Source organism: Papaver somniferum, chromosome 3 (assembly GCF_003573695.1).
Source record: "Papaver somniferum cultivar HN1 chromosome 3, ASM357369v1, whole genome shotgun sequence".
In the NCBI taxonomy this organism is placed as follows: Eukaryota; Viridiplantae; Streptophyta; class Magnoliopsida; order Ranunculales; family Papaveraceae; genus Papaver; species Papaver somniferum.
Window position 1 is genome coordinate 33403104 of NC_039360.1, and position 144179 is coordinate 33547282.

At 36.6% G+C, this 144179-nt stretch overlaps 6 protein-coding genes, 2 long non-coding RNA genes and 1 pseudogene across 10 annotated transcripts; 2 read left to right on the forward strand and 7 right to left on the reverse strand.

Moving 5' to 3' along the window:
• Window positions 1-5589: 5589 nt before the first annotated feature.
• LOC113359263 lies at window positions 5590-13780 on the reverse strand. Its single transcript, XM_026602929.1, has 4 exons — window positions 13635-13780; window positions 12664-13117; window positions 5941-6384; window positions 5590-5841 (listed from the first exon to the last, which is right to left on the reverse strand). The coding sequence occupies exons 1-4, from the start codon at window positions 13778-13780 to the stop codon at window positions 5590-5592; spliced, it is 1296 nt and encodes a 431-aa protein (XP_026458714.1).
• Window positions 13781-14065: 285 nt separating this feature from the next.
• Window positions 14066-20918, forward strand: LOC113359266 (F-box protein CPR1-like). The gene is made up of 3 exons (XM_026602930.1): window positions 14066-14135; window positions 15410-15513; window positions 20535-20918. Exons 1-3 carry the CDS (start codon window positions 14066-14068, stop codon window positions 20916-20918), a joined length of 558 nt encoding a protein of 185 aa, XP_026458715.1.
• Window positions 20919-21895: 977 nt separating this feature from the next.
• Window positions 21896-94441, reverse strand: LOC113359267 (annotated as a pseudogene).
• LOC113355791 (60S ribosomal protein L32-1-like) lies at window positions 57253-58128 on the forward strand. Its single transcript, XM_026598739.1, has 3 exons — window positions 57253-57341; window positions 57628-57837; window positions 57970-58128. The coding sequence occupies exons 1-3, from the start codon at window positions 57253-57255 to the stop codon at window positions 58097-58099; spliced, it is 429 nt and encodes a 142-aa protein (XP_026454524.1). The 3' UTR covers window positions 58100-58128.
• LOC113355789 (signal peptide peptidase-like 2) lies at window positions 58600-67918 on the reverse strand. Of its 3 annotated transcripts, none has more exons than XM_026598737.1 (14): window positions 67738-67918; window positions 67328-67486; window positions 66415-66526; window positions 66163-66276; window positions 63524-63666; window positions 61934-62041; window positions 61528-61562; window positions 61267-61423; window positions 60696-60749; window positions 60535-60627; window positions 59603-59745; window positions 59281-59351; window positions 59028-59111; window positions 58600-58827 (listed from the first exon to the last, which is right to left on the reverse strand). In XM_026598737.1, the coding sequence occupies exons 1-14, from the start codon at window positions 67864-67866 to the stop codon at window positions 58730-58732; spliced, it is 1500 nt and encodes a 499-aa protein (XP_026454522.1). In that variant the 5' UTR covers window positions 67867-67918; the 3' UTR covers window positions 58600-58729. The 3 variants fall into 3 exon arrangements, with proteins under 3 accessions (XP_026454522.1, XP_026454521.1, XP_026454523.1); XM_026598736.1 differs by having other exon boundaries at window positions 61862-62041; XM_026598738.1 differs by lacking the exon at window positions 61934-62041 and having other exon boundaries at window positions 67738-67917.
• Window positions 94442-98020: 3579 nt separating the features above from the next.
• LOC113361121 lies at window positions 98021-99497 on the reverse strand. The gene is made up of 4 exons (XR_003364955.1): window positions 99464-99497; window positions 99270-99335; window positions 99059-99137; window positions 98021-98055 (listed from the first exon to the last, which is right to left on the reverse strand). It is a non-coding gene; the product is annotated as an uncharacterized LOC113361121 (long non-coding RNA).
• A 2112-nt stretch (window positions 99498-101609) lies between these two features.
• Window positions 101610-102444, reverse strand: LOC113361122. The gene is made up of 3 exons (XR_003364956.1): window positions 102321-102444; window positions 102020-102097; window positions 101610-101717 (listed from the first exon to the last, which is right to left on the reverse strand). It is a non-coding gene; the product is annotated as an uncharacterized LOC113361122 (long non-coding RNA).
• Window positions 102445-103802: 1358 nt separating this feature from the next.
• LOC113355792 (peroxidase 25-like) lies at window positions 103803-105494 on the reverse strand. The gene is made up of 4 exons (XM_026598740.1): window positions 105195-105494; window positions 104896-105075; window positions 104634-104796; window positions 103803-104534 (listed from the first exon to the last, which is right to left on the reverse strand). Exons 1-4 carry the CDS (start codon window positions 105402-105404, stop codon window positions 104113-104115), a joined length of 975 nt encoding a protein of 324 aa, XP_026454525.1. The 5' UTR covers window positions 105405-105494; the 3' UTR covers window positions 103803-104112.
• Window positions 105495-106754: 1260 nt separating this feature from the next.
• On the reverse strand, window positions 106755-117605 carry LOC113355793 (DNA-directed RNA polymerase III subunit RPC6-like). Its single transcript, XM_026598741.1, has 2 exons — window positions 117554-117605; window positions 106755-107624 (listed from the first exon to the last, which is right to left on the reverse strand). The coding sequence occupies exon 2, from the start codon at window positions 107620-107622 to the stop codon at window positions 106909-106911; it is 714 nt and encodes a 237-aa protein (XP_026454526.1). The 5' UTR covers window positions 107623-107624; window positions 117554-117605; the 3' UTR covers window positions 106755-106908.
• Window positions 117606-144179: the final 26574 nt, after the last annotated feature.

The following is a 144179-nucleotide window of genomic DNA, read 5'->3' on the forward strand; positions in this document are numbered from 1 at the left end:
ACATATTTCCTTCCTTCTTGATGAAGAGAAGAAAACTTCGATCAGAATCATTTATGTTTTTGTTTTCGAACGGTTAAAAATCAAAATTGGCCCCCCTTCTTGATGAAGAAAACGAAAGAAAGATTAACCAGTACCTCTTTCAACGTACGTACACTCAATACCACCTCTGTCATTCTTGTTTGTTGTCATTAAGAAAAGATGCTTGGAGATATCGGTTTCGGATATACTAGGAAATACCACCTCTGCTGCTCCTTTCTTTAAGAAAAGATGCTTGCGAAAAGTGTTTTCGATATACTAAGAAATAGTTGGACAAGATCAATCGAAATTTGAGTTGATTTTCATGTGTTAATTATATATTTTTTAAAGGGTTATTTTTATTGTTGGTTTATAATATCATTTATGTTCGTTAAAGGTATCATATATAGTTGGTCATTTGAGAATATTACATTCCAATCTATGCTCGAGTTTATTGGTTCGGTATTACTCATATATATACACATATACTAGAATAGATACCCATAGGTATAAAAAGGATAAAAAATATGTAAGTTAGTCTTATCTGTTTATAGCTGATTTTGTAGAACAATAAACTACAAATTTATACGTCATATAAGGTATTTTTATGAAGAATTCCTTAACCTTAAAAACCGTATATATAAAACTGGTGGGCTAAATATATTCAATAGTTGTTTAAACTTGACTAGAACAATATGATAATTGAATGCAGACGATCCTAGTAGTAAACAATGATCCTGTTATGAGTAACTTGAGTATGAACACTGCTGCTGATTCCGACAATAGTTACTCATTCGATAATTCTGGAACCAATGATGAGTTATACTCAGTAGGTGAATTTATTTTGAGCATAAAACCATGATGATCTTAGTGCGGATCTCAATTCTTTAAAAAGAACATCTACTGACATAGGTTGATTTGTTATTTATATCTTATGTTGGCTTATGTTGATCACTCTTATTCAGTGGTGTGTGTGTTCCTTTTGATATTAATTTTGATTGTTGTTGTAGTAATGAGGTTCAAACTCTCGGACTTGTGAAGATTAAATTTAAAGATTTAATAAAATTATATACAAAAATATTAACAAAGTGGGCGAGAGGTAACCAAGACACTAGAATCCACTATTACACATGAATGATGTCAAATATTTCATAACTCTAATTATCCTTTTAATCCTTTATTTATTAATCCACAAATAATCAAACATATTCTCAAAAATTAATTGTATCCCTTAAGCATAGATTATCTAACCAAAGCATAACCTATCTAATTGAATCACAACTAATGAAGAAAATTATGTAAACTTTTAAGAACTCTGCAAATGCAGTGATTGAGTGAATTATAATTAAATATTAGAGAAAATGAAATAGTTACCCATTGTTCATGTGTGAATAGCTTCATCCATTGCCTTGGTTACGAGAGAATTAGCTTCTCATCATGTTGGAAAACCTCTCAAAGAATTTCATTGATGCTCAAAAATGGTTTACAAATGATGAGAATATGAGAAATACAATAAAACCGGGTTTGTAACAATTATATTTGTTACAAACCAGAGAACTACGACCGTCAGTGACAAAATAAGACTGTTGTAGCTGTGTCGCAAATGCTATAGAAAATAAGTCTGCCTGATGTACGACCCACATGTGTGAGTCGTTATTACTGTAGGAAAACGACTGCTGGTGCAGGTCCGTTCTTCATGTTCTTCAGTGTTCTTCAATGGCAGCAGCAGCAGCAGGTGGTCTCTCTGCAAATTCGATTTTTTTCACTCTGTGGTGCTCTAAACTTCTCCCAATCTCTCCCCCTCACTTCTCTATGATCCCCTCACCCTATATATACTCAAAAACAACAGAATATCACGCCATAACTCTCACAAATTTTCATTAAACTCGGCAATGAAGAAAAATATTCTAGGAATATTTTCTTCCCTGTTTTAGCTTCTAACGTGTTTCTACAGCTGCAAAATCTCCTCATTTATATTCTTCACGGTCCAGAGTGTTGCTAGAGCCATCATACACGAGCAGAACACGCATAAATCTTCCAAAACCCGTGAACTATTCTTCTCATGCATGGGATGCCCTGATTCCTTGTCACGGATTTTCCAGCCAAATTTGATCGAAACAAACACGCATACCAGCTCTTTTATGACATATCACAACTACCCATGAAGTTTCAGCCCTTTAGTCCACCTAGAACATCTTCAAATTTCGATCGAAACATCCTCAGAGAGCTGCCACATTTTTCCCGCCAATTTTTAAGTTTCAAATGAAGAAGATGGTGTCCCCCTAACCAGTTGTGGGGTGCGAATAACAGCTGCCTTTTGGGGGTGCCCCTTAGCCAAATATGGGCTCCGTATAGCAAGTGTCCTCCGGGGGTGTTCCGAGTGATTTTTCGAGCCGATTTTTCCAACAATATTTATTTTCCAAAAATACCTAAAAATACACAAAACACCATAATAAAGACGAAAACGAGTACCAACAATACGAAACATTGAGGACAAATTAGACACATAAATGCGTCTACCACCTTTTATTTCTAATTTTCTTAAATTTCATCTTACTGTAACAACCTAATACCTCCATGCTTATATATGAAAGAAGTTTAGTCTTAATAGATTCATTTCATGCTTGTTATCTTTTTGCATAATTGTGAGGTATGTAAAGTCTGATCATTTCAATTGTATACCCAACAATATGTTGTGCTTTGGAACATAGGTGTTTCTATGTCATTCTATGATGATGCACTGCCAGTCTTATCATCTAATGTAATCAGTTATCCTTTCAAATATCAATATTCATTTGAAGTCTTGGTAAGCTTCTTATCAGCAGTTACTACAAATTCTTTCAACTTTTGTTTATGCTCCTCAAGGATTTATCAGCTCTTTCGAATGGGCCTCTTGTTGCAACATCGGAATATGACGAGATAAAATAAACGGGGGCAAAAAACCACTTCCCCATATTTTCTGGGGTGTTGGTTGTTTATTGTTGATTGTGGTGAGGGTTCTAAGGAGTTTTCTGGTGGTCGATGGTGGTAGGTTTTTGTTTTCTAATGGTGATAAGGTTTCCATGGTATTTATATATCCGCAAAACATCATCATTTTAATCTCAAATCAAACCCCTAGAGAATAATAAAAAAAGTTCTTACAATGTAACACCCATAGCTTTTCGAAACACTATGTTGAATCTTACCCTTAGAAATCTCAATCTCGAATCCAGAAAAGAAAAAGAAAGTTCAATAGGGGCATAATTTATATTTGGAGATCATAACTAAAAACGTAACTGGAAAACCGATAATAAACCACCGACATGATAAACCTGATTTCATCAATGTGTACAAACCAACATAGATCTTAACTAATTGAAAAAGAAAAAAATAAAAAGTTTAAGTAACATAGGATAAGAACCTCTAGCTGGAAATGGAATCGATTAGTTGGAAACTTATTATCCTTTAGCTAGGAACTTACCTACAAGTAACACTTTTTTTAGGTGCTTTGCAGAAGTTATTTTCCTTTGTCAGACTACAAGCAAATCCCCTTTCGCCACCTAGATGGCCAACAGGGTCTTCCATGAATCTGGCTGTTCTGACTTTTATCAAATGCATATTTATCCACTTTAAACTCAGTCGTCGATTTTGTCGTTACATGTACGTGTATTTTCCTTAGCGGGTGGTAAACAACTCGTTTTAGGATAAAGTAATTTTTGGATTTAAATTTAATATTAACATAACCGTATTTCATCCCCAAGATGCTTCAAAACGGGTGGACGGGGTGGACGGGAAAGATTTTTGTTAGTTGGTTTTGTAACCATTACCATGTACGGTATTATTCATGAAATCACTAAATTTTTTTGGCCATCTATATCTTGTTAATCCTGATTCTTATTTACTATAGAAAGAGCGAAGTATCGATGTAGAAACCTAAAAAACGGGGAAATCAAGCTTTGGGTAATTTTAAGTTGACCTCACATCGCTTATTCCACTAAATCATACGACTTGAATAATATCACAAAATAAGAAACAAAAATTGATTTTTTTAACAAAATTAAAAAATAATAGAAAACGAAATAATCGTAGAAATAAAATTTTGCTAAAGAAAATTGTAGATTAGGCGCATCACATGAGATGGCAAAGGAAATTGTAGATTCAAGATATAAAAGGGAAAATTGGGAATATGCCCCAGAATACGGTGTCATGTTGGGGATATTCCTCATGATTCCAATTCTTGGTAATATGCCCTAAGATAACGGATTATATCCAAAAAGTTATGTAAGTCAATATATCGAACATTGACCCAGCCAAAAATCGTAGTATGAATGAGATGAAAAATCTATTTTTAGAGAAATATTTTCCTGCTTCAAAAGCAGCCTCTGTTCGTAAGGAGATTAGTGGTGTTCTTCAGATTACCGGGGAGTCTCTTTATGAATATTGGGATAGGTACAAAAAGTTGGTGGCGAGTTGCCCTCACCACAACATATCACCAACACTCATCATTCAATATTTATACGAAGGATTACTTCCAGAGCAACGAAATTTGATTGATGCGACTGCTGGTGGTTCACTTACTGAAAAGACAATCTCGCAGGCAACCAGTTTGATTGAGAGCATTGCTTCGAATGCTCAATAATTTTATGCCAGAAATGACTCAAATGTCAGAAGAGTTAGCAATATGGAGCGGCAACAAATTGGGCGATTCAAGATCAAAAATACTGAACCTTGAAGGAGAAATATAACTCCGCGACTGATTGGTGATTGATTTAGAGAGTTATTTGATCAAAATAATGATGAGGCTCTCAACACCCTTTAACTGTAAATGTATCACTAGATTCACTACCATGATTGATTGAATTAATATTGATTTTTTCTTAAAACGATGAACGGGTACATTTTGATAATGTCGAGTTGTAATTTTATTAGTTTGATTTCATCAATTGAATCTCCAGGGTTTTCAGATGCAATTAGGGTTCTTATATGAAATCGGGGATTCTTCATAATTACTAGTAATATCAAATCATTGGAAACATGTGATGTTTTTCATTCTTTTATTCTTGTTAAGTATTCATAGTCAATCATTTTAGTTAACATGGAAACCGATCCTTGTATAATTGTCATTGTCAAATTTTCTTTGGGTGATTTTGAATTGGTTTATGGAGATATTTAAACTTCTTTCATCAACTAACCTGATCTAGGTGATGCTGACTTTTTTTAATCGACTTTAATTTTGATAAATTTTTGATCATCAGCTAATGCGAAAACAAAACGGTGAAGAAGATGGTTCGATTTCATCCATGTGGTCTACACATGCGATAGAAGAGTCGTGTATTTCTCTGTCTCGCACGTTTATCTCACATGTATGCACATATTGACTAGTTAACGATTATGGATGGAAACTTCGATGGCTGGGACATATTACCGAGAACTGGAATCTTGGGCATATCCCCAAGATGACAATAGATTTTGGGACATATTCCCAATTTCCCCTATATAAAACACGGGTACACTAATCCATTTAACTTAAACCAAATGCTACATGTTCATAATTATATGGATTCATTTCATGGTTGTTCTTTTTTGTTTTTTTGATCATGCAACAATCGACATTGGTAGTGACTTTGGTAATTGATCAGAAACCAATATGTAGAAGTAACCCATCACTCCAGTATGTTTACTGCTGCTACTATAATTCGACTCAAAAACTAAAGTTTCTCCATCAAGTATCTTCACAGATCCAGGTTGAGGATAACAAGTTGACATCCCTACTAGGTACCCATCTTTATTGCCGGCTTCTACTCCATCTCCATATACTGGCATTGAAGTGCATATGAGTCGACCGTCCTAATCAATTCATGCAAAATAAATCGACTTATTCTCGATACATATGATAGGCCGACAATTGGCTATAAAGGAAGAATTTAACCTTTTCATTTTTGTTACCTCTCCATAAAGAGCTGAACCAATTCCACCAAAGTGCTGATGCGCAACACCATAGATAAGATAACCACCAGTGGGAAGAACCACGCTTGTCTTCTTATTTTCTACGCAGATAACATCTCTATCTACACCAGTACTATCACACGCCTCAATATCATATTCTACTTGACATACTGCTTCTGAATGGTTCCCTTTGATCGCCGTGTAGGTGATATCAAAAATGTAAATCCTAACAGGACAAATGCTCTCTTCCCAGTTCACCCACTTTACAGTATATCTCAGGTAGAACCTTCTCTTGTTGCCTGTGAAACCTTCTCTTGACTTGCACGTGGTATCGTCATAGTAGCACTGCAGGCCCCCAGCGTAACCTGGTGGCAGTGGTTGGCCGTACTCATCCTTTGTAACATTAAACAGATCACACTTGCATTCTGTGCATCCTAGCCGATCCTCCTGTTGAGTGTTAATGTAATGTTCAAATGTAATAGGAGTGTAAGAATATAAGTAGTAGTAGAATTGTATGGACAATAGATATCCACATGTCATCTTATCTCTATGGTCTTATATTGACCATGTGTAGAGAGAGAAATTATTATGAAGAAAGAAATCAAAGAAAATAGAGTGAGTAGAAACTATTAGTTTCTGAATCCTTCATGATCAAAATCCTTCTTAATCATCATCATAAATTCAATCAAATATCTAATAATTGATATCAGAGCTTAGATCTACTAGATTTGATCTTAGTGAGTGAAAAAAAATCAATTTCTACCCATCAAATCTCAAAAATCAGCAACATTCAAAGTTTTTAAAATCTAGATCTAGAAAAGAAAAAAACCCAATTTTTCAATCAATCTTCAATTAAATCAATGGCAAGTAGTAGCTACTCAAATCAATACATTCAACAACCTTCAATACCAATTTTTCATGGAGAAAATTATGATTTTTGGGAAATTAAAATGAAAACCTTGTTTATGTCTCAAGAAGTGTGGGAGATTGTTCAAGATGAGTATGATGAAATTGAAGATACTTCAACTACAGATCAAACCCAAAAGGATTTGCTTAAGGAGAGTAGGAGGAAGAATGCAAAAGCATCCATGTAAATCCAACAAGGAGTTGGAGACAGAATTCTACCAAGAGTAATCTATTCTTATAAAGCTAAAGAAGCTTGAGATCTTCTACAACAAGAGTATGGAGGCAATAAGAAGGTAAGAGAGTTAAAATTACATTCATATAGAAGAGATTTTGAGAATCTTAAAATGAATGATAATGAATGTTTAAATGAGTTTTCATCTAGAGTAGTTGAAGTTGTTAATAATATGATGATGTGTGGTGAAAAGATGGAGGAAATAAGAATTTGTGAGAAGATATTGATGTGCTTGCCGGAAAAATTTGAACCCATTGTGGTGGTTTTGGAAGAGACTAAAGATTTTTCCACATTGAAGTCACAAGAACTATGGGCATCTTTGAAGGTGTATGAGCAAAGGTTGTTAAGACACTCCTAAAAGTCAATTGAGAGTGCATTTCAATCAAAATTCAACTTGGATTCAAAAAATTCAGCAATAAAGAAAAATGAGTACAAGGGTGAATCAACATCAAACTTCAAAGGAAACGGAAAATGGAAGAAAGGAGGAGCTAATTCCAACAACTATATAAAGAGTGATTCGTCTCAAGTACCAAGATGCAATTTTCTCAAGAAGAATGGTCACTTGGAGAAAAATTGTTGGAACAAAAGAAAACCACAATGTCGCAATTGCAAAAGGTATTGACATTTGGAGAAAGATTGTAGATACAAAGAAGATGAAGAACAAGGTGGTAGAGCCGAAGAAAAAAAGGATAAACAAAATTTGTTTTATGCTTGTCAAAGCGTCATGGTAACTTCTAAAAGTGAAGTTTGGTTTGTGGATAGTGGTTGCACAACTCATATGTCCGGTGATAAAAGCTTGTTTGTGGATATGGATACATCCATAAATTCTTTAGTGAAGATGGATGATGGAAATATGGTTCAAGCTAATGGAAGAGGTACAATATGTGTGCAAACTATTAATGGAGGAAAATACATTAGAGATGTGTTATATGTTCCGGAGTTGGCACAAAATTTGCTTAGTGTTGGGCAACTTTTGGAGCTTGAGTACGCCGTCAATTTTGAAGATGGATATTGCACCATTTATGACAAGAAGCACAACAACAAGAGACAAGTCATGAAGAGTATAAAAATGGAGAATAATAGAAGCTTTCTAACTGTGTTTGAAAAGCAAAAAAATATTGCAATGAGGATGGAAACCATTGATGAAACATGGTTATGGCATAAAAGACTTGAGCATTTGAATTTCAATAGCCTCAAGGTGCTTTCCAACAAGAACATGGTGCAAGGACTTCCACAACATATCAACCACAAGGATGGAGTGTGTGAAGGTTGTGCACTTGGGAAGCAACATCGCCAACCATTCCCAAAAAACATGGCATGGAGAGCGAAAGAACTTCTTGGTTTGGTACATACCGACGTGTGTGGACCAATGAAGACACCAACTCATGGAGGTAATAGATACTTCATTTTATTCATTGATGACTTTACTCGTATGACTTGGGTCTACTTCATGAAATAAAAGTCCGAAGTTTTTAGCATCTTCAAGAATTTTAAAAGCCTTGTTGAAAAGAAAAGTGGTCACTACATCAAAGTTTTGAGAAGTGATAGAGGCAAAGAGTACAACAACAAAGAGTTTGATAAATTTTGTGAAGATGAAGGCTTGGAAAGGCAACTAACCGTGGGTTATAATCCTCAACAAAATGGTGTTTCCGAGAGAAAGAACCAAACCGTGATGGAGATGGCGAAGTCCATGCTTCATGAGAAGGGTATGCCTAAAGAGTTTTGTACCGAAGTCGTTAACACCGCCATCTACTTGATGAATAGGTATCCAACAAAATCCGTATGGAACCAAACTCCTTTTGAAGCATGGAGTGGGAGAAGTGATAGACACATTTTTGTGTCTAAATTGTCCATAATTTCATGTATTGTTGGTACTCGATTTTTGTACTTATTATGGTATTTTATGTGTTTGTAGGCATTTTCGGGAAATAAACATTATTGCAAAAATCGGCTCGAAAAGTTGTCTAAAGCACCCGGAGGACACATGTTATTCGGACTAGCACTGTTAGATAAGGGGCACTCGATTACTAAGGGGCACCTCAACGGATAAGGAGCACCTTCCTTACTATTCACACCCCATAAGGCAAGTGCTAAAGGGACACCGGCACAGGATTAGGGGGAGGTCATCTTCTCCATTTGAATTTGGAATTTGGCGCGAAAAGCTATTATCAAAACACCAAAATTAGGGTTCGTGATTTGAAGGCGTTTTAGGGAGATTCAATGGCTAAAATCAAATGGGTTTGTTGCTAGGGACTAAACAGGGCTGGTAAGGTCCTTATAATCGATTAGATTTGGCCAACGAATCGTGTGGAAGCAAAACATGAGTGAGGGAAGACTTTGGTATTCCTACTTTCACGAGGGTTTATATTCTCTTTCCGAGTTATTCTATGGTTGGCACGAGCCTGGAGTGTGTATGGATCATTTTGTTTTCAATATTCGGCGTGTTGAATGGAGTTAGGAAGCTGCAGACGCGTGAGAAGGAAAATCAGGGAAGAAAATATTCCAAGAATATTTTTCTTCACTGTCGAGTAATGGGAGATTTCGTGGGGTAATGAGGAGTTATCCTTGGCCCTGTTGATTATAAATACAACTCTGGGGTAGCGAAGAAGGGGGACGGAGAGTTTGGGGTCTAGAGGAGAGCTCAGGAGGCCAGAATCAAGAGTTTACAGAGGCTTTCGTTTATGAACAGTGACAACGACAGCCACCCGAGGGTCGCAGAGTTACAACAACAACAGTTCTTTTCTATCGTTTTTTGTAACAGTGTTTTGCAACAATTATAAACGTTGCAAACACCCAATTTTCATCATTTTCTCCATTTCATCATTTGTACACCTACTTTGAGCAATGAAATCAACTTTTGAGCGTGTTTCCAACATCATGATGAGGTAAACCCAATCCTTGGGGCTATGGAGGAAGCCATTGTTTCGGTAAAAGTGATATATTTCTATTAATTAATTACAACAACTCTATTATGATTTTTGCATTGAACTAAAATTTGTTTATATGATTTTGATTAGTTAGGTGTATTTTCTCTTGATAGAATATGCTTGCTTTAGGGTTTTGATATTCTATGCTTGGACTAACATCTATTCCTTTGGAAATCTACATGTCTAGGCAATACTATTAGAATCAATTTGAATGTTGAGTTGCATAATTATTGTTTCATTAAATCACTAATATCAACCAATGGTGGAATCCTAGCCCCATTCTCTCCATAATTTTCACAACATCTTTTTAATTTAGTTCGCTATTTTTATTTATTAAAAAAATCTAAAAATCCGCTTTCACAAGTCTTGAACGAATCATATTACTACAACAACTTTGAAAACACATGAAGAAGACCATCGGTAAGGCATCTCAAAGTTTTTGGTAGTGTGTGTTATTCTCAAATTCCAAAGGTGAATAGAAAAAAGCTTGATGAATCAAGTGATAAATGTATATTTCTTGGCTATAGCCTCCAATCAGAAGGTTATAGGTTGTTTAGCTTGAAAAACAACACAATGATCACAAGCCGTGATGTCTTGTTCGATGAAGGTGCTTCATGGAATTGGGAAGAAGGTAAAATTGAGAAGAGAACCGTTATTCTTGATGATGAACAATAAAATTAAGCAACAAAAGAAGTTGGAGAAGGTGAAGAAGAAGGTGAAGAACTACCTCAAACACCCCTAAATGCAAGGTTTAGAGCATCTCCAAGTATGTCTCCAAGTAATAGTGCATCAACATCACCATCATCGGCACTAAGGAAGATGAATAGGTTGAGTGAAGTGTATGAAAGATGTAACTATTGTACGGTTGAACCGGAAAATTTTGAAGAAGCATCAAAAGAACAGGTATGGGTAAAATCCATGGAAGAATAAGTTGTTGTCATTAATGATAACGACACATGGGAGAAAGTAGCAAGGCCAAGTGATAAAGAAGTTATTGGAGTGAAGTGGATCTAGAAGGTTAAGTACAATGCGGATGGAACGGTTCAAAGATACAAAGCAAGGATGGTGGCAAAGGGCTACTCACAACAACCCGGTATCAACTATAATGAAACGTTTGCATCGGTTGCTCGTCTTGACACCATTAGAGCCGTGATTGTTATGGCTTCCCAAAAAGGTTGGTTACTTTATCAATCTGATGTAAAATCGGAATTTTTGAATGGAAAACTCTATGAAGAGGTCTATGTAGAACAACCATAAGGTTTTGTGGTGGAAGGAGAAGAAGATAAGGTGTACAAGTTAAAGAAAACTTTGTACGGCCTAAAGCAAGCACCAAGAGCTTGGTATAGTGAGATAGATGGATACTTCAAAAGCAACACTTCAACAAAAGCAAGAGTGAGCCTACACTATATGTGAAGACAAAAGGTACGTCTATTCTCATCGTTGCCTTGTATGTTGATGATCTTATCTTTACGGGAAATGATGCTCATATGATTGAGCAGTTCAAGAGAGAAATGATGATGAAATATGAGATGAGTGACATGGGTTTGCTCAAGTACTTCCTTGGTATAGAAGTTCATCAAAGTGAAGATGGAGTGTTCATTTCTCAAAGCAAGTATGCCGAAAAGGTGGTGAAGAAATTTTGTATGCTTGGTTGTAACCCCACATCTACACCACTTGTAGTGAATGAGAAACTCAAGAAAGATGATGGAGGAAGAAAAGTTGATGAGACTTATTATAGAGGTCTTATTGGAAACTTGTTGTATCATACACATACAAGACCCGACATCATGTTTGCTTCAATTATGATTTCTAGGTTCATGAGTTCACCTAGTCATCTACATCTTGGCACGGCAAAGAGGTTGTTGAGGTACATACAAGGAACAATGAATTTTGGAATCATGTATTCTAGAAATTTGGATGTCAAATTAGTTGGCTATTGTGATAGCGACTTGGGAGGGTGTATTGATGACATGAAGAGTACATCGGGGTATGATTTTTCTCTTGGTTCGGGCATATTTACTTGGCATCGAAGAAGCAAGAAACCGTAGCTCTATCCACGGCGGAAGCGGAGTACATTTCGGCATCAATAGCTACATCTCATGTTGTATGGCTAAGAAGAATCATGGAAGATATTCAAGAGAAACAAGAAGAGTGCACCAAAATTTTTTGTGACAACAAATCCGCAATTGCTATGTCCGAAAATTCGGTTGAGCATTGTAGAGCAAGGCACATCAAACTCAAGTATCACTTCATTCGAGAAGCGGTTGAAGATGGTGAGACAAAACTCAAGTATTGCAAGACGGAAGACCAATTGACGGACATATTCACCAAGGCACTTCCCAAAGGCAAGTTCCAAAACTTTAAGAAATTACTTGGAGTTGTAAAACATCACATTAAGGAGGAGATTGTTGAGTGTTAATGTAATGTTCAAATGTAATAGGAGTGTAAGAATATAAGTAGTAGTAGAATTGTATGGACAATAGATGTCCACATGTTATCTTATCTCTATGGTCTTATATTGACCATGTATAGAGAGAGAAATTATTATGAAGAAAGAAATCAAAGAAAATAGAGTGAGTAGAAACTATTAGTTTCCCACTCCTTCATGATCAAAATCCTTCTTAATCATCATCATAAATTCAATCAAATATCTAACACCTCCACACCACACGTATCGATTGTGTGTACATTAAGTAGCCATCTCTCCTCGTACCCGTCTGGGATCTCCCCAGCATTACCAACCTCTATCCCATAGGGATCTGGCAAGTGTAACGTGTTTTTGCGAGATTCTGAAGGTCCGAAGTACTGGACGATATTATTACACACACCGCTGTTTTTCACGATAATGAGATGAAGCTGGTCAGGATCATTTTTCTCGGGCATTTCTGCATCCTTGAGAGCATAGTATCTTACAGCTACCCAGTGGTGAAGATAAGTTTCATACAGAGGAACAGAATTTCCAGACTCGTCAACTACTTCAACGCTGAAACCCTTAATAGCAATATGACCTCTTGGAAAATCGACATTAAAGTAGTATTTGAAATTCACAGATCCTGGTCCTAGTACAAACTTCGGGGACAGGAAGACAGCGGATTTCTCCTCGTTCACTTTTCTGAACTTGAGTTGTTAAGCTTGAAGCTTGAACATGCAGAATAAGTGTGAGTAACACACCAAGCCAAAGTAGATGCAGCATAAAATGCCGCGCCATTTTTTTCCTGTCAGCAGTGCATGAAAAATTATTCTCAATCCAACAAGTAAGCTTAAAACGCAAGATACTAGTATGCTTGAAACCCACTAATTATCTTATTCCGCTAATTCCGGGAGACAAATAAGAAAACGATGAATTTCGTCATGGTCTCCGTACCTGATTTCTTTTCCTCAGCTTCCTTAATTGCCTCCTTGCTGATATGCCACTTCTTAAATAAGACCAGCTAGCTTATCACAGGCACAACTAGTCCAAAAAGAGAATTGTGTACCCAGACAAGAACGTGTAACTATGTGCCTAACATGGAATTGATAGTACTCCACTTTTTTGCTGTAAAATCAAAGGTTTCTAAATATGTCTGACAGTTATCATGCACCTAACTCCTCAAAGGAGATTAAAGTACAAAGGTGGAGGGTATTTGTACCCTTCTACTAATTCCATTTTGAGTAATTCTGCATAGTACATACACTGAGAAAATAGACCCGGATACGCTATTCCAACGCACGAATCTACAAATACTGAGCATATAGGTACTGTAATGAATGCAACAAAAGTTGAAATTTCATCCATTTTCTAGAAACAGAAATATAAAGGGATACAATTGACGGAAAACTAAACGAACGATAGAGCATTGTTATATGCTTCATAAGGCGGGTGTTACAAGTCTCCAAGACTAGTGAACTAACAAAGAAGCACACATATTCCACTTTCAGTTACTCGGCTCCACCCAAGCCTTGCCGTATATACGTGTATGTATATATAGCTAGCTTTTATCTGAGTTCTCTGAGCTAAAAAGAGCAAAGCAAACCCTAGTTGTTTTGTCTCTCAAAGCAGAAGGGGAAGAAGCGATTAGCAATGTCTGCGCTTCCAAAAGAGCTCTACCATGACATCGTTTTAAGGCTACCAGTGAAATCATTACTCGAATGTAAGTATGTTTCCAAGAATTAGTTTCAAATAATATCCGATCCTAGTTTTGTTAAATCCCACCTTAATCTCACTGTTCAGAAAAACGACTTTGGTCTCATATTCGGATGTATTTTATATAAAAACAGAGTGTATTCGAGCGTTATCATTAACTGGAGCTTCTGGTTGATTCTGACCCAACCATATTTCTTTCTCGGTGATGTTATAATTTTTTTTTGGCCAATCACAAGGAATAAAGGATTACTTAAAACAACTAAATTTTATAATATGTCACAGTATTACCAAAAATATATTAAAAAATCGTTTTGAATATATCCAATCCTAATTTAAATCCCAAATAAATAGAGAAAATCGTCCAAAAATATTAAAAATCTTAATTAAATTTAATTTTTAAATTCGAAAAATAAATTGAAACATTAATCACATCAAGATACATATTGTTCATCATGATTTGATCATAAAAGTAAATCAATCATAAAAAAAATTAAAAAATAATGTTCAATGTCCCATTACACTTCTTATAATTAAATTAATCCTAGTTACAATTCCATTATTTACTAATAAGCTAATTCTATTTGCAATTTAGAATTACAATTCATGACGACAAATCCTTGGTCAGATTTAGATCAATGACTGTAATTTAAAATCAAAATACACGGAGCTGGGAACTTACCCGTAAATTGAAGTTTTCTTCCTCTCTCTCTCGCTATAAATGAATTTTAATCCCGTCCAAATGTTGAAACAAAGGATCGTTAAAACAACATCGTGAAGGTATTTTTAAGTAAAATTTTGAGAACGCAAACAAAAAACATTAAAATGCAATACAAAACGGTGAATGATATTTTTCTTTCCATAAAAAAAGATTCTCATTCTTAAATGTGTAGAAAATGCTAAATATATCTCAATTGTGTACAAAAGCAAAAAAAAAAACATTAACTCTAATCCTGGACGTGACAAAAGATATTTAACATTTTTTGTACAAAATATATTATTTTGGTCGATAAATAAGGGATTAATTAGACAAAATATTGCAGCAAATAATATAGTTATCGGAAAATATTTTGTTATCTAAAAACATATACTAAAAACTATAAGAAATTTATTATATTTCCAAAATTAAGTTAATGAATTTTGCTGGCTTGCCTCTATATAAAGCACTCAAGAATAGGTCAAGACATTACTTGCACGTCACTTTTCTTCCACGGTATCGTTCATGTTTTTTCTTTTTCTTACTGTTTGTTGATCACTGATTTGCGTTTGTTTTTTGTTTTCCAGGTAGGTATGCTGCACGTGGCTTTTTCTTCTACGGTAGTGTTCGTGAATTTTCTTTTTCTTATTGTTTGTTGATCACTGATTTGCGTTTGGTTTTGATTTTCCAGGTACGCTCGAAAGTGTTTCATGGGAAGCTCGAAAGTGTTTATTGGAATCCTGATAAATTTCTACAAGGTAAAGGATTTGGTATATCTCTTTAGAAGCTTTGAATCTTCTTATACAAGAACCAACTGTGTAGGGTTCATTATATAGCGTCATCTAGTTTTATTAATGAAATCATCTTTTCTTCTCGGATTTTTTTTCTATGAATATGGAAATGGCATGAAATATGGGGATTTGGAGATTGAGAATGCGAGTATCCAAGCAGAAGGTCAGTGTTTTCTGTTTCTTTGGTTGCGATTGTACATGTTTTCTTGAAATTACTACAACTACAGGCAGATTGCTTTATGTTCATTCTGAAATTTGGTTGAGTAAATACTGTGATACTCAATTATAAGTTCATTCTGAAATTTGGCATGGTGGGGCGATAACGCGAGCGCTTTTCTGTTTGCAAATTGGATGTTGCGCCTTAAAATTGGACAAAATATTGCACGTTGCTTTTTCTTCTATGGTATTGATCGTGTTTTTTCTTTTTCCTATGGTTTTCACTAATTTGCGTTTGTCTTTTGTTTTGCAAGTACGCTCAAAAGCTTTTCATCTACGGTATTGATCGTGTTTTTTTTTTCTTATTATTTGTTGATCACTAATTTGCGTTTGTTTTGCAGGTATGATAAAGATTTCATGGGAAGCTCGAACGTATTTATGGGAATCCTGATAAATTTCCGCAAAGATTTGGTATATCTTTTTTGAATTTTTGAGTTTGCTTATATGCAAGTTCGATGTTGCACCTTAAAATCGCAAGTACATTCTTGCAAGAAATGTTAACTGTACTTCATAAACAGAATAATCGCTTAGGATAGCTTAGATTAAGCTGTCATATATACCATTATACATTATTAGATGAAAGAAATTTTAACCAATAATATGTTGATACCCTAACCCAGAGTCACGTCATATTTCCCATTGTATTGAGATGCTCATGTACCCGAATTTAGTTACCTGAAATCCCATTAGATGGTGGGAAGATTTCCAAACAAGACTACTGTTGGGTGTATTGAGATGCTCATGTACCGGAATTAGTTACCTGAAATCCCATTAAATGGTGGGAAGGTTTCCAAACAAGAGTACTGTTGCCGTGTACACAAGCTTTAACAAGATATCAATTAAAATAAAAACAAGGGTTTTATTCTTTTGAAATTGCAACTTACACTACCTTGGAATACCCCTAAAAACTTTATAAATAATTGCGAAAATGGTGGTGGAAAACAAACTAAAATTTTCATTTAGTTAGCGACATCAACCAGTGGGCTTGTATACTAAAAACAAACCTAATGTACGTTTGGCATACACATATTTACGATTTCTATGCAAGCTTATTTTTGAGTTTCATGGGAACTAAATTTTATGTTTTGTTGGTGCAATAATGGATATCGTTTTTGGAGCCGGTAACTCCGTCACAAGCAAGACTAAATAGTTTGCGACGTAGAAGTGTGATATTAGAGAGTAAAAATTAGAGAACACGTGGAATACATCTCGATAAGATGTATGGATACATATTATTTTTCAACGTGCATGAGATTTTAGAGTAAATTTATTTTAAATTAAATGCATTTTTTATGAGTAGTTCCGAGATCGCCAAGGATGGATCCAGAAGAGGCACGGGTAAATTGTAGCATGAAAAATTTATAAAAAATGCATTTAATTTAAAATCAAAGCTTGGGTACAGGTTGAGTTTGTGTGCAATTCCTAAATTACATACACAAAATTTATATCTCTACAAAGATGGTACGACGATGAAGCGTCAAACACGCGTGAGTATCATGCTTTTAGATTGCAAGGATAATCAAGGGACAAACACTGATCAGGATGGTCATTTGTCCTAGCAATATGTAGTTGATGCAGAAGAGCATTTTCATTTGGAAACTGATTATAGAACTGCCATACGCACGCTTTCTAACAAAGTTCATTTGGGACAATAACCTGACGCCACGTAGTAGAAGAAAAACAACAAAATGGCTGATAAGAAAAGAAGAAGAAAAACGAAATGAATTTGGTAGACTCGATTGGTCAGGAACTTGAATCCTCGGTTTGCTAGTTGCGTATTGTACAATGCTCATCATACTGCATGCAGTAGAAAGGTATTTTCTTTGTATGACTTATAGAAAAGCATGTATTTCCCTTGGATTACTCCACTGTGACAATGACACCAAATATTAAAAATGTGTTGGTTTGGATTACAAATGAGTAACCGTATACTGCGTTTAACATATAAGATGCGTGAATAATGTTATTTTTCGATGTTGTATATAACTTGGGTGACTAAGATGATTGGATAATATTGTTTTTAAAGGAAATGTGAGCACCCAACTTTATGATGGAATCTGAACCAAAAATCCAAACTAAAAATTGAAAAAGATCACTTATTGTTTTATAAATTGCATGTATATGTTTCAACCTATGAGACCGTTGTACGCGAGACATGAAGTAGATACAGTCATAAAACAAGCTTATAAAAAAATTGGCCTTGGTTTGGTTGATCAAGTCCCCCCACTGAGGAGCAATAATTCCTGGCTCCACTATCGCTTGGAGTATACTACATTTTTATTCGAAAAGACAGTTATAATTTGGAGAGACTCTACAATACGTTTCATTGGAAACCACCACGGAAATAATTATAGTTTCTACAGAAGTCAAAGTACATGAACAAATGAAAGTATTTTGGGTTCAACATGATTTGCTCCATCAAAAATACAAGTGGGTAGTACACTCTATGCAATCATGTTTTCTTAATTAATAACTTATGTGGTTCCTTGGATATTTATATTCCGGTACAATATGTAGGTAATTTTTATTTTATAATCCTTACGTCTTTTATTAACTGTCTTATTTGACTACGTCAAGACCGGTGAAAATGTCATGACTATCACTATTTAATGTTATATTATTAATAGAATCAAAACTAACGTGTGCAATATATTAAAAAAAAAGACATATCAGGTAATTTTATTATTTTGGAAATGTCTAAAAGGATCTTATAGTCATAAATATTTTTATTCAAAAAGTATAGTCACAAATATTTTTAGTTAAAAAAGGCATGAAAATAGGCCGAAAGTTTTATTAGGAATTTGATAGTCATAGATATTTTTATTTATTTAAAAAGGCATGCAAGTTGATAAGAAACATATTAAATATATTTTTTTATATATGGAGATACAATTTAAAATTTTGGATTACGTTTATATTAAAAATGATTTTATAATTTTTAAAAATAAAGGATATATTTGATAGTTTAATGAGAAAATATGTCTATAAAAATAGCGGATGAATTAAAAAGACAGATCAAAATAGAATAGAGGACAGATAAATTAAAAAAGACAGAAGGGATATTTGACTCTAATTTTTCTTTGTTATTTTAATTTTAGTTATATATTCTTTATTTAGTGATTAATTTTCATTTAAAGTATTTTTAGTTTTATGCAAAGAAAGAAAACCAAAAAAGTTATCAAGTTATCGAAAAAATTACTACATCCATTTAACCTCAATGATATACCAAAAATATTGAAGGAAACCATCGAAATTGGGGAGTTTATAACAAATGGCCAAACACAAATTCTTTGAGTAGATTATTATGTATCACTCATGAAGTACATGCATAATGATTGGGTGGACCAAAAAAGAAAAAAATATATAAAAAAAAAAGTCAAAGCATAAACTCCAAAAATTTTAAAAATATCAAAATTTGAAAAAGTACAAAGGCATAAATTTTTAATTTATTTTTCTTTTATTAAAGTGCATTTTTATTAGCTTAACGAATATTTTATTAATTTTAAGGATCATAAGCTTATTGAATTTTCATTAGTTTTTTTAGGGATCTTATTTTTTTTAATGAATTAATTAATTCTAAAACATCATAAGCGAGACACTGGTCTATGCGTAGTACGGGTGACCAACTAGTTATGATAATAGGAAAGGTCAGGTAATCTGCTCCAAGAATTATCGTTCATTAATATCATCATCGCATACAGAAAGTATGTATGATAATTCTGTTGAATCGGAGCAACCGTTCAGGTTCGAACTGTTTAAGTTCAACTGTGTTCAAGAAATTTGGTTGAGGGGTTCTTGTAATAGTTTGGTTTGCTTATGGCATGATAGTGCTTGTGAGTTCGTTCTTTGGAACCCAGCTACTGCAGAGTATAAAACACTACCTAATCCACCAAATAAGCAGGCTGGTGGTGTCCCTACTTTTTGGTTATGATTATAAGATTGACGATTACATTTTTGTATTAATAAGCTATGAACGTCTTGTGATGGCTGTTTATACGTTAAGATCTAATTCATGGAAAAGCATTGAAGTCGACCCCTATAATTTTCTCGGTTCTGGGGATGGGGTATTTGTCAATGGAACTTGTCATTGGTTAGTTGGAACCCGAAACAATTCCAAAGTTATAGTCTCTTTAGAGCATCCACAGTGGGCGATCAAACCCATTTATTTGGTCGAGGAACGAGACACAGTGGTACGGACTAAAGACTAAAATCTGGACCAAAACCCAAATTTCAGACTATATTTGGTCTGGGACCAAAACCAAAACCAAATTTGGTCGAGCGGAGATTAAAAGTTCGTCGGGAGTGGGGCGTAAGTATAAAATGCGCCTGACGAAAATTTTTGAATTAAAAAAAGAAAAAAAAATGAGGCGGACATTATATGTCCGCTCTTTGAATTTTTTTTTTTTTTATTAAAATAGAGAAAATGGGGCGGACATACTAGAGTCCGCCCCTTGAAAAGTTGTTTTCAAAATTTTTTGGTCTTTGAATTGGGCGGACATACTTAGTTCGTCCCATGAAAAAAAAATTTATAAAAAAAAGAGGGACGAACATATAGTGTACGCCTGATGAAAGTTATGTGGGACGGATATTTGAGTTACGCTCGATCAAATTTTAGTCGGGTACCGTTGCTTGTTGCCACGGACTAAACCTAAAATTTGATCTTTTTTTTGGTATTTGGTCTTTGGTTTTGATCGCACCATTGCAGTTGCCCTTAGATACCAGGAACGAGAAATTTGTAGAATTGCAACTACCAAAAGAACCTTTGAAGAATAACCATTCGCTTAGGAATGTGTGGGTGTTGGAAGGGTGTCTTAGTGCTGTGAATGCAATTGGGGTTCATTCAGAAGTATGGGTAATGCAGACTTATGGAGTTGGAGAATCATGGACTAAACGTTTTGTCATTACCCATTCCAGAATTATAAAAGAAATGTATTACTTGAGGCTGATGTGGGACTTCAAGAATGGTGAGATTTTATTAATGTCGGGCAGTAATTTAGTTTTACTTGATGCAATTTCTGGGAAGCCAAAACGTCTACGGAAAATGCTTAAAGGAATAGAGAATTATGTCGAAAGCCTAGTTTCACTCTAACTCTGGTACTTGTGTGAAGAAAAGAGTAAACACCAAAAGAAAAATTAATGGTAGAACCATAGAAATACGAAGAAGAAGATATTGATGATGCCTAAGAGTTGAACAACAAGGTATAAAATACTCTCAAGATACATTGTTAGGAAGACAGCTTTCCTTTGATATTAGACTTCTAAACAACATCGTTTATGGGGTATTATGCTATCAGGTATCAGAATTTGCATTACAAAAAGGATTTAGTAGTTAATGGGCATTAGTAAGTTTTTGTTTGATAGGGGGCCTTTCTTTGTTTTAGGTCAGTTTCTATAGGTGTAGGATCTTGGAGTCTATTAACAAGATCAGCTACTGACAGAACTTGATTTGTTCTTTATTTCTTATGTTGGCTTTGGCAGAATTTATGTTGGTCACTCTATTTGGGGTGCATGCCTGTCTTCTTATTTTCTAGTTTCGTTAAATTTTAATCTCACAGTAACTCTTGGATTTGATGATAATTCCCTTGCAGAGAAATGTTGTCCAGGGCCTCAATATATAATAAAACCTCAATCATATCTTTTGTCATGAATGCCTACATGTCTATGTGAAAGCATACTCCCAATGGATTCATTTCATGGTTCTAAATATAAGTTCAATATTCTTATACTAGGAAATAAAGATTTGTTGTTGGGTTCTTGTTCATAGGAATGAATATGATGTGCACACTTGTGTCAACTGTGCACTCTTAATTGTGCACAGTAAAATAGCTTGGATGGTCAGCGAGTCGTAAATTGTGTAGTCCTTCGCCTGTCTAAGCCACCTACATTTGGTCTGTAGTAGTGGCCCTAGTAGGGTGACAACTGATTAGCTTAGGATCTATCAATCATCAAAACAACAGACGACTATCAGATCTTGTGGACGGTAAATTTAATCTTGGGCCAAAATGGCAACTCATGCAAGTGACATCTTAACAAGAAAATTCAAGTAATATGGTGTTGCTGGTGTCACATGAAAGTTGAAAAGCAAAAGATTGGCAAGGAAATTTAAACCACAACTGCCAACTTGCAAGAAGAAGTTTATTACTGAACGAACACAATAAAAAGTAACGAAATTTTTTGGCAGTTTTCATGCCTGCGGATGCTTATTAAAATCTAAGAGGAGGTTATATTTATCGCATCGTTGAAGATTTTTTCAAATGCATTTTCCAAGCACGTAATGAATAATTTATGATTGATCAACTCTTTCTCAGCTCCCACACCAATCCTCAGCTTTCCCATATAGCTCACCGCAGTTATAGTAAGGTTCTGCGAAAATATTTGGCATACAAACAAAAACTATAATCAGAAGCTCTAATATTCGCTTACAAAAAACCAAGCTGTGAGATGTCATATATATACCTGAGGAACATTTACCACCATGAAGTAAAGGCCTTTAACTGGATAATCTGCCAAAGAAACTTGTTCCACTGGACCTATCACATTCGTAATCACCATGCTCGTCTTTCGTGATACACCGTGGATATATCTAGCTACTGCCTGCAATGCTAAACAAAAGCGAATTATAATTCTTGTAAGCACTATTTTGCAGTGAATGGGGCATGAAGGTGTAAATCGAAATAATTTTCAGAGTTTAGAGTTTGCCTCTGAATCTCTAAATCTTCTCATCATCTGAAGTAAACTCCCAGTAAGAGAAACGGCAAGTGAGCTCTTCTTTTCTTTAAATATTTCTGTAGCTTCTAATACAAACTCTACTGGATCATCTGTCTCTGCGTTAATCATCTTCGGAATTGGCACATGTATAAAGCCAAAATTATTACCCCATGGAGCTTTAGAATCTGGTTTTGCCATCTCTTCAACTGTTTGATAAGTAGTTATTTCTCTAGTGTTGAATAACACTAACGCCGTTGAACGTGCATTCCCGGAACCCTTGCTTGATGCTTTCATGTATTGTCTAGTTCCGTAAAATATAATACTGACGATCACATCAGTAATTGTCTGCAGAAGATAAGGAAGGGAAATCATATTATATATCGAGAACATATGTAACGGAACCGATAAGATTGAGCTCACCCAAATTTATCAAAACCAGCAGAAACAGTTTTCACCCATAAACAACTATAAGGATACAAGATCGAGAGAATACAATAGCGAAGTATGTTACTTGATAATAGGTTCGGTAATAACCAAACTTTATAGGATCACTATCAGATAATGCGGAATTAACGTATATGTGTAATTTACTTTATTATAATAAACAACTATAATGCGAAAATCAAAGTAAAAGACACAACAAGATTTTGTTAACGAGGAAACAACAAATGCAGAAAACCCCCGAGACCTAGTCCAGTTTTGAATACTCTCAGAATTAAGCCGCTATACAAAATCTAATAACAACTATAGTAATATACAATATGTACAGTATATACAGCTTCACAGTTATGTTTTCAATATAGCACGACTTGAAAGATACGTTAGGAATGAAACAGGTTCAAGTCAGTATTACTAACCTCAAGAGGAAGGATGATGTCGTCGTTGTAGTCGTTACTTCTTCGCATTCTTGAGGTCTTCGGAGTAGTACTTGTATTTCTCAACATTCCTAGACTTTCTAGTCTAACCTAAATGAAGTTGACTCTAGTATTTAATCAAGCGACTCTAGATGAGTTTTGATACTAAAATATGACAACCAAACTTGACATACCAACGCTTGGTGAGTTCAACTGAGCTATGCTCTAACAAACTCATTCATCATCTCAAGAAACTGGTAACTTCTTCATAGGCTCAACTGTAATCAAATCCACACAATCAAACTTGCGACACCTTATTTATCTAAACTAAGAATAGTTTTATTACTATTTCCATGTCAGTTCACTTGCACCTGCAAATATAACAATTCCCACTTTTATCTAGCTCATACCACCACCACCATTACTAACTCATTCGTAGTCTCATTTTCATTAACACTCATCCACCACCAACTCCCATAATTGTAATTCAAACAAACTCAGACCATTTCTTGCATTGATGCAACACATACCATTTCCTTGATATTCATAACAAACCTAACCACTCCAACAGTTCTATTCCATATTCAATTCAAATCTTAATTTCAATTAAGACACTTTCAACAACCAAAAAGAACAACTTTATAAAGTTAACCAGAAAAGATCAATTACCTCAGAATGGTCTCACTCTTAGATTACTCCACAATCCTAGTCTCAATCTTTCGTTATTCTTCTCTTTGGACTCCAACCCTAATTTGATTTCTCTATTTCAATTTTTCATCAACACCTATAACAACTCCAACAATTGCAGATCATCCATCTTAACTTCATCAACAACTTCAAAACCTCAATCTCAAAACCCTATCCATCAATCTTCGAGTTGTTCTTCAACCATATACTCTAATTCACGTCAAATCCACCTCCAATAAATCTTCTAAATCCTCAATTTCATTTTTCATGACTTTTCTTACAATTTCTAGATTATTCAATTTATCATCAAAACGACTTCAGAACTTCGATTCAACAATAACCCTTCTGTCCTTCATCCAAGAACAACCCAATAACCTATCAATTTCCGCACGTGCTCAAAATCAAACTCAAAATCCTATTTTGATTCTCTCTGATTTATTTCCTCGATCCATAATTGTTTTCCTTCTTGATTTGAAATTACCTCATCCCCTTCATTGTTTATACCTCTTCCTCTACTAATTTATTCGATGATTTCTCATGCAAATCCTACAGAAACTCAGCAGAAGAACAAATAGAGAAAGGAAAGGAGAAGAACAAATAAGAAAGAAAAATAAAGAAAATGAAAAGGAAATCCTCGATTGGGTTTATTTGTGGATCAATTGAAAATAACCCATATAAGTGATTTTATTATTTGGGAACGTTTCAAACATTATAAGAAAAAAATTCATGAACTTCTGATATTTTCCTCAGGGTAGGTTGGAGAACCAGTTCGCAAACCATAGATATCTGAGTTTCAGAAATATAGGGAAGGATGGAGAACCAGTTCGCAAACCGTAAGTTTAGTTGGGGATAGTTCATGAACCATGGTGAACTAAATTTTTGTGTTGGTTTTAAAAGTCTAGTAGTTAGCGAACCCGGTTCACAAATCGTAGCCATCTGCATTCCGGAGTCTTATACGGTTGGTGAACCCCGTTCACGAACCATAGCATCCTGACTCGTGAAAAATCCTTACGGTTCATGAACCATTTAACCAACGGTCCCAGTAGAATTTAGCAGATGATCAAAGACTTATTTTTTTAAATATGTTTAGTATAGCTACGACTCTCTTGAACACTTCTAAAATTTCATTGATCATTTAAACACTTATGTGTGTCCATCATGATTAAATTCTTAACTGTTTTAATAAATAACAAATTTCTTATTGTTCACATGGCATATTTGCCAAACCGAACAATCATTATACACGGTTCTATAACCGGACCATAGTGTATATTCGTCTACTTTATTTTCAAGGTTCAAAGTGTTTGCTAGATTCCCAAGTTCTCTTAGATTGAATTCTAAGCAATCATCGGTCTTGAAAAACTATAAATAGAGATGTTTTTTCAACTGGTAAATTCAGTCCCTGACACTTTTTGTCCTAGTTGATTGCTAGAGTCATCCTCTATTGACATGGGTTTCCTCTGAGAAACATAATTAGGTCTAAGACTAAAAGACTTCGCTTTAAGGATTCGTGAAGCCATGTCCGACTATATTTACCTTTATAATTCGTGTATCATGATCTTGCTTTTATGTTATCGAGGTTCTCGTAATCTCTTTCAGGCAAGATAGATAAAAATGACCAAGTTCTCTTCGTCTCAGATTTTGTGATGGGATAATTAGGCTTTGGTACTTGGGTTTTTTCCAACACTAGGCTTTGGTCTAACATTTGCCCAATGTTAGGGCTTGGTACCTGGACTGGACGTTAACCTGCATAAACTACGTTAAGTTTTAACTTCTTTTTAGTTATTATAAAAGAGGAGGGATCCCCTCACACTTTTATTAACACACTATCTCACACGTTGGGCATCATTTTTGCGAATAAAACCAAACCGTAAAGGATTTGAAGCTAATATTTTTGGGATATGTTCCTCTTACCAAGTTCTACATGCTACCAAAAATGAGCGTATTTCGAGACATATAACACCATCATCTACTACTTTGAAAATGAGTCGTTGAAAATCAACGGATTTCCGTCCGTCGAAACTAAGACCGGTAGATTGTGAGGTTTTATATTTCAGAATGTTCTCATTTTTGGTAGGTATGTAGAAATTGGTAAGAGGAACATATCCCCAAAATATTAGCTTCAAATTCGTTACGGTTTGATTTTTATTCGTAAAAATGACGTCAAACGTGTGAGATAATGTGATAATAAAAGTGTGAGGGGATCCTTCCTCATTATAAAAAGATTATATAAAATGTAATTATTAAACAAATTTACTATTGTATCCTCCATTTTCTCCATATACCGAAAAGTAGGGCTGCACAACGGGTAGGGTGGGTAGGATATGACCTATACCCGTCACCCTACATGTTTACTGGCGGTTAAGGAAATTTTTACCCGCCACCCTACCCGCCAAATAATGGATAGGGTAGGATACGGTTAAAAAACTGGCGGGTAGGGTAGGGTTGGCGGGTATGAGTAGAGTATGTGCACCCCTACGTAGGGTGGGTAGGATATGGCCTATACCCATCACCCTACCCGTTTACTAGCGGTTAAGAAAATCTTTACCCGCCGCCCTACCTGCCGCCCTACCCGCCAAATAGTGGATAGGGTAGGATACAGTTAGAAAACTGGCGGGTAGAATAGGATTGGCGGGTGTGGGTAGGGTATGTGCACCCCTACCGAAAAGAGTTTATCTTTCTCTTCCTTATCCGAGCCTTCACCACCACCACCACCACGGCTCTGTATCCATTCCCCATCTCTCCGGCACTAGCACTGCAATCACCAAAACAATCATGGTCAAGCAATTTGTGTATTATCACAACACGACGGAAATGATACAATTAGGGATTTGATTTGATAGTTTTTTTTTCTTTGCTTAGATTGGATCTATTGATGGGTTTTATACAAGAACAGTCAATATATTTGTTTGATTATACCCACGAAAAACATGAATCTGTTATGGTTTCATGCAAGAGATCACTTGGAGAAGCAACGTGGGTGTTTTATGATTTGTAAAATTCCCTCTCTATTATTTTATATTCTTTTAATTGTAACAAAATTTTTTTTCTGGGGTATTCAATTTGTTCAAATTTTTGGCGCTAATTTGAGATGATTATTGAATTTGCTGGTTTGCTGTTGATGGGAAATTTGGGTTTTGATTGAAATGGATTTTAACACAGCAGTTGTGTTGTATGTTGCCATTGATCAATAGAAGGTGTTGTGATGTATCTCGGTCATAAATGGGGAAACTGCACAGTTTTTGGAGAACGAGTAAATGGATGTGATGATAACTGAGAAGGAAAGAAGATGGAGATCAACAATGGTGGCTGCTGGTGGCAATGGGAAGAACTCATGTGTGGTGCTGATGAATATGCAGAGCCCGTGGAGAACAAAGGAGTCTATAATGGTTCTGGCTCGAGTCTTGGTGAACTGATGATTTTGTTTCATGCTTGGAGTTTGCTGATGAAGGAAAAGATCCCGAGTCGAGTAAAACTGTTGAGAACGAGTCCATCATGATCCAGAGGAGCTGGATCGGTAGAAATGGCAAGTATGATAATTTCCTGTAACCGATGGATCGTGGTTATAATTGTAAACTCATAATTTCCAAAAAAATTTAATTTATAAAATTAATTAAAGTCAGGTCATAAACAGTCAATGCGGGTCCACATCCGGTCCAGGTACCAAGCACAAATATTGGACAAATATTAGACCAAAACCTAAATACCAAAGACCAATTATACTTTTTGTGATTCCTCAAGATAGATATTTGAAAATTGATCTTAATTGATTTTTTGAAGGTTGTTCTTGAGAGGTGGTAAAAGATCCAGACTTCTTATCTAAGTGATTGTAAGTGTTCTGGATCATAAGGTTTGCTAGCTATTTGATGTTGATCTAAAGGGAAATCAAATAGGATATCTGTTAGAGGAAGATTGGTATCAAAAGTCTTCACTGAGGTTGAAGCACCTCTTAGGCTATAAAGGACGCCAGGTAAAGGAATCAATTACGTAGAGCCTTGCAAGTTTCAAGAGACGTAAGGAGCGCAATTGTAACTGAATCACTTGGAGTGTGGATTCAGTATTAACTACACTCCAGTCCAAAGTCCGATAGTAGGCTAGTATCCGTAGAGACTTAATACAATTTGGTGTTCAAATCTGGACGAGGTATCGGGGTTTTTCTGCAGTTGCGGTTTCCTCGTTAACAAAACTTCTGGTTTCTTGTGTTTTTCCTTTTCCACCTTATATTATTTATCTTTATAGTGGATTTACGCAAGTTGTACGTATTCAATCTAAGTATATACAGTTCATCTAATTATGATCGATTATGAGACTCGTATCTTGAAAGATAGATAACAAGTTTTATTACTTGGCAGAATTCCGATTGGATTATTGGGATACAACTAGATTGATCTTGGATATTGATTTTTGAGATCGTCCAAGTACTCTTCTTTACAATCTGGTTCATGGACTCATTATCTATACACATACTGATTGAGAAGAGGTAGAGATATAACGATAACTATATATATATATATATTGTCAAGGATCATTGAGTTGGTCCACCTGTAATTTTATTAGGTTTTTTCCATATAGGTTGCCGAACGAAAAAGTTGGTGGTGTATTTGGAACCGCCGCGTTTTTATACCCCTTAGCGACAAGTACCCATGTTTGGAAATCACGAGCTTGTAAGAAGAAGCGCATAGCTATTTTCCACCATAAGTAAATTTTATCATCGAAGGCTGGTGGTACGTTCATAGAGATTGAACTCTTGTCCATATATTCAGATCGCCATAAACACAGACTTGTTAGGTTTAACGGTGTTTGTATGCTCTGATACCGATTGAAAATGTGAGGTACAAATACAATACCAACTTGATAAAAACATACGATGAATAGGGTACAAACACAAACGATGTAAAAAACTTATCTTTGCACCTTTCCTGATATATTCACTCATTTGTGAAAAGGGGAGGGTACCAAGTACACCACCAACTTTTCCGTTAACGAGGAAAATTATACCTGCAGAAAAACCTCGAGAGCTTGTCCAGCTTTGAACACCAAACTGTGTTAAGCTGCTACAGACAGTAGCCTATTATCAATCTTCGGACTAGAATGTAATTGAGACCGAATTAACTGTCGAAGCAATTCAGCTTCAGACATGCTCCTTACGTCTCCTGAACCTCACAAGTCTCTACGCAATTGATTCCATTAGATGACGTCCTTTTGCAGTCTAAGAGTTATTTCACCTAAGTGAACACTTTTGATAAAAATGCTTCTAACAGAAAAAACATATTTGATTTCCCTTTATATCGTTTAGGTCAAAGCTTAGAAATCGGTTTGCAATAGACAAAGCTAGCAAACCTCACGAATACGAAATACTTACATTAATTAGCCGAGAAGCCTGGATTACTAACCACCTCTCATGAAAAATTAAGAATAATCAATAAATAAAAGTTATAGATATTTATCTTTGCGATTCACAAAGTTTAAGACAAAGAGAACTCTGCGATTTCTATTTATCTCGTTTCTGATCGGAGATTGACGAAAAACTCGACGATTAATAAGAACTAGATCAGGATACACGAACTATCAGGTTCTAAATAATCGGATATGGATTCACGAATCCCTAAGTGAAGTATTTAAGTCTTAAACCTAATTATGTTTATCAAAGGAAACCTAGGTTAATAGAGGACGACTCTAGCAAGAAATTAGGACACATAAGTGTCAGGGATTGAAATTCTCAGTTGATTGAGTCTCTATATATTTCCAAGACTATAGGTAACTTAAAATTCAATCTACGACACCTGAGATTTAAGCAAACGCTTATCAGTTTTAGATAATATTCTTGTTAGGAATTCATATAAGCATATGAAAAGTGTGTCTTGAAACTACATGGAAGAATATACACTCCGGTTCAGGTTTATGGAACCGTGTACAATGATAGTTCATCGAAAATATCCCTTATGAACTTATACGCATAATCATGTTCAATGACACTTAGGACTTAAACCAAAATTCAAAAACATAGATTGATTTAGTGAATACAGTTGTTTTAGAAATGTTTATGAGAGTTGTAGCGATGCCAAACATATTTGTGAAAGTAATGTATGGGCATCTGCTTAGTTCGTATTGAGTGGGTATATGTAAGGGTACACATACCTATGGACCAATTCGTGAACTCAGGATGCCAGGGTACGCGTACTGGATATGTGTACCCTTAAAAATTCACGAACTTGGGCCCTTGGGGTATGCATACGTCCCTTATATTCACAAACTCAGAACCTCAGGGTACACATATCTCCCTTGTTCCGGAACTAAAATGTATGGGATACGCGTACCAGGTATGCATACCTACCTTGTGTCCATAACCTCAACAGTTATGAAAACTCTTTTTTGACAATTTGAAACATTCTCAATCTCCATAAATATGAAATGCCGTTGCTTGGGAAAATTCCAAATGATCAACTTGAAACAAAAGTAGCTCTTGAACAATAAATTGTTCTTGACTAAGATTGTTAAGGATCTATGAACATATATTCCTTGAACCATATTTCGAGAGATTTATCAAGACAAGCTTGTCTCAAAATTTCTTATTTGCAATATGAAATCTGCTAAAATCACAAGACATAGCCTCATAAATATAAAATGATGAACGTTGTGAGTAAATAGAATGATTCAGTCTTCGCATACCTCTTTGTCGATGAAGTTCTCCAAATTTTTTCGTTTGATCTTCAGTCTTCAATATTTGAGGTTTTTTTAGTGATGTCTGATACTCAACTACCATACTCTAATCGTAGTTTGAGACTTGACTTTAATAGGCTAGAAATCAAAATATAAATTTGATCAACTAACATTGATAACAAGCTTGGGATAACAAAACTTGTGAGTTCGATCCAATAGTGCTCTAACAATTAGATTTTGATTATAAAAATCATCTGAGATACTATTAAGGAGTTTGTCTAAATTGAAATTCTACCTGTCATGTTAGGCTCTAGATATGGTGTAATTAAATCCAGTGACGAAGAAGATAAATACCCCCGCTCTCTGTTTCTACAACTTCTTTGGAATGTGCGTTGGATTTTATATTTGTTTAAAACTTCTTTGGAAGTATTTTTCTTAACTAGATATACTGATTGGTTTCAGGATAATGGGTTCGCCTATTGCTTTGTTTCATTCCTAACCGTCTGATTTTTCTTCATAGTGTTGATTAGCCATGCAGTGTGAGGTTGTCGGAAGTTTGGAACTCCACTAATTAATATTTGGTTATTTAATAATCTCTCTGAAATAATATACTTATCTGATCCCAACTAGGCTTGCAAAAGCTAGTTTTAACTCGTTTAATAAATGATCTCGCTTAATTGATAAATTTTGCTGATCCCAATAACATTAGTTTATATAATTTTAAATGTATAAAGGAACCTCCATATAAGAATACTCTATAAAGGAATAAACTCCACGTATGAATAAAATTTTCTGATCCCAACTTGCGTTATTCTTTGTAAAAATTACCTATGTATAAGAATAACCTCCAACATATCTTTATCTGATCGCAATGTTATACAAAGGTTATACTGTAGAAGATTTAAGGCAGACTTTTTTTATATAAGAAGGTAATAAACGACCAAGACAATGAGTAATGCTAGAATACCTCCATCGTTGCGATGTGGTCGGGCCACATACTTTAAGTATGTGGCCCCTCTTTATTTATCAATACATATTAAAAATTAGCTTTAAATAGAGAAATTTCCTAATTTTTTTCACATACAACATGAAATTAATTTCTCCTAAAAAGTAGCTCCATATAAATCCCCGTAAATAGAAGAAGAAAAAAACAATTTATAAAACGCGTCAAAAAATTAAGATGGGCGACATTGTAGCTGCACTGCTAGAATAAGTGAGCTATAAAAAATAAGCATATATCTGGACGGGTAGGGTAGCATAATTTTGAGCTCCATCCTCCACCCTGGCATTTTGTGAAGGGTATCAATAGAGCTACCCATCACCATACCCTTTAGATGGCGGGTAGGATACAAATACAAGTAGAAATTGACGGGTAAAATAGGAATGACGATATGCGTAAGTATGTACACCCTTATCTAATAAGCATCCAATTCACCAAAATGATGAATTTAGAAAATGCATATGTCTAATCCGCCAAGAAGAGAATCTGTTTATTTAAATGCAGATTGGGTTGGATGAAATTCCCAAAATGTATACTTATTTTTTTAATTATAAAAATGTAATTTATTAATGAATTAAGAAGTTACAACAGGTATTTCCTTGCAGATGCAAGAGTTGATGTACGGAGGGAAATGGCAACAATATTCAAAATTGGACTTACTAACTCTAGACTTCTTAGCTAACAAATCTGCAACGCCATTTTGTTTTTATTTTTGACTTGTAGCAGATTTGATTTACATGATCAAAGAGGTTTATTCCGCAAAAGAACCATGTTTGTTTGCATCTGACCCGCGATTTGGATTTGAGTTAACCCCTGACTCGTCGTGAATCATATGTCAGACCGTTTGTTTTATATTTTGAATCAGATCTGACTCGACCTCTAACTCAGGATTAACACCAGACTCAGACTCACTTTAGTCAGGTATGAAATATCCTTGACTCATGGACCCATGCCATTGACTCACATATTTTGAGTCAAATGTGTCAGATTTACCTCACAAAAAAAATATATTCAAATCCAAATGAATCAAGTGATTTTAGTTAGGCCCATACGACTCGCATTCCGAAGAAAAAAACTGTTAGAGCATAGCTCGGTCGACCTCGCATGCGTTGCTATCTCAAGCATATCTGTCAATGTTAGTGATCAAAACTATGAGTCTTGGTTTCTAGCCTACATAGCTAAATCTCGGACTAGGATAGAAAAGTTTAAATGAGCTCAAGGACTTCATGGCGATTCATCATACAACGACGAAGATCTACTCAAGGAACCGCGGAACTTCTTCAACAAAAAAGTATGTGGAGACTTGAACTTATCTATCACTCAAAAGTCTATCTCTTTTATCTCCTACTTCTTATGATACAAAAGTCGTATGCTATATAGACTGGATCATACACATTTGGTATTTTGAGACGAGTATATCTCGCCCATCTATATCTCGAAATCATGTGTTGGTAAAGCGTTTCGCTTTGATAAAGTTTATCTTCACCTAGTGACGAAAGTCATGAAAAGTTTCAATTACTTTGAGAATTGCTCTGACGCGAAACGGTCTGTGAATAACCCTATATAACGTCCTTTGAGAATGTCTCAGTGATTGGAATGAGAGTTTAGATTACATAACCATGTATTCCTTAATCCAAAGTTTTCGAACTTTGTTAATTGAGAAAAACCGGAGGAATTGGCTTTGCCAAGTCCGCAAACCCAGTCCGCGAACTCATTCCGCGAACTGACGGAAGTTCTTGTACCGAGAATTTCTGCTGGGACTTTCCAAAAACTCGTTTGCGTGTAAGTCCGCGAACTCAGTCCGCGAACCTTTCATTATTCATGTTCTGGTACATTTCGATAACCGCCCTTCCAATTTCATTGTCACCAAAATCTTCATTGACACCGCCTTTTGGAGGAGGGACAAAACTTAATTGTTGCCAATGTGGATCAATATCGCTTAAAGGGATTATGCCATTGTAGATGGTGGATTTTCGACAAAGGATAAATTCGTAAACTCATAATTATACGAAGCTCTGATTCAGCAATCAGACGTGAGTATCGAGACACGGGTCTCTCATCGAATTCTCAACGGAGAGTACCTTCTCTCAGAGTACATGTGGATATGTAGTCTCACGACTGGACAACGGCATATCTTATGAATACTGAATACTTTCAGTGATTATTTCTATATAGTATCACGAGATGGACGGCTCCAAGACACCTTGCTCTGCTAGTATAGAGCGATAACGTCTTCAGGAACAAACACTGAGTTTACCCTGACTATATAAAGGATATGACTTACTGACAAGCTCGTATCAGGATAATTAATGCTCCTAGACAGCTTGTTCTGCTAGTATAGAGCCGCAAAGTTAATTATTCCTAATTACAATCGCTCATATTCCATGGTCGAATCCACGACTGGTCCCATGGAATGATAATAACAATTGTTCTGATTCTATGATCGAATCCACGGCTTGATCTCATAGAATATCAATAACTATATTATCTCATTACTCCGAATTCATGATCGAATCCAGAACTGGTCTCATAAATAGTAATAGATAAATCTTAATTACTCTGATTTTGTGGTCGAATCTACGATCCCATGGAATGGTAATGCTCACTTTATTATTCTGAATTCGTAGTCGAATCCTCAGCCGATCCTATGAATTAATAATAAACATCTTATTACTCAGTTTTGTGATTTATTCTCCACTGGATTCCACAATTAGTAATAAATAATCAACAACCGGGCGTCTGAGCTACCTCTAAGTAAGCCCCGATTCAAATGGTGAAGGTGTATTCAACGACGATACACTAACAGTCATCGCACGAACGAGTATTTCAAAAATACAACGAAACGATGAACCTATGCAAAATAGAGAAGAAAATAATAAATAATTAAAAATATTGACCAGGGTGCTGGGAGCACGGACATACGACCAACCGACCGTGTCGTGGTCAATCCCACGCCAGTTTTATATTTTTAATGCATTTTTATTATTTTCCATGATTTGATGAAAATTCTCTCATTTTATCAAATCTCGTTCGTCCCGAGGAAACTCCTCGGTTTCATGGTACTTCCATAAATCCATAAAAAATAATATAAAATTAAGGAAAGGACTGTGGGGCGTGACCATTGGCCAACCGGCCCCACACCCCATGATTCCTTATTATTTTATTATTATTATTATTATTTCTCTAATTTCATGAAAAACTCCTTGATTTCATGGTATTTTTGCACAAATCATCAAATAATAATAAAATAAGTTATGAAAACTTGTAGGACCGGGCCTTGGCCGGCCGGCCATGCCCTAGCCGGTCCCACACGCCCCTTTGTTTTATTATTAGTTTTCCTTGAATTCATCAAATTCCTTGATTTCATGGTATTTCTCTCAAATTAGGAAAAATTCCCTCAATTCATCAAAAATACATAAAAAATACACAAAAATTAGGGAAACTCGTGGGACCGGGCCTAAGCCGGTCGGCCATGCCTCCCACGGTCCCACACGTCCTCGTTTTTTTTATTTTAATATTTTTTGCTTCCCTGAACTCATGAAAACTCCTTCAATTCATGGAAACTCCCTAAATTCATCAAATTTCTCAAAATTCATGAATTTTTCATAAAATCATCAAAATATTATAAAATTAAGGAAAAGGCACCACGAGACTGTGGTCACGACCGGCCGACCATGCCTTGACCACGGAGGTCCCACGTAGAGCTGGCAAACGGGCGGGCCGGGGCTGGCTTGTGACCAGCCCGCGGGTTACAGGTTAATACGGGCCAAAGCTTGCGGGTTGATATTCTTCACGGGTGGTCATTTCTCCAACCCGCACCCGTTAGGGGTACAACTTGCGGGCTCACATGTTAGCCCGTAAATTCTCAATATTAAAAATTAAAACTTTATTAATTTAGTTTCCAAATTAATCAAAGGGGTTTAAACAGTCTTCGGTCTTCACCATCTTCTCTACAGAGACCTTGTTTCCCCATACATTTTTTTTGAAGCACATACATAGATCTAAGAATTAAAAGCATCTCTCAATTACATACATAATAATTAGCTCCAAAACAAGAATCATCATATAATAGATGTAAAAAGATTCAATTTCAAATAACCCCTAATCAACCAATTAAACATGCATGCCATATAATTCAATCAAATAAACCTTGTTGCCCCATCAATCAAAAATCAAAACTGATTCTCAAGCTCAACCAGGGAGACATCGAAACCCTTGCAACAGCTCAACCACAGACAAATAGAAATTATCTTCACTTCCGCCACTACCAACCTGAATTTAAAACAAACCCTTCTTCAATCACAACTACCGAAACCATTCTCAATTTCAAATCAGTATCATCAAATTCGAGCAATTACAATCAAGTCTCAACCCCAGATCCAAAACCCCGACTTCATTAACAACAACAACAATAATAACAGCTATAATTCTCATAAACCCTAATCTTGAATCAATCAAATCCTAAATTGTTGATTCAAAATAGTTCAAACCCCTTGAATCATATAAACCCATCTCAAATTTTATCACAGAACTTCCATTTCAATGATTTATCCACCTTCTTCAGTTCATCTCGAATTCTCGATTCATCAGACTGAACCAGAATCGCCTTCACTGCTTGACTTCACCTAACAGTATAATCAAATTAAAATCCCAACTCTTTGTATGGAGAAGAAGAAGAAGAATAAGAAGAAGAAGGATAAATAGACTGGTGATTGCGGTGGTCATGAGATAGGTTACCGCCTGTGAGTTGAGAATAAATAAAAATACCTAAAAATTTAGATTTTAAGGTTATGAAATGGGTGACAGCGAATATATATCATTCACACGGGTTTACAGGTTGAACCCGCGGGTTTACAGGACGGGACGTATTAACCCGTTTTTCAACAAGCCAACATTTCTCCAACCCTAACCCGGCTTGTATAGAAACCAGCCAAGACGGGCGCGGGTTTTTATGGGTCGGGCCGGGCAAACTTGCGAGTTTCCAGCTTGTTTTCCAGCTCTAGTCCCACGCCTCCTTATTCCGTATTTTATAATTATTTTTCATCATCTCATGGTGTTTTCCTCAGTTTCGTCGAAACCCTAATTTTGGCATATTTTCTCGAATGGATGCTCAATTGCACGCCAGAAAATATAAAAATTCTCAGGACTGAGACGCGGACGCCTTGGGGACGCGAGCACGCTATCTTGGCCGACCAAGATTGGCTCTTTGGCTCACTGAAGCTGGTCCCATCAATTTTCACAGTTTTGACCTAATATGCACAATTGCTCGTATTAGGTCCAAAACTCTTCCAAACACTTTGGATTTTCATGAAGTGATCGTCAGGAGGTCACGTGACAACCCAGGGCCGGTTTCATGACTCCATGGTCGGTCCCTCACCTCGTCATAATTAATTAGGTTTTCTCACCTAAGGCTCAGACGAGCATTTTCGAATAAATGATTAAACCAGCATTTAATCATTTTTTCACTAGCAAATCTTCAACTCTTCAGGAGTTTTTCTTATTTGCTCACGTGAGCATATGGACACTACATGGTTGATCCACGGTCCCATGTAGTCGCTCCCTCCTTCATCCCATGGTTAAACTTCTGACGAACCATGAATTGATCATCAATTGATCAAATTAGGGTTTCCGAATCCAAGGATCATCATTCCAGATTCCAAACTTAATAATTTTACGACGGCCTCATGGTCATTAATTTTATTAATTATGCTCGGTTCAACGACCAGTATTCTAATTAATATTTTTTGGTACGCTGCCAATAATCCATCAGATGAGCAACACATGCTCAGACAATCAAATATTCAATAATTCATCATATGAGAAACACTTGCTCAGATGATAAATATTTGCTCAAACCAAGGAATATTTGTTCAACAATCAATATTCAATGATCCACCGAATGAGAAACACTTGCTCACTTCATCGTAAGAATTATACCTCTGTCTCATGGCATGTTCAATTCATGAGTTTCAGAACATCATGTTCGACACTCAGCAACTACATGGACTCATCGTCCCATCAAACCATGAAGTCATCAATTGACTAACAAACCACGAGACGTCAATCGTGTCACTTGGGGGGATATCACTTAGGATTTTGGTCTGGCGGTCTACGGCACGTGTGTTCAAACACACGATGGAATGTGAGCAAGTCGTGCAATCAGTTGAAGGAATTCACGAGGTAGTGGGTGGAAAATCGACCAAGTCTCCACACGTTGAGCAACTGGTTTCAAACACGATCTCCACTTCCCCACTCCTTGATTCCATCAACTGTCACACTTCATGGAATCATGGTGTCTAAAATTCCAGCAATATAAATAAGTCTCTGAATCATGATTGAATCATCATCATCAGTATCATCAATCTCACGTCTCATCGACAACACGAGATCATCAACTCATCAATTGAGCAACTACTCTCAATTGAGCAATTTCAATCACTCAGAGCTTATCGTATTCGGAATTCACACACCCACAATCTTTGATTACCATTGATTCCACACATTTCTCAGCTTCCCTCCTACAGATCAACCCATCCTCTTGTGACCGAATTTACTCTGGAACGGTCATTGTCTTGATTTAGGCCGGAGTACTACAGATTGATCTCTCGAATCTAAAGCACCCCCTTTGCAGCGGTGCATCTGTGTGAGGTTTAACATTTCGCTCGGTTCGAGGAGTCTCCTCCGTACGGTCGTCTCCTCAATTCCTTAAAAACCAGCAAATCGTTTTTCCCATCTACAGATTGGCGACCACAGTGGGAGATCATCTCTCGGTTGCAATCTAACAATCTCACAAGATGGTTGGTCTTAGGACTAATTCAACTAATTCAGATCAGAATATTTCAAACGGCAACATTCCTCATGTTACACCTGGCGGCATGGAAGGCAGAGGGATCCCGACTTTGGCAGAGTTGGCTCAAATCCTAGAGGTCCATACCAGGAACATGGACCTGATGAAGGAGACGATAAACCACATCCTCGACTTTCTCATCAGATTAACATCCGAGTTAGGCGGTATCTCCGCTCCAGAAGCCTCAACACCGGGGACTGAAGCGTCATCTGACCCTCAAATCAACAGCTTCACCACATACGAGAAGCCGGAACAAGAGGTCACACATTTGATTGAAAATCTATGTGAACTCCTGCACTTCTCCAGGGATCAGCGCACAACACATTTTCAGCACTCAACCAGATATCATCCAGCGTGCAAATAACGCCACCAACACCATCAGTTGAAGAAGTCTCCCTAGTGCCTGGGCATTCGATCGACAACATCTCTTTTGGAGAAGAAGATCGCATGACGGATGAAGGACACAACCGAGCATTGTATGTCACTGGTTTCATCAAAGGCACCGAATTTAGAAGAGCTCTTGTTGACACCGGTGCTTCCACCAACATTGTCACTATGAAGACTCTCAGGATGGCCAGATTCCCACAAGGTAAAATCGTTCGCTATCCCATCCTAATGACAGGATTTGAAGGAAGTCAAAGCCATACATATGGATATACATATTTGAGGGTGGGGCCGATTCGATCGAAAGCAAAGTTTCATGTGATCGAGCAAGAACCTGACTACCACATAATACTGGGACGCCCATGGCTCCATGATAACAAGGTGGTTCCTTCAACATACCATCAATGCATGAAGGCCCTGCTCGACAACAAGATCGTTCGCATTCCGGCTTCATCATCTCCTTATGCTCCGTCTATGATACTGAGTTCCTTGAATCTCAAAAAGGGTCCCGGAACCTCCAAGCAGGATTCACAGTACTCCACTTCCAAGCTGAAGACTATCGAGAAGGATGATAACGATCCGTCATCCTCAGCTGCTAAAATGATCAAGTCACCTACACCGACTAAACGCCATAATGATCAAGTCTCAACTCCAGGGAAAACTTCACGACCGATCGAGACGTAGAAGGAGAGTCATTTATCTCCGACGAAAGATTACAATTAATCGGGGAGAACGATGAAAAGTCTCCCCACCATGAAGAATCGTGTCAGAGTGAGCTATCACTTGAAGAAGAAGTCCAAGATGCCCCACGACAACTACAGGACGCACTGACTCTACCACTGACGATCTTGAAACAATCAACATTGGGACTGAAGACGATCCAAGGCCAATCCTGATCAGTTCAGCGCTATCACCAGAGGAGCGGACCGAGCTGGTAAAATTATTGAAAGAATATCAAGATGTCTTCGCCTGGACGTACGAAGAAATGCCGGGTCTGGATGACAAACTCGTCACCCATCACCTGCACATCGTCCCTGGTTCCAAAGCTGTCAAACAACCGCCCAGACAATTTAGACACGAAGTCGAGGAGCAAATCAAGGTCGAAATCCAGAAACTGTTGGCAGCAGGGTTCATCAAGCCTATTCTTCATCCAACGTGGCTAGCAAATGTGGTACCTGTTAAGAAGAAAAATGGTCAAATCAGATGTTGTGTCGACTTCAGGAACTTGAATAAATGTTGTCCAAAGGATGATTTTCCTCTACCCAACATTGACATGCTCGTCGATGCAACCAGTGGTCACGGTATGTTCTCATTCATGGACGGCTATAGTGGGTACAACCAGATCAAGATGTATGAACATGACGCCAACAAGACTGCGTTCCGTACTCCCATTGGGAATTTTCACTACACTGTGATGCCCTTTGGATTAAAAATGCTGGTGCCACCTATCAACGAGCCATGACTGCCATATTCCACGACATGATGCACAAGCAAGTAGAAGACTATGTTGATGATGTGGTGGTAAAATCGAAGACTCGAGCATCTCATCTCGAAGTTCTAAGGCAGGTGTTTGAAAGTGCAGAGAATACAAATTAAAAATGAATCCTTTAAAGTGCGCATTCGGAGTTTCTTCCGGAAAATTCTTAGGATTCCTGGTCACGGCTGAAGGGATCAAAGTCGACCCAGACAAGGAAAAGCTATTACCACCATGCCTCCTCCACGTACCGTGAAGGAACTACAGAGCTTTATGGGCAAGGTAAATTATATTCGACGCTTCATTCCTGGATTAGCTCAACTCATTGCTTCGTTCACACCTCTGCTGAAGAAAGGAGCAAGCTTCACCTGGACAGCTGTTCAACAAGAAGCTTTCCATAAAATACAACAATATTATTGTCACCGGCCGTCATGAGGTCTCCAGTGCAGGGACGCTCTGATTCTTTACACAGCCTCCAGTGACGTCCATCGGCGCACTCCTCGCTCAGGAAGACGACGAAGGCGTCGAACGACCGATTTACTACTTCAGCCGCACAATGAGAGATGCTCAACTCCGATATCCAAAGGCCGAAAGGGCATGCCTGGCATTGGTACATGCAATCCAGAAGTTCAGACATTACTTACTATCTAACAGGGTCGTACTCATCTCCAAAGCTGATCCCATAAACTTGCTATCAAAGCCAGCCTTGATAGGAGACCAGCGAAGTGGCTACTCCAGATGTCAGAATTTGACATAGCTTGCACGCCACCTAAAGCCATCAAAGGTCAAGCGGTCGCAGACTTGCTCGCGCTTTTCCAGGGGAAGACACAACAACACTACATGAAGAAGTGCCCGGCGAATTCCCAGACATCTTGGTCATCAAGGAAGAAACATGGCTTCTATACTTTGATGGATCTGCCACCCCTAGTAGTGACACCGGAGGAGCGGGCATAGTGCTGGTGTCTCCATCTGGTGAAGTTTTCTCACATTCGTTCAAGTTGGATTTCCACTGCACCAACAACTCAGCGGAATATGAAGCCTTCCTATTAGGATTATCCTTGGCCAAGCAAGCAGGAGCAACACACCTCGAGATAAGGGGAGATTCAAAATTATTGGTCAACCAGATGAATGGAACGTATTCTCTCAAAGAAATCACACTTGCTCCATTCAGAACCGAAGCTCAGCGACTGTTGACCTATTTTGCTGACGCAACGATCGTCCATACTGGACGGACTAACAATAGGCATGCTGATTGCCTAGCAACTCTCGCCTCCAAGCTGCAATTCGAAGGAGCACAGAAAACGATCACTGTACAGAGGCGTACGTATCTTCAACTTGGCTCACTCAGATCGAAGACATTCCAGCGAACGATTGGCGAGCACCCATCATTCATGAATTGACAGCTCTATTTCAGAAGGCCAAGTCAGCCTCAAGGAATTGAAGAACTACTTCTTGCTTCATGGAGGGTATACTATAAACCCTGATGGATCTCTATCACGATGTCTTGGGAGCGACGAAGCGGAAGAACAGCTCAAGCGCATACATGAGGAAGTCTGTGGGCAAACGTTAGTGGTAACACTTTACAGAAAGCTTCAAAGAATGGGGTACTACTGGCCATCCATGGAGACTCAGTCAAGAGCTTTACAAGGATCTTGTCCTGATTGCCAAACACCTCCTCATCACTTGGAGGTTTTGACGGTCCACCACACTGGGGACTGGAGGGAGCCTTACATCAAATACCTCCGGGACAACGAACTACCACTGGAAAAAAGCAAGCAGTCAAACTCATTCAGAAAGCTAAGAGATTCGTCTATCTCGATGGGATCTTATACCGCAAAAGCTTTGGTGGAAATTTACTGAGGTGCTTAGCCGAACATGAAATCCCTACAATCCTGAAGGAAGTACATGATGGAGAACATCAAGGAAAGAGGAAACTATTTCTTCAAATTCATGAGAAATATTATTGGCCAACCATGGAAGATGATGCAGCCGCACACGTTCAGAGGTGTCACCAATGCCAAACCCATGGTAATCTCGTCCACACTCCTTGTCTCCCGTTGAATTATGTGAATAGTCTGTGGCCTTTCTACAGATGGGGACTAGACATCATTGGGAAGATCAACCCAGCATCTTCAAAACAACATGAATACATCATCACTACGACAGAGTACTTCACCAAATGGGTCGAAGCTATTCCTCTTCGAAGCACCACTGGAGTTACGATTGCCGCCTACATCAAAGAACACATAATATGCAGATTCGGAGTTCCTAAGCATATCATCACAGATGGAACTCCTTTTGCCAATCAAGATGTTGAGAAGCTGCTCAATAAATATGGGATCAAACAAATCTTCTCCACACCTTACTATCCACAAGGAAATGGTCAAGCAGAAAGTACCAACAAGACTTTGGTCAGGATTATCAGTCGGACGATTCATGACAATCCTCGATCATGGCATGAGCAATTACTCATGGCTCTATGGGCTTACAGAACTGCACCAAGGAGCTCGATCGGTACTTCGCCATATTCCCTTGTCTATGGAGCCGACGCCATACTTCCAGCAGAAATCAAAGTTCCCTCAGCCAGGATTGCAGCATCCAGTGGTGTACAATGGGATGAGGCCGAAATCTCCAGATCAAGAATCGCTGAGCTAGATATGCTGGAATCAAGGAGAACCAAGGTGGAAAAATATGTGGAAGCTTACAAACAGAGGATCTCCAGAGCCTACAACAAAATGGTAAGACCTCGAACATTTCAAGTAGGAGATTTGGTATTAAAGACGGCAAAGCACATTCAACAAGACATGTCCGCTCCTAAGTTCTCTCCTAAATGGGAAGGGCCATATGTTGTTATCAAAGCAGTGTCTAGCGGATACTACAAAATTTTAGCAATCAATGGAGGAAAGGAAGGAAACATCATCAATGGCAAATGGCTCAAAGCTTATTATGCCTGATCCATGAAACAAACTACCTCTTCATCATTTCAAGCATTTTCAAAAATGTAATTTCATTCCTCCAAAGAGCATGCGAATGCTCCTTTGTTCATTAAACATTTCATAAATGAGCAAAATTCGTTCATACCATGATCAACTGTTTCACCTAACTAGAAACTCAGATTTACTCAAAAAACAACAACCACAAATGCTCACTCAGAGCAAACCATCCAGCAACGGATAATCCCTGTAAGAAGCCTCGTCAAGCTTCTTCTGAAAAATCTTGGTCTTTGCCTTCAAGTCTTCGACCGCTTTCTCAACCCTTGCTGACTCCAGAGCCAGTATCCTCTCCTCATCCAGTAAAGCTGCATTCATGGAAATTGCATCAGCAGCCTCTGCGCCTTATGAACCTTGATTATCTCAAGACGACGACGGAGCCAGCTTACATTGAATCGCAATATCTCACAATTCGAGATCATTTCATCCCATGGTGCAGTTCATGGTTTTTGACGTCTCGCAAGTGCATCTGATTCATTTCCTCGATGATCGGCAATACCCCGCTACCGTGGTTAAAAGGGTTGGAAGAAAACCTTTCCACACTTCTGTGGTGGCAATGTGACCATACTTCTTCCAATCTTGGTGTACAGAGACGCATGACATTTGGGAATCACGAATCCGCCGACCATTTCATTGTCTGGGAAGGTATTAATCAATGGGCTTCGAATAAAAGTCCAGCGGTTGGGTATTCACGAGCATGGACACCGTCTCCGGTCTCCACGGATCCTACAGAATCTTCACATGCCTGGTTACTGCTTTCCTCAACCTCAACCACGGTCACGGACTTTCCACTCTTTCTTCGTCTAGCATCGACGACGACACGGACATCCGCCTACGATGAAACGAAGGAGTGTTAATCCCGGGACTCAGTACAATCTCAAGAGTCATAGGTTTACTTACAGACGATCCAGCTTCAGCACGAGCCGATCCATACCGGGCGAGCTCTAACAGTCCGCTTAGGCCTTGCATTATGAGGAGTAGCATTCTTCTTACAGTCCTACGACAAATCATTCTCTTGTGATCAACAATCTCGATTGAAAGAGACAAGAAAGGAGAAGAAGAAGAAGTGTACAACTTACTGAGATAGACGTTGCTATTTCACGCTTCGACTGAAGATCATCTTGAGAAGAAATGCTATTGCTCGACATGACGGCAAGGGTAGGATCAAAACTTCTCTGCACGATGAAACTGACTCAGGAATGGAAGAAATATTTGCGTGGATCATAGATTTGGAGTCTTGAAGATATATATATCAGGCGATAGTCATAGTCAACTCAGTTACGAGTTTCACTGAAACCCTAGGCTTCAAAGATCGATACCAAAGACGGAGGAAAATAACACACTGGGGACTGAACATCACGGGCCAAAGGATAGGCCACGCGGCCTTGTACACGTCATGAATTCTCAGCCGTGTTATGTTACTTCTCATGAAAATCGACAAGTCATAATGAATTTGGATATATGGACATTGGTCCATGTCATGGATTAGAAGAAATCGACGTTAACAAAATGTTCATCATTCAAAAGAAAAGTCTAATTGAATTAAAGTCGTTTAAACAGTCAAAAGAAAGATATCCACTATGAAGACTAAAAATGGGAATGCTCTACCATCTACAAGAAGATGGAAGTAAAACTACTCGTCGGACTCATCCGAATTGTCAGCTTCATCGTCACTGTCCTTCTCGGAATCATCTTCTTCAGAGTCACTGTCAGGATCATTGGTGAAGTCCGGTGGACGGAAGATAACATCATCATCTGAATCCGAATTATCTTCTGCTGCAGCTTCAGCTTCAATTTTCTTCATCCTCCTCCGATGCTCTCTTTCATATCGATCAGGCTTAATGTAACGCTCTGATGGTTCCCATGTGATCTCTCCTTCGGAAGCATCAGCATCAGAATCAAAAGGCACCCCATCCAAGAATTGAAGCTTCTCCTCAACCCTCTGTCTCTTACGCCGGGTGCGATCTTTTTCACGTTGACGGGCATCCTCCTTTTTGTCTTCAGCTCTTTTCTTTTCGAGTTCAGCAAAAGAGACTCTTCGCTCACCCAAAGGAACATTAGGCTTCTCCCCTTCTTGGGTAACCCTAGCCTTTGATTTCGCTAAAGGAGCGTCGGAATCCTCATCAGAAGAGCCATATGAAGAAGAGGAATACCAGTAATCGTAATTGTTGTTATTGTTGGTCGACATTTTTTGGAACCGGAAGATCAAAGATTACTACTATGTAAACAAACCAACATCAGGAAAAAATGGTAACTCTTAACTCTTACCTTTTATACTTCCACTAACAACTGTGATAGTAATGCTAGAGTTAACACCTCAAAATCGTTCGTCTCTTCGAAAACTGCAAAAAACGAACGAAACTTTATTACACAAAACTGACCTATGAAGTTTACAACAATAAAATATTTCATCATAAATATATTGTCTATCTTTGAAGGTTCCTCAAAACCCACGTTTCTGATTTTTCGTAAAAACAACAATTAATGCAACATTGCTTACATAAATTCTCAAGAATTTTATCTAATTCATGCAAATAAAATATACCGTCATATTTTACACAATATATGTCGCGGCTGCATATATTAAAAAAAATTATTTTTCCTTCGTATCGTCGTTATTTGTCTTTAAAACGAAAGTTTATTTCAAAAATATTGTGAAAGCTCACATCTCATACATATGATAAAGTTTTGTATTTACATGAAAGCTCATAAGCAAAATTTTATCACTGGACACAAGTTCATCATACATATTTTCCTTCGTGTCATCATTATTTGTCTTTAAAACGAAGGATTTTTCCAATTTCATGAAAATTCACTTCTTTCATGATGAAACCATGGTATACATGAAATCTCATACACTACGTTTTATCACTGGACCTAGGTTCATATTAAAAAAAAATCTCTCCTAAATCAGGGATTATAGTTAGCTTTCAAAACTAACGATCGAACGAACATACGTTTTCAAAAAACGAGGGTTTTTCATAAAACTCACACTAATATACACATATGTATATAACTTCATCATGATCAAAGCATGAACAACTCATGAAGATCATAAACATCAGCAAAAAAAAAAAAAACGTACTTGGGAGCGCAGCCGGAAATTGGCCGACGGCGGCGGGAATCTTATCTTGCTGGCGTGAAGGTGCAGAGATGATGGAGAGCTGGTCGTGAAAAAAAAATTAAAAAAAGGATTAATCCCTTTTATATCAATTTTATTTCCAAAACCTGATTTTCTAAGGATTTCCTTATTGGGCCCGACCCGTGAATCCTTACCGACCACGGAATCGTCGTCCGAACCAACGGTTCAACACCAATTTATGCTCATCAAACGACGCTCCAATTATGACATTGAAGACTTCATCAAGTCGTGGTTCTCTCTAAATCCGGTAATGTCTCAACTTACGACTAAGTTCAATTACTGGTATTATTATTTATGACCGGAAAATCACCATTTAATGCTGACTGAGGAACACAGCTTTCCTCAGTAAGCAGGGGACTTAATGTAGATGGTGGATTTTCGACAAAGGCTAAATTCGTAAACTCATAATTATACGAAGCTATGATTCAGCAATCAGACGTGAGTATCGAGACATGAGTCTCTCATCGAATTCTCAACGGAGAGTACCATCTCTCAGAGTACATGTGGATATGTAGTCTCACGACTGGACAACGACATATCTCATGTATACTGAATACTTTCAGTGATTATTTCTATATAGTATCACGATACGGACGGCTCCTAGACAGCTTGCTATGCTAGTATAGAGCGATAACGTCTTCAGGAACAAACAATGAGTTTACCATGATTATATAAAGGATATGACTTACCGACAAGATCGTATCAGGATAATTAATGCTCCTAGACAACTTGCTCTGCTAGTATAGAGCCACAAAGTTAATTATTCCTAATTACAATCGCTCTTATTCCATGGTCGAATCCACCACTGGTCCCATGGAATGGAAATAACAATTATTCTGATTCTATGATCGAATCCACGGCTTGATCTCATAGAATAGCAATAACTATATTATCTCATTACTCCGATTTCATGATCGAATCCACAACTGGTCTCATAAATGGTAATAGATAAATCTTAATTACTCCGATTCTGTGGTCGAATCTACGATCCCATGGAACGGTAATGCTCACTTTATTATTCTGAATTCGTAGTTGAATCCTCGGCTGATCCTATGAATTAATAATAAACATCTTATTACTCAGTTTTGTGAATTATTCTCCACTGGATTCCACAATTAGTAATAAATAATCAACAACCGGGCGTCTGAGCTACCTCTAAGTAAGCCCCGATTCAAATGGTGAAGGTGTATTCAACGACGATACACTAACAGTCACCGCACGAACGAGTATTTCAAAAATACAACGAAACGATAAACCTATGCAAAATAGAGAAGAAAATAATAAATAATTAAAAATATTGACCAGAGTGCTGGGAGCACGAACACACGACCAACCGACCGTGTCGTGGTCAATCCCATGCAAGTTTTATATTTTTAATGCATTTTTATTATTTTCCATGATTTGATGAAAATTCTCTCATTTCATCAAATCTCCTTCGTCCCGAGGAAACTCCTCGGTTTCATGGTACTTCCATAAATCCATGAAAAATAATATAAAATTAAGGAAAGGAGTGTGGGGCGTGACCATTGGCCAACCGGCCATGCCTTGGTCCCAGCCGGCCCCACACCGCACGGTTCCTTATTATTATTATTATTATTATTATTATTATTATTTCTCTAATTTTATGAAAAAACTCATTGATTTCATGGTATTTTTTCACAAATCATAAAATAATAATAAAATAAAATAAATCATGAAAACTTGTGTGACCAAGCCTTGGCTGGCCGGCCATGCCCTAGCCGGTCCCACACGCACCTTTGTTTTATTATTTTATTATTAGTTTTCCTTGAATTCATCAAATTCCTTGATTTCATGGTATTTCTCTCAAATTAGGAAAAATTCTCTCAATTCATCAAAAATACATAAAAAATGCACAAAAATTAGGGAAATTCGTGGGACTGGGCCCAAGCCAGCCGGCCATGCCTCCCACGGTCCCACACACCATCGTTTTTATTATTTTAATATTTTTTGCTTCCCTGAACTCATGAAAACTCCTTCAATTCATGGAAACACCCTAAATTCTTCAAAATTCTCAAAATTCATGAATTTTTCATAAAATCATCAAAATATTATAAAATTAAGGAAAAGGCACCATGGGACCATGGTCACGACCGGCCGACCATGCCTTGACCACGGCGGTCCCACGCCTCCTTATTCCTTATTTTATAATTATTTTTCATCATCTCATGGTGTTTTCCTCAGTTTCGTCGAAACCCTAATTTTGGCATATTTTCTCGAATGGATGTTCAATTGCACGCCAAAAAATATCAAAATTCTCAGGACTGAGACGCGGACGCCTTGGGGACACGAGCACGCTATCTTGACCGACCAAGATTGGCTCTTTGGCTCACGGAAGCCGGTCCCATCAATTTTCACAGTTTGACCTAATTTGCACAATTGCTCGTATTAGGTCCAAAACTCTTCCAAACACTTTGGATTTTCATGAAGTGATCGTCAGGCGGTCACGTGACAACCCAGGGCCGGTTTCATGACTCCATGGTCGGTCCCTCGCCTCGTCATAATTAATTAGGTTTTCTCACCTAAGGCTCAGACGAGCGTTTTCGAATAAATGATTAAACCAGCATTTAATCATTCTTTCACCAACAAATCTTCAACTCTTCAGGAGTTCTTCATATTTTCTCACGTGAGCATATGGACACTACATGGTTGATCCACGGTCCCATGTAATCGCTCCCTCCTTCATCCCATGGTTAAACTTCTGACGAACCATGAATTGATCATCAATGGATCAAATTAGGGTTTCTGAATCCAAGTATCATCATTCCAGATTCCAACCTTAATAATTTTACGATGGCCTCATGGTAATTAATTTTATTAATTGTGCTCGGTTCAACGACCAGTATTCTAATTAATATTTTTTGGTACGCTGCCAATAATCCATCAGATGAGCAACACATGCTCAGACGATCAAATATTCAACAATTCATCACATGAGCAACACTTGCTCAGATGATAAATATTTTCTCAAACCAAGGAATATTGGTTCAACAATCAATATTCAACGATCCACCGAATGAGCAACACTTGCTCACTTCATCGTAAGAATTATACCTCTGTCTCATGGCATGTTCAATTCATGAGTTTCAAAACATCATGTTCGACACTCAAAAACTACATGGACTCATCGTCCCATCAAACCACGAAGTCTTAATTGACTAACAAACCACGAGACGTCAATCGTGTCACTTGGGGGGATATCACTTAGGGTTTTGGTCTGGCGGTCTACGACACGTGTGTTCAAACACGCGATGGAATGTGAGGAAGTCGTGCAATCAATTGAAGGAATTCACGAGGTAATGGGTGGAAAATCGACCAAGTCTCCACACGTTGAGCAACTGGTTTTAAACACGGTCTCCACTTCCCCACTCCTTGATTCCATCAGCTGTCACACTTCATGGAATCATGGTGTCTAAAATTCCAACAATATAAATAAGTCCGTGAATCATGATTAAATCATCAGCATCATCAGTATCATCAATCTCACGTCTCATCGACAACACGATATCATCAACTCATCAATTGACCAACTACTCTCAATTGAGCAATTTCAATCACTCAGAGCTTATCGTATTCGGAATTCACACACCCACAATATTTGATTACCATTAATTCCACACATTTCTCAGCTTCCCTCCTAACAGATCAACCCATCCTCTCTTGTGACCGAATTTACTCTTGAACGGTCATTGTCTTGATTTAGGCCAGAGTACTAAAGATTGATCTCTCGAATCTAAAGCACCCCCTTTGCAGCGGTGCATCTGTATGAGGTTTAACACTTCGCTCGGTTCGAGGAGTCTCCTCCGTACGGTCGTCTCTTCAATTCCTTAAAAACCAGCAAATCGTTTTTCCCCATCTACAACCATGTTCATACTTAGCTATCATGTGGCGACAAGGGAGTCCCATAGACTTCATCATGTTGCAAACACACACCTCGTCCGGCTTGGTTCCCCTTATGTCAATAAAATTCACCTCAACCATTAACCTATTGATGCAAGCATGTGAAACATTATAGTGGAGTCCCTTAAACAACCGAAGGTCCGCCATTTTCTTGATGTTACCATCTTTGTCTACAATCTTTGTGTACTTCATGATGCGGATTTTTTGGAACTTCTCTTTAATTCTCTCAATATCGCGTTTGAAGAAACTCTCCATTGCGTTAAACACAACACAAAATTATCGACACATCAAAAGAGATTTTTCTTCAACATGTGGTGAGCCGATTCTACCAAACTTGTCGCTTGATTCCCAAAGTGTTTATAGTTGTTGGTAAAAGCATAAACGAAGCGCTCTTTGTGCGGTTCCAACCATTGATCCACCACATACGTTATTATATCCTCCGGATATTTGGGGCTAGATCAATGTTCTCTAAATTCGACAAGATTTAGATAATACTCTTCTTTGGTGAGATACCAAGTCAATGTCTCTCATTCCCCGGAGAAGGCAACCCATATAGCGTGATTTATGGCGTATTGTTTATCGAATTCCTCTTTTGCATCCGCTTGTTCATCTTCCGGTAGCTTACTAATCTCTTCCAATCCTTTCCTCTTAGGTGGACAAAGTTGAGGCTTGCACCTATTCATCACATTGCACCATATATGAAATGTACAAAGCATATTATGTGCTAATGGGAAGATTTTCTCTATTGCGTTCATCAATGCTACGTCATTGTCCGTCACGATAACCGCGGGGATCTCATCATCTCGGTAGATCGCCTTCACTTTTTGTAGCTCCCAAGTGTAACTTGGTTCTTGATCGTCCTTTAGAAAACAAAAAGCAACGGCAAACGGTGACTTCGTCGATGTACGACCAACAATGTTCAACAATGGCATCTCGTATTTGTTTGTCTTGTAAGTGCAATTCATTATAAGAACTTCATGGAATGATTGAGCCAATTGAACACTCTTCGGATGGGCAATGAAGAGATGAGTTATTTCTTCTTCCGGACCTACCTTCTTTTGAACCGCATAGCCTTTATCTTGAGCAAAAAAAAAAATAATTGTTGCATTACTTTTCTATCCTTCCATTCATTCCTTTTAATTGTCTCAATTGCATTGTAAATGGTGTACAAAGATGATACGTTACCCGAGTTATCTTGCTTTAATAAGAGAAGCATTGTAGAAGGTGGAATACACAATTTCCTATACTCGGCTATTTTTTCCATTTCTCGAGGAGTGAGCCTTGCGACCATTGCATGCCCTTCAATATCATCCGATCGAGGGTGGTTATGACGACCTACCATCTTATCCATAGCTAGAAACCATTTTTTCATTAATTTGCTCTTGCTAAATACTAGCTTGAACGGACATTTGATTTTCTTTGAGCACGTTGTGTTCTTCCTCGTCGTATTTCCTTTATACTCAAAACCCTTCCTCTCGTGTCTAACACCCGGATCTCCACTTATCTCACAAACCATTTCAAAACGAGTGTTTCTTTCTTTTCCATTCAAAACCAAGACGCAGTTGACTCTCTTGGCATGTTCTCTAGCCCAATTATTCGTATCAATATGTAAGTTAAATACCAACTCATCCGCATAGTGAGTAGATGTATCTTCGAACAACATACCAATCGGAGAAGGTTGATCATGCATTGGTATAGGTTGGGATTCCATCTACAAGAAATGTAACAACATCAATGCAATCACAAATAAGTTCGGTCACATAATAATTTTATCGGGAAAACCGAACAAATAAAAGGAACAAAGTTCGGTAACATGTGAATTTTATCGCAACAACCGAACTAACAAAAGGAACAAAGTTCGGTTATTTTGTATTTTATGTAGATAACCGAACTAGACACTGGAACTTCAGCTTTTTTATGTTTGTTAAGTTCGATTGGTTATGTTGTTAGGTTCAAGTTTGCAAAACAACCGAACTTATTAAACATAGTTCGGTTAGATAGTTGGTACATGCAGTTTGCGAACCAACCGAACTGTATACACATAGTTAAACTTTATTTTTACGTAAAGTTCGGTTAGTTGCGAACCAAACGAACATAACACTGCATCTCAGAACTTCCATTAATATGGAGTTCGGTAACCTGCGTGTTTGGATAAAGTAATCGAACTACATCTTCAAATGAGTCCGGTTACTTATTCATCTCACAAGGAAACCGAACTACACCTTCAGAACAGTTCAGTTACATGTTCTTCATATACTGTAACCGAACTGTGCAAAATCCAGTTCAAAAACTTACATTTTTGGGAAAGTTTTTACCAATTCAACATACATTATCTGAGTTTGGATCATACCTGTTCACCCAAATACTCTTCCTCCCGTTGTGGTTGATAAAATCCATCATTTTCATCTTGAGTTTCATTTTGGGGAAGAATACAATCACCATCTAAGTAATAAGACAAATCCGGATCATTTTGAAGATTAACAAATATTCTAGGTGTAGTAGCAGGAAATCCTACAACACGCCCCTTGTATTATCATGACTATGATTTCTAGATCTAAACTTATTTGATATGAAAATAAAGATAAAGATAATGAAAATATAAAATAAGACACAAGATTTACGTGGTTCGATCAATGTGATCTACATCCACGGGGTTAGGGATCTTCACTATAATTGTTTGTAATTACATATGGATTACAATTGAGACTCCATTAATGACTATTTGGAGCTCTTGGTTGAAGAAGGAAGAAGAAGATAATAATACAAATTATGCTCTCTCTCTCTTTACAAATGTGTCCTCCCTAAAGTGTATCTCTCCTTTTTCTTTTTGATTATCCTATTTTCTCTCTCTTGCCTTTCTCTTTATATAGGTATTTACATAATGGATGACAGCTCATATATGGTGGGGTACAACTAACATTTCCCTTAATTTCGGGTCTGGCTTGCGGTATTTTCGCAAACTTACAAATGTTAACTTCGCAAACATCCTAAATTTTGCACGATCATCATACTTTTCTCACGTTTAAGCTGATGTCATCTGTTATGTCGTTTCTGAAATCATCCTGCGATGTCTTCGCGATGTGTTGTTAATAATTTCGCAAGCATATTCTTCTGTGCGAGATTTTGATCCTACATCTTGCCTCTTTTTTCTTGAATATTGCTTGAAGAGCGATCTTTAAGGAAAAATCCACTTTGTAGTAGTAGTTGTTGGAGGAACTAGCGAAAGAATATTGGACTTGAAAAGTACGTACTTGCCTCTATTCTTTTATAAAGTTCCGGAGCGTTGCGAAGTAAATAAGAAGTATCATTTCTTGAAGTATGCGAAGTATGAAGTATCCTTGAAGAGGTATAAGAAGTACTCAATCCTCGAAATATATAAGAAGTATGAAGTATCCTTTGAGAAGTATAAGAAGTATCCGTCCTTGATTGCGAATAAGAAGTATTGCGAAATTATTACCCCACGTTCTCTGCCTCATGTTGTGCTGTAATGAAAATAAAAATTTAGATTAGTATTAAATATTTCTTTTATCAAAAATTTTCATTTAATTGCAAGTTCAAATCATTTTTCTTTGATTTGATTTCCTTTGTATAACTTGTTTCGTCTCATCCGATAAACATCTTTCATGGAAATGATCCTAATGAGGTCTTATGCAGCCTGTTGATGGAAGGTCTTACTAGCCTGTTGATGGAAGGTCTTATTTTTCCTCATACTACTCTCCATGTTAGATATCATTCTCATTTGAAACAAAACAAATTTTCAAGAGAAATATATTAATTGATCTGTGCGAGATTTTTCTCGGTTTCTTTTGTAATTGTGGAATCTTTGTAATTCTGAAATTTTTGTAATTCTGTGATTATATCGCCTTTTTTAAATCAAATCAAAAATCTTTTATTTTCTGTAAAAGTAAAATGTTCAAGGAAAGTGGTACTTAGCTTTTATGTGATTCGCTGTTGTTTTCAATCTCGCACGAAAAATACGTTGCATGAAGTATAAATGTCGCTTAGCAAAAATAGATGCGAGAGGCAAGAATTGAACCCGGGACCTGCTACTTGCATATTCTTACACCATACCAACTGTGCTAAGCCTCTCTTTCGAAATACTCAAAGTTCTTGCGAAGTAATCAAATTCCAATTGTGTGAGAGACAATCCTGTATAAATTTCGCGTAACAAAAATAAACATGCGATAAGCAAGAATTGATCCCGCGACCTGCTGCTTGCATTCATGCCTCCTGACCAACTGTACAAGCTTCTTCTTTGCGAAATATCTCTGCGAAATTATCATCAACTCTCTTCTGTGCGAAATAATCAAAGAAATATTTGTGCGAAAAAATACGCATGTGTTGGGACTTGATCACACGACCATGAACTCATTAACTTCGCAGATGACTAATTGTGCTGCATCTTGTTTGCGAAATAATGAAACAATATTGCGAAATTATCATTTTTTCGCTCTCTGTAAAAAAGAAAAAAACTATGTTCGCAAGCGAATTCGAACTTGCGACCACGAACGCATATACTGCTCTCTAGACAAATTGTGCAAGAACCTCTCTGCTAATTAACGCATAACTTTTTTCCTCATTCTTTTATTCTCCCTGCAAATGAGAAGAAAATGAAAATATGTGTCTCTGCGAATTCGAACCCGTGACCTATTTATTGTTCGCTCAGCCTTGAACCATCTGTGCGAATTTTTGTTTGTGACAGAAATCACAACTTCTGACTCTTATCATTATCTTCGTCTTTCCTTTGTTTCTTCACAAAATGTCTCTTGCTTTCTCCTGAACATGAAAATATTCCACTGAAACTTCCATTTTTTCCTTAAATTTCACCACAACAACTAATTTTTTCTCTCACTCATTTCATGTCTTTGAATTGTTGATGATGTTTACTCCCTGAAAGTGTGATTTCTTCCATGAAATTTCCATTTTTGAACTTAAAATTTGTGGATCTAGAAAAATATGAACATTAGCTAATCTTCATGGAAACTTTTTGAACCAACAAGCTACAGGAGGGATAAATCCTTTACTCCTCCCTGTTTCTAGCGCCAAAAATGTAGTTGTAGGAAATCCTACAACACACCCCTTGTATTATCATGACTATGATTTCTAGATCTAAACTTATTTGATATGAAAATAAAGATAAAGATAATGAAAATAGAAAATAAGACACAAGATTTACGTGGTTCGATCAATGTGATCTACATCCATGGGGTTAGGGATCTTCACTATAATTGCTTGTAATTACATATGGATTACAATTGAGACTCCATTAATGAGTATTTGAAGCTCTTGGTTGAAGAATGAAGAAGAAGATAATAATACAAATTTTGCTCTCTCTCTACAAATGTGTCCTCCCTAAAGTGTCTCTCTCCTTTTTATTTTTGATTATCCTCTTTTCTCTCTCTTGCCTTTATCTTTATATAGGTATTTACATAATGGATGACAACTCATATATGGTGGGGTACAACTAACATTTCCCCTAATTTCGGATCTGGCTTGGGTATTTTCGCAAACTTACAAATGTTAACTCCGCAAACATCCTAAATTTCGCACGATCATCATACTTTTCTCACGTTTAAGATGATGTCATCTGTTATGTCGTTTCTGAAATCATCCTGCGATGTCTTCGCGATGTGTTGTTAATAATTTCGCAAGCATATTCTTCTGTGCGAGATTCCGATCGTACACTAGGAGAGGATGGAGATGAAGAATCAGATGAGTTTTCATCACTTGAATACTCAAAGGGGGTGAATTGGATTTTTTTTTATTTTCCATGTTTTTCTTCTTCATCTTCTCTGACTCTACTCTCACAATAATTCTACTCAACTAATAATAAACCCATATTTTAATTTAATCTCACTATTTGTTTTTAACTAAATCATTTCACTAATCATAACCTAAATTAATTAAGAGGGTAGATTAGGTATTAAATAAATGACTAGATATGGAGTGACTCAGAATTACTTCTAATGTCTTTACCCAAAATAAAACCATGGTCCCCAAAAAAATCATGGTCCCCAGAAATCATTCCAAAAAATCGTTCTTACAATTACGTGAGGCAGAACAGGCCCATGTACCAAATCCATCACTGTTGGATTCTCTTACCCAAGCCCATTTCAAATTTATAAGAAACAATGGAACCCTAATTTCAGACTATATATATGGGGTTAGCTGAGGGCTGAATAGAGAGCTTTTTTCTTTTTCTTTTTTCTGAAGGCGGAATCGTTAAACCTCCGACTAGTTAGTGATTCGAGCTTGATTTGTTAATGTTTTTAATTGATTCATCATCACAAATCATGAATGCGTTATTTAGTTTTGTTGTTCTTGATTTTTATTTTAATTTTACTGTGTACTTAGATCCTGATTGATTCCTGTCAAGGTAGCTGATATTTAATCCGTAACATTTGTTCTTGCTTTGACTTTTAGGGTCAACATTTCAGTATATATGCTTGTTTAAATGAAAACTGTGATTCTAATTTTAGGCTTCGGTTATGTTGCATAAATTATATTTAAAATGGTAGGTATACGAAGTGGGACTGAGTTTATGTTCTCCTTCAAGCCAGGATTAGTATAAGGTTCTCTGACAATACTTCAAACTTTATAGAGAGATTAGTCGTGTTAACTTGTCATGAATGAAACTTAAAACAAGTAACTTTACAGGTGGAAGGTTAATTTTGGTGGTTTCAAACTGTGTATGAATATGAGTTATTGGTTTTTCTTTTTGCACTTCAACCCTAATTGTAACTGTTGATTGTAGGAGCCATGGCTGTTCTTCTGCTTACCAAGAAGATTATTAAGAAGAGGGTCAAGAAGTTCAAGAGGCCCACAGTGATCGATACCACAGAGTTGGGGTATGGTTTACGATCTTATGTTCTTCAGCTTACGATTTTGGTGTTGCAATTGCTTTTCTCCATTAAGTATATTCTATTTGTTTATTATGTGGTAATCACTGGTTCCAACTAACTGGTGTTCCACTTGTGCCTGAGTAGTCTCCCATATGGAGACCATGAACCTTAATCCTTGTAACAGTTGATCTTTTTTCGCTGGAAGTAGGTGGTGATGTTCATAGTTATATTCCTTGGCTAGGTCTCTGATTGGTTACAAATTGTATCTGGTAGCGGTTTCTGTTCGATGTAGTGACGTTGAATGCTTATATGTTTTGCAGGAAAGCTGGAGAAGGCCCAAGGGTATTGATTCTCGTGTGAGGCGAAAGTTCAAGGGTGTCACTTTGATGCCCAATATTGGTAACGGTTCGGACAAAAAGACCCGTCATTACCTTCCCAATGGCTTCAAGAAATTTGTGGTGCACAATGTTAAAGAAGTGGAATTGTTGATGATGCACAACAGGTAAACAAATTTCTTTCTCATCTCTTTCTTGCTTAAAGGGTAACTGAGATAGGATCGACAATACCTTTTCACCATTTCTATTCGTGGTGTTATAAATATATTCACTTTTTGTATCTGTGATGATCTTATCAGGACATACTGTGCTGAAATCGCACAGAATGTTTCCACCAGGAAAAGGAAGGAAATTGTTGAACGCGCAGCACCGCTGGATGTTGTTGTTTCCAACGGACAAGCCAGGTTACGTAGCCAGGAGGATGAGTAGAAGTAGAGAGGATAGTTTTGAAGGGTTGCTTACAAACTTCTCAAATTCTGTTTAGAAGGATAAAGGAACTCCATTTTTGTTCAGTTTAAGGAGCTATTGTTCATTTGCTTCATTTTGTTCTCATGATATCTGAGTTGGTAGTTGGGTCCTAGCTTGTTTTGAGTACTTGCTGGTTTTTGTATAATTTATCTAGATGATAATGGTTGAGATGCTACTGGTTTTAACTCTTAGAATTAAGATCCCTTTTCTATCTTTTTAGTTACCAGGTGGTAGTGTCAGCACTGTCAAGTAGGTGTTGATGATGCTTCTTTGTTCAAAACGGTCTCCAAAATCAAACTAGGTGTTGATGCTTATAGGTCATCTTCAATTTAAAGCAAATTGTGCTGTTTTGAACTTCTTCTGCAATTGTCAAGGAGGTTACAGACTTACAGTTATCAATAAGCACGCGAACAGTATAATTTATATCTTACATCTTCTTTAGAACTTTTATGGGCAAATTCTTCCACCAGAATACCTATCATTTTACAGTCTGTTAGCAATGAATGTCTGTTAGTATATACAATGTATACACACATGAGAAGAAACTTTGACGACCTGACAGTGGTGGTAAGAAAATATCCGAGATCTCTTTCAAGCACCTCCAGGAGGTCTAGACAATGATGCGTTTTCATCATAGTCCCACAGCATTCTCAGCTCACCTCTCACTTTTCCCAACACTACAAGAGTACCTGGACGATAATGATTAAACATTTCCGCTCAATAATAGATAAAAGATCAACAGTAGAAAAGAAATGATTCTTGTAAATAAATAATTAGGAACTAACGTGGGAATGCCGTGTAAAGTATGTGGATATAACGACTAGGCATGCTTAACCTGAACCAAAAAAAAAAACCTACTAGCCTAAACGAATGATCTCTAAATAGATACCTAATGTACATGGAACGAGGTAGAGTAATGCAGGTTGACCATGCCCGTTCATTAGATACAGACCAACATATGTAAGGAAGAGCCCTGCAAACAACAGAATCCATGAAAAAAATATTGGCAACATTATAGTTACAGCAACAGACTCAGGGGAACGATCCATAAATATGAACTACACATAGTAAAAAGAGAAATCAAAAGAAGAACTGACACGATATATCGAAAAATAAAATGAAGAAGAGAATAAAAGACTTACCAAAACCATAGCCAATAGTCAACCAAAGAAAATATCCATCTTTGAAACCCTTATTATTTGCCCTATCATACCTAGCAAAAAAAAACCCTATCATATCTGCATCAATCAAGTATGCATGTAACCGCATATCCCATACAAAAACATCAGCATATTGACCTTTAGAAGGGTGGTGTAATTCATAAAGCATCACCAAACGAAAATGTTTTACAACTTTCTAGGCAAAATCAAATAAAATAGAAGTTTAAGATCTTCGACGTGTAATTCTGCTTTTAGGGGAAGTACTCAAATAGTTCTATGGAAGTTGGATATAACTTATAAGTACCTGAAAGCAAATGAGATGAGCAACCCGGGGAAGATAACATCACCAAAGCCTACCATATTATAGCCACCCCATGGATCAATAAGTTTAGGGAGCCTCAAAACCATAGGAATGGATTCTCCACCGCTATTTTTGCCACGAGCAACCTATAAATCATAAGCGTCTATTAGTACTAGCAATCTGCTTCAAACGCTTTTGTAGAAAACCCAAATACGGACATGGATTAACAAATTAATATGTTCAACGAGTTTCAAATAAAGATACCAATTCCAAGAGTTCAGTAATTTTATGATGCTTGACTCTGTTTACAAATGGTAATTGTTTGCTAATTAAAATTAAAATAAAAAGATTTCAGTATTTTGCAGCTAGCAGTGACTCAACGCTTCGCTTTTACACTGGAAAACAAATCCAACTTAACTTTTACCGGACCGGAATGGTTCTAAACCAAAAACATAGACCAGATAGGGTTACTGCTAAAAGGATGAAAGGAACGGACTGAGTTGTATTTTATTTGGGAAAAAGTTCAAGATCACCTAAGTCCATTTTTAGTATAAAAGATAATGCCATCTGGCTTTCCTTCACATAAAAATTAAATAAAAAAGAATTGGTAAATGTTAATCAAACAAGTTATCAATTATAATCATAACCGTGCAATAATCCATAAGCTTTTACAGGTAGTATAGTTATCAAAGGAGGAAAGAGCCATCCAAATGATACAGAATGAGTCCATGAGAACGACATTCGGAAAATGTAAGAAAATGGAAACAAAAGATTCCAGGTCTATAAAAAAACAGAAAACTACTACTAGAAAAGAACGTCAAGCAAGAGTTATGTCGGTAAAGATTATGCTGATTCACACTAGCCTGAAGTTGTATTAAATAAGAGAAGAAGAAAACTGATTAAAAAAAAAAGAAGCTGGTAAAATGTACACTTACTGCAACCATAACACTTTCATGAAATAACAATGGCGATATGAAGACCCAAAATATATCGTAGACAAATGCACAGGACAGAAGTACAGCAGCGACCTGTGAAAGGCAGGATATTAACAGGAGGATTAAAGATTAACATAATCCAGAAAATATCGCTTTTGTACCTTGATATTTGGTAATCGGGCTAGCTGTAAGACATTTATCATCAAACAAATACCCTGCCAATAAAAGAACAAATTCTTAAGTGGCTTTGCTCTACCCAATTACCTAAAGAATTCAAGAAAAAGAACAGTTTAATCATGAGTTTTGGCAATATGTCAAGGGTTAGAAAATTAGAACTGATGGTGACTATAACTCATTCTCATTCTACAGTTGACAACGAAAAAGAGAACTCACATACAGTTATGGGAGTAATAGAAATTGAAAGCATCTTAGCATAATAAAGAAGGGTTCCAAAACTTCATAGTTCAGAGCGCAAAATGTACATTTGCGTTTAAGGTTATTATATACAAAATGAGGGAGATGACGTTAGGCTTTTCTACGCACCGAGGTTTATTATGACCAATCAAGTTAGTTTGTACGAGTATCGTACAGCCGACTAATATGGATAAAAGCCCTAACGCGTTGGCAAAAGCATGAAATACGGACATACACGAATACAGAGTCAGTATGACCAATTGCAAAATAGATCCAAGTCTGTAGAGCAAATCATAGGGGATACCAGAGTGAACTTACAAGAAAATCTTGAAAGAACCACGAATATGATGCATGCCGGTGAACAACCCAAAAGATGGCAAATGCTAGACAGAGTGGAAATACCACAATAGATAGAACTGTAGCATCCCCAAATAGCGGTAGTTTGACGGTGTGATTACGGCAGTTTCTGGATACTCTTTAGCAGAATAAAAGAATAATAAGAAAAGGAAAAGGAAAACAAAAATGCCATTGAAATGTGACGTGCTTAGAAACTATAAAAGGAGGCTCGTAATTACCTACCTTGAAATCAATGCTATTGCACAAGCAGTCATTCCCTGCAAATGGAACAAAGGAATGAGGAACAATGGAAACTCCATATAGTAACATTTAAATCAAAACATGACGAGAAAAAAATCTCAAGTGGAGCCAAAGGTCACTTTTCAGAATTATCCCAAATGCCTCATTCTCTCTCACGCCCATCATCTACAATATTTCCAACTTTACACTGAGCCAAAAGAATCATTTGGCGACCCAACCATTTCTCAGATAGATGTTGTCCTTGCTACTTGGAGGTACTACTTTTACATGTCTCAAAAGAAGAAAAATTTATCGGGAAAAAGAAAAATAATTGTACTTGGGTACCCCCAATGCAGAAGAACAGGATCAGCAGCCAAACGAACCAAGACGACATAAAAAAGAATAGTACCACCAGAAAGGTTGATGCTACAATGATAAAACATACAGCACCCATTACACTTATATCTAGCACATCTTTCTCAGAGTCATCTTTAGCTGACCCAGCAATAGAAGAATCCTAGGAAGCCAAAAAGAAAAAAAGATAAGAAGGGTAATCCACAAATAAAGATTGCGTTCTGCTGTCTCATATTTGAGATGATATAGGAAAGTCTAGGGAAATTATGTGACTGTAATACTTTGGAATAACGGCAAGCAATTGAAGGGAAACAACCCACATGCAACAATAATTTCAAGTTGGGTTTATAATTTTACTTCTTTTCTTTTGTAAAGATGCTGGAATTGGATCCAGCATGGTGCTTTTGGAGCTATCTCCATATCAAGGCCATCCATGCATTTTCAATCTTATTTCATCCTTTACCCATCGGAACCGAGGGAAATGGTGATTTCATGCAACGGCTCCCCTCTTCCAATTAGACCACACATACCACACCTTATTTGTATAAAATGTCATTACGCAGCCATCAGCTACAGCATTCAAATATTATACATGTTTCCAGTTTATGCTCAACAAAACAAAAGATACACACAACAACACTTAAAGACACCATATATGCAACATCTTAATGAAACTTTTGCTTTATAGATATTTGGGCAAGTTAGATATTACAATTTGCAGGTTTCTAACAATGTTCAAAAAATTTAAGATTCCAAAAATGAGAAAGTTTTACATTATCGCAAAAAATGAAAAATCATTCAATTTTTTTTTTTTTTGATAGATGAAGAATTTGGTGCTGACGAGTTCGGAAATCAGGTAACTGGTATCATCACCCAATGACTTTACCATTGTACTGGTATTATTCAAAGTTTCCGAGGACAAATGAAGGATTTCTCTTATGGTTAGTGAGCCGATAGGGAGAAACTCTAAATAGACCTACAGCCTGGGTTGTGCCGATACCTGAAGATTATGTTGGTACCCGAATCGGATCCTCCGATACTTATCAAAAGCCTTATCAAAATTTTATTAATTTATTTCAAGTTTTTTCCTTTAATTATTCTAAAAGTCTCTTGCTTTTCACGTGCTTCTTACATGTGAAATGGAGAAACACTTTAAAAAAGAAAACGAAGGAGTTTACTCCCCTCATAAAGAGGGTTCAGAGAGGAAGTTCGAAGTTTGCTAGCAATGTGATGCTGAGATGTTGTGAGATAGAGGTGTACAAAGAGTGTTTTTAGAGGTGTACAAAGAGTGTTTTTGGGATTACATTGAATTTGTGTGCTTCTAATACATTATTGATTCATATAAAATTATATGTATGCCATATCCGCCGGGTATCCGTATCGGCCATTTTTGAAAATGCCGAATCGGATTCTAAGATATGAATCGATATCGACACCCGTACCGGTATCTATGCAACCCAGCCTACAGCATACGTGGACGAATACGGAGGTTTCATGTTTTGACTTCTATTATCCTTTTAGGTGTATACAGCTATGATTTCTAAGATAATTGAAAAAAGAATCTTGACTTTCATCAAAAATCTTGGTTCATACCAAGAATCATTCAAGAAGTTAATTTGCAGAGTATAGACCAAACGTCTGTTACCTGATAAGGATCACAATGCTGCTCACATGCAATATATTCTGACCAAATGGAAGCCAAAATAACACAACCAACAGCTATCATCCATAAGAACACAACTGAGACATCCACAACAGGACTAATTGGAGCGTATAATAACAGCTCCACTACAAAAAAAAAAAAAAACAATTTGATATTAGATCATGACAATAACAAACATTATAAATGTGCAATGCCAATGACAAACATTATAAATGTGCAATGCGATATCAAGATCACAAAATGCAAATAGACATAAAAGTATTAGAGTAAGACGAACAACACTCTAAATGTAATCTTTATTCATAGTGTGAAGCTCTTGAAAGAACGAAATTATACAAACATTTTGCGAATTCAGAGGGTACGTTCAGCCTTCAAATATTGTTACCTGGGATGGATAAGCATATCCTCCAAAACAGGTTATAACTTGTTAGAAGTGAATTTAACATCAGGCAATCGTCGAGTAGAATGTACTCTCAGACAGGTCATTTTGCCCTTTGAACCGTGACGTCATCACGTCTTTACCATGTAATGGGCTGTGTACGATATTTCACAGCCCATGTTTTACTTGTTACCCTCCACAAAACTTAGATCAGAAAAACAAAGAACCATAATATTGGGCATACCAAAAACTTTATAGGCATACAAAGTCATTTTCCTAACCAGGATGTATTGATAAGGGGTGTCTAATGGGTATGCAATGACCTATACACCCTTAAACACTTCGAAAATATTGATTTATAGGCTTTAGGTTCGGCTGACTCGTGCTGATGAGTTATCAGCCGAACTTCCAGCTGTAGACTGAATTCTTTCGATCTTGTTTTGATCATAACTTCTTCGTCCAATGTCGGAATGACCTCATTCTTTTTGCGTTATCTTCGTATTTTCATTCTCTTGAAGATGAAGATCTACTTGATTTTAATGTGTTAAAATCTACGATTTTCATTATATAAGCTGAACCATTAACATTTTTTATTCCTGAACTCTCAGGAATAGGTTCGGCTTACATCTATGAGCCGAACCAACCCATTGATGAACAGTTCGGCTTACATCTATGAGCCGAACCTCACATAAATTTTCTTCCAGATCACACAGGACTAGGTTCGGCTCATTATGATATTTTTAAACAAGCCGAACTAGTTGGTTCGGCTCATAACAATAACACTTTCAGCTTGCCGAACTGTTCATTAGTTGTCAATATCCAGGTTTCAGATCAAGTTTCAGCGCATAATTTAGGTGAGTTGTGAGCCAAACCTTGGTTCGGCGCATAATTTAGTTGCGTTGTGAGCCGAACCTAAGTTCGGCGCACAATGTTGTTGTTTTTTAAGCCGAACGGTTCTTCAAATTTTCAGCCTGAAAGTGTATATGAACAGTTAGGCTGATACGATTTTCATTATATAAGCCGAACCATTAACATTTTTTATTCCAGAATTCTCAGGAATAGGTTCGGCTTTCTAAGAAAATTTTATACAAGCCGAACTAGTGTCTAGCAAATGTTCGGCGCATACCTAAACAGTTTCAGCTAGCCGAACTGTTCATAAAGGGATCGGTTCGGCTCATAAATGTAAGTCGAACCTTTTCATCCTCCAATGGTTTGGGAATCATTGGTATCGTTGATGTGGATTTTCCTAGGTTTTTTAGATGATATATGACCCTCCTCATCCTCCATTGAATCAAGAATTAGAATTTTCTCACTTTCTCCTTCTCTTTCTCTCCTTCTTAACCAAACCAAAATTTTGATTTTTTTTCCTCAAATTTTTCATCTAAACAACTCTTATAATTCTGAAAATTATTTTAATAACTAAACAAAATATTTAATCACTAATCAAGATTATTAACACTAATACGTAAAGGGCAGATTTTCCATTAAAAAAATTTGGGTTAAAGGGTTATCTGATTTTGCTATTTCACAACCTTTTTTGTCTTCATTCAGTATGCCTTAGAAGATTTTGGTATGCCCAATATTATGGTTCAAAACAGAAGAGTGGCGAAAAACAATAACCTTTCATTTTCAGCCCAAGCAAGCACAATTATGTTGAATACCCACTTCGTTGCTATCATACTTACAGGAATGTGCACGCTTAAGTTGCACAGTCCTGCAACCAGAAGTGATTCTATGAGATGATATTAGGTTTCCTCATTTTCTTTGTAGATAAGTAGTAACTTGTGGAAAAACAATATATTACGAGTTATCAATTATTAAGTGTGTACTGTTGCTGATTTGGTATGGGTACAAATTTAATTTACTAATGTCATGTTCTTTAACGCTCCAGTTGTTTTTACGAAAGTTTATTATCTTTCAAGATACCCTTAGGTAAGCAATTTCATTTTGATCGCAGTCTTACAGGAAAATAATAAGATGGAACTACTATAAGTTTGGCAAAAGACTCCAAACACGATGACTTTGAATATTTGGTGCTACAACAGCATAAGTAACAAAGTTTTGTATAACCGAGACTAAATAAGTAAAATAGAAGTCGGCAGGAAGGGCAATGCACAAAAGGTAGGCTTCCAAGTAGAGCAGATAGTTAGTTAAATTTGTGAATGTCAAAGAAATTCGTTTTTATGCCACGGGGAACTAAATACATGATTTACTAACAAAGCACATGAATCTAAGGGCTCACCTTTCCCTTTAGAGGCGATTGATTCTTTAATCTGTTTTCCTCCCGAGGCCGGGATCATCACAACAGGAATCATAATATTTACAGCATTCTCAGAACACATCATCTCGAAAATATCTGTAAGGGAAAAAGAAAGTTCAGAAGCACTTCAGAAACTATATGATGAGAAGGTCAGAAATTTACTAAAGAACCATCACCTAATGCTGGATTAAGCATCAGATTTGGATCAGACAGTAATGCTAAATATATGGCTACCTTCCTCGTCATTTATCACCAGTAAGCCAGCAGCATCCCCTGACTGTGAAACTTGTGCCTTCTCCATGAATTCACAATCTCCCCGTGCAGACAACGCAATGGAATTTGATAACTGGGAAGCAGACAGATTTGTTGAGATAAAGGACATACATCATCTAAAATGAAATAATAATTGACGTAACTAACTTAATAACACTATTTGGCATAGAAAACGATTGCCTGCTGATCGAAATGAGGTTAAAGTATGTACGTTAAGTGTGAACTCTGTGACATCCCAACATGGAGGTAATATGAAGGCCTTTGAGTTAGCTAGGAACAGTTAAACTACACCAACACACTGGTCCATGATCTATGCTAGAACCAAGAGCAGCAAAATAGAAATGGCACATTCCAAAAAATTCAAGATTTTAGATATTGAACTAAAAAGTTGTTCGCATTCTCATACGGCATTCTCATTGGAAGTTGGGTCTAGATTGTAAAACTTCTTGATAATTGCGCAAGAATGACGATGCAAACCACCCTCCATATCTTATTGTCCATGACTCAATCTCCTAATCATGTAGTTATAAATCAGACAATCCACCAAAATTCAGAAAAAGACCAAAATAAAAATAAAATTTGTAACATTTAGACCCACAGCCCCTGAGGTATTTAAAATCAGAAACTAAGAGTTTACTAGTAAACACCCTATCCCTGCACATCTTTGTAGATTTACAGACATACTAAATCTTCACTGCTACATTCAAGGTGAATGCTTCTTAGACTCAAATCTCATATACAAGTCAATAAAAAGTGGTTAGTACAAGGTATGGTAGGATGGGAATCTTTCCCATATTATGCATAAATCGAACTAGACCAAGTACTTATAGATGATGCCCCTCAAATAAAGAAAAAGGTAAGGATTAAAGATGACCTTTGAGGAGGGTAGGGTACATCCATTCAAGGGGTTTGAGAGAACAGCAGGCAATCGACGAGCTTTCTTTTCCTCCATGGGCAAAACGGAACCAAATTCACCACTTAATCCTTCGATGTATTCACGCTCTACACCATCGACCCAATTCCTCACTAGAACCTAAAAAACAGAAAATTAGGGGGTTACAGAGAGACATTTTAGAAGCCTAGCTTAACATCACAGTCTCTCAACATCTCTCAAAATCCTGAATCCATGCACGATCTTAAATTCCTAATCCAAAAACAAAAACGTCCACCTATCCAATAAGATTTGAAATGTCTAAAAGAAATGTATAGAAAGTTACATATCAAAATGCTCAACAAATACACAAATTAAAATTGTGATCCGTAAATAAGAATGATTGATCTTACCGATTGGAACTGGTTATGGCAGAAACTAGGTTTTGTTTTGTTTTCATCAACAGCAACAACAAAAGGGGAATAAAAATTGAAACTTAAAAAATAAAGTAATAAATTAATAATAGTAGATGATAACGCCATTGTTGATCACATAGAAACCCTATGGGAGAGAAATAAAAGGTTGAAGAAGAATCACCTCCCCTGGCCCTGGTGGATGGATATATATATATATATATATTGTGTATATTTGGGTTGAGTTATGTTTCCCGCCCTACCATGTATCGGGTAGTTTAATAACTAGACACCTGTCCTCAAGAAGATTGGAGCTAGAGAACCTTTTATTTCTTTACCTGTATTTCCCCTCCACTTTGCATCATGGAGTGATTAGGGAGGGCCAAGAAATGGAGATTGTTCCTATCTAAATTACTAGTATAAATTACTTTTCCAGCAGTAAATCTTGCCATCGGCATATACTTACGTTAGTGGGTCCACTTGGCTCCACCTCTCATCTCCTTCTAAGACATGCTGTTGTCGTTGGGGTACTCGACAGTAAGACGAGGAAATTCTCTATGCGAATAGAAGATATTCAGCTCTGCCCAACATAGGGATTGACATGCTTTCGGAGAGAACTTATGCTCACAAAGGTTTGCCGCATTTGCTTCTTTCTTTCGCTCGGCGAACGCCAATTGTTTTGCTAGTACTATGGTGTTGCTTTTGGCTTGCTCTAGCTTAATTATTGTTAAGCGACGCCTTACGCAAACTGAGTTTTCATATTAATATTGTTTGATTTTTTTTACGCCTTTCTCACACCTCATCGTAATCATCTGTTATTCTTGAAGGTTCTATCTTCTCCATCGTTAGATCCCAATAGATATTTTAAAAAAAAATTCTCTTATTCTCAAACATACCTTAGTCTCAATCAGTTGAATTTTATTGATTTTATTATCTCTCTACTACTCAAATTCTTTGATTTTGTTATCCATCTACTACTTAAATTTTTTTCTCTTAATTCAATTCAAGATGGTTATTAGGAATTTTAGTAAACAAGAAAAAAATTGATCTTACAACTGCTTTTATTTATGTAGGTAATGATGAAGTTGTTGGTGCGCATCAAGCATCATCTATGTTTTGGAGACGTATATACAGCGTTGGTGGGTAAGGCCGAGCGAAGATAGACGGAACAACGTAATTAAGGCTGCACATGAACCGGTACAATTCGGGTTTCTTATGAACCCGGTATTTGTACTTGGAGTTGATTGGTGCCTCATTTTGAGGATTTGTACCTGTACTTGTACAGATGACGTACCTGTACCGGTGGTACCGGTCCGATTCTAGACCGGTATCGGGTTTTTATCCATAACCAATCTTTACTTCCCTGTCTCACATTGCAGCTGTAGATTTTACACCAGCATCAGTTCTTGTTTCCTACAGAAATCGATCTCAACATTTCATCTTGCTGCCATATGAAAAATAACTCAAACCCCTGGCAGTAAATCAAACGTTGGCCGCAACTTGGCACAGATTCATATCCATTACAGTTTAACATTCACCATCCAACCAATTTAAAATCCAAAAAACCCAAATCCAAAGATAAAAACACTTTGAACAAGCAGTATACACACAAAAAGATACGATTCTTACCGATAAAAAACTTAAAATCAACAGAATATATAGAAGAAGAAAAAGAAACGTTTATTTCAGAACCCTAAATAAGACAATCATAGATCAATCGAGCCAGTAATTCCTTCAATTGCAGTAAGAAATAAACCCAATCTTCTATTCTCGCTCCAACAACACCAAATTCAAAACCCTAACTTCAATTCTTCTTCTCTGATTTCTCAAATCATTCGTAATATAACTTCATCTTCGATTAGTCACCAACCCATTAATCAATTGACATAAACAATCAACTTTTCTTCCTTTACAAATCTTAAATCTCCGTTACCTTCACCATTTTCAGATCCTTAGATTCTTTTTCTTCATCAGCATAATCATCTTCATTTAATCTCCATCTTCAACAGCTGGTAGATGTAGAAAAGATCTGGATTCAGAGTCAGCTGGTGAAGGAGCTGCTGTTGGATGTGGATCAAGTTGGGTTATATCAAAAATAACAGATTCTCCTATTCAATCTTCAGTGTCGCCATCTCCTCTTCGGTGTAGCTTTGAAGAAGAAGAAAAATGAATAAGAAAAGATGAATCGATAGATAATATGACTCAAATACCTAGGATGGACGACCAAGATTAAAAAATAATTAAAAAATCTAACGATTGATATCAACCGGATTTTTTGGTCCTGCACAAGCCAATAGTCCCCCAAAACCAATGCATGTACCGGTCTACTTCGGTTCTCAAGTTTCAGTCCCGGTCCATGTATCGTCTACTCCAGTTCATGTTCAGTTCCGGACCGGTTTTTCCAGGTTCAGTCCGGTACACCGGTTCCCCAAATTCCTATAAACCCTAATTTTGTTAAATTTGGGGGTGGGGTGTAAAAACCCTAATTGGGTGTTCTGATTATAAATAGAAAGTGAGGGTGTAATGTTTTGGGCATGAGTGCTAAAAAGTGCATATTTCTATATATTTTTCTTGGCATTTAACTCATTTTTTGTACATTAATTCTCCATTTTAACCCATATTCTGTATTTTCATTGTTTTCAAGAATAAATATTTTTATTAATTAATTTTGCATTTTTAGGTACCAAATAAAGTTTGGATGAATTGCGGAGCGGAAAAGAGCAGAAAAGTGATGGAAGCCAAGAGGAATCACACAAGGAAGCCGCGAAGAATGTTGTGCGCAAGACCAAAAGGCTAGAAATGGGCTTGAAGAGGAAGAATTGTTCTTAAAGAAGATATGGGCTTGGCATACCCAAGGCCCAAAACCCTTACCCAAATCCATTTCCGTTATCCATACCCGTTTCCATGAGAGCCGCCAGATTGGATCCATCTCATCATCCAACGGCCAGCTCATCATTGTGCATCAAAATCCAAAGCTCCTGTCAAACACCATAGTACCTAACTCCATCTGAAGCCGTCAGTTTTGTTGTATCTCATAATCCAACGGTCGCTACATACCTCACCATCGTAGCCATTCGATTCAATCTATATGGGATCATCCAACGCTCTTTACTCGCTGTGCATCAAAGTTCGCTATCCCCGCTTCACACCCTAGCATCGGAACCTATACCCTTCACCCAAACAATCCCTTCCCTTCTTCCCATCGATCTTCTCTTCCCCAAATTTCTTTCTTCTTCCCCGACCATGGCAGAACTGCTCTCTGCCTCCACCTCGAGCTTCATCATTTCCACCTTCACCCGACATCCCAGAAACCAAGACCCATCACTCTAGACTCTATCTCTCTCACCTATATCTCATTCATCACCTATGAGATACATCTAACAGAACTAGGGTTTGAGTATAAATGGCAGACGGCTTTCAGAGACGCAAGAAATTGATGGGTTCGTAGCATAGTCAAGTTGGGAGCATGGGTTGGCGTCAATTTGCAGAGGGGACAACAATTCAGAGGGTATGGTGAGTTTTCCCCAAATTCCTATAAACCCTAATTTTGTTAAATTTGGGGGTGGGGTGTAAAAACCCTAATTGGGTGTTCTGATTATAAATAGAAAGTGAGGGTGTAATGTTTTGGGCATACCCTGATTAGCCAGAGCACCATTTGGATGCATGGATTAGCCAGAGCACCACCAAGAGGCTTGGAATAGCCAGGACCTCAACTGTTAATGTTGTTTCAATTTCAGTTCAATGTTTTAAACAATTTCAATTCCATTGTCATTTAATTTCATTATGTTCTAACTCCATTTGCTAGGGGTTAGATGATACTCTTGAATTGTAAGCTAGGATAGTCCTTGTTCATGTCACTGTTCTTGTAGTGCTGAAACTAAGTAGGATTGATAATTGGCTAGTTGAGTGAATGCACCTGTGATCAGCTGTGCTTTAAGAAGACAGCGGATTCTAGGGGTGTAAGAGTGAGAGTAGCTAAGGATTCAGTCCATTTGAAGGGTTGTGCTTAATTGAAGTAGGGAAGTTAGTAAACTTAGTGATAAGATGCACCTGTGATTGAGTGTGCTGTAATAAGACACTCAATGCTAGGGGTGAACTAGAGAACTTAGGGGATTAACCTTCCACCAATGCGGATTGCTAGATAACTGGTTGACCAAACAAGCCTGTGATCAGCTGTACTGTGAGAAGATAGTTGATGCTAGGGGTAAGTTAGTAAGATTAGTTAAGTCAATCATCCATAATATTCCTTGAGATGAAGCAAGAACATGATTTGATTAGGATCTGCCTTAGTTTATGATCAAGAAGTGGATTCAAAAGCCCTAGCATGTTCCTGTTTACTTGCTTTACATTCTACTGTTTTTTCAGTTCAGTCACTGCCATCATTTCAAGTGTGTTTTAACACAACCAAGACTCTTTGTTACAACTCAGTTTTAGTGAAACTTTAAGCTTCAATCACACACACCAAGTCTCTGTGGATCGACCCGTATTTGCACATTAGCTTCAATCGACACCGTGCACTTGCGGTATTAGTTTAATTGTTTTAACTGTAACTTAGTCTATCATTGTAAACATCTGCATCTGCATATTAGTGTAATCATTTGCATCTTAGTATAAGCATTTAGTGCATCATAACTTGCATTTTCATTTTTGCATAATTTTTCATCTTTGCATCATTTTCCCTTGTTGTTCTTGCTGTTCTTGACAGCTTCTGTTGAGCTTTCCAGGTGCTCCTGTTGCTGTGCTGTTGTGACTCTGTTTTGCTTGGCTGAGCCCTTGCTGTTGCTGCTGATTGAGTTGCAGCTGGGCGTGCCACTTGCTGCTACTTTCTTCCTCTTCCCTGTGCTGCTGGCCTGTGCAGCTTGCTTCTGTGCTGTTCCTGTTGCTGCTGCCAGCCTCTGCTGCTGCCAGCCTCTGTTGCTGCTGAACTACCCCTCTTGTTACCTTGCTGCACTGCATACTTTGCACTGCCTCTGCTGGAGCTGTTGTTGTTGTGATCCAAAGCCCAACTGGGCTTTTGCAACCAAACTGAGCAGCTAGGTTGTGCTTAAGCAAGTAAGCCTAAACCCATTAAGAGAACCCAACCTGTGGGCTTCCATTTTTAATTTGTGGGCTTGTAATAATTTTTTCCATTTTTCTGTTGGGTTTGTAATAAATTTCTTGTGGGCTTGTTTGTTTAATTGCTTGTGGGCTTGTGGTGTTCGATTGATTTGGGCCTGTAGTTTTAAATTAGAAAAACTGAACTTTTGAAAGCCCAACTGGGCCTCAGACCAAACAAGCAACAGTTGGGCTATTTCAAAAGCTACATTGGGCTTCAGTTTGCATACACATTGTGGGCTTAGTTCACCTTCCCTTGGAAAAGCAATTTCTCCCACCAATGTGGGCTTGCTCCCAACACTAAAACCAAAATTCTTGCTCCCAATACTAAAACCAAAATTTTTGCTCCCAATTAAAAACCAAATTTTTCTACCTCTTTAAAACCAAATTTGCTCCCATCAAAACCAAAAGCTCCCAAATGGGCTTTGTCTTCAAAGTCTAAAACCAAAGTTTTCAAAACCCAATAAACCAAAGTGTTTTCTTTTCCCATTAGGTCCAAATTTTCTAAAACCCATTAAAAACCAAATTTCTTTTCAAACCCGACAAAACCAAATGTTACCCATGAAAACCAAATTTTTCCCAAAAATCCAAACCCATTAAAAACCAAATTTTGGGCTTTGTAATATAGTTACTTAGCTTTTGAGCCCAATCATGTCTAGATCTTGGTCTACAGTTGGGGAATACAACAAATCCCTTAGAGAACTTGTGTATGGACATACTCCACGTTATGAACCTCCCATAGACCATGATGTCAATAGTTCTAGGAATTATTATGGACATTTTCAAAGTCCCGAGCCTCAATACATGAACCCTAATAACTATTCACACATGCATCATTCACCACAACATGAAAATAAACATTTTGCTAGTGCCTCACTCACACAATCATCACTGATCGATCAATTAGAAGCTTGAATCGCAGCTTTAGAAATGCAATCACATGAGGAATCTGTCACATCTAATTTTCTTAGGCAACCTGAAATCTATGCATGTCCCGCATGTGGTAGTTTAGACCACCTTGTTGAGAATTGTCATATTTTGCATAATTTTAGGCAATCTAGAGAAAATCCAAGGTATGAAATGCCCATAAATTGTGAGAATGGTAGTTATTGGGACCATAATCAATCCTTTGAGGGTTGTGATCAATATTTTGTAAACCCTAATGACCATGCACACATGTACCATTCACCACAATTTGAACATGAAGAATTTTGTACTCCCATGAATTTAGACTCCACCACAGAAGCTTTAAGACTCAGTAAGCAAAACTTTGATAGATCTACATCACGAATTCAGGCATGTTTAGATCGGATTTTGCTTCACCTACAAAAGGAGAAAATTCATGAGGAAATGTATGTTGTCCCTAATGAAGTGTCTAGTCCCATTCTTGTAAATGATGTTGAATATGAAACTAATTTAGAGGAACATGAATCGACTAATGACACCACCACTGTTAATGAGGACCAATATGCATGCTACCATGATGATGATTATAATGATTATGATGATATGTTAGAAGAACATGAAAATATTGTGGAACCTGTTGGTTCAAAAACATATGGCTCGCCCTCGACCTTCATGAATGTTGTTTTTTCTAATACTCATTGTAATTCATATGATTTTGATATTGACATGGGATTCGTACAATTATTCTGCGAAGATGAGCATGACATAGGAATAGTTGAATCTTCTGTAGACACTAATGCTAATATGCATGAAAATATATTTGATGTGTCTGATTCTCTACCTAGGTCACATTGTGATATTTCTCCTGATTTGCCGATGCATGAGAATAAATTTGTTGATGATGTTGATGACTCTGATTGTGATCTTTCCAATTTGTTTGATGATTGTGAGCATGTTGTGACACGTGTAGAAGACTTAGGAGATGTTGATGTGATTAATAATGATATGCCTATCTTCCTACATAAGTCACAATCTGATGGCCTTCCACCCAACCTAGATTTGGTTTGTACCCATATTGTCAAACCGACTTTTCTGAGAGTCCCTAATCTAGGTTTGGAACTGTGTGCTTCCCAAGTACTTTTGGACTATTTTGCATCTAAGTATAATACATTTGAGGAACCACAGTTGGAATTAGCATGTTTGCCCGTCCCTAGCACAGTTCACTTTGAGTTAGACCTTGTACATGATGAACCCCCAAAACTGCGAGATTTTGTTTCCAAAATTTTATCCGTTGAAAAATCCAGGTTTGGGGGTAGCTCATTTTGTTTCACAGTTTCACTTGCGTTTATTTCCTGTTATATTTGTGTGAAGTTGTTGAAACCTCTACACTTCGTCTTTTGGGTTGATCCTCAACTCTTTAGATTGTTAGTGTATGGTGAATTTTTTGTATATAATCCAGTATAGAAAATTTCTTAAAACCCTTTTGTTCCTTTTGTATATATTTTGCTAATCCAATATGATCTCAGCTGACATATGTTGGATTCTTTCCTTGAATAACGGAGTTCTAATATTGCTTTCGCCGAAATCGGGTATTCTCTTTCCTTTTTCTCTACTCAACATGATCCTCTTCATATGTTGTATTATAATTTTGTTCATATTTTGAAACATTGAGGAAAATGTTTAGTTTAGGTTTGGGGGTGAAAAGTAGATACTTTGATAATATGCCATAATTGAAAACAAGAACTCCTTCTTTTTGAAAAAAATAAAAAATTGAAAAAACATAAAAATGGAGCTCATTTACCTTGAAATGTTGACTCTTGTGCATGTATGTAAACATAAGGAATCTTAGTCTAGATATTTAGGCACCCCTGATTCTAGCACAATTCACATAGTGATAAGAAACTTGCACGCGCACGATCTACCAATACATGTATAGCCTCATCCTTGAGGTGTTCTATCGGAAGTTTTAGTTTCCAATCACTTTAGAATACTGAAAGAAACTTGACTAGCTTGTTCTTTGGTTGGTTGGGATAGAAGGTGGAGGTTACATTAAGAAAAACAACCATCGAATTTAACTGGGTGCATCAAAAAGGGCTACCTCTTGCAAAATGTCATGTAATTTTTTGTTTCTTTTTTCTTATGTATCAAAAGTGTTTCCTTATCAAAAAAAAAAATAAAAAATCAAGTATTTATCAATTCCATCCTCTCTTGTTCCAAAAATAAAAGAGAGTAGTCGATGTAAATAAGAGTCATGTAAAGAGTCATTTTGTTGTTTCATTGTAATAAGAAAGGAGGGTGTATGCCATTGATGTACAACGCGAGTAATTGTGAAACACATCCTACTCATTCACAATTCTCGTAAAGTCCGGACAGCTAGCTAGATTTCGACCTCTGTTCTTATCCTGAGAAACTATCTCTTGGTGATTAGTAGTCATAACATCCGATCTTTCTTTACACATGTGTAGATACACTTTACACTCTTATCACATGTCTTTATTTGCTATCAGTGCTAGGATTGTGCCTTTGATAGCTAGATTGACATCTCCATTTTGCTGTGAGCTTAAACTGACTTGCACATGTCACATTTGATGGAATCTGAGCTTATATTTTGGCCTAGAACTTTGTAGGTACGTTCTAAGAAAACCTTCACGAGACTTCACTCGTCCACTAGGGACACTTAGTGGTTTAAAAGGCTTATTTCATTCGCTAAATGCAATCGAGAGACCAGCGACAGTGGTATACGTAGGATTTCCTTAGTTTTGTTTTACTTGAGGACAAGTAAAATTCAGGTTTGGGGGTATTTGATGAGTGCTAAAAAGTACATATTTCTATATATTTTTCTTGGCGTTTAACTCATCTTTTGTGCATTAATTCTACATTTTGTCCCATATTCTGTGTTTTCGTTGTTTTCAAGAATAAATACTTTTCTTAATTAATTTTGCATTTTTAGGTACTAAATAAAGCCTGGTTATCTCACTGAGCGAAAAGAGCAAAGAAACGGCAAAGACTCTCGCTAGGAGGAAGCGAAGAATGATGTTTGCAAGAGCCGGATCAACTAGAAGTGGGCTTGAAGAGGAAGAATTGTTCTTAAAGAAGATATGGGCTTGGCATACCCAAGGCTCAAAACTCTTACCCAAATCCATTTCCGTTATCCATACCCATTTCCATGAGAGCCGTCAGATTGGATCCATCTCATCATCCAACGGCCAGCTCATCATTGTGCATCAAAATCCAAAGCTCCTGTCAAACACCATAGTACCTAACTCCATCTGAAGCCGTCAGTTTTGTTGTATCTCATAATCCAACGGTCGCTACATACCTCTCCATCGTAGCCGTTCGATTCAATCTATATGGGATCATCCAACGCTCTTTACTCGCTGTGCATCAAAGTTCGCTATCCCCGCTTCACACCCTAGCATCGGAACCTATACCCTTCACCCAAACAATCCCTTCCCTTCTTCCCATCGATCTTCTCTTCCCCAAATTTCTTTCTTCTTCCCCGACCATGGCAGAACTGCTCTCTGCCTCCACCTCGAGCTTCACCATTTCCACCTTCACCCAACATCCCAGAAACCAAGACCCATCACTCTAGACTCTATCTCTCTCACCTCTATCTCATTCATCACCTATGAGATACATCTAACAGAACTAAGGTTTGAGTACAAATGGCAGACGGCTTTCAGAGACGCAAGAAATTGATGGGTTCGTAGAATAGTCAAGTTGGGAGCATGGGTTGGCGTCAATTTTCAGAGGGGACAACAATTCATAGGGTATGGTGAGTTTTCCCCAAATTCCTATAAACCCTAATTTTGTTAAATTTGGGGGTGGGGTGTAAAAACCATAATTGGGTGTTCTGACTATAAATAGAAAGTGAGGGTGTAATGTTTTAAACAATTTCAATTCTATTGTCATTTAATTTCATTATGTTCTAACTCCATTTGCTAGGGGTTAGATGATACTCTTGAATTGTAAGCTAGGATAGTCCTTGTTCATGTCACTGTTCTTGTAGTGCTGAAACTAAGTAGGATTGATAATTGGCTAGTTGAGTGAATACACCTGTGATCAGCTGTGCTGTAAGAAGACATCGGATTCTAGGGGTGTAAGAGTGAGAGTAGCTAAGGATTCAGTCCATTTGAAGGGATGTGCTTAATTGAAGTAGGGAAGTTAGTAAACTTAGTGATCAAATGCACCTGTGATTGAGTGTGCTGTAATAAGACACTCAATGCTAGGGGTGAACTAGAGAACTTAGAGGATTAACCTTCCACCAATGCGGATTGTTAGATAACTGGTTGACCAAACAAGCCTGTGATCAGCTGTACTGTGAGAAGACAGTTGATGCTAGCGGTAAGTTAGTAAGATTATTTAAGTAAATCATACATAATCTTCCTTGAGATGAAGCAAGAACATGATTTGATTAGGATCTGCCTTAGTTTAGGATCAAGAAGTGGATTCAAAAGCCCTAGCATGTTCCTGTTTACTTGCTTTACATTCTACTGTTTTTTTTCAGTTCAGTCACTGCCATCATTTCAAGTGTGTTTTAACACAACCAAGACTCTTTGTTACAACTCAGTTTTAGTGAAACCTTAAGCTTCAATCACACACACCAAGTCTCTGTGGATCGACCCGTATTTGCACATTAGCTTCAATCGACACCGTGCACTTGCGGTATTAGTTTGTAGGTCTTTTAGAAACCTACCAATATAAAATGTTATGCATCCTTTGTGGTGGCTCCATAATTCATTATGCATTTTTTAACAATATTTTTAGGCATATACTACCTCTGTTACAGAAAAAGAGATACTTTCAAAGTTTCAATTTTCCAAATTGAAAAAGTGAAAGTATCACTTTTCCTGAAACGGGGCGAAAGTATCACATTTCCCTTAAACAGGGCGAAAGTACCACTTTTCCTGAAACATGGGCGAAAGTACCACTTTTCTCTGAAACGGGGGGTAAGTTTCATTTTTCCTGAAACCGAGTGAAAGTATCACTTTTCATGACTACATAATGACTATGACCCTGAAAAATATGATACTTAAAGAGTTATAGTTATTGGATTAAAGGGAGGAACAATTTTGTCTCGTGAAAAAGTAACCAAAGAAACCACACAGAATTTTACTAGTGACGGGAATCTTTTAGGAATATTCTATTCAATTTTTTTTATCTAATTGCTCATTTGTGTTAGGTTTCATTTTACAAAAAAGTTGGCATAAAAAGGACTCCCTCCCTTCGGTCTTCCTTTCGACCGATCCAATTGGATTTCTTTTAGTATAAAGTTTCAGACTCGAGATGGTCATAAGCAATATCAAAATCAAACAAGAAAACCATTCAAGTATGTTTGTTGTTATAAAAATAAAAATCGCATTTGGGTCTTTATTTTATAATTTTGTTTTCCCATCTCCTCCTACTACAAACAATTAAAAATCAATTTACTGTTTAGGGAGAGAGCTCTGTAAATCGGGGTTAACTCAGGCGATCAAATCGGTTGAAAGTTCTTCATTGTTTTTCGATTTCTGTGTCTAATCCATTAACTCCATGTGTTAGTACTGATTAAATCTAATGATTGGAGTTTGATTCTTATCGTTTTCTCATCTTTAATTCAATTTTCTTTATCATCAAACTATGGAATCTCGATCTGAAACAAAATTTTCTTTTGGATCAGTCCCACAAAATTTCGGGAATAATTCTGTGAACCAAAACCAAACAACTTCATATTCTGAACAACCTTCAAGCAAGCCAGTATGTTTAATTCCTGATGATTTAATTGATGAAAGCTTGGATGAATGGAGATATAGCTTAATCGGTAGATTGGATCTAGTTAAGCTCAAATTTGATTCTGCTGTGGAGATATTGAAGAAACAATGGAAATTAAAAGGTACAATTCAATGCATCCCTCTAGGAAAAGGTTTTTTCATAATCAAGTTAGATAATGATGAAGATAAACATTATATTTGGGAGGGCTATTGGCCAGTTGAAGATCAAACTCTTAGGATTAGAGCATGGGAACCTAACTTTATTCCTGCAAATCAAAAATCAACAACAACCTTTGTTTGGGTGCAATTTCCAGGTTTAAGTATAAAATATTGGAAGGAGAGTATATTGATGCAAATTGGTAGATCAATTGGTAAACCAGTAAGGGTGGATGAAACAACTCTTAAGAGAGAAGCTGGGTATTATGCAAGAGTTTTAGTTGAAATTGATTTAACAAAGTTCATTCCCAGTAAGGTGCAGGTTGATACTAAGTATGGGAGCTTTGAACAGGTGGTGCAATTCACAAATTTACCAAAATTTTGTAATCACTGCTCTGTAATTGGCCATTATGTTGCTGAATGTAGATCAAAAAGGAAAGAACATGAGCAACAACAGGAAATCCCAACTGCACCTAAAGAAGTAACTAAAGTCTGGGAAGAGTTATAAATAAGCAACAGAACAAAGGTTTTGATATTTGTTTTACTTATAAAGAATTAGATGTTATTCCTTCAACTTCTCAACAAGATAATAATGTTGAAGAAGATTGTGTTATGGAAGAAGATTGTGTTATTGAAAAAATTATTCCTTCTTTGGGTCATGCTGAATGCTCAATCCAACAGGTAGAGAATATCAATTCCGGTAAATTTCAGATACTTCGGGATATAAATGAAAATATTTTGGAATCACATAATGAATTCTCTTCTCTATCATTAGAACAAGTAATTCAGGTTGTTGTCAGTTCTCCTTCCATAAATGCTTCTGTTAATTTATTACCTCCCAGTGGAAAAATTGGCACTATTTCAGCTGGTACTGCTCCTACAAAACAGAAAATCACTAATGCGGGTAAAGTCACAACAAGAAGGCAAGCTGCAACTATCAATTCAAATGGCAGTAAATTTGGTACTCTGAGAAGCAGTTCTTCTCAAACACAATCATCTAAATGAAAGTGTTATTTTGGAATCTCAGAGGCTTGAGGAGACCTAAAGCCAAAGAGAAGTTAAAAAGTTTGGTCCATTCTTTCTGTCCTTCTTTAGTTTTTGTTGCTGAACCAAAGATAAGAGTAACTACTGATTTCTGCAAGAAATTGAATCTTACTAATATGCATTATAAAATTATTCATAATTCTACTGAAAATAAAAAGGGCAACATTTGGATGTTTTGGAATGTTAACATTACTACTCCTACAGTTGTTTCTAATTCTGCACAAGCTATTACTGTGGATGTTGGGGGAGTTTTAGTAACTGAAGTTCATGCAGCTTGTTTAACAGTTGATAGAAGAGAGCTTTGGGAAGAGTTAGAATTTATTTCTTCTCTAGGTAAACCTTGGATGGTCATTGGAGATTTTAATACCATTATGTGTGCAGAAGAGAAAAAAAGGGGGAGAAGTCCTTTAACCATTTCCATGAATGAATTTAATAACTGTCTCCATTCTTGTGGTCTTATTCAAGCACCAAAGTCTGGAATTGAGTTTTCTTGGTGCAACAATAGAGTTGGCAGAAAAAAGATTTTCTGCAATCTAGATAGAGCAGTGTTCAATGTTAAATGGTTGGAATGCTATCATGGTTGGTGCTACAAAGTGGGTGCTAGAGGGACTTCTGATCATAGTTCTTTACTTGGGGCTAATTCAGTCATTCCAAAACCTGCTAATGTCCCATTCAGGGCTTTAAAAGTATGGCTTAGTCATCTTGGGTTTTTGAAGTTAATAAAGGATTTTTGGGTAGAGGAAATTTCTGGTAATCATGCTTTCAGTTTTCTGAGTAAGCTGAAAATATTAAAACAAATCATAAAAGTGTGGAACTGGGAGATATTTGGTGATGTTAGAACTCAGTTACAGAATGCAGAAAAAGAGGTGGTGCAAGCTGCTAAAATTTCAGATAATCAACCAGATGATATAGTTTTGTTGGATAAACTTATAACTGCTAGAGGCAAACAAGAACTTCTTTTACAACAAAATAAGGAGATAGCTCAACAAAAAGCTAGAGTTCAATGGTTGAAAGATGGTGCTTCTAACTCCAGTTTCTTTCACAATTCCATCAAACTAAGGCAATTACACAATGCTATTACAGAGTTGGAAAATTCAGATGACACTATTGTCTCTACACAACAAGAAATATCAAACACTCTGGTGGATTATTTTGAAAACAAGTTCAAGATGCAAGAAGTGACTTTTGCTAAATAAAATTTTCACACATTCCCAAAGTCATAACTGAAGAAGATAATATTATGCTTGATGTTATTCCAAATAATGAAAGATGTCTTTGATATGGATCCAGTCAGTGCCCCCGGTCCAGATGGTTTTGCTGGTTGGTTCTACAGAAGCACTTGGGATATAATTGGTACAGACTTAATCTTGGCAATCAAATATTGATGGAGCAAAGGATTTATTCCTAAAGGTATGAATGCAAACTTTCTTACACTCTTACCAAAAGTTCAAGATGCTAAGAAAGCCAACCAATTCAGATCTATTGGTCTAAGTAATTTTTGTTTTAAAGTGATAACCAAAATAATTACTTCTAGAATGAATGGAGCGATTGAGAAGGTGGTATCTCCCCAACAAGGTGTTTTTATCAAAGGAAGAAACATACAAAACCAAATTGTGTTAGCTTCTGAGCTAATAAATGAAATGGAAACAACTAGAAGAGGTGGGAATGTAGGTTTAAAGCCGGATATCACTCAAGCCTATGACTCTCTCAGTTGGGACTTTCTTTTCAAGCAATGATCACTTTTGGTTTTTCATATAAGCTCATTCATTGGTTAAAGGTGTTTTTCAGTCTACTAGAATTTATGTGATGGTAAATGTTGGTCCTGCAGGATATTTTTCAATTGGAAGAGGCTGAAAACAAGGTGATCCTCTTTCACCTATTTTATTTATAATTGCTCAGGAAATTCTAAGCAGAAGAATAACTTATTTGGTGCAAGAGAAAAAATTGATTCCAATGGTCAATAGAAATGGTATTTAACCATCTCACATCTTCTTTGCTGATGACATTTTTCTATTTTGCAATGGAGACAAGAGGAATGTGGATAGATTATTAAAAGTTTTGAAAGATTACCAGCAATCATCTGGCCAGGTAGTGAGTTTGATAAAAAGCAAATGCTTTGTTGGAGGTACTTCTGAAAGTAGGAAAGCACAGATTGCTAATATTTGTGGCATGTCTCTATCAAAGTTCCCCGATAAGTACTTGGGTGTTAATTTAATGCCAGTAATAATTAAAGCATGCCATGTATGAGACTGTGTGGATTCATTATAGAGCAAAATTCATGGATGGATGGGTAAGCTTTTATATTTCCAAGAAAGACTGGTATTAGTGAAGCATGTACTCTGCATTATCCAAGTTTATAATATGCCAGTATATAAATGGCCTAATAAAGTTCTACTTGAATGTGATAGAATAATCAGAAACTTTCTATGGTCTGGTGATCCATCTAAGAAGAAATTATTAACAGTTAAATGGGAAGAGGTAAATGCTCCATATGCAGAAGGTGGCTTGGGTCTGAGAAGTTTAGAAGATATCAATAGATCTTCCTTATGAAACTAGCTTGGAAGATGCAAAATGATGATTATGAATGGGAAAAAAAATTTCAAACTAAATTTCAAGATAAACATGGAGTCTGGATTAATTACTATAAGAAGTCTTCTATATGGACTGGAATTAAATGGGTCCTTGAGGATATTTTTAACAACTCAAGATGGCTTGTGGGTGATGGGGAAAATATTTAAGTATGGAATGACTTATGGATCACAAGTCAGTCTTTAAAATCATTATATCCCAACAATTCTTTTATGTTGTAGAATCCTGAGCTCAAGGTGAAACATTTATTAAAGGGTAGTTAGTGGGTCATTCCTTCTGAAATTTCATGTTTAATAGATGCTAATGATTTTCCAGTAGTAGATGTGAAGAATGACAGGAAAATATGGACATGGACAAAAACTGGTGATTTCACAACTTCTTCTGCTCTAAACTGTATAAGGAAAAATTTCCTCAATTGCATTGGACAAGGAAGGTTTGGAGAAACTCAATACATCCCAGTATATCAAGCAATATATGGAAAATACTGAGAGGGGTTTGGAGTACAGATGAAAATATGAGAAAGAAAAAGTTTAATCTAGCTTCAAGATGCTCATTTTGCAGACAAGCTGAAGATACTACCGAGCACATACTATGGTATTGTAATTTCAGTGGAAAAATTTGGCAATGGTTGGGTGGTATGTTTGATTTCTTTAATCCTTTATCTATTGAGGAAGTATTCACTATGGCAAAACTCAAAAGTCCAGCAGTACAAGAAATCTAGATAATTGTTGCTTATATAACCATGAAAGAATTGTGCCTTCTTAGAAACAGAGTTGTATATGATGGTATACATCCAAATGTAGAGGAGATGAAGAAGAGAATTATTCAACTTACTAAGGAATGTGAAGTTAGGATGAAGGGGTGTATGTGGAATACAGTGGAGGACCTGTTGATTCTAAAAAAGTTTGGAATGAAATGTAGAAAGGTGAAGACATAAAAAAGTGGGGAATGTTCCTTCTCTTTCCCCACTGGTAACCAGATTCTTCTGTGTTGTGATGGAGCTTCAAGAAACAATTCCGGTGAAACTGGAAATGGATTTGTAGGAAGAAATAATGCAGGTACAGTACTGATTGTTGTGGCAGGAGGGATGGGTATTGCTACAAACTTTATGGCAGAGGTTTTTGCAGTAATAAACACAAGTCAATGGGCCATTAGTGAGGGATTCTCTCATTTGTGTATTAGGACTGATTCTATGTCAGTTATACACTCCTTTACATCTGGAAAAGTTCCATGGTATGTGCAAACTAGATGGAAAAAAATAGTGGAAGTTCTTATTAGTTTCGCATTTATTCATAGCTACAGAGAAATCAATTTCTCTGCAGATGGTATGGCAAAAATGGGAGCTACTTTATCTAGAGGTGAAAATAGAATTTTCTTAAGTAGACCTCCTTTCATGATACATATGGAAAATCCTGATGTTACATATAGATTTTTGGTTGATTTTGAGTGTTGTTAATGCTTGCCTGTAAGCATTTTCATCTTGAGAATTATATTTATATCTCTTTTATAATTCTTTGGAATCAATAAAATTTTTATTATTAAGCAAAAAAAAAAATAAAAATCAATTTACTATTCTCTTAGAATAAAACAATATAAAATATTTGTTGGTAACCATATTGTCGCTTATGATAGTTTATATGGGAATTCCAGGGGGTTGAAGAGGTAAGCAACTCTTTGCAGCGATACATACACTGTTATTCTGATTGTGTACACCCCTTATTGAACAAAAGAAGTTCTTTGTAGGTTGGGATTCACTGACATTGTTTGAAATTTTTCCATCACTCAATCCCAAAAATAACCACCATAATTTTAAAAGGAATGTGTTATTTTTTAATTAAAAAACAATTTGGCCAGCAGATGAGTTTATTATCGTAGATGGAGAAGGAAGTTTGCAAAACTGATCTATTTATAGTTAGACGATTGGTGATCTATTTATATAGAAAAATCAATTTACTGTTGTGACTATAAGACATATCGATAACATGTAAAAAGGAAATGCAACAAGTAAAAAGACACTCAGGAAAAAAAAAGTACAATGATATTGAAAGAAGTGACGATACGACTGCAAATATTGTACAATGTGATTGGAAAAAGTGATGACATAACTGCAAATACGGTATAATGAGATTGAAAGAAGTGACATATGACTGCAAACACGATTGTACAATGAGGTTGAAAGAAATGACAAGACAACCGCAAAAATATGAGAGCCACGTGGCTCATAACGATGTTTTATTAATTACTTCTGGATAGTAAACTCATATCACAATTGTACATCCCTACTCACTATCAAATTAATGTGATGCGTGTCGTAAATGCAACAAATTGTTCAATATATTTCCCACTAATTACTAGTAATATAGTGGCAGTAAGGATAGTTTCCACAAAGAGCTGCGTAATTGATATGTTATTTGGATTAGCTAAACAATAATAAATACTAAAAGGGATTGCTGAAGAATTAAGTGAAAAAATAATTAACAATAATATGAAAAGATGATTGGGAACCATCCGCCGTTACCAAACGTTGACTCGCATAGTATACTCGTTTACCTTTCGTAAGAATCAATTATCATCAACCGTAGGATAACAAGTATGCTTAGCTATCCCCAAAAATCCTTGTATCACCGGATAACAGATACACTTAGTCACCGGATTCTATCTAACTGAACCACCTTGAGGTACGCTTGCAAGATGTAGACCAATCGAATGCTTTAGAATTGTCAATTTGGGTTGATCCCAGCAGTTAAACTCAGTACGCTCGGTTCACTTACTGGTGTTGTCTTCACGCACAATCGCTTCACAAAATCCATCTACAAGGTCTTGTGATTTCTACTTGTGTAGGAAATGCACGACAATTACGGATCGCTCAACCCTCTACTAGCACTAAAATGATCAACAAATTAATTCAATCGTACACTTGAATAAGGGTTCAGGGTTCTAGAAACCAATCATAAACCCTAAATATAGAAAATACAATCAATAATATGATAAAAAATTCAAATAACTTTGTATAATAATTAAGTTTCACGCAGGAACTTTGAATTCATCCTAATCAATAAAACTAGCCATTCATGATTACACAATTTCTTGGTCTTCCCCTAAAGGGGTAAACCCTAGTTTATGAATGCAGAACAAAAGTGCAATATCAGATGTCCATTTTAGTTTAAGAAGTGCTCCTTATATAGGTATCCCAATTGTAGAAGCATCCTGCTCGATCCTGATTGAATTAGGTTCCCAAAACTCTCCAAATAAGCAAAGTAGGTCACGCCCAAAATCTGTGACCATGAACTGGTCGCATGAAGAATCGTAAGTAGTTAACTAGGCTTTTCTCCAATCCTAGAAGTCCATCCCATTTATAAATCTGAACTGCTAGTGGCTTGGAGAAATTTTTTGATGGGGCAATTTCATATGGGGGTATGGGAGACCAATAAAACACCGCCATTTGTCGTTCTTAATTAACTGATTTTAGATAATTAATTTTTTATGTAAGGGTATCTTAGGAATTTATTACTAATTAATTTTCATCGTAAAATTGAAATCCAGAAAGTGCTAAAAATTAAGATCAGAAAAGTATTAATCTTAATCTTAAAATTGTAATTCTTTGGTTGACCGGAAAAGGCTGAAGATTAGAGCTGGCAAACGGGCGGGCCGGGGCTGGTTTGTGACCAACCCGCGGGTTACGGATTAATACAAGCCTAAGCTTGCGGGTTAAAATTCTTCACGGGTGGTCATTTCTCTAACCCGCGCCCGTCCCGGGTAAAGCTTGCGAGATCACGGGAGCTCACGGGTTAGCTGGTTTTTGTTGAGTCAACTCGCCAGAAATCGATTTTTGGGCTATTTCCGGCCACATTCAGGCCATCTAAAGCTCCTTCCCAACCTAAGTACTTAATTTAACATTCATCATTTCATCTAATTCATTTGATTTCGATTCAAAAAGTCAAAATTGCAAAACTAAACAACTTTGCAATTATATTAGAAGATGGTTCAACATTATCAGTTTTGGACTTGTTATTTATCAGGTATGCTTCATCAGTCTTCTCTTTGTTTTTCATCTGCAACAACCATAGCTTAGTTAAAATGAGAAGCTATACGAAAATTTGTTTACACTGCAATTGAGATGACAAGTCTTAACCTTTATTGCCAACTGCTTGACCGACTTCTTCTTTACTGCTTCCTTGCTAGTCTTCATTATTGCAGTTATGCCTTGCAAAAACAGAATTCAATTATCAATGTGGCTCAAAAGCTAACACAAAACCATCATTTCATATCCAGAACATGAACTCTTGTGCATATTATTATTATTTCAAATATTAAATAAAGCATGTGAATAAATCAAAATCATTTCATACACACAATTTGAGTTGACACACTCTAGCAAGGAAAGAACATGAGTTAATAATTATTGACACACTCAAGTTGATATTATTATCATTTCAAATACTTATAATCAACCAAAGAAATAAAATTTAGTTGATTTGTGCGTACTTATCATAAATCAAATCATGTTAACAAATGAGTTGATTTGCATAAATGAGCTACCAACAACCACAATTAGAATTATCAACCAAAGCATGTTGTTTAAAGAAATAAAAACAGAGATGAAAATCAATTTCAATTAGAATATATACTTCAATTAGAATTATCATCAACAACTGCAATTACATCCACAGGACCATATATACTTCAATTAGAATTATCAACAAACAAAGGCATACCTCATTCAACAATACTACTAGTAATTCGATCACACCAGGCATATTACTAATACTAACTCACTTCAGTTCTGCGCTAATAACTGCAGTTCAACCTAACAACATGCACATCCAAGTATCAGTTCAACATATATACAATATCTTAAATACTCATCTCAAATCCTGGTTCATCAACAACCACATAGTCTCGATAACTTTACTAATTCGATTGAGAAGAATAATTACCTCAAAACAATCCAACTCAAGCAATTGAATTAGATTCTTCTTACTCTGACCTGACTCAGAATTCATCTCAAGATCACCACCATCTACCAAAACCAGCTCTACCCTTCTTCTGTCTCGATCTGAGTCTCATAATCAGCAACCCTCAGAAACTCTAATTCATAAATTGGGGAAGAACATGAGGAACCCTAAATCTGCAATTTCTTAATCAATTTTTCAGGATAACTCCACCATTTACATCAAATACCAATCAAAAACAAACTCATCTTCTAACTTCTCCTTATTCACCTTTAATTGAATTCTCGATCAATTACAGAAAACCCTAACTATTGATTCTTCAATGATTCGTCACTGAATCAACTTCAAGGATTAAATTAAAAAACTACTCACGAATCTTCAACAACAATAACTTCATAATTTATCTTCTAAATCTTCATAACATCATCCAACTCTATAAACTCTAATTCATATCTTCATTGATTTAATATTTCCTCTTCTCTCCTTGTTCAACCAAGAAAAACACCTCCTCCAGCAACAACCCATGACTCTTGTCTAATCCAACCTCACCACCTCAGAGCCCTCACAAGAATTCACCAGAGGTGAAAAACAGAAAGAAGAGAAGAAGAAAGAAACGAGAAGAAGAAGAAAATATAAATGAGAGTTTATCCTCTCGGTCGATTAACCCAGGGAAGGAGAGGCGACACGTATAAAGTGCGGGTTAACGGGTTAACCCGTGGTTTCACGGTCCGGGTCGGGTTAACCCGTTTCTCGACGGGTCACCATTTCTCCAACCCGAACCCGGCTTGTTTAGAAACCAGCCAGTTCGGGTTTTCACGGTCCGGGCACGGGTTAACCCGCGGGTTTCGGCTTGTTTGCCAGCTCTACTGAAGATTTACTAATTTGATCAATGATATTCACAAACTTTGATAAAATAGAAAAGATTAAATCCATCGGTGTTGTTATTGATACTGGCACTGGTAACCACATTGAGATAATAATCACACTTCGAGAAGAAGTAAAATGAACCAATCTTTCAATCTGCTCCAGCGAAGCAAAACTCATGTGTGTACTTTTTGATAACACGAAGAAATTATAATCATGATCAAAATCAATGACTGTTGGGATTTTTCTGGTATTAGAAGATTTGTTATGTTCAAGCAAAATCATGAAAATAAAATCTAATCTTCTAATTTTAAGTTATAAGTTTCCCCTAATAAAACAACATCTAAAATCAGTAAAGATAAATTAATAAAGAAGTGAAAAAGCGGGGGTACAACAACCACACCCAATGTTTCGCTTAGTAATATGTATGGACAAACTCCAATATACTTTCTAGAGAATCAACTAGACAGTCAGACTCAATCTAGATAAAAAGTATATTAAAGAGTTTATATCTCAATCTCTCGATTTTATATATACTCAAGCAAATAGAAATCTGCGAGTCTTTATCAAATACTAGAGAGATAACTTGGATGGTACCAAAGACCAATGTCCAAGTGTCAGTCAATTTAAATCAACAACCAAAAGGTCAGATATTCTAATTGATTGAACAACGCACAACCTGTGATATTTCAATTATATAACAAAATATAATGCGGAAAAGAAATAACACAGACACCAGAATTTTGTTAACGAGGAAACCGCAGAAAAACCCCGGGACCTAGTCCAGATTGAACACACATTGTATTAAGCCGCTACAGACACTAGCCTACTCCAAATTAACTTCGGTCTGGACTGTAGTTGAACCCAAATCAATCTCACACTGATCCAAGATACATTTATTCTCCTACGTCTCTGATCCCAGCAGGATGCTACGTACTTGATTCCCGTAGCTGATATCACCCACAACTAAGAGTTGCTACGACCCAAAGTCGAAGACTTTAATAAAAAAATCTGTATCACACAGAAAAGTCTATGGTAATAGATAAATCCATCTCCCACGAATATACCTACGAGTTTTCTTCCGTCTTTTGATAAATCAAGGTGAACATGAACCAATTGATAAATCAGACTTATATTCCCGAAGAATAACCTAGTATTATCAATCACCTCACAATAATCCTAATCGACGGAGCGAAAAAAGATATTGTGGAATCACAAACGATGAGACGAAGTGTTTGTGATCACTTTTATTTCTTGCCTATCAGAGATATCAATCTCAAGCCAATTATTACAATTGCACTCGTACGATAGAAACAACAAGATCAGATCACACAACTACGAGAAAGTAGTATCGGTCCGGCTTCAAAATCCCAATGAAGTCTTTAAGTCGTTAACCTGGTTTAGAAAAAGAAACCAACGGTCAAAGGAGAACTGACTCTAGCTTAGCACAACTAGTATCACACAAAAGGTGTGGGGATTAGGTTTCCCAGTTGCTAGAGTTCTCCCTTATATAGTCTTTCAAATCAGGGTTTGCAATCAATGTTAGCTTGGTAACAAAGCATTCAATATTCACCATTAGATGAAAACCTGATTAGATTCAAGCTAATATCTTTCAACTGTTAGATTGAAAACTAGCTTGTTACACACAAATGAAATGCACGTTACTAGGCTTGTGTAACCGCACCCAAACTTGTACATTTGTTGGTTCAACGATAGTCAACCAAATGGTTAGACATATGATCACTTTCATATCAACCATATTCTTCTTCAGCATAACTAGTTCAAGTGACTCAAATGAACTAGTTAGAGAGTTTTTCAATTGAAAGGAAATCTTATGTAACTACACAAGACACAATCGAAGCAAAAACGATTTGATTCGCTCGAATCGGTTCAAGAACTATATAGCCGCAGTTTGCAATTTGCATTCCTTAGTTTATATAAGAATAAGTTCACAAACATCGTTTTTAGATATAACCTACTCAAGCTCGCGGACTGGGTTCACGGACTTAAGTTCCCGGACGGAGTTCACAAACTCCAGCAGAAATTCTCGGGACGAGAACTTCCGCCAGTTTGCGGACTTGGCTCACGCCACCATGTCGGTTCTCTTGATCAACAAAGTTCGCAAACTTCGGTTCAAGGAATAAGGACTTATATACATATGTGTTTCCACAACAATGGTTATATCCTCCAATGGTTGTATAATCTAAACTCTCATTTCAATCATTGAAACATTCTTAGAGGACGTTGATATTCTATAGTTGTTATTCACAAACTAGTTTTCGTCAAAGTAAGCAATTTTCAAAGTGATTGAAACTTGTCACGACTTTCTTTCACTAGGTAAAGATGATCTTGGCTAAAGCGAAAGCTTACCAACACATATTTCAAGAAATAGATAGGCGAGATAAACTCGGCTCGAAATAGCAAATGTGTATAATCTAAGTCTATATAGCAAAACGACTTTTGTCTCAAGATAGGAGATAAATAGACTTTTGAGTGATAGATAATTTCAAGTCTCCACATACCTTTTAGTCGATGAAGATCCACCGATTCCTTGAGTAGTCATTCATCTTGTATGATGATTGCCATGGAGTTCTTGAGCTCAACTACACTTTCTATCCTAGTCCTAGACCTTAGCTATAGTAGACTAGAAATCAAGACTTATAGTTTTGATCACTAACATTGACAAACATGCTTGAGATAGCAACGCATGCGAGTTCGACCGAGCAATGCTCTAACAAGAAGATCCAAACAGAACCCAAAATTTTAGTCAAGAGCTCATTTAGATCAACAAAAAAAAAATTGACCAGTTTGATCTTCTTCACTATAACTCCATGTAGAAGAAAATAGTTTTTCTTCTTTCAGATTCTTTTTCATTAGCATAAAAAAAAGGAAATTAATGATGGCATATATTTTCCTAAACACCCTTGTTATAAAAATCAGAAGACTAATTAGTTAGATAACTTAATAACAAATGGCAATTTTCTATTGGACCCTATGCCCCCAAAATCGGCCCCATCAAAAAATTTCTCAGTGGCTTGTCAGTCTACCAAAACTGACGGCACAAACTCAATCCCATGTTTTCCTTCCTTGTGTTTGTATACGGTGGAATAACCTCTCCGTAGGTTCACCTGGATTTCCATACGTTTAAGAAAACCTCACCGTAAGTCGTTCCGTAGTTGTTGTTTTTTTGAAGCATCATTCTGTAGTTATTTACGGCGCGGTAAACCTATATATAGGTTTCTCTGAATTTTTCTTTTACTCGGCCATTCCCCTCGGAACTCGGCTAGAACAGATCCTCTCAGTATTCTCACATATCGTTGCCAGTAACATAGATTCCTAACTTCGTCCATATATGTTAACAACATCATCAAACTCAGATAAATCTCCAACACCGATCACCACCATATCATGCAAACTTCCGCATCACCATCACTGCCATGAATGTCATCATCTCCTGTTTTCATCTCGGGCTTCTCTGCTCTACTCCCATCAGCCATTCAGCCACCACAAGTAAACGTATTTCTCTGTTTAACTCGAGCAGAAATATTTGTTGTCACCATCGCGATCATCATTAGCATCAGTCAATGGCCATCATTAATCTTCATCCAATTCCACCGAAACAGCTACCTTAACACCAGTAGCAGCAGACTAACCCATGAACGATAGACTCCTCCTCGCCAACAATACTCTGTCCCTAACTTAATCTCTGTTGATCATCAATCATCACCATTAATGGCGACAACTAACTCTACAACTCCACCCTTCATGGAAGTAACACTACCATGCCTATCAACTGTTAGAAAAATCGGGTTTTGTTTTAATACCAAAAATGCATGGACCATGATTTGATCCCTAGACCTATTATCCACTAATTGTTTTTTCATCTGAATAGATAAAACATTAGTCCCACATATACTAAAATCGTGAGAGTTTTAGACTTAAATAGGCTAAAGGGCATGGCCCTTTGGGTCTACACACCCCACCGAGTTTTGCTTTGATTTGCTTGATTCGATCGAGCGAGAACGTAACAGTAGTGATTGAAACAGGTTTAAACTCAACGCCAAAAGTACCTGACTCCATGTGAAACCTTTAACAGTATTCATGAAAACCGAGAAAAGCCTACCAACAATAGTATTACTCCTCTTCATGTAGCCTGCAGGTGACCGAATCTTCGGAAAAGTTAATGGAAGAAAGGGATCATCTGTTCTTTTCAAGCAACTAAACAGTGCCCCCATGAGTGAGTATCCATCGCCCAACGCATGATGAAGTTTGAAAACTACTGTCCCTGCTGCGTTTGTTGTTGGATATTTGAAAATATGAATCTCCCATAATGGCCTGCACTGTGGTAACGGTTCCAAAGCTAATTGGGCTAAGTATTCTTGAAAGTACTCATCGTGAGATTCTAACGGTAGGCCGTTCGGGATAACTGGAACTTTGACGTGATTTTCAAGTTTAACGTTAACTTTCTTCCAGTACTTCCCGCCATTTTCATCCGGTGGCGAATCCAGAATGACTATTCAGTGGGGACATTCATGGTCATTAGAAATTATACCAACGATATCATAATCTGAAACAGTATCATATGCACAAGAAATTTTGTTGCCTTTCCTAAAAAAAAAGGATTTGTGATACATTAAATCTCCTTAATTTTTGATAAGTTTTTAATTGTCACGAATACAATGTGATATAAGTAGGCAGTTTCAAAACTACACACAAAATACACGAAAATTATAAGATATCTTTATAATTTTTACATTCAATGGGGCCAAAAATAGTTTTATGATTAAAAATATCTAAATATGCATGGGTGCCTATACAATTTCAGAAATTTTTGGGGGGCCAGTGACCCCACTGGCTCCCCTTGGATTCGCCACTGTTTTCATCTGTCACCTGATGAACACCATTGATTAGTTAATTAATATGTAACCATGCACTACTAGCAAATTAATGGACACATACACAAACACATAACTGACACACGTACATATGAGAGAGGGTGAGAGAGAACCATGATGGAGGAGAAACGTGGGTGAATGGGGAGAAAGACGCTCTTCAGTAAAGGTAAAGCTGAAGAATCATCAACGGGAACTTCAGACTCTAAAACAGCAACAATGCTAATACAAACAGCTTTACTATTGTAATAGTGAAAAATACTAGAACCCCCACTATATGGGTTCAACCATATACAAGCTCCATAAAATGGATCTTACACCCTCAACTCCACACTTTCCGTTTTTGATATTTCTAGGTCTAGAATTTTTTTTTTGGGGCCTGGTTTTCAATTTTCTCGGATTGCTGACGTCATCAGGATTTTTAATAAAAGTAAAAATACCGAAATTAACCTTTCATATTTATAGACGTTTTATACCTACCAGAAACTGAAAACCAAATCAGATTCAGCTCTTTCTTCTCTCCGCTCTCGTTCAGAAACAGAATTGGAGATTTTTCTTCAGACGAATTCGTGAATTTTGATAGTTTCATACTGATTTTCGTTAATTTGATAGGAAGAAAACGAGAAGAAGAACAACATAAACGAGAAGAAGAAGAAAACGAATTTTCTCTCAATTCGTTGAGGTGTATTCGTCTGTTTTTCAGATCTGACGAGATAGTGAAGCTGCATTGATGAACAACAAATAGGTTTGTTCGATTTTAGCTTTTCTGTTGCTTGATTCACTAGTTTTCTCATCGATTTTTTGAATCTCGATTTTCTACTGATTACGATTTTTGTTCTGTTTCGAATTTGTTGAGTCTGAGAAGAGGAAGAAGACAGTTGGGAATACATAAATCAAAATAGGTACGAATTGTGATTTCGATTTAGTTTTCAAATTCAATTGATTTTGATTTTACCGTTTCGATCTATTTTTGTCACTTTTGATACTTACACATGTTTTTGTTGATGCTTACACATGTTTGTTTGATACTGAGAAGAGGAACAAAATAAACATTGTTTCAGAAGAAAGAAAACAACAAATCTAGGTAAGAATTTTATGTTGTTTTTGATTTCAGATCTGTTTTCAATTTTTTTTTTGAATTATTTTGTTGTTCTTTCATGTGCGATCTGTTAATTTGTTGTTTTACTTTTTGTTGATACTGAGAGAAGTATGAAGAAACAATTTTGTTTCAAAAAAACAACTTCAAATTGATTTGTATACATGCTGTTTTTTTTGTTACAGTATGTGTAACTTGAGGTTACACATATATATCATGTTGTATTTTAAGCATGCTTAAAGAAGATGCAGATATTTTTTAGTTGCAGCATGTGTAAATTTATTTTACACATATATATCCTCTTTGTATTTTTAAGCATGTGTGAGGAAGATGCAGATGTTTTTTTAGTTACAACATGTGTAATTTTAGTTTACACATATATATCCTGTTGTATTTTAAGAATGTGTAAGTTGAAGTTACATATATATGTCCTGTAACATGTTTTATTTGTAAACAATTGTATCATCTGTATCTTTTACTTATATTTAGCTTGCCGCATAGAATATACTTCTCACGAGGGGGCAACGCCCCCGAGTGAATTGCGTTCGTTTTCAAATTTTGATATTCTTATTGTGTATTTGATATTTTTCAGGTTGTCATGGCTGTTGTTAGTTGCGCTGCTGTTAGTTGCATTGTTGTTGTTCGCTACTTTTCTGATTTCATTACCCTGCGTGTTAATACTGATATCAAACTTGATGAGTTTAAGGAACAAGTTTGCAAGGAATGGAAGCAGTTTACTCCACTTGGTATTACTTTCTTCTTTCGAGAAAGTGGGAAAGATTTTCCGCTTGACTGTGATTTTTCTTTGCAAGCTCTTATATCTATCACAAATAGTAAACAGAAGACCAGTGTTGATATTTTCTTGCAAAATGTTCCTCGTGTGGCCTCTTCCTCTAGCTCTAGGGCAGATTCTTCTATTTCTAATTGGTCTAGTAGTACGTCTTCGTCCACAAACAATCTTACTGTTGCAATGTATTTGGAAGATAAAAGTAAGCCAGCGAAACCTTTGTTATCGGATGGTTGGCCCAAGGTTCTTGGTGATATTGGCCATGTGTTTGTTGAAGGAGTTAAGCAAGTCAGGGTTGATTTTACCAAGTATCGTCTTCGCACTGGTTTCCAAATGATTGTAACTCACAATGAGCGTTCTAGGTTCACGGCTAAGTGTGCAGATGAAAAATGCGGCTGGAAATTCCATGCAGCTTCTATCGATGAAAGAAACGAAATGTTTCAGGTAGGTTTTCCGTGTTCTGTCATCTAATGCTTAGCATATGTTATGTTTTGTTACAGTATGTGTAACTTTGGTTTACACATGATTTTTTTGGCACCATATTGTGTTTTGGTTGAATTGTTTATATTTTGTATGAATCTCTTCAGGTCAGGTCTTATAACCCTGAGCACATTTGTGGTGCTGGTGGACGCAACTTGAACCAAACTTACTCCACCAGCTTCTCGTCTAGTTTGATTGAGGAAGAAGTTCGCAAAAATCCTCACAAGAAGCCCAAGCAAATTGCTGCTGATTTCCAGACCAACTATGGGATCAACATGGAGTACTACCAGGCACAGATGGAGAGGTTAAAAAGAGATTGCAAAAAACAGTTGAACATTCTAAATATACATTTTTCGGTTGTATGTGTAACTTAAAGTTACATAAGCACATTTTATATGTGTAACCTATAGTTACATAAGCACATTAGATATATCTAATGTAAAGTGGATATGTGTAACTAAAGGTTACACATATATCTAATGTAAAGTGGATATACATATAAAATGTGTAACCTATAGTTACATAAGCATAGGATATATATACAAACAGGATATATATGTTACATAACCTATAGTTGCATTCACTTGTGTTATCTTTTGCATGTGTAACTATAAATTACACAAGCACATTTAAATGCGTAACTTATAGCTACACATGACAATTTTGATTACATCAAAGTTTTATCTAAATTACATTACCATAAATTTACAAAACCTAAACCAACTGACATATAACACTTACCGAAAACTGTGTCATGTCTGTTTTCCAAATGTAATCAGAAATCTGGTATATATCCCATCTCCCAACCCTCGGGATATCTTCCTCGTGGTTCTCAACTTTCGGGATTAATCCTGCTGGCGTGTGTTCATCAAACAATAACTGCAACATATAAATTTTAATTAGTCGATTTAACAAAAATATCCATCACGTAACACTAAAACTGCTGGAATAGAAATTACACACAAGCTTTTTACCAGTAGGTATTGCACACAAGCCTTCACATTTGACAAACAACTAAGATTAGTATGAATCTCTTCAAACAAGTGCTCGTGTATTAAATCAGGCCACGACACCTTGAGCACTGTATCATAAGTTTCAACGATACTAAGATATTTCGCGTTCACTCCATTGGCATTTTTGTCGCCAAAAAACAATACACAACAAAGATAAAGACCTATCAGGCAAACTAGATCCTTTTCATCAACTTTCTTTCTTTTCCCACTTTTTCTCCTTTTTGCCATAAGTTGTTTTATCTTCTCTAAAATGTTTGTCTTAGTCACCGTCATCTGATGCTTTGTAGATTTGATATCGGTGAAGTATTTGCTGTATAAAACATTGTCAGTCAAATCACTAGGACAATAGTACTTTAACAGCTTCTGACCCTTTCTGCTTCTAATCCTCTGCATGCAAAATATACCAGCCAGCTTTGCCGGTGTAGACTCTATAATCTTATCATCAGCAAACTTGAATGAACATGGTGTCTCACAATCCATGTCAAAGCAGTTCAAGAGCTTCAATACGCCGTGTTTGTTGGTAGTTATCTGTCTTGTTGTAGTTGGTACAGTTGTATCATAGTCATCGTAATACATCATTACGAGTTCTCCGTAAGCAGCTCTCCTAAGATATCTATGAGCCCTATCAGTCAGTCCTATAGGCTTTATCACATTTACTAAATCCTTTACTGCATTCAACGACTGCCTTAGGTTTCCTGTACACATCACACACAAAAATAGCATGAGTCAGTGTTGTGTACTTATCAAATACACTCGTTTTTAACTACAAAATGAAAATCATGTTACAAACTATGTGTATTTGCCAAGTACACAAACTGAATCATTCTATGTGTTGTGTAACCTTAACTTACATGCATATGAAGGTTTAAAGGGGTCATTTTTTTATGTCCAACTATAATTTACAAACACAATACAGTCATAGGTTATATTTTTGCATGTGTAACTTTTAGTTATCTAGGCAATTGCCAAATCAGTTATGTTATTATGCATGTGTAACTTGTAGTTACACAGTCAATTGGCAAGTCAGTGATTAGATTTTCAATGTGTATCTTATAGTTACACAGCCACTTTGCAAGTCATTGGTAACATCTTGAATGTGTAACTCACAGTTAAGATGTGTAACTACAAGTTACACAGCCACTTCTGCAAGGCTCATTTGTATGTGTAACTACAAGTTACACACTCAATATACAAACCACAACATAGTGGTGAGATTTTGAATGTGTAACTTAAAGTTACACAGGCCCTTGTTTGCGTAGTTATACATTCAAAAGCATCACTTACATTAGAAACTTTTAAATTTCTTCAGTTAGTAGATTTTAACTACAAGTTACACACTCAATCCTAGACATTCTACAAGGTGTAACTTTAACTTACACATGCATATTAATGAGTAACTTTAATTTACACAACCAATTTTCTATGTGTAACTACAAGTTACACATCCTAACACAACCAATTTTTTATGTGCAACTACTAGTTACACATCCCTAGGCAAGTCAGTGGTGACAGGCTCACTTGGTATGTGTAACTATAAGTTACACAATCAATATACAAACCACAACACAGTCAGTGGTTACATTTTGAGTGTGTAACTTATAGTTACACATGTCCTTGTCTGTGTAATTACATATTCACAAGCATTATATGAGAAATAAACATGAGACCATGACAACAATAGTTTTCACAACTTAGTACCTGTAATTGTATCATCTTTTCTAGGGGGATTCATTTTTCCTTTCACCATTTTTATTCCAAAAGAAATTTGATTCTGAATCTGCAGTTGATGTAGTAATAAATTCAAGTTAGTTGATTGCAATTCAACTTAGAGTTTCTAGGGTTTTCAAACAGTAACATCTCAGAAATGAAATCCACTAAATCAATCAGTTATATCACATCCATGACTTACCTTTGTTTCTATTTAATCAGTTATTTCATGGATTTTATGCACAAACGATTGTTCTCCTTCTCCGATCTGTAAAATTATCAGTCAGAATGAGTTATGTTTGTTGTAATCTCATTACAAACCCTAGTTCAGAAATTTTCGACCCACGAATCAGTAACAACAGGAATCAAAAATAACAGCTTCAAATCAAAACTTACCTAGTGATTAATCGTCGGAGTATTTCATCAACAGGAATCAGTAACAACGGCGATTTAGGTTTTGAATCTGAAACTAAATCTGAAACTGTTTCTTTTGATTTTTTTTGGTTTTTGAATCTGAAACTTTTTCGATCTGTTTCTCTGATTTAGGGGTTAGCAAATGATGAATAGTTTTTGATCTCGATCTTTGTTTTGGAACAGATTTCAGGAAGATTTCTTGATTTTTTGGTTTTTTTTCTAGATTTCTTTCTGTTTCAGGTGAGTGAGTTTTGTTTTCTCTCTCCTTGGAAATGAAATAATGGCGTTTGAACGAGAGAAAGGTAGGTGACGCCTCTTATATACTTGAGGCTAATTTAGTCTTTTCGCTTTTATTAAATTTATTTTTTAATTGAGGGCCTACTAATAAAACTCTTTTATCTAGGGGCCTCATATTATGGGTTATCCATGGGTTGGGCCTGAACCTAATTTCCCGATTGTAATATTGTCCGGTTGGCGAAGCTGGTTCGGTTTCTTCTTCTTATTGTTGTTGTTGTTCTTCATCACAGATTGAGCTTTCGTGTTTAAGTTCCTCCATCGAAGTATTTGGTGTAAGAATTTTGTTTAATTTTTATAAACTTATATTGTTCTACTTATAGACCGACCAAAAGAAACCACAAACTCTATAAATTCTTCATTTTTCGTTTTATTCATGCGCGTTTTAAAATCTTAGCATAATATTTAGAAAGGAAAATTTCTAGTTTGGTCCTAGAAATTTATAGTAGGGTCCAACCGGATCTTTTTTTTATCCGGAGGTCCAAAATTAATTAAAACATGGAAATGTCCATAATACCCATTATTACCAAACGTGTGTGTTTACACTGCTTACAAATTTGAGTACATATCTGGTACACTGCTTACAAATCTGAGTACATATCTGCTACACTACGTACAAATATAAGTATGTATCTGCCTCACTGCTTACATATAGAGTATGTATCCGTTGGACATATTGAACCTGTAAATGTGACCAGAATATAACAATATTAAAACACAACAACAAAACTAACATCTATTTCAGTATTTCACATACATACTCATGGATCAAACCAAAATAAAGTGGCAAAACTATGAATAAAACAGAATTAAAAGAAGTTTTTATCAGTACAACATATACGTACCGCGGATTCATAAACTAAAAACTCAATTACATGTCAAGAAGTGATGAATCCATGAATATAACCGAATCAAAGCACATACTTCAGTATTTCACATACGAACTCATGGATCAAACCAAAAAAAGTGGCAAAACTCTGAATAAAACAGAATCAGAAGAAGTTTCAACCAGTACAACATATATGTACTCCTGGATCAAACCAAAAAAATAAGAGAAAACTTATAGATTCATAGTAAACAAAAAAAGAAAACAGTACGTCAGATATGTATTGATGGTTAATACATAAAAAAAAACTGAAAATCAAACCAAAAATCATAAAAATATCAGATCTACTAATGAAATAAACATAAAACATGATTTTTTTATTTAGATCTGAACTTGTTTCATTATAATCCACCAATATATCATATACGTACCGATGATTAATACACAAAAGCAACTCAAAAGCATATAAAAAAAACAAAATGGAACTAAAATAAGCTGCATGTGAAAACCAAGTAATGAATCTATAAGAAAACTGAATCGAAACACTTTTTTTCCAGTATTCCATATATATACTTCTAGATCGAAGAAGAAGAATATCCAAAACTACAAAAATAACAAAATTAAAGCATAATTTTTCAGTACACCATATATGTACTGCTGATTCATAATCTAAAATTTAGTTGCATGTTAAAAACAAGTAGCGAATCTATGAAAAAATAGAATCGAAAAACTTTAATTTGAGTATTCCGTATATGTACTTCTGGATCAAACAAGAAAAATATCCAAAACTATAAAAAAAAAACAAATTTAGAGCAGTATATTTCAGTACACCAAATATGTACTGTTGATTCATAGTCTAAAAATCAGCAGCACGTGAAAAACTAGAGAACATCATGAAATCAAACTACCAAAACTGGAAAAAGAAAGTGAAAACATCATGAAATCAATCAGATCTTCATGATACAGTTGAGAATTAATCAAAAACAAAGAAGAACTGGAGAAGAGATTACATAACATACCTGTAAAACCACGAAACATCTTCACAAACCCTAGGTCTAAACTTCATAAGCGGCTGCAGCAGAGAAGAGGAGAGCGAGCGAGAGAGAGAAAACGGATCTGAGAAGAAAATTGAGAAAATGTGGCTTTTATTTCTGTTATAATTATAGTGAAGACCATTTTGGGAATTATTAAAATGCACGTAATAGGTTACACACGTGTGTAGGATCTGGACTTAAAAAATTTGGTCCGTTTTTTTTTTTTTTTTTTAATTATGGACCTCTGGTTAATGGGCTTTAGTGGATGTACCTGCCACTAACTAAGAACACTATGATAATACCTATTGGTAATTCTTACATTTAGAAAAGTGCATGGTTCCAAATGGAGCCAGAATTAAATTAGAAATCCGTTCTCACAGTTACCATTAGTGGTGCATTACCATCTCCGGCTCCACGATAGCTGCCTTGTTGGGACCAATAATGAATTCCCCTGCATTTCTGCTAATTATAAAAACAAGTAACTGTCAGAATCATAACAAATTCTCGAGCACGTAACTTGTTTTAATTCCGAGCACCCGCCAAAATAACATCACTGTATATATTTTCCTAAATTGATTGAATTCTTATCTCAAGCATTCCCCTTAAACAAAAAGAAGAGAGAATGTTTCATTTTAGAAACTTGACGGACAGATTGAATCATACAAGAATTGGCATGTGTATATACCTGATTTCTTTTCGGCTGCTTCCTTAATTCACTTCTTGCTGCTATATATATGCCACTCCTTAATAAGGCCAGCTAGCTTATCACACCCAGAGTTGGTCCCAAAAAATTTATGTACCCAGACAAGAAGATAACTATGGGCAGAAGATGGAATTGATGGTACTCCACCTTTTTATAGTAAAATCAACGGAAAATGGATCATTTGTCCAAATATTTTTAAAACATGGTTCAAATGGACGAGTAAAAATTAGTATAGGTGAAATGGACACCAATAAAAATATTAAGGCCGAAACTGGATTCATCCTGACTTAAACTTAAAAAATAGCGAGGTTGAAACTGGATGCATCCTGATGTAAATTAAAAATAAAAAAAAATGGATATTTTTATATTTGAAAATAGTTAGGATGAAACTGTTTACATCCTATCTATTTTTATATTTTTGTCCATTTAAGCAGTATCAAAATCTAGATGTTTTTTTCACCAAGAAATTATTGATTTTGGTATTTTAACCAATTTTATGTAAAATCAAAGGTTTCAATAACAATTAATTTTGTTGTCGATATCAATGGTGATGTCATCCCTCACATCATCTATCTGTGACAGATATCACGCATCTAACCCCTCAAAGGAGATTATTATAGTATAAAGGTGGGTATTTGTTTTCACTCATTAATTCCATTTGGAGTAATTCTACATAGTACATATACATTGAGAAAATAGACTTATGATAAACCGAAAATGATTTACATTTTGTGGACCCAATCCCACGGGTTGTACGGATGTGACACAAGGAACCACATTAAACCCATCCCCTATTTCAGATCAATGCAAGACTCCACAAATATTCGAGCATATAGTGTTGCATATTTTCATATCAATAAATTACCCAGCTGTTTGGACCTTCTCACCCGAAACTGTCTGTTATGAAATGTTGGACTTTCTTATCACACAGTTTCTTTTATAAAACGGCCGGACTTGATTTGAATTTAAAACAGTTTGAATTTTAATTGAAGGGTTCTTTCCCAAAGGCCACCGTTGATACTGATTAGAAGTATTTGTTGGTGATGAACAATCATCTTGAAAAGATGCAAATACCCCATAAATAGTGGTGATTGTTTTCCTTTTCGTATCATCTGAAACGTCATCAAAATCTCTTTCTCTCTAAGCATCTTCAGAATCAATTATTGTGCGTTCTTGGTTGGGTCAAGGGAGTACAACCTTTGAATCCAACAACGTTGTTAGGGCTTTATTATATCCTGAAAGCAATATTTCTTTAACCGATTGTACTCGCCAATTATTTGGGAAAGGTTGAAATAATTGCTGAAAAGAATCGCAAGGCCTTGAAGCTCCAGTGATACAACATTCTTTTCTATTATGTGATTTCATCCTCTAAGTATCCATTTTCCAACATATAGGTGTTTTAATGAATGCAACAAAAGTTCGAAATCCATCCATGTTCTGAAAAAGAAAATAAAGGACACAATCGACAGAAAACTAAGTGGACGATACATAGATTATTATTGCGACATGCATGCTTCGGATTCATATGCGTTACAAGGCTGCATGATACAAAGATCCCATATATTGAATACAGTCTCGTGCGTTTGCACAGATACAACACTTGTAGTTACTTAAATACAAACTGACATGAAATTAAAGAGTGAACTCGCAGAGCTGACACTACAAATACGTATATTTTGTGTATATCACAGTTTCACAAACCGTTCTTTCACACCAAGCAACGTAACTTATTTCCCCAGCACCCCGATAATATTAGCATATATATTTTCCTGAATCAATTGAATTTGGAACAGAGCTTTCTAATTTCTCCTTGAGTTCCAGTTTTCACCTCAATACTACTCATTTTGACCATAGCTTTTCGGAACTCCAAGTCAAATCTTATCCCTAGCAATCCCCTAAAAGTACCAGCATATTTTTGAACTATAGCACGAGTAGCATTATCACCCCAAAGTCTTTGATCCGATTCCAAAACTCCTTTTCCATCTCGAACGTTTTTGAAGAAATTCACATCGAATTTGCTTGGGCTACCGTTGTCTAATGCAACACGTTTATTACCATCACCATTAGCAGGGCATAGAGTTTGGAGCGTAGACGTAAATGCTTGGTTTATTGTTGGGTCTGAATTTCCTGTCGTTGTAAAATTGTATAGACGGTATCTGAAAAATAAACAATCGGTTTGCCCAATTGTATGCGCTCCTGAAAATATATAGTTCTTATTTAATATTTACACCATTCTAAGAAAAGGTTGCATTTGTGAACCAATAATTAAAAGAATTGAATCTAAGAAATACTTACCAACTAGAGTGACAAGATCTTGATCATCTAAACCTTTAGCTGCAAATTTCTGCCTCTGAACTGAAATGGCATCGGCTGGAGAAGGTAAATTTGAGGCTTCTGAGGATGACGAAACTCTGCCATCACGTCTTCCCATGGGTACTGTCCAGCTGGGGCCGTCGCTCTACAAAATTTTGAACAATCAATTGTGCACTAAAAAGATGATTTCCGTAATCTTCATGCAAGTGTGTGAGTGCATGTGTATTAAGTATAAACTACTTACAAGGTCAACAGAATCACGAGCTGCCAAAGCCAATATATCAGCACAAGAAACAACACCAGGACACTGACTCTCCAGTTGTTTCTTCGCATCCTCGATCACTTCAAAACCTCTCAACCCGAGGTTTGGCAACGCATTCCTCTCCGCGGAAGATCCAGTTATCAGAACTGAACCATCGCAACCCTGGTAGGAAGATCAATAAAGACATTAAATTAAGGAAAACTCATGCATGATACCTAAACATGTTAACGGTAACTTAGGTGTGCATCAATGAACAATAATCTAGCTGATTATATGTATACCTGAACGAAGCAGTCATGGAAATGCAACCTAAGCAAAGCAGGTGCAATGGTAGGATCGGACTTGAAATGAGTCTCAACACTAGACCTGACTATTGACTCCACTTTCGGGCAACTAGTAGAATAAAAATCTGGTTTCAAATCTCCTTGAGCTTGTACTAACAAACACACCATCATCAGAGATATAACCACCACGAAGGATGCCATTGCCATGAAATGAACCTTAGTAATTCTTGCTTGAACTATTTTGGCTATCTTTTCAGTAGCAGTTGTAGTGTTGTAGTGTGATAAGCACTTGTACTTGGTCAGTTATTTATACTTGAGTTTTTTAGTATGAATTCGGTTTGACTCCACTGCGATATTACTGTATTTCTAGTGGAGATGTGAAGCCATATTTTTTTGACTTTCATGTTCTGTGTGTGACGAGTAATGCTTTTTCAAATCATTATATTCTTTTTTTTTTCCTTTCTTTTTGATGAATTTGAGGTGGATTTCACTTTGAATTTTAAAATATTTATTAACAGTACTTGTGTTTGTATTTGAAATGAACTTTGCACGAATTGTGAATAATGGCAGCCACAATGGAAGTATCCAGTGTGTCTTTCTTTTATTCCTTTCTTTTTATCTTTCCCTTTACTCCACTAGTTTTTTCTTTCTTTTTCGATGATCTTTTGTTCCACTGGCTTATACGCGTCAAATTGTACTCATGTGTCTGCTAAATAGCTTTGTCCAAGGGAGGATCAAGAAGACAAGTGAAGTCATTTGCCCCGCTTTTCAACTGATTCCAAGTTTTTCCAGGCGTATATTTATAAACTTCTCCTTGCTTATAAACTTACACTTTCATCTTCTGTTTTCAGTACCCTCTTATACATAGAATCCAGGTTTCGCCACCAGCACCCTCAAGTGGACTTATGGTCAAAGGCAATTGACCATATCAATGGCTTATAACTGCCTCATTGTTTTGTCTAGCCATTTTTGCAAGATGCCTGATGATTAGATTATGAGTCATGGCAATGTGAAGTGTGAAACAGAAGAAAAATCAGAAAAGCTACCCCGCGTGAGCTCCACTTGGGGACACCCCAAAAGAGATCATAGGTGCAAACTGCGAAGGAGCTTCTTTTTATCACCTTTTTTATAAAGAAATTGAGGGAAAAAAAATCACCAAATTTTTGGTTTTTACTTAAAGTTCAAGCAAGTGCAGAGTTGGCGACTTCTGAGCATGAGCAAAAAAAAAAAAAATACTATCTTAAAATTCTGTATTAAGAACTTAAAACGTTTCTAACCTAATTTAATCCCACTAATCCACCACTAACTAGCTATATGTGAATCATTTCAGTGGACACTATTATAGTACTACTAATATACAACCCTGTGTTTGGGTACCAACTTAAAAGTAAGAAAGTAATTCAAATTAAAGGATCTCTGTTTCTGTTTCTTGTGAATTTTTACCAACAATATGAAGCCAAAAGTCTGTGAAACCTGCATAGTAATATGGCATGATGTCGACACAAATACGCATTTGGGCAATTTCTATGACCTGACAACAAATTTTAATTCAATCAATTAGCTGCAGATAGGTTCGTGCTGATTTTTGAAGCATAATTAGGTACACAGTTCACCGTTAACTACAACGGAAAGATTTTTAAATATCAATAAAATCGACAACAAACCTGCCTTTCTTTTTTTTTCTTTTTTGAGCGAGAATTAGCAAAGTTCACTAAAAATCCAACCATTTCTTGAAGTAAACACAAGTGGTGGGAGAGATGATTCCATCAGGTGTGCACTCATTCAGACGAGGACAAACTCCACATGGAATTGAAGCCAACGCCCCTGTTTTTGGAAGCGCTCTTTTATTTGAGCATTGGTAGCATTCTTCTCCCATTGGAATTTTTGCGAAGACCCCTTTACCAGTACTTTTTGACTCCACAATCTTCTTGTCCAAAATCAGACTCTGCAGAAGATCCTCAATTTGCTTACCAGTAAACTTAACATCCTCCTTGAATACTCCAGAGTTGTTGACAGCTTCAGTAATCTCCCCAACTGTTGCAACCTTCATTCTAGAGATATACAGCAAACACACAGCTTTTCCCTCCTCAATGAGTTCTGTCTCTAGTTTCCCATCCTTGCCATACCATGCACCACCGGTGAGGTCATCCGAGGGTTCGAAGTCAGAACCCATTAACATTTTTTTTCCTTTGTTCTGTATGTTAACAACCTCTTTTATCAGTTGTTTGTCCTTGAGAGATTTGATAGACTTGTTAACAACGGTGTCAGGAATTACTTTGATTTTGTACTTTATGTCCCTCGTCCATATTCCCGTATCTTCTGTACTTATGATAAGGTCATAGATTGTGCGCTCAGCCTCACTGAGCTTCGGAGTATCAGCTCGTTTTCTTTTGAGAGACAGTGAACTTTCTGCTACTCGGCCCATTTCTGTTGAAAGAAACAAGTCCTAATAATTATTACTTGTTACAGCACACAATCAAAATGTGATTCTTATAAATACAGCAAAAAACTGCAAATGAATGATATTTCATTTAGTAATGCAAATATAAAAATTTCTCACTTCAACTAAAATCCTGCTTGGTATGCAGTTCATGTTTGAATTATGCAAACCTCGCAGTTACAATTTAACACCAACTACATGGAAGTGATAAGGGAAGTATCTAAAGGAAAATCTTGTTGACTCTGGACACAGCCTCATTCCCGAGTCACCAATCAAACAAAAAATAAGCAGAAGTACCAATTTATCACTTATATGGGGATCAGTTATTTCTAGAAGATATACTAGTTAATCTGCCTCCAGATTACGACCACGAACTCCAAATTCAATTTGTTGGAATGCCCTAAGTATGAACTTTAAGGTCTTAATTCAAGAGTATGAACTATGAAACATTGAGATATATCTGAAGCTAACTTTGATTTCATACACATTGTATATATGACCAATGAAAACTTACTAAAACAACACAAACCACTGAATTTAGCAATGTAGTGAGTTCCAATTTTACACATTTTATGTGAACCTCGTGTGCTTTTGTGCGAACCAGACATACAATATAATCAGAAAATCTAAAAGAGAAAAGTTAACTTATAATTTCTTTAATAAAAACCAGTTGAAGATGAATGATCCAAATTACTATCTTTTTGAAATTAACCCATCTTTTTCTTCTGCCATAATAATGACGAAGTCCGTAATTACTTTTTTGCTTTTTCTTCTATAACTCAATCACGTTTGAGAGGTTCATTTAACCCTCGTATATCACTAGGAGAGACAAATCCTCGAGTGAATCAGATTAAAAAGGATAAAGAAAATCTAAATAGTTCATGAGTAAAGTAGATGGCTAGATAAAGAACTCGAGAAAAGATCAATGAGAATAGAATTTACAAACTTAGAGATAAACGGATTTATGACCACAATAATTTGCAAATGGCATACCAAGCAGCAGGGGCTAATTGCGCTCTAATGGAACAAGATAACATCAAAAGAAACAAATAGCAAAACAACCCAAAATCTCCAGAGAGTTTGAGGGATTTTAATGTACTTAATAAATCCACGTGAATTTGGAGGGAGTGTAGGAGAGTATAAAGAATTTGGGAGAGTTTATGAGTTTTCAGTCCAAGGAGTTAGAGAAACTCTGGGGAATTTGGGAGAGTTTATAATAGGGAGTTTGAGATAGTTGAAGTCAATTTTAGATAAGACTACAACAGCTGGAATCAGACCCCTTACACTGCATACAAGAGAATATAAAGAGGTACAACACCCTTCAAGACTGATTATCATAGTAACCATTCACTATAAGAACTGTGTGATGTACAAAATCTTCAAAGAAGTATAGCATAACTTTATTATTTTGACTCTGTCAAAAGAATGTGAAGATCAGTTTACAAGACACCAACAATAATGTTACAATTAACAGTGAAAACAGATCTATAAAGGAACAATTCCTTTCGTATGGGAGTATAATAGGTATAATCAGAGCCTTTCGAAATACTAAGATCGGATTATATTCCTCAATAGATTAGTTAATGGGCAACCCCTACTATCACCAAAAATCTAAAAAGGATTTCATTTCTAAATTTTAGATGTGAGTATAATGCATGAGTTACTTCAGCACCATGAAATAAAATCAAGTGAAACTAATAGTCATGCCGAGCAAACAACAGCAGTATAAACGCAAACTGAAAATGAAGATGAAGAAACAAATACACAATAATTTTTATAATAATGCTTCCCAAATTCAAATCTTTTCTAGGAAGATTACATTAAAACTGAAATCTCAGTAAATCCTATGATATCTCTCACCCATGGAACTCCTTTTGGAAACCTAATGAAATTGGGTGTCTCAATTTCAGACCTGATAATAGTCTGGTTATCTAATTACACATGAATGACAGCAAAAGCATAATGCATTTGGCAAAGGACTAACACCTTAATGACCTCATATATATTTTGAGTCGACGAACCCTATTCTCTGTTAAACCAAGAAACCAAACTCCCCAATACAAATCTCTCCTTTTTTGAGAGAGATTAGGGTAAAGCTCTAGTTACACATGGAACTCCCTCTGATAATAAAATCATCCTAATTCCAGGGTTTTACCACTAACAGGGATTTTAAGGGTCTTTCTCAAAGTCCCCAACGACAAACAGTGATTTTCTAGGGTCCCAAACTCTCCCACGACTAACAGGGGATTCAAAAACTCCCTTGAAATACTTTAAATTCCCCTAAACTCTCCCACGACTAACCCCCTGTAAGGTTTACAATCTTTGCCCAGCATAGAAACAACGGCAATAACAAAAACTACAGTTTCATTTAATCACAAACATGAAATATGTTACCACGGATTGCAATTTGTATACCATACATGTGATAAAGAGATTTTATTTGTTAGCTGCTAAATTGATCATAGCTATGTGTAATATTGATTATACTTTGTTTTGATTTTTCAGGTAGGTGAATATCAATCAAGGGAGTGGCACAAAAAGTTGTCACTTACGAAATTCATCAAACACACTCGAGACAAAAGAACAATTTCTTAATATATCTAATCTGACTGTGAAAACCCTAACCGTGTCTAAGAAATTGTAATAATAAAACAGAATCATACCTTTGGAGTCTTTCGTATCAAACCGAAAAGATGAGAAAAATGAAGCGCTTTTATTTATAAGTATGTCTTGTGAAGTGAAAGATGCGGGAGGAAGAAGAAGAAGTTTGGGAATTTTTGTTTTCTCAAGTAGACAGTAGAAATGGGTTTCGTCTGGTGTTTCTGTCGGGCCGGCTAATAAGGGTTTGTTTTAGTTAACTCAAAAGTAGGCTTGCAAAAAGATGGAGTGACCGAACTTAACTCTCAAAATGAGTCGGGTTGTGATGAGGTCACCCTTGTGACAGCTTTTATAAAGGTGCACTTTTAACCATTGGATATTTCATCATCAATATATTTGGATCTCGAGATAGTATTTAAGAGATTATTATTTTTTAATTATTTTTTCTTATTTTTCTTTCTTCCACGTCCCTAAATTTAATTTCATTTTCTCATAAACCCCTCTAACAAATCATTCATGGCCACGGCAAATCATTGTTACTAGGTTTTTGTTTTTTTCTTCTCCTAATACGGACGAAGAAGTAGAATTGCTTACGTTTAATTGTGACAGCTACATAGGAACTATGCTCACAAAGCATACCAAGGTATGCTCACAAAGCATACGAAGGTACTGTAGTTTTCAAATCATGATCATAGGGCTTAAATGTTTAACAGATGCAGTGATCATAAGGCTTAATTTAATTAATTGATGCAACACTTTGTGAACGAAGATCTAATGTCTCACCAGTTTCCGCAGAACCCATTTTTTGTGGATCGGCCAAGATCATTAATTAGTAATGCCGTTTTAGATCATGGTCACGATGTTTAACAAGCACGGTAGTTTCACATATAGTCACAATTCCAACAAAATCTTCCATAAATTAATCAATCAGGATTGCAATAGGGAGGATCGAGCTTAATTGATCTTACATGAACAATCTCTTTAATATAACATTTTTAATTTTCCTTCTAATTCTTCTTACGAATAATTAGTAAATCTCAACAAGAACGTTTAGATAAGTATTATCTCATCCCGAATCTATGGAGGAAGAAAATCAGTTTAGTTATTTAGAGGAATGAAGTAAAAAAAAATAAAAAAAATATAGATATAAAAAATATGAAAGAGAAATGAAAATAATTTAATTATTGTTTTAGGGAAACTTAGGAGAAGAGGAAGAGTATGAGAAACAGTAAGAAAGATCTTATTGGTAGCAACAACAACCATATTACATAGCATAGTATGTTTGATATACAAGTAGGAAGAGAACCCTAGATACTATATGGGCCGCACATCCATGGGATACAAGCCCTACAACACTCCCCCTTGTGCGGTTCAATAACAAAACTTTATACATAGTGCTTTGAATGTAGTTCTCCAAATGTCGTTCTCTCCTTGATGACTTGTGAAGAAATCAATTGCCTAATTAAAACTTTGATAAGGAAAATCCCAGTGGGATAAAAACCTCGATACAACTCTTCACATGTAGTACTTCACACGTTTTCCCATAATTTACATGTAGTTCATCACATGCAATACGATATTCAAAGATTGTCGATTCTAAGTTAATTGTCTCGTTAAAACTTCGCCAGGATAACCCATAGGGACACAACCTGAACTAAAGAAAAAGAGCATAATATTAAGTAAACTTAGAACATAGTTGGACTCGAATATGTTTCCTCGTTAAAAACCTTGAAAAGGAAAACCCAATGGGATAAAACCTTGATGAAGGGAAAAGAGTACAACGCGACAGATGCAAGTAAAGGTGATCCGTTGCATATGATCACTTTGCTCCGTTGAAGTTGACTGGTTGCTTCACAACTCTTAAGGAAGAAAATCCTCGTGGGAAAGACAATAGCCTTAGCTAGGAAATTACATTTCCGGTATTTATTGTTGTCTCATTAAAAACCTTACCGAGTAACAAAACCCTGTGGGAAAAAGCAACCTCGGTGAAGGAAAGTAGTTCAACACATCATTAGATGCTCCCCCTGATATCATACAATTTTCATTAGTTTACTGTAATCAAAGGGAGTTTATCACACATTACTTTGGTGACTTAAATGTTTATAAGACCCTGTTGTTGATTCTCTGGAAATTACGTCTCTTAACAGACTATCGTCATTCATTTCTTTAATTCAAATAATTTCAATATCAGCGCGATCTTTATGCCTTCAACGTTCAACATACTTGATGTGTTTAGTGTTGTCTCGCTAAAAACCTTGTCGAGTAACAAAACCCTTTGGGAAAAACTATTCTCGATCGAAGGGAAAAAGAGTACAACACAATTTCAATTTCGAAGTAAATTATGTCGACATCATATCCTTGGATCCTCCCCCCGGAGTCGGAATCTCCCCATGATTAATTTTAGAGTTTTTCCAGACGGTTCCTTTAATCATGTACTTTTCGAAACTGAATATCGGTAATAACATAGAAAATAATCTACCATATCTCCCTCTGATTACTTTCGTTGGAGAAGAGACTATTGTTCCTTCATAATCAACAACTTTTGGATTGCACTTTCATTAGCATTCCTTTTAATGTCTTTGTAGGGATAAAACAAATTTATGTCAATGGTTACTTTTAAGTACATGATTACGTTCACTATACCATTCCAATGACGTTGCGTTGGCGCGGAGCTATATCTAGCTAACAAGTTCCCTGAGGATGTAAAATTTAATCGAGGACATTATTATACTAAGTAAAAAAATGCGTCTATTGTACTTAGATATGAGAATTTCATCTCCCAACACATCTTCGTCATATTCCTTTGGACGAAACGGTTACTTACTTATATTTGAACCTCGACTAATCATGGGAGTGCTATCAGGATGCATGTGTTTGTCAAATTTCCTGACAACTTTAGACATATGTAAACTTGTGGAATAATATACCACAAACTCAGTATTCAATAGAGATTTCCCTAGATTTTTCATCTCAAATTCGGATTTTAAATAGCTTTTAAGGTATATTTTTACATCGAGAGTACACATCATGTATGTACCATCAACATGAATAGCTACAATTCTAAATCAGGAACTTTCTTATGAATACGCAACGAAAAATAACTTACTTGTCTATCCCCTCCAAATCAAATAGCCACTTAGACGGTCATACCACATCCTCCTTATTGCTTGAATCTATAAGTGAGCGTTCTATCTAACTGTAAACACACTTTGTGGTTTAGAGTCATTTGATTTGGGAAACAAAAGTATATCAAGTACTTTTGTAAATATCTTCTATCTCTTGATTATTTCATAGATACGTAACAACCACATACATATGCTTCCTTTCAAGTCCTTTTGAAATTACCAAGATAACTAATTAGCGTAAACTCTATAACTTCCATTACAAGAGAACAATTCCAGGTCTTTGTGAGAAACCTCGCGCCACAAGGCGAGTCTTTTTACTTTACGACTACTTTCTTCTCATTATGCTTTATGACAAATTAATTATGTATGTCCAATAGGCTTTACACTTGGTTGGTTAGCATTACCACATCAAATACCCGTATATTGGCCAAAGAACTAAGTTCTACCTGGATTGTGTAGGCCAAATATGTTATTTATTTGAAATTAATCAAAATAAAGCATAGTTCGATCTTATTGTGCTCTATTTATGGAGCAACTATTTATAGATTATATCATCATTGTGCACGCATGATCTTTCCATTGACTCATGTATATTCTCATAATCCGTCAGGGTTTCATTGTTCTCTAGAATCATTTAAAACTTCGGAGCGTCCTCTAGTATTGATTCATGGACATAGTCAGAGACAATCAAATGAGATGATTTCATTAATGATACAAATTAGGTTGTGCCTTACTCATCTACTTCCTTTCTAGGTGAGCATTGATCGAACCTAATGGTCTCTCCATCTTCCTTTATGGATCCACGGTCTCAACTACACTTCCACCAAGTGTATTTGCAACACCTTAGTCTATGGTGTACCCCATACTGAGGATTTCTAACCTTGCAGGAATATTTGCAGCTGGTATGTGTGATCTTGTCACTTTAGCGACATCAGTTTACATTCTGAAAATTGATTATTCTTTGTCACTTCACATTTACATTTCTGGAGTGCAATAATCAATATGAGACATAGTGGGAACACACCACGACAGTTCATGTCGTTCCCTTAGAAAATAATTTTTCTTCTCCCCCTAATGACGGGAAGACTGTCTCATTAAAGTGATAACCTGCAAAGCTAGCAGTAAGATATCTCCTACCAAAGTTTTTAAAATGAAGATAATTGTTGAGAGTAAAAAAATCCAAGAAAATTACTTAATCATTTCGTGACCCATCATAGTACGATGTGGAATCATAATGGCACATATATAGTACAAGAATGCGTAAGAACACAAATGTCAGGCTTAAATTCAGTTACCAACCGGTACGCAGAAAAGGTTGACTAATATTGGGTTCTAAAACGAATCAAGTAAATATGTGCGTATTGCATATCCCCAAAGCAATAAAAGGTAGGTTGGTAAGCATAACCTATTCCTCAGACACCATCTATAACCTTTGATGGTAGCCTCTGCGAGACCATTGGGTATAAGATGTTTTATATTGATCCTATTAAACATGCAATATTCATCAAGTACTTTTGATGTAATTCTCTAGCATTAACAAGGGTGGTTAGCCTTTGCACTTTGAATTGTGTAATATGTGCAAGGAGTTTCAAACGCAAATTTCTTGGGAACTATAACTAGTCCAAAATGTCAAAACATTCACCAGATCCATCAGTCACTTTAGTGGTCCGCATTCTGCATGAATATTTTTCTAAATTTCACCTTGTTTTCTTTGTAATATGGAATTGTTACCATTTGCATCTTAGGATGGTCTCGATCCTGTTTTACTGAAGACTTTGTAAAAATGAGTGATATTCTTTCTTACCTAAAAGCACAATGAGAAGGGGGGTTGTGCATCTAGTAATTTAGAAAACACTTATTGAGAGATATGCCGTCACTTTGCATTCTGTCAATCTTTTTCACATTTTCGTTCACTCAAATAAAGTGATATTTGTATGAGTTCTTTCAAAACAATCATCATGTCACAACCAAAGTTTCTTTATGGTTATGTCGAAATCCTGTGTGAGTCAGTTTCCAACATTTCATCGTCGGAGTCAATAATCCAAACATTATAGTGAATTACATTGCACTAAATTGACTCATTAGTTTCTCTAAAATATATTTCCTTCCAAATATATTAGATATTATAAAAGATGCAATCAATTACATTCTCATCATTTTGATGTTCCACATGATATCCATTTGCACGGGTTACTTGGGAATTTAACAAGGTGTGATTATCTCTTGATACATCTAGAGATTTTGTGACGTCGTCTTTGTTCTATCTTGAAAAACAAAATGAGCAGTGATGCGATCGATTGGACAGGAAAAATTATTGTTTCCATTAAAATTGATGTGAAAATTGGTTGTTGCTATGATATACATACACATTACATTATATATACCAACACCTATGACCAGATGCGTTTCCAACTCTTTTATTTATGATGGGAGATAGAATTACATTTTAGTTGATCCCATGTTCAATTGATACCTATACTTTTGTGTCATTATTGCTGGGGAAAATAAAATAAAATATTTTTGTCACATGATATATATGTCCCTTTTCACATGTTATATATGATTCGGTACGTCTAACCCTCATTACTTTGGGTTTTTTCCATTTTCAATTTGCTACATTTAGCTTAATTTGAGAAATATCTTTATCTCAATATTCCAAGAGAATCTCAATACACATGTCAACCAATTACTTTAGGTTGAATATATTACTAAAGATAATACTTTTGTTTTCATACTTCAACATATACCGGTTCATTAGTATTATGAAGTAGAGAAATGAAAATTTTATGACTCATATCATCTTTCGTGAGTTCTTCCACAAAAATTGAAATACATGTGATTTTATTTGAACGTATGTTTTGAAACTACCGACTCTTAAATAGTCGAGCAAGCGGATTACATCCCACAGAACATTCAAATTTGGGCAGAAAATATCAAATACACAATAATGGTGCTCAAGTACTTTTAAACCCCAAATAAATATATTTGAAATAGAGTTGGTACAACCAATTAAACAATAGACCACATTCAACTATAGCCAATTTAATATTCAAAAGAACAAAATAACAAGAGCAAAATTCTTAATGATCAAGATCAACAATCATAATTAAATTGATCTTTTATATGATATGGACTTATCTTAAGGCAAAAATAAACAAAGCTAGGCATGTTCTAAAAATAAATAAATAAGCCTAGCAAGTAGTCAATGTAAAGGCCCACATTAGTGTTATAGTTGCATACCTTTGGGCTTTGGTTCCACCTGCTAGAACCGTTCCGAGTTGGATCAGGAGAATCAGCCCGAGTTGGATCGCTGAGCCGGACAACACCGAGTTGGAAAGCCGAGTCGGAACGGACTGAGTTGGATCGTCGATCCGGAACGGGACCGGGTTGGAAGGAACACGAACAGATTGTTTCGCAAACAACTTCGCAATGTAGTTAATATCGGATATCGGTTCATCTCGGCCGGGACCGATACACTGGTACGATTTTATATCGGGGATATTATCGTTGAAATATCGGTTCTAGATTTAGAGATTATAATTTTATATTAAACATTTCTCCACAAATTTTCGGATAAGATATAATAGATAACATCAATTTTATCAAAAAAACAAAAGAGTAATTTTAGTAGACTTGCTTCGAGAGCTACATGCACCTCTACTACCATCCGGAAGACTTTCTTCGCCAAAATTACCCTTAAACTTTATAGAAAACGAACAATACCGTCTCATATCAGGAAATGTAGGAAAATTTCGTATCGACCGATACTGCCGATATTTGGCCGAAACGGCCGATATTCGACCGATACGGTCGATATTATCGGACGAATATCGTATCCCCGATATCCTTCTTATCGTATCGTTTTGGGCCGATATCCGAAATATCCCCGATATATCAGCCGATACGGCCGATATTGACTACATTGCAACTTCGTTCCTTTTGTTTCCTCTTTCAACAGGTTTTCTTTCACAGATAAAAACCCCACAGACGGAACTGACCATATCCAAATATATATCATCAAATCCAATTAATCGCGACATAAACATACAAATATATATTTTAAAAAGAAATCAATCGATTGGTCGTGGGATTTGTATATATTAAAATCAATCAAAGGAATCTCTGATTAATTAGTACATACACATACACATACACAATACCAAAACCAAGGTAATAAGATAACAAAATCATACCTTTGGAATCTTTCGTATCACCGAAAAGATGAAAAAAAGGAAGAGCCTTTGGAAGTCTAGAGAACGTTGTAAGAAGAAGAAGAAGTTGGGGTTTTGTTTTTCAAGTAGACTGTAAAAATAGGTTTCGAAGTCTGGACTCTGGTCTTTCTATCGGGCGTCTGACTAAAAGGGTCGGTAGTTTATTCTTCCACATATGCCCCTCCGTGTTTTTGAGTTTAAACTTGGTATTTCCGTAGATTTGGTAAACACGATGACAAAATATTTCTGAAGAACAACAATTATTTTTTGAGTTTTGTATTTTACTTGCTATTTATCCTGTAAATTTAGTTTTTGGTATGATCTCCACATTTTTTCCACTATCCCTGTTAATTTCTCCAATGTTGAAGCTTGAAAGGGTAATCTATGTTTCAACTTGCTCATTACAAAGTGAATTTTATATGGAAATTTGAATTTGTGTTTATATAATGTAATTCCCATGGTTAGATTAAATGTTTCACAACAAATTTTAAATTCACAATTTCCGGCTGAGCCCCATAAGTAAATGAGAGACTTGACTTCGTTAATGACCACTGTTTCGGGTCTTCTGTTTCTTTCTTTCCAGACTGCCCAGCAAATAGCAAAAATATTAATGGCCAAATTCTCCTACCTCTGTTTCTTCTTCTCCTAAATTTCCAAGCCTCTTATTGCCCATTTATGGATCCAGATTGTACTCATTTTACATTGTCCCCTGCAATAAAATAGTTCAAGATCTTGTGTATATAGTTGCAATGGAGAAAGAGATGATCGACTGTTTCAGGGCAAAGATTGCAAAGAGAGCAGGTGGCATTCTGTATTGTACGTCCTCTTCTTAATAGATTGTCCATAGTGGGTATAGCATTGTAAGAGATTGACCACATGTGAAATTGGACTTTTGGAGGGGACAAATTGCACCCAGATGCAAAGAAAAGGTATAACATCCCGTAGAGTTTGAGTTTGAGATTGTTGTACCAGCCACTTGTAGCAAGACTTTGTTGTAAAACCTCCGGTATTAGTGATGTTGACTTCATCTTCCTGATCAGTTAAAGTAGGAGGAGTTCCTAGAAATGCAAATAAGTCCAGGATTTCCTGCATCTCAATAACCTTTAAGTTTCTGCTTAGCCTTAGATTCCATTCGCCAATCTCAACCAATTCCCGTGTAGATGCATTTTTCTGAGATGAAATCCTGAATATTTTAGGAAACCTTTCTTTGAGTGTGAGGTTGTACTTCCATTTATCCCACCAATTTAATACAATGAAGATCCATTCCTTAACTCAGTTGTTGCCAATTCTTGACTCCTTTTTCCAAGTTAATATGGAATGGGAAAATTAGGCGCAGGCCCAAAAAAAATAATATTTTTATTGTCAGGCCCACAATTAATTTTAGATACCGTGACACCCAAAGTTATCCGAGATTATTAAGAATCAATGCATAACTCGTCATGCATACTATTTTTCAGGCATAACTCGTTATGCAGCCTAATTTTTCAGGAGCATAATTGGCAACGCAACTTGGATATAACATATCTAAAATCCGCGGCCTTGGAATTTTAAAAATTTTATATCGTTGAAAATCTTTTTAAGAGAGATACACAACGAGTACAAACAACAATATCAAAAAAAAATTTCACGAAAAGATCAGAGGTGATCATCATTTTAGGGAAAATTTTCGAAAACTGACTACATATTCGTTATGCAGCCTCCAAAAAAGATGCATAACACAATATGCATACACCACAAAAGTTGCATAACACGTTATGCAACTATATTTTTGTTCATGCATCTATTATTTTGGTTTATGCACCCACTAAAACGTTGTATATGTTTGAATCCAACAGAAACAACAGACGCATAACGAATTATGCAACCATTTTCTCAACTGAATAACAAATTATGTAGCCATTGTTTTGGTTGATTTTAGTGCATACAAATAAAATTGATGTATAATGCATTATGCAGCCATATTTTTGGATGCATAATAGGTTATGCATCCATTTTCATGACTGCATAACAAATTATGCATTCATTTTCATGACTGCATAACAGGTTATGCATATGTTATTGTAGGTGCATGACAAGTTATGCACCCTTTGTTTTGTTGGTTTCAATAGTAACAAAAAAGTTGCTGCATAAACGTGTTATGCAACCATTTTTTGGACTGCGTAACAAGTTGCGCATTAAGTTTTGTAGATGCATAAGAGGTTATGCATCCATTTTCGTAGGTGAATTACATGTTATACAGACATTTTCTCGACTGCATGATAGGTTATGCAGTCATAACATCATCATCATCTTCTTTTTTGTTTCAATATCTCCCATACAAACCAAACAACATAAACACCCTTCCCATTTTTCTGCAACTAACAACATTTTCACCTTCTTGTAGTCTGAATTCCATACAAAACTTAATTTGAACCCGAGTACAAAAATCCCTGAATTTGGTTGATGACAAACTAAATTCAAACATCTCATACTATGAATCATCTCTTTAACCTACATCAGTTCCATAAAAACCCAAATCTTATGAAACCCTGATTTCAATTACAAACTCAGGTCTTATGAAACCCTGATTTCTAATCTCAATCTTCAGAAAAAAATCTCTTATATTGTCCACGACTTCAATCAATATCACCCACTTACTCGATCATCATCTTCTCGATCTCCACCTCTGATTTCACTTGTGAATCTCTCTGCATAATGATTTTTGATCGAAATCGGTTTAACGGTTGATCGAACAAAAACCTCTTAGATTAAAAGAGAGGGGACGAAGAATAAAAGAAGTCATGAAAGAAAAACGAGGAAGAATAAGCGAAAAACAATTTTAGAAATTCTGGGTGTGGGAGAAATTTTCACCGAGGAAATGGGTGCGCGCCTAAAATTTTTTATCGGTGGGTTTCACAGTGGAGAAAATCTGAAGAATGGGTGTGTCTGTAGTTTTCACATATGGAATTGGTGCTAATCTTTGGCCCAACACTACGTAGTTTCCAAACTCATATTATTGTCGGTTTTTATGTCCTCTCTTCGTTTTGTTCTCCTTTCTTTTTTGTGGTCTTAAGAAGATTAAGAAATATGGATATTCGTGGAAATCCATGGTATAAACGTTAATACACGAGTATAAACGTGTAGTGTGTCTAACCCAAGGTTAACCAACTCAAACCCCACTGCCACCTACCAAATTCATATGGACCTTACCATGTCCACCAAAAATTCGACTTTTCTTGTGGAAAGTCATCAATGAAGGGTTACCAAGCTTCTCTCTCCTACACCACATCCATTTTACCAACTCAGATATTTTCCCAAGATGCAACACAAATCCAGAATTAGAAGGTCACATTCTAATTCACTGTCCAACGGAAACTAATGCCTGGTAACACCTTATTTAATCAATCCACAAATTCATCAAACTCCAATCCCCTCCCAAGCCTTCACCTTAACACAACACACAACCATATCCAAAATCCTGCAATAACCTGGTTTGACATCGGTAATATCCTCTTGTTGTTTTCTTTTCTGGACTTTATGGCTGGCTAGGAATGAGCTAATATACCAACACAAGCAAACAACTTCAGAAGAAATCCTAGCCTGGGCTCAAAAACTTCATCATGAATACTATCGGGCGATTCACTCCACACCACCAATTCTTCCAGGAGATACACCAATATTTAATCACCCAATAAGAGATAAGAGATTCTACACAATATCGGTAGGATGGACAATGCCGAACATCAAATGGATCAAAATTAACACAGATGGAGCAGCCAGAGGACATCCGGGATTTGCAGGAGCAGGATTCATATGCAGGGACTCAAACACACGAACCCTATTAACTCTAGCACAACCATTGGGAATTACGACTGCTTTAACTACGGAAACCTGGGCGATGCTTTTAGCTACAAGAACAACAACAGAAAGATAATGGCCAAAAGTTATCTTTGAAACCGACTCAGAAAATTTACTGCGTTTCATCACCTCATCTACCCCTCCACCTTGACACATAGCAGGAACGATTGAAGAAATAATAATGAGATTCCAACAGATTCCACAAGCGACAATCCAGCACAACTACATAGAGGGAAACCAGACATCCGATGGGTTGACCAATCACGCGGAAGATGGAAGTCAAGCAGAAAACCATTCAACCAAAATATGGGACCAGACAATCCCATTTTTTATTTCTCCGATATTATTTTCCGACTCAGTAGGTACCACATACTCACGATAAATTGTAAGCTAAACTCTTTTATTAAAGTTACGCTTCAAAAAAAAAGAAAAACGTGTAGTGTGTTACCAGGTCTTCCCTGAATAAGCATCTCAAGGTGGATTATATTCGTAAGTGGGGCTTTTTTCGGCACATATATTTTTGATTTGTTGGAGACTAGGAAAGGTTGTGCTATGATTGTAGTTGAAGCATTATATATTAATATATCTACACTAATATCACTACCCCACGTTTTCATGGCTTACAATATTTTTTCATGGTTTACGATATTTGTAGGAGTCTCCTACCAAATGGGAAAAGTTGTCAAATGGCTTCTGCTTAATAATCTGTTGGGTGCAATAATCAAAAACAAGGAAAAATAAAATAAGCAAAAGTTATTGATACTTAGCTCATTTATAATGGAAGTGATCGATGAAACGGACGAGCTCCTCATATCTCTGCAACAGCAACAAGACAAAACTTTGGAAAAACAGAGTGAATCACGTGTTCAACACGTTGCCCTTAACGCATTAGCGCCCGGCTACACTCAAGAGTAATGTTATAGCCCTCACAGGACGGATATCTCCAGGATAAAACACCCTACTACACCTACTACTAGCATATGTAGTAGATGCTCAACTTGAGCTTGGAAATTCCGAAAAAACCATAAAGGAAAATCTTGAACACTTGAAAAAACAATATAAAATATTTTTTTCCCTTAGGGGTCCCTCTAAATATAGAGCAACCCCTTTCCCATAGGTTTTACAAAAGTAGTGAATTTGTTTGTATAATTGACAAATACAACTTAAGAAGAAAAACTCCTCGATGTGGGACTAAAAGGTTTATATAGTTTCTTAAAACTACTAAAAATTGGAAACTACACAATGTGGGACTAATAAGTTTCATTCACAAAAGAAAACGATAAATTATAATTTTTATTAAAACTTTAAAAAATTATTTTTTATTAATCATTTTCCAACAATCCCCCACATGAATGAAAACTCAATAAAACATGAAAACACAGATAGATCTTGGTAAATCAACATCCCAAACCTCACGATCCAAACAGACTGATCGTGCAAGTGTTGAAATCATACTAGTCATTTCTACGTCCTCTCCCTCACACAAAAGTGTGTTGACCCCAGGGTCATACTATGGATTGCACAAATCATAATAGTATTGAGAGCTTTCATCTTTAGTTCTCACATGGTGAGACTATAGGTATCTTTCACCAAAGTGAAAAAGCATGAACTAGTGAACCCTTAGTGACCTTTAGGTCCTAAGTTCCAGTAATACCAAAACCATCAAAACGAAAATCACATAAAAAGCGCAGGAAATACCATTTTAGGCAGAGGTGTCCATGAGGTCTTGAACCTTTGCTTAGTGAGATATTACCGGAATTACTTGCTAGAGACAGTGAACTATGTCTTGAACTGCTAGCATTTGATGTAATTGCGATAACAACCACGGGTGATATCTCCAAGTTGCTGCCAAGCTCGTGCCGTTTTGTCCAATTTGGCCCTGGACATATCCTGTTTCTCAGAATGCTCTAGAGAATCAAAGCTCATATTCTCATAGGAAGCGGCCCACTTCCTCATTCAGATAGGTGAGTTTCCATAAAGAGTGTTACTGCTACACCCCACTTCAATCTTAAATTGAAACTATAGAACTCATTAAGACTTCTTAAAAGTCATCCTTCACATGCAGTCACACTATCACGTCTACACCATAGGGAAGGGACAGAGAATAAAATTCTCTGATAGTGTTTACCTTTACCCACCACAAATTAGTTGTCTCATTCGAAACCTTGATCTTGGGATCTCCAGTCAGCAAGGTTGAGTATCCTTCATGGCAAGTTTAATTTATGAGCTTAAGCCCCTTCCCCTCGATGCATTTCTAACTATCTCTTGGGATAAACCTTTCGTCAAAGTTGCGCGATATTCTCCTTGGACTTTATCCAATCAATGGAAATAACGCCGATTGAGATTAGTTATTTTCAGCTTTAGCTATTATAGCTTGGCTAACACAATGTATAGATATAGCTGGCACAGGCCTATGCCAGAGAGGAATGTCTTCTAAAAAGCATCTTAGGCACTCGGCCCCCTCTCGTGCTTTATCTAACTCAATACTCTCAGATTCCATAATGAATTGAGCAATATATGTTTGTTTGTAAATCTTCCAAAAACAAACCCTCATGCTAGAGTGAAACATATCCACTCGTAGACTTAGACTCCTCTGAGTCAACTATCCAGTTTACATCACAAAGTCCCTCAAGGACAGCAAGATACCTTTCATAAATCAAATAAAAGGTAATAGAGTATTTTAGGTACCATAATACTCTACTCAGTGCATCTGAATGCTATTGCTCTGGACTACAATTATATCTACTTAACTTACTCACAATATAGGCAATGTCTGGACTCTTACAGTTCATTAAATTCATCAGACATCCTATAACTCTTGAGTATTCAAGTTAAGATACTCCATTACCCTTTTTTCTTGAGTCTACAAGAATAATCGTACGGAGTACAAGCAGGCTTACAATCACACTGATTGTATCTCTTAAGCACAAATTCAAATAATGAGAATGACTAAGACTACATATGTTAGATTATTTTCTAATCCTCATCCCTAAGATTACATCAACAGGGCCTAAGTCTTTCAAGTCAACGTTCTCATTCAGCGCATGTTTTTAGTGGAATTAATCACATCTATGTTTGTATCAAGTATAAGCATATCATCAACATACAAGCATACAATCACACAGGCATCCTTAACAAGTTACTTGTAAATATACTTGTCAGATTCATTAACTTAAATCCACTACACATTATCACATGATCAAATTTTCCATGTCACTGTTTACGTGCTTATTTTATAAACCATACAAAATTTTGTTCAACTTACAAACTTTGTCATCATAACCTTTCACTACAAAGTCCTCAGGTTGGTCTATGTAAATTTCTTTATCTAATTCACGATTTTAGAAAAGTGTCTTAACATCCATCTGATGTATCTCTAATTTGTTTATGACAGCAATAACAATTAGCATCTCAACGGAAGTAAATCTCGTCACATGTGAATAAGAATCAAGGAAATATACACCTTCTTTTAGTTTATAGCCTTTAGCTACCAACTTAGCCTAATATTTTTCACAGTTCCATATACCTAATGTTTCCTCTTAAAGACTCATTTACATCTCATGGTCTTACTGGAGGTAAACTAAAACCTCCCAAGTCAGGTTCCGACGGACTGAGTCCATTTCACTAAATGAAGCTTCTTACCAGAATGGGGTTTCAGTAGATATCAAGGCTTCTTTACAAGTCCAGGGCTTAGACTAAGCTAGGCATGTTATGAAGTCGGCTTCATAAGAAGTCTCAAGTCTAATTGTTTTACTTCTCTTAGGCTCAACCTTAACTTCATCTTCCTTTAAGATAAGTTCTGACTATTTGAAAATAAATCTAGGGGATCAACAACACATCTCTAATGAGGTACAGGTTTAAGAATAAACATGTTCAAAGAACTCAGCATCCCTAGATTATGTAATAGTATTCACAACAAAGTCAGAAAAATCACACCAAAGTATGAAAAATCAGAACACACAACCAAAAATCTATATGTAGAAGTATACTCAGCATACCTTATATGAAGACACAATCAACATTTTTGGTTTCTATCTAGTTCTTTTAGGAAGAGGAATGACAATCTTAGTCAAACACCCCCACACTTTGACGCATTCATAAGAAGGTCATCTACCTTTCCATAAATCATATGGAGTTTCATCTGATCCTTAAGGGTACTATATTCAGGATATACTAGTTAAGAGGACTGCCTCCTCCCCCACAAGCCGCAGGTAATCCTGAACTAATCAACATGGAATTATCATCTTCTTAAGGATATAATTTTATGTTCAAGGCTTCTAATTGGTTTTGAACTTCAAGTTTATACATCTTAAGGCTTCTAAGGCATCATCCTTATCCCTAAGAAAGTATACAAGATAGTACCTCGTACAATCATCTGAAAGTTATAAACCATCTTTTACCATAGTGGTTTTGGGTTGAACTCATGTCAACTAGGCCTAACTGAATTAATTCTAAGGGCTTAGAATTACTCTTGAACATTTGTGCTAAAAATTTTATAGCATATTCATTTCACTTTTGTGTTCAAGATCCAAACTAAATTTGGGTAGCCTATGCTAGGCAGTTTATGCATTGACTTATAATTTTACGGTTCCAAGTCTACCATGCAAAACATTCAAAGACACACAAAAGAAAGCACAAGAATCAACTATGTTCACTTCATCAGATTTTCCTTTAAACTTATATAGACCCTAAGTCCTATAACTGTTGCCTAAAAAATCAATGCCCTTAGTTATAACAAGTTTTCCACATTTAATTAAGATCTTCAATTTTACCATCTTCAAGAGAACAAGATACAAGATTTTTCATATGCTCGGAACATGAAAACTTCATTCAGTGTGAGAATATTACAGATATGAGCTTATGCTCGACCTTTCCCTTTTATGCAACCTCTGTCGCAGATGAGTTACTCATATAGAGTTTCTCGACACCCTTATCCTCTGATAAGAGGTGAACAGGTCTCTGTTTCAACAAACATACTTAGTGGCTCCAGAGTCCACCCACCAGTCTCTCACATTGGTTATTAAAATAACTTCCGACATCATGTCAATGAACTCGTTCTAATTTGTTTCAACTAAATTAGCATTAATTTCTACTTATTAAGGTTTTATGTTGTCTACACTTTACTCCGTATGGCCAGGAATTTTACAAACATAACAATCACCCTTAATTAAAGTAATGCCGGATTCAGTTTTACGAAACATACCTTTCTTATGAAGACTACGCTTAGAGTTGTGTTTGATGTTCTCGCCTTTGTCAGCTTTGGAAGACTTGTGTTCATCCACATGCGCCTGGTAGCCATGTTCCTTTTCAATTTCATGTCACAAACTTCGTTTATACTCTGACCACGGACACGGTAATTTCCCAATCACCTAATACACATCTCACAAACCTTAGTTCAGATAAAATATGAGTTTTGAAGATAATATCTATATATAAACTTCGTTTGAACCACCATATCAAAAAACTCATGGTTACCCCATAAAAACTACTTTAGTTAACAACAATTTTTCAGGAACGTTTCTCGTTTTGTAAAATATCAAAAAAATACTTTTACAACTCCAAAAATTCTGAAATTTTACGTGGGTAACTATCAGGATGTCTACTACGTTTTGTCAAAAGGGTTCATCGAAATTCCTTCTAGGTTAAGAGATAAACTCGAAACTCTACAGCTGACCAAAAATTCGTTTTTGTTTTTCACTCCACAATTAACATCCATGATTCACAAACCAACCAACCATTTTCGATTATTACAAATTCTAATGTCTTAAGATTGTTGGGTGCAATAATCAAAAACAAGGAAAAATCAAATAAGCAAAAGTTATTGATACTTAGCTCCTTTATAATGGAAGTGATCGATTTGATGAAACGGACGAGCTCCCCATATCTCCGCAACAGCAACAAGGCAAAACTTTGGAAAAACAGAGTGAGTCACGTGTTCAACACGTTGCCCTTAAGACATTAGCGCCCGCTACACTCAAGAGTGATGCTATAGCCCTCACAGGACGGATATCTCCAGGATAAAACACCCTACTACACCTACTACTAGCATATGTAGTAGATGCTCAACTTGAGCTTGGCAACTCCGAAAAAACCATAAAGGGAAATCTCGAACACTTGAGAAAACAATATAAAATGTTTGTTCCCTTAGGGGTCCCTCTAAATATAGAGCAACCTCTTTCCCATAAATTTTACAAAAGTAGTGAATTTGTTTATATAATTGACAAGTACAACTTAAGAAGAAAAACTTCCCGATGTGGGATTACAAGGTTTATATAGTTTCTTAAAACTACTAAAAATTGGAAACTCCACAATGTAGGACTAATAAGTTTCATTCACAAAAGAAACAATAAATTATAATTTTTATTAAAACTTTAAAAAGTTATTTTTTATTAATCGTTTTCCACCATAATCTTGCAATAAACCCAACTGAAATTGGGTTTGACTGGGTCAATTAACCAGCAGTGAAGGAGCATGGAGGGGTGGTGGAGGAGGATTGGGAGAAAAGATGGCAGAACTGGTGGTAAAGGTGCTGTATATGGTACATGTCTTTGGACGAGTTGCGATTTTGTGAAGTGATGTGGGCCATGGCCAATTCCAAACTTAATTCGGAAGCCGAATACAAAAAACAAAATCCACATACTTCATAGTTCACATATATTTTTTGTGAAAATAAAATGAAACAGAAAAAAATAGCAGACATATATTCCATCTTTTCTCTACATAGCATCGCCCCGCCACCCCGAATAGAAAAATCCATTGTTTCGTCCCGTGCATCCAAATCAAAATTACGGGTAAAAGAAAAAAAATATTGGGAAAAAAACTCCGTCCATATCCCATCTTTTCTTCGCATAGAATCGCCCCGCCATAACAAATTAATAGAAAGTCCATTATCACGGGTGGGGCGAAGCCCCGCGCCTCGAAATCAAAATATGAGTGGAAGAAGAAAAAAAATGTCCAAAATAAATAAATAAAATCCGCACATATATCCTATCTTTTCTCCGCATAGCATCGCCCCGCCCCACCAGATAGAAAATTCATCGTCACGGGGCGAGGCGAAGCCCTGCGCCTCCAAATCAAAAATATGGGTTAAAAAAATTCCCGCCTCCAAATCAAAAATATGGGTTAAAAAAATACACGATATGTAGCACGGGCACAAATCTAGTATACATAACATACAATACTCCACAAGTGGATGGGCAACGTGGGCGGTAAGGCTAGCCGCGGCTAACCCCCTATGGACACCACACTACAGAGTCTGTACGAGTGGGTCGATGCCAGAGAGCGGTGATATAATGTGTGTCGGTTACCCGAGCGTAGTTTGATGAACCCGTCTAATATCAGGCGTACGTCATACATCCGCTAATCACGAGGCGTTCATGTAACGTTTTCCCAACTCAAACGTGGATTATAGGTCCGTCCGCTGGTCACACGTAGATTTTACATGCATCGTCCTAACCAATGTAGTCAATCTCGGCCGAGATTCTGCCGAAATTCTCGTTTTTAGCTCACAATCTCGGCCGAGATTCCACCGACATTTTTGTTTTCGGCTCACAACTTAACGAGACAGCTGATTTCGCCGAGATGGAAAGCTAACAGAAATCTCGCTTGACTCGGCCGAAATCAAGCCGATACAAGACACCGAGACGAGGGTATTTCAAACACCATGACGGAAAAAAGAAAAAACAAGGCCATTTGCCGATCAAAAGAGATAAGAAAGAAAAAACAGCATTTAAACATCTCATTGACATTCATAGCTCATCGAAAGTACCAAAGAAATTTCTTTTCCAAACTTTTGTTTAACTACTGAAATACGTTCCCGTTCTTTATGTTTGATCTGAATGGAAACTTATCTGAATGAAATACGTTCCCGTTCCCGTTCTTTTCCAAACTTATGTTTGATCTGAATGGAAAGATAAAATTCCCGTTCTTTATGTTAACACGTTTTCTCCGTATAACAACACGTGGAGTGAGGAAGACCCGGCTGGGCATCTGCCATGTTGTTGAGCCTGGCTAAGTACAAAACACTTGGTGTGTATTTCGAACCTAGGGCATTAAGCCTCTAAAAGAAAACCACTAGTTTGATGATTCACAACTCTCTTTAACATATTCCTATCTACACTTTAAATGTATCATTTTCGTCACTGTATTCATATTAGCTTAAAGTTGTGAGAATTTATCATAACTCCTTTGGATATTTGTTTAGTGCTTAGTGTTTGCAATTTTTTGTTTCTTAATGAATATTTATTTGTTTTGATTAATTTGATAGCATTTCATTATATCTTAATTTATGTAAAAATTATTTGTATATAAGTTGGAACCGAAATTATACCGAAATTTAGGAACGTGTTGGAACAGAGAAGAATATTTGGTTTCTCTATTTATGATTGGTCTATACTGCAAGAAAATATTCTCTAGATATGCTGCTATCTATACGTAAGATATGTGGTATGTGTAAGCTATATATAAGTCTTGTAAAAACTCCATTGATAATAACAAACCCTAAGTCGTTCTTCTCCCGTGGACGTAGGCTATAGCCGAACCACGTAAATCTGCGTTCTTTCTTCTACCTCTTTAGTTAACAACATGGTATCAGGGGATCGTTAACGATCCTGGCCATTACTCTGTCATCAAGTTTGTTTTCTCTGTGTGTTTACTATGGCACAATCAGATCATAATACTAGTCTGCGATTAACTTCTGTTTTGTTGAATGATGTCAATTATGTCAGCTGGTCCAGGGCTGCTGCTCTTGCTCTTGGGGGTAAAAGAAAATCTGGGTATATTGGTGAGAATAGTACCTGTCCAGATGCTAAAGATCCAAAGTATGATGATTGGATTGTTGATGATCAACTGGTTCACACGTGGCTTCTCCAGTCGATGGAACCACATATTTCAGAAATTTTCTCGTTCTCAGAATCTGCAAAGGATTTGTGGAAGTCTGTTGCTAGTCTGTATGGCTTACGGAATAATGCTGCTCGGGTGTTTGAGCTGAAACGTGAGATTGCTGAGGCTGAACAAGGTACGAAAAGTTTTACTGAGCATTTTGGTTATTTAAAAAAGAAGTGGGATGAACTTGATACATATCGTCCTCATACAACTGATGCCAAAACTCTCTTGAAGAGGGTTGAGGAGGATAAAATCTTTGATGTGCTTAGTAGCCTCAAACCAGAGTATGAATCTCTTAGAAGCACTATTCTCATGAGTGCTGAATTGCCAAGTCTGTCTAGTGTCTGTGCGACTGTGCAGCGTGAAGAGACACGTAAGAAAGTTATGAATCCTGTTTCTAAAAGCATTGTAGACCTGGATGCAGCTGAATCCAGTGCTCTTATGAGCTACAAAGATGATAAACGAAGAGCCGTGCCATTTGATAAGGACAAGAACTCTCGTGCTAAGGGTAAGAGAGAAGTTTTTCATTGTGATCATTGTAATAAAACTGGTCACAACAAGGATCGTTGTTGGGATATTTATCCTCATCTTAAAGCTAATTTTGACAAAAATAAGCTTGCTCGAGCTGTTGTAGCTGATAATTCATCCTTCACCATAGACCAATTGAAGGATTTCTTTAACCAGTTGGGTAATAAGACTGAGCGCAAGGCCACACATACTTCAGGTAACTTACTAGCCTTTCTTACTGCGCCTGTTTCCAACCGTCACGTCTGGATTATTGATTCAGGAGCTACAGATCATATGGAAAATGATCCTTCGTCAGTTCATGCATTTATTCGCAGCTCTCATAAAGATGTTTCTGTTGCTAATGGCTCTACTGCTCCTGTGATGGGCAGTGGGAAAGTAAATTTTTTTCCAGATTGTCCGCCATCTAATGCACTTGTTGTTCCATCGTTTCCTACTCAGTTGTTATCTGTTGGCCAAATAACTAATTCTCTGAATTGTGATGTTACATTTACCCCTACCTCGGTCATCTTTCAGGATCGAAAGACGAAGAAGACGATTGGTAGAGGCATATTTTCTCATGGATTGTACCTGTTACGCTCCAGTGTCATGGAATGTCTCACTCAAAGATCTACTCCGCAGTTTCTTTATCATCAACGACTTGGACATCCTTCCAGTCGTGTTTTGTCTAGGATTTTTCCCACATTTCCTGTCCAGTCTCAAATCTGTGATGTTTGTCAGTTTTCTAAACAGTCTCGTTTTCCATTTCCTAATTCTGTGACTCGACAATGGCTTTTGAATTAATTCATTCTGATTTATGGGGTCCTGCTCCAATTGATGCTTATGATGGGTATAAATATTTTGTTATCTTTATAGATGATTGGTCACGTGCTACATGGATCTACTTACTCAAATCCAAAACTGAAGTTTCATCTGTATTTGCGGATTTTCATTGTATGATACGCAACCAATTTGATGCACAGGTTAAAATTTTTAGATCAGATAATGGCACTGAGTTTGTCAAAGGCCTTCTTCCAGGTTATTTGCGCAGTCATGGTATTATCCATCAAACTAGCTGTGTTGGTACTCGCAGCAAAATGGTGTTGCTGAACGGAAACTCCGTCATTCTGGAAACAACTCGTGCTCTTATGATTCAGATGCATGTTCCAAAGAAATTCTGGTCTCATGGTTCTCTGACGGCCACTTATTTGATCAATCGTCTGCCTAGTCGTGTGCTTGAGTTCAAATCTCCATTGGAGGTTTTAAAACATCATGCCTGCATTTCTCATCTCAGAGTTTTCGGTTGTGTCTGTTATGTACATTTACAGGCAAAGCATCGTGATAAACTGGATTCACGGGCCAAATGTGTGTTCTTTGGTTACTCATCTACAAAAAAGGATATATTTTTATCATCCACCCACTAGAAAGCTACAGATTTCTCGTGATGTTGTGTTTGATGAAACAGTGGCTTACTTTCAGTGTGACTCTGGCAGTCGGTCTCAGGGGGAGTGTTACATTTGGCACCACTTCCAGTTATTAATGAGATACCTACTGCAACAGATTCCCACAGAGATAATGGTGGTGGGGTAGAATTGGTGGACTTACCTAATGCAGTGTTGGATGTGCATAATGAAGCAGTTCATGAGAAGCTTCAGACAATAATGTTAGTGTTACTGATGATACAGGATTACAAGATGTGCCGCATCAAGTTCCAGAAACTGAGGTTATGGTTCCACAAGATCACCAACCAGTGGTACCAATTGTCAGAACCTCAAGTCGTGAGAAGAAGCTCCAGAGAAATACAAAGATTTCTTTACATATCATTCCGCTGCGTATCCATACAGCACATTTAACTTATGATCATGTAGGTTCTTCACACTCTGCATTTCTAAGTGCTATATCCAGTCATCAAGAACCTAAAAACTACAATGAAGCAAAGTCTAATCCAAAATGGAGGGAACCAATGGAGAATGAGTTACGTGCCTTAGATGCAAATAATACATACAATATTGTCAAGTTGCCTCCTGGGAAGAAGACTGTTGGATGTAGATGGGTGTACAAAATTAAATACAGAAGTGATGGAACTGTTGAGCGTTATAAGGCGAGATTAGTGGCAAGAGGTTTTACTCAAAGATATGGAGAAGATTACACAGAAACTTTTGCACCAGTTGCAAAGATGAATACTTTTCGTGTTCTCATGTCTCTTGCAGTTAATAAAGATTGGAAATTGTTTCAAATGGATGTGAAGAATGCATTCTTACAAGGTGATCTAGAAGAAGAGGTATATATGAGTATACCGCCTGGACACCCTCGAGAAGGAGAGAGCAATATGGTTTGCAAGCTTAAGAAAGCAATATATGGTTTAAAGAAATCACCACGCGCGTGGTATGCATAGCTAAGTTCAGTACTCATCCAGAATAAGTTCAAAAGGAGATCTGCCGATTCTTCCTTGTTTATTAAAAGAAGTAATCTTGGTACAACTATAGTTCTAGTGTATGTTGATGACCTTGTGATTACAGGAGACAATCAACAAGAAATTAGAAATCTTAAAGCAATGCTTCATTCCAGATTTGACATCAAGGATTTAGGGATACCGAAGTATTTCCTGGGATTAGAAGTTGCTTACTCAAAGAAGGGTATTTTTCTGAATCAAAGAAAATACGTGTTGGACCTGTTGAAGGCTACAGGAAAAATGGGAGTAAAGCCTTGTGATACTCCTACAGAAAATGGCAACAAACTTGATAATGATGGTGATGTGTTAAGTGATATTGGGTCATATCAAAGGTTAGTAGGCAAGTTAATTTATCTTACTGTTACCAGACCTGACATAGCACATGCAGTAAGCTTAGTCAGTCGTTATATGCATACACCTCGTGTTAAACATTTGAATGCAGTAACTAGGATTTTACAGTATTTAAAAGGATCACCAGGAAGAGGAGTTTTGATGACAAAGAATGAAGCTTATTCAATTTCTAGCTACTGTATAACAGCATATTCGGATGCTGATTATGCTGGATGTCCAGTTGATCGTAAATCAACAACAGGGTACTGCATATTCTTTGGTGGTAATCTGGTTACATGGAGAAGCAAGAAACAAAATATTGTTTCTCGATCAAGTGCTGAAGCAGAATACAGAGCCATGGATTCAACAACATGTGAGATTGTTTGGCTGCGAGCATTACTTAAAGATTTGGGTTTTCTGTCACCTCGGCCGGCTAAGATGTTCTGTGACAATCAAGCTGCGATACAAATTGCGTCAAATCCCACCTTTCATGAGCGTACAAAGCACATAGAAGTGGATTGTCATTTTGTTAGAGAGAAGGTATTGGCCAAAGTAATATGCACTCCTTTCGTTCGTAGCCATCAACAACTGGCAGATGTTTTTACTAAGGGTTTACCTGTCAAGCAACTCAATGGAATTCTATCCAAGTTGGACTCCATTGATATCTTCGCACCAACTTGAGGGGGAGTGTTGGAACAGAGAAGAATATTTGTTTTCTCTATTTATGATTGGTCTATACTGCAAGAAAATATTCTCTAGATATGCTCTAGATATGCTGTTATCTATACGTAAGATATGTGGTATGTGTAAGCTATATATAAGTCTTGTAAAAACTCCATTGATAATAAGAAACCCTAAGTCGTTCTTCTCCCGTGGACGTAGGCTATAGCCAAACCACGTAAATCTGCGTTCTTTCTTCTACCTGTTTAGTTAACAACAGAACGGAATCTCCCCGAAATAACATCGTATCAGTGTCTCGCTCGGGATCGAGATAAACCGGAATCCGAGATCAACCGTATTGGTCCTAACTAGAAAGCACATTAAACTGAGACAGCATACTCCCTGTATTATCGAAATTACCATTCGAACATCCTTTTAGTTCTTCTATTTGATAATTAAATTTATCAATTTTGTTACCGCAATTCATATGCAATCTAATAAAATCGGGTTCTTTAAACAAGCTATACCAGTGTTTGCAATACGTACCTGAATCGGGAGATTTATTCTACAGGTAATCTCGGAAGGATGTCTTCAATGATATCATCTGGGAAGCTCGGCATGGTTCTTGTTTTCTCTGCATCTTCTGATAAAACACGTTGCCTTTTCTTTGATGTTTTCTTATGCTTTGAAGTCGTGGTAAGATAGATCTGCGATATAAGAGAAAGGGAACTATGTCTACAAATCTTTTCCATGACGAATCCGTCTGCACGTTGAATTTGGAAACCGCATGGAGATTTTGTTCTTATTTTGGAAACAGAGTTAGGTTACCTATTTCAGTTAGCTCCCATGCAGCCTTGAGTCGGTCACAATGGAAGCGGGGCCTAGCCTTTAAAAACATAGGTTACCACTCAGAACCCGTTGTTGAACGGTACAATTCCTGGTGCAAGCCTATATAAGCCATCTTATTTACTATTTTTCTACCTTTCTGCTTTAGCATCACGTTTTCTCTTCGCTCTCTGCAAACTCCGTTGTGCACTCTGCCAATTATTTAGTCCACCATATCATAAATCTAATCAATGGGTTCAATTTGTGAATCTAATGGTGTTATTAATGAAGTTCATCCAAGAAGGAAAGCAAGTTTTGCGTATTTAAATACTTGGCCGGAATCTGAGAAAGAGTATTTGAAATCTATAAGTCCTAGCAACAGTGCTCAACAACAACAAGGAGGAGTGGTGATGAAGAATGGTCCTCCAAGGGTTTTGGATCCTATATTTTATAGAAATATGTATATTCGAAGTTACAAATTTACTACAGAGAAGAAGAAAGAAACAGTTCCTGAAAAAGCTAAGAGATGTTTTGATAAAGTCGTTAATGGTGGTAAAAAGTTAACAAGAGGAAGAAGAAAGTCTACTATTGTGAGGAAAGTTAAAGAATCTCTGTCTTCTTTGATGTTCATCATTATCTTAGTGGTGTAATGTTTTAGAGTTTTATTCTTTGGGGGTTCATGTTCTTCTTATTCTTTTATAAATTTTAAGGCGGATTGGATTAATCAAACCGAATTTTTAAGAGTAGATGATGATCTCTTTTCTCTCTGTATGTATTGGTAATGATTTCAATTCATTATGGCATGTTTATCACTTGCAAAGCAATGTCTCTCTTGTAGTGTTACCGGTTTCTGGATTCGATCACCCTCACGATGCCAAATAAAAAACATGTTATTGATTAAATACTCTAACTTAAGGCACGCAGGAAAGAGATCTTGCAGAGGAGTTCCTTCTGGTCTTCTCTCAATTGTACGTACGTCTGTAAAACCTGAAAAAACAATAACACATGTTGTATATAAACACTTAACTTTTAAGCCACAGAAATATAAGTAACCCCTGATGGTGATGCAAGTAGAGCACTACTTTCCGCATCGGTGCCAGGATTATTGGTATGTTTTGGAACGAGATAGCAAACATACTTCAAGACAATATAGTATGTCGTCCACGATATCACCTGGGAGATTCGGCATTGGTGTTGGTGCTTTGAAGGCTCTTGGACTCACTGTTAGGATATTGTTAGTCACACTTCTAGCTGTACCTTAACCTAGAGAAATAGATGGACTATTTTTTTTTTTTCTTTCGAAACCCTAGCTAGTTTGACCGATGTCTGAATTTCCAGTTTTTAACCCGGAACAAAAATTCTTTTTAGGCCCACGGTGAAGCACGTGAAGCTTTCAAAGGGTGTACTCTGGATACATGAAAACAGCAAGTAAAACACGTGAGAATTTTACCTGCATGTAGATACAAATATTATGGCAGAGCGAACGCCCATGTCCTCCATTTTTGACAAAATGTGTAGCAGATAAACATCTTTCACGTTTTTGGGAATAAAAACATACTGTTGTTTAAGAGATTCAACAGTCTTAAATCCCTCATATGCTCTCTATGCGCGGAAGCTGCTCTATGAAGTGGGTTCTCTTAATTCATTTGCTGTGGTTTAGTCTTCATTTCTGAATGTGTACTTTAGGTTTCTTAGTTCTGTATTGTTTATTGCAGGTCGGCCTTCCTGAGGGTGTTCTGAATGTGATCTCTGGATTTGGTCCTACGGCTGGTGCAGCACTTGCTAGTCATATGGATGTCGACAAGGTTTGTCTACTTATATCCGAGGAAGAAAATATATCGAATTTTGGAGAATGCAAACAATAATTTGTTCTCTCAATTATTAACAAAGAAAAGGCCGACTTTTTTGCAGCTTGCTTTCACAGGATCAACTGTAACCGGCAAAATTGTTACTGAACTTGCTGGTAGAAGCAACCTTAAGCCAGTGACTCTAGAGCTTGGAGGGAAATCTCCATTCATCGTATGTGAAGATGCAGACGTCGACAAGGCTGTTGAAACTGCCCACTTTGCTCCGTTCTTTAACCGACGTCGACAAGGCTGTTGAAACTGCTCACTTTTCTCTGTTCTTTAACCAGGTACGTGAATCCAATGGAATTCTTGCATGAACTGATGGACAAGCTTACAGATATGAGTTATCGAATTTTCAAGATCCTAAACATGATTTGTCTACAGGGACAATGCTGCAATGCTGGGTCTCGTACTTTTGTACATGAAAGTGTATGACGACTTGACGAGTTCATGAACCATAAAACATCATATGCAACAATCACAAAAGGTTGAATCTGAGTGACGGCAGTGTTGCATCATATGCAACATAAAACTAAAGATTGATATTAAAAATCATAAAACCATAATGTATCAATTTTAACATCTATGGCTTATGTAAATGCCTGGAAAAGACGCTGATATCTATTTAAACTAATCAACTTATTCCAACAGATTTCCTCCTTCCGGCTCTCTATGAGGATTGTACGGCATATGTAGTCATTGATGAAAATCCATCTCGATCTAGTATCCCTGTTCATGATTCACCACTCGACCGTACAATGAAAGAGATCACAAAGCAAAACCTATGGCATATAATTCCCTTACCCTTCAATCGTAATTGACTTTCACTAACCGTATAGCTTCTTCGTACAGGATGTGGGTGCAAAATACCGCATACCCATCGGTTATGTGAAATGATGTCTATAAGTAGTAAGCGAACACGAACGCGTACAACATATCCAGGATGACGAACCAGATGACGTCACTAAGTCACGATAATAGTGTGAAGATCTATGCGGCAGTGAAGAAATCGTGCGGTAATATAAATGTCTTAGCGACAATGACGCGCCCCAGATCCGAAAATAGGGGCTTTACTATGTAAACTCCTATAAAAGGAGAAATCATGTGGTAATATAAATGTCTGAGCGACAATGACGCGCGCGCCCCAGATCCGAAAATAGGGGCTTTACTATTTAAACTCCTATAAAAGGAGCGAAGTACCCTTATAGTAGACAGAGATCTTTTTGGTGAAAAGAGATAAGATATTTAGGAGAGAGAAAGTTATTTGTTTGCCAAGTTAGGGTTTTCTCTTATCATCTTTGTATTCGTTCTAAGTTTTAATAAAAGATCTTGAGTATTTCATCATGGTTTCTTAGATTACTTCATAGATTATCATTCGGGTATAGTTGTGGGATTTCCTACAACTACATTTTGGCGCTAGAAATCAGCTCGGATGATAATCCTTCTGGGAGAAGTTCTTTAAAATCTTAGCTTATAATTATTCATTACTTTTCAACATCTTATCATTAATCTTTGAGAGTGTTAGATTAAAACTTTCTATTATCAGTAATCTTTGAGAGTTTTAGGAATACAGATCTGTAAAACAGGACCAAAAATTTTCATCTTAGCAAAATAACTTTCATCAATAGCATTTTAAGTTCTTTGAAGAATACCTTTTCCTTCATCAAGAGTAGATATTGTTACAAGAACAACAGATGGTGAGGCAAGCATCCGCAACAGAACAGGTGATAGCAACCAGGAGAAGTAGAAGAATCGCAGGAAGAGGTGAAATTGTTGAATCATCAAGGATGGGAGAAAGGAACAATCGATGGAAACAAGTCCAATCTCAGATCCAACACGTCCATGAGGAGAATAATACCCGCAACTATGACGAAGTAAGTGTTCATACTACAGATACAGATACGGTGGAGGAAAACGAGCAAAGAACTGTGGAGGAAGGACCAGAAGGAGAAAACGAAGACAACATGACAATAGAGGAGCTCCGAAAAAGATTAGTAGAAGAAATGAGAAGAGAAGAATAAGAACGTGCGAACTTAACACGTCAGAATGATGAGATAAGAGAAGAGAATAACAGGTTGCAAGAGCGAAGGTCACGAACCACATCAAGGACAACACGTGCAAGCTCAAGATCAAATACAAGCAGGAGCACGTCAAGGCGAAGCATATTTAGCCGCAAGGATACTAGACAAGAGAAGCCACTAGATAACATTGTTGGAAATTTTCACGTAGGTGATAACATGCAGGAGGAGCGCGGTCGTGATCGCATAGAACAACAACCAATAGATGATCGATACGCACAACAAGGAAAATATTATCGCACACAAGAAAATCACAGAGGCGATCGACACGAGCAACGCAAACATCATCGCATACATTATGATCAGGAAGAGGAAACTGATGAAGAGCAGGGGAGGATGACATTACAAGGAAGAGAAATGTTGTGAAATCAACGCAACCGCGTAAATGAAGCTGAAAGATATAATGAGGCGCAGATCAATGCAGGAAATCAAATGAATGAAAGGGACAGACGAAGGAGAAGAAGAGAAGAGGCTGAAGAACGATAACTACAAGAGGCGATGCGTCAAAATAGGCATGACAACAGACTAAGGAAAGCGAGGTTGAAAAGACCTATGCAGCAAGATGCAGATCAAACCATGAATGAAGCAATCTTAAGAGAATTAGCAGAAGTAAGAGTGATGATGACAACACAGAGAGAAGGAGTTAGACGATAATTAGATGAAGCAATAGAAGAAGCAGCAAAAACACCATTCGCAAGGCAGATACAAATGGCAGGAGTACCAACTAAATACACTTTACCTGTATTTACTAATATTTTTGATGGAACCACGTGTGCAGTACAGCATATAAAGGCGTACCAACAGGTCTCTGTTGCAATGGGAGGATAATGAGGCGGTCTTATGTAAGTATTTTCCTGCTAGCCTAACAGGAGATAAAAGATAATATGTATACGCAGATATTCAGGATAAAAGATACCATCACAATGACAGAGCTGCGCGAGTATTAAGAATAGTACATCGTTCTCGAAGAAAAGCAAAGAGAAATGGAATCTTATCCAGTTGAGGTCACAAACGCAAAAGAAGGAAATGCGAGCATGCTTCCGAATACAACAAACGCAGTTGCAAGCACATCCCAAGGGATTCAATAAAAGATGGTGATGGAAGATAACTAAAAGCAAGTATCCGTGAGCAATAGAAATCAGGAAATGTATGAAAGAGAATATAGAGAAAGATAATATAACAATTCTGCAGGTAACAACAAAATTCTCAGGTTTGAAAACCAAGTAGAAGGGTATGGAGGAAAAAATAGATATTATTATCAAGGACCATGTAGAAGCAACAGAGTATACGAAGATATAAAATTGTTGTATCTAAATACATCAATAGACAAGATTTGGGAGGCGGTAATTTTAATGGAAGAAATACCCGCACCACCAAATCTAGGACAAGAGCCACCTTCGGGAAGAAGAAGCAGAGAGTTTTGTGCGTATCATCGCTTTCATGTCCACAACACCAATAATTGTCGAAATGTTCAAAGAATAATACTAAAAATGATTGATCAAGGAAAATTAAACCATTTCTTAGCCGCACAACAACAAAACCTACCACCACCATCAGAAGGACAGGCATTGGGAACGGAGGCAGGGAAGAAAACATACTTAATAGAAGTGGGAGAGAACGCAAAGAACTTATACTCCGATTCAATAATTCATTCATTCAAAAGCATAGAGGATTTTCATGAAAATGTATTAAGTCGCGTATATGCTATATATAACTTGGCAAAGGTGTCAAAACTTAAGGATTGGCAAAAGCAACCAATCACATTCAGCGCGGAAGAAGTACCAGGAGGAGGAGAATTACATGAAATCCCATTGGTGGTCAAGTTGGAAATCATACCAAAATCAAAGATGGAAGGAGAAGAAGACAATGATACAGACGCATGGGAAATAAACAGGATATTGATTGATTCAGGAAGTTCAGTAGATATTCTGTTTTATCACGCGTACAAGACCATGGGTGGAAAAGATGAAGAACTTATCCCTTCCACCTACAAAATCTATGGGTTTAACGGGTCAGCTAACAAGCCAAAATGAGAAATAACCATACGGATTGCTCTAAAGACCATATCCACAGAAATAACCTTCTGTGTAGTTGACGTAGAGTCTCCATATAATTCCTTGATAGGCATACCGTGGTTGCATAATATTCTGGAGTGGCCTCTACATATCATCAATGCATCATATTCCCATTACCCCAGGGTGTAGGAATAATCAGAGGAGATACCGCAGAAGCTAAAGTCTGTAATGGAATTGATGTTGATAAGAGTGAAGGATGCGCAAACAAAAGAAGAAATTGGAATGATGCGGTAAAGGAGGACAAGTGTAGAGAAACGCTGATGGTTGATGTAGTGACCAGGGGAGAGGAAATGGGTCACAATTATACTGAAGCGGCAATGTTGAAGGGCAAAGAAAACACGGACGCAGAGAAAAAGAAAGGTGCGGCTAATATAAATCAAAATTACACTAAGGCGGTAGCGTCTGAATCAGGTCATAACCACAACCAGCGCGTCAAACAATGTGAATTCCAGCCAGGCGAATTAGTATTGTGAATAATACCGCATTATAAGAAAGGTGGAGATGAGAAAGGAGAAAATACATGGGAAGGACCATATGCTATAAAGAAGGACGCTGGAAACGGCATGTATGAATTGATGAATAAAGACGGAAAAAGCATAAGGGAAATACTCAACCAGCCTTGGAACCAAAAATATTTGAAGAAGTACTACAATTAGGCGATGCGGCAATAAAAGTACATTTCAGCAAAGTAATGCCGGCGCGAAGATGAAGAAAAAGAAAGGTTGCAAGTAGTAGATAAAATATGTTAAGTCATAAAATCTTTAAGTAGTTATTATGTAAGCGAATGACAACGAAAAATTTTACTTCTTCAAAATTGAATATTTCAAAAATATACAAGTAGAAGAACGAGGCAACGATAAGACCTCAATAGGAGGCAATAAAAATTAAAACCTCTAACTAGGGAGGATATGCATCCAATTGTGGCGTGCACCCTATTTCACATAATAGCAAGAGGCAATAGTAAGACCTAAAGCGCGTCATGGTTGGGGAAAACCTAGAATGCATGGATTGTGTGAAAGCCATACCATCCTTGGAACCTGAGTCATGTAGAATAGGGGCGAAAGGAAAGCCTATCCAGCAGGGACTCCTTAGTTGAAAGACTAAGGTACTAAGCTCTCTCAAGAGTGCCTAGGGCATCTGGAGTGTACCTGGCCATTCTTGACAAGCCCTGACTATGATACACTCGGCCCTAAAGAAACCACACCAGGGTGTGATCTCGTACGAGATCACGAAAACAGCTGATTGTCGGCATAACTAGATGAGAAGAGCCCACTCTAACCCGGTAGGGGTAAGCTTCCTTAAAGTGGCATTCAGGGAAAATATAAGGGCGGCACCCCCCATTAGGGAGCCGAATTGTGTCAAAAGACGTCAATATCATGGGGCTATGACTCAAAGGAGAGTATAGGCCTGTCATATTGACGCGTCAAGATATCCTTCGGAGGCAATAATACGAAAGATGATAAGCCAAGATCAATGGGTCATTACATGAAAATGTAAAGACCACCTGCGATTTTGCCGCACGACCAAAAAGAATACCTTGGTGCAAACATAAGACCTATCAACAAGGGGATGCCTAATAAGACCTCTACTTAGAGAGGATCAATAAGACCTTGTAACAAACACAAATAGACCCTTAAATGCTACTAACGTTATTCTGCAAGGAAACAATCTCCTATAAAAACGCACGACAAAATAGAGGCGAAATTAACGCACAAGACAATAGAGGGAGTGTGAAAATGCAAAGAAGAGGTAAGAGTACAAGGGAGGACAATCAGGTATGATATAAAACTTATAAATTCATGAGAGCGAATATTAACGCACGTATAATAAGGGTACGTATAATTTGTAACGCACGCATTACAAAATTTAATCATATGTAGGTGACTAACAGAGGCAAGAATGAGAATACAAATTTAAATATGAAATGTTATTCACCTTCATGCGATAGACTCATACAATATAGTATTATCATTGGATTAACTATAACTGTTGGGAAGAATAGAACTTTGCTTTTGATTCATGATCAAATGCAGGATCAACACAAAGGTAAAGATAAAAAGAGGATTTACATTAAAAGCTTAGGAATATACATTAAGGAAAAGATTCCAAAGGTTAGGGAGCATCTAGCATACAAAGGAAGGAAAAGGAAAAGGATCTTCAGAAAGTGCGACTATTTCCCGCCCATATCATTTTCCCCTTCTTTTTCAACCTCAAAATCACTAATATCTTCATCCCCAGTTTCTTCATACTCCTCGTACTCTGCTTCACTATCACAAATTTCAGAATCTTCTTCATTAGCAGGAACTTCAGTAAAGTCGAAATCCGGTGGAGGAATATTATGATCAACACAAAGCTTCTCTGCGTACTTATGGACACGTGCATCACGCAGACGAAATGCGTCTTTATTCAAATTAGAAACGATAACCATCAACTTCTTCTTGAGTCTGCGGAATTTAGAATCTCTGAAAGAAAACTTCTCCTTCCAACTCTCAATTTCCTCGAGATGCTTCTTATCGGTGTCTACAAATGAAAACAAAAAGATCAAAACCGCATGAAAATAAAAGTAAAAAAGAAGCACAAAAATTAAAGATATTATAGAAGAATTATGAGCAACCTTCTTTTTCAGAAATAATAGTCTTAACCAATTCAGCATGACCAGACTCAAGGATAACATTTGTAGCTAAACCATTCCTTGCGTTATCAATAACCCTAGCAGCCCACTCAAACTCATCGTCATTTTCTATAAGTAGTCAAGAGCGGATCGTGTTCTCTCAATGATAAACTAATGCGTTCTTTTCGCTAATAGCCTGATCTCTCTCCACTTGAACTTGAAGATTAGCCTCATGAAACTCCTTTAAATCTTTCACACCCTAAGAACAACATCATCCTTCTCAGTTATAAGAGCGTTATTTCTCGCCTCCAAAATTTTGATCTTTTCCTTGGCTTTACAATAGCGACGCCTAAAGCCACTACTAATGGATAACATACTCCTATGCTCAACTTTAAGAATTTCATATTTCGACTTCAGTTCCACAGGGTTAAGAGCTTCTATTTCATCATCAGCAATGTTATTTAAGGAGGAGTTAAGATGCTCTAAAAGGATCTCATCTTCGACCA

Bases quoted from the DNA above. Each gene is read 5' to 3' on its own strand.
- LOC113355791 (XM_026598739.1), top strand. From the start codon at position 57,253: ATGGCTGTTCTTCTGCTTACCAAGAAGATTATTAAGAAGAGGGTCAAG. The intron at 57,342-57,627 runs GTATGGTTTACG...TGTTCGATGTAG, and splicing joins ATCGATACCACAGAGTTGGG to TGACGTTGAATGCTTATATG. The intron at 57,838-57,969 runs GTAAACAAATTT...TGATCTTATCAG, and splicing joins TTGTTGATGATGCACAACAG to GACATACTGTGCTGAAATCG.
- LOC113359266 (XM_026602930.1), top strand. From the start codon at position 14,066: ATGTCTGCGCTTCCAAAAGAGCTCTACCATGACATCGTTTTAAGGCTA. The intron at 14,136-15,409 runs GTAAGTATGTTT...TTTGTTTTCCAG, and splicing joins AGTGAAATCATTACTCGAAT to GTAGGTATGCTGCACGTGGC. The intron at 15,514-20,534 runs GTACGCTCGAAA...GCACCATTGCAG, and splicing joins GTTTGGTTTTGATTTTCCAG to TTGCCCTTAGATACCAGGAA.
- LOC113359263 (XM_026602929.1), bottom strand. From the start codon at position 13,780: ATGGATGAAATTTCAACTTTTGTTGCATTCATTACAGTACCTATATGC. The intron at 13,118-13,634 runs GTACAAATACCC...ACTCAAGTTCAG, and splicing joins AAAATGGAATTAGTAGAAGG to AAAAGTGAACGAGGAGAAAT. The intron at 5,842-5,940 runs GTAACAAAAATG...TGAATTGATTAG, and splicing joins GTTCAGCTCTTTATGGAGAG to GACGGTCGACTCATATGCAC.
- LOC113355789 (XM_026598736.1), bottom strand. From the start codon at position 67,866: ATGGCGTTATCATCTACTATTATTAATTTATTACTTTATTTTTTAAGT. The intron at 59,112-59,280 runs GTAAGTCTTTTA...TGTTGTTTGCAG, and splicing joins GACTATTGGCTATGGTTTTG to GGCTCTTCCTTACATATGTT. The intron at 58,828-59,027 runs GTATCTATTTAG...ATTATCGTCCAG, and splicing joins CCTCGTTCCATGTACATTAG to GTACTCTTGTAGTGTTGGGA.
- LOC113355793 (XM_026598741.1), bottom strand. From the start codon at position 107,622: ATGGGCCGAGTAGCAGAAAGTTCACTGTCTCTCAAAAGAAAACGAGCT.
- LOC113355792 (XM_026598740.1), bottom strand. From the start codon at position 105,404: ATGGCAATGGCATCCTTCGTGGTGGTTATATCTCTGATGATGGTGTGT. The intron at 105,076-105,194 runs GTATACATATAA...TCTTCCTACCAG, and splicing joins TCCATGACTGCTTCGTTCAG to GGTTGCGATGGTTCAGTTCT. The intron at 104,797-104,895 runs GTAAGTAGTTTA...AAAATTTTGTAG, and splicing joins CTCGTGATTCTGTTGACCTT to AGCGACGGCCCCAGCTGGAC.